The sequence below is a fragment of the Trachurus japonicus genome, chromosome 6 (genome assembly GCF_045865225.1).
Source record: "Trachurus japonicus isolate A0001 chromosome 6, Traja_1.0".
Lineage (NCBI taxonomy): Eukaryota > Metazoa > Chordata > Actinopteri > Carangiformes > Carangidae > Trachurus > Trachurus japonicus.
The window spans coordinates 17,748,371-17,888,844 of record NC_140912.1 but is presented as its reverse complement, the minus strand read 5'-3'; the positions used below and the strand labels follow the sequence as shown (position 1 = coordinate 17,888,844).

At 41.6% G+C, this 140,474-nt stretch overlaps 12 protein-coding genes and 1 long non-coding RNA gene across 26 annotated transcripts in view; 3 read left to right on the top strand and 10 right to left on the bottom strand.

Moving 5' to 3' along the window:
- Positions 1-1,064, bottom strand: part of LOC146985983 (ubiquitin-conjugating enzyme E2 H-like) — a 9,784-nt gene extending 8,720 nt beyond the window's left edge. The window contains exon 1 of the mRNA XM_085779515.1: positions 811-1,064. Within this exon, the coding sequence (XP_085635641.1) occupies positions 811-863 (53 nt within the window). The 5' untranslated portion in view covers positions 864-1,064. The remainder of the gene's footprint in view (positions 1-810) is intronic.
- Positions 1,065-6,398: 5,334 nt separating this feature from the next.
- On the top strand, positions 6,399-13,031 carry LOC146985982 (kelch domain-containing protein 10-like). Its single transcript, XM_085779513.1, has 10 exons — positions 6,399-6,722; positions 7,423-7,515; positions 7,805-8,026; positions 9,097-9,251; positions 9,386-9,534; positions 9,628-9,712; positions 9,804-9,870; positions 9,965-10,012; positions 10,095-10,234; positions 10,705-13,031. The coding sequence occupies exons 1-10, from the start codon at positions 6,638-6,640 to the stop codon at positions 10,912-10,914; spliced, it is 1,254 nt and encodes a 417-aa protein (XP_085635639.1). The 5' UTR covers positions 6,399-6,637; the 3' UTR covers positions 10,915-13,031.
- A 358-nt stretch (positions 13,032-13,389) lies between these two features.
- cax2 (cation/H+ exchanger protein 2) lies at positions 13,390-28,875 on the bottom strand. The gene is made up of 21 exons (XM_085779508.1): positions 28,700-28,875; positions 26,031-26,099; positions 24,950-25,036; positions 24,757-24,863; positions 24,556-24,670; positions 20,592-20,708; positions 20,439-20,500; positions 18,255-18,407; positions 17,939-18,130; positions 17,698-17,797; positions 17,424-17,565; positions 17,125-17,308; positions 16,941-17,040; positions 15,843-15,967; positions 15,716-15,747; positions 15,228-15,340; positions 14,597-14,742; positions 14,416-14,510; positions 14,238-14,316; positions 14,019-14,127; positions 13,390-13,624 (listed from the first exon to the last, which is right to left on the bottom strand). Exons 1-21 carry the CDS (start codon positions 28,767-28,769, stop codon positions 13,551-13,553), a joined length of 2,271 nt encoding a protein of 756 aa, XP_085635634.1. The 5' UTR covers positions 28,770-28,875; the 3' UTR covers positions 13,390-13,550.
- A 2,008-nt stretch (positions 28,876-30,883) lies between these two features.
- Positions 30,884-40,804, top strand: LOC146985979 (uncharacterized). 2 transcript variants are annotated; one of them, XM_085779507.1, is made up of 8 exons: positions 30,884-32,571; positions 32,981-33,165; positions 33,280-33,377; positions 33,467-33,627; positions 33,709-33,901; positions 34,065-34,212; positions 34,297-34,372; positions 34,459-34,648. In XM_085779507.1, the coding sequence occupies exons 1-8, from the start codon at positions 30,942-30,944 to the stop codon at positions 34,548-34,550; spliced, it is 2,583 nt and encodes an 860-aa protein (XP_085635633.1). In that variant the 5' UTR covers positions 30,884-30,941; the 3' UTR covers positions 34,551-34,648. The 2 variants fall into 2 exon arrangements, with proteins under 2 accessions (XP_085635633.1, XP_085635632.1); XM_085779506.1 differs by lacking the exons at positions 32,981-33,165; positions 33,280-33,377; positions 33,467-33,627; ... (2 more) ...; positions 34,297-34,372; positions 34,459-34,648 and adding exons at positions 39,019-39,203; positions 39,323-39,420; positions 39,523-39,683; ... (2 more) ...; positions 40,454-40,529; positions 40,612-40,804 and having other exon boundaries at positions 30,885-32,571.
- LOC146985980 (uncharacterized) lies at positions 39,527-39,939 on the bottom strand. The gene is made up of 2 exons (XR_015036007.1): positions 39,813-39,939; positions 39,527-39,717 (listed from the first exon to the last, which is right to left on the bottom strand). It is a non-coding gene; the product is annotated as an uncharacterized LOC146985980 (long non-coding RNA).
- Positions 40,805-41,518: 714 nt separating the features above from the next.
- tmem263 (transmembrane protein 263) lies at positions 41,519-46,152 on the bottom strand. Its single transcript, XM_085779514.1, has 3 exons — positions 45,978-46,152; positions 43,821-43,888; positions 41,519-43,254 (listed from the first exon to the last, which is right to left on the bottom strand). Exons 2-3 carry the CDS (start codon positions 43,882-43,884, stop codon positions 42,956-42,958), a joined length of 363 nt encoding a protein of 120 aa, XP_085635640.1. The 5' UTR covers positions 43,885-43,888; positions 45,978-46,152; the 3' UTR covers positions 41,519-42,955.
- A 1,965-nt stretch (positions 46,153-48,117) lies between these two features.
- On the top strand, positions 48,118-57,649 carry LOC146985977 (NAD-dependent protein deacetylase sirtuin-3). Its single transcript, XM_085779512.1, has 8 exons — positions 48,118-48,389; positions 53,424-53,646; positions 54,639-54,860; positions 55,454-55,686; positions 55,781-55,881; positions 55,963-56,124; positions 56,217-56,429; positions 57,124-57,649. Exons 2-8 carry the CDS (start codon positions 53,432-53,434, stop codon positions 57,301-57,303), a joined length of 1,326 nt encoding a protein of 441 aa, XP_085635638.1. The 5' UTR covers positions 48,118-48,389; positions 53,424-53,431; the 3' UTR covers positions 57,304-57,649.
- Positions 57,650-57,706: 57 nt separating this feature from the next.
- On the bottom strand, positions 57,707-68,644 carry ric8b (RIC8 guanine nucleotide exchange factor B). 2 transcript variants are annotated; one of them, XM_085779511.1, is made up of 10 exons: positions 68,383-68,644; positions 67,910-67,957; positions 67,159-67,791; positions 66,165-66,259; positions 64,589-64,739; positions 64,140-64,235; positions 63,770-63,914; positions 63,424-63,568; positions 62,333-62,452; positions 57,707-60,162 (listed from the first exon to the last, which is right to left on the bottom strand). In XM_085779511.1, exons 1-10 carry the CDS (start codon positions 68,464-68,466, stop codon positions 60,054-60,056), a joined length of 1,626 nt encoding a protein of 541 aa, XP_085635637.1. In that variant the 5' UTR covers positions 68,467-68,644; the 3' UTR covers positions 57,707-60,053. The 2 variants fall into 2 exon arrangements, with proteins under 2 accessions (XP_085635637.1, XP_085635635.1); XM_085779509.1 differs by having other exon boundaries at positions 64,140-64,238; positions 68,383-68,600.
- Positions 68,645-70,809: 2,165 nt separating this feature from the next.
- rfx4 (regulatory factor X, 4) lies at positions 70,810-90,151 on the bottom strand. Its single transcript, XM_085779505.1, has 18 exons — positions 89,639-90,151; positions 87,240-87,326; positions 87,019-87,079; positions 83,826-83,949; positions 82,374-82,435; positions 81,726-81,939; positions 81,161-81,238; positions 80,897-81,060; positions 79,869-79,969; positions 79,713-79,771; positions 79,442-79,586; positions 79,047-79,141; positions 78,438-78,555; positions 76,719-76,838; positions 75,835-75,999; positions 75,570-75,735; positions 75,344-75,482; positions 70,810-72,149 (listed from the first exon to the last, which is right to left on the bottom strand). Exons 1-18 carry the CDS (start codon positions 89,679-89,681, stop codon positions 71,877-71,879), a joined length of 2,214 nt encoding a protein of 737 aa, XP_085635631.1. The 5' UTR covers positions 89,682-90,151; the 3' UTR covers positions 70,810-71,876.
- A 2,288-nt stretch (positions 90,152-92,439) lies between these two features.
- polr3b (polymerase (RNA) III (DNA directed) polypeptide B) lies at positions 92,440-113,355 on the bottom strand. The gene is made up of 28 exons (XM_085779501.1): positions 113,176-113,355; positions 112,761-112,793; positions 112,291-112,347; positions 112,135-112,199; positions 111,965-112,040; positions 111,139-111,239; positions 110,897-110,988; positions 110,662-110,779; positions 109,850-109,958; positions 108,835-108,957; positions 106,078-106,194; positions 105,849-105,983; positions 104,420-104,581; positions 103,730-103,930; positions 103,009-103,171; positions 101,865-102,018; positions 101,614-101,688; positions 101,406-101,504; positions 101,169-101,296; positions 99,837-100,046; positions 99,578-99,736; positions 98,728-98,845; positions 98,440-98,582; positions 95,990-96,093; positions 94,850-95,016; positions 93,613-93,726; positions 93,319-93,492; positions 92,440-92,833 (listed from the first exon to the last, which is right to left on the bottom strand). The coding sequence occupies exons 1-28, from the start codon at positions 113,245-113,247 to the stop codon at positions 92,704-92,706; spliced, it is 3,399 nt and encodes a 1,132-aa protein (XP_085635627.1). The 5' UTR covers positions 113,248-113,355; the 3' UTR covers positions 92,440-92,703.
- A 511-nt stretch (positions 113,356-113,866) lies between these two features.
- Positions 113,867-116,901, bottom strand: endouc (endonuclease, polyU-specific C). Of its 2 annotated transcripts, none has more exons than XM_085779503.1 (8): positions 116,813-116,901; positions 116,391-116,450; positions 116,193-116,292; positions 115,990-116,101; positions 115,759-115,880; positions 114,823-114,935; positions 114,531-114,681; positions 113,867-114,448 (listed from the first exon to the last, which is right to left on the bottom strand). In XM_085779503.1, exons 1-8 carry the CDS (start codon positions 116,821-116,823, stop codon positions 114,173-114,175), a joined length of 945 nt encoding a protein of 314 aa, XP_085635629.1. In that variant the 5' UTR covers positions 116,824-116,901; the 3' UTR covers positions 113,867-114,172. The 2 variants fall into 2 exon arrangements, with proteins under 2 accessions (XP_085635629.1, XP_085635630.1); XM_085779504.1 differs by having other exon boundaries at positions 116,391-116,447.
- A 1,413-nt stretch (positions 116,902-118,314) lies between these two features.
- ppfibp1b (PPFIA binding protein 1b) lies at positions 118,315-138,747 on the bottom strand. Of its 11 annotated transcripts, none has more exons than XM_085779489.1 (28): positions 138,577-138,747; positions 132,875-132,956; positions 132,105-132,310; positions 130,759-130,848; positions 130,560-130,673; positions 130,092-130,223; positions 129,246-129,338; positions 128,421-128,513; positions 127,608-127,725; positions 127,375-127,419; positions 126,265-126,326; positions 126,097-126,181; positions 125,384-125,520; positions 124,852-124,949; positions 124,183-124,252; positions 123,918-124,095; positions 123,422-123,454; positions 122,614-122,755; positions 122,351-122,482; positions 121,933-122,083; positions 121,691-121,802; positions 121,507-121,595; positions 121,108-121,230; positions 120,866-120,991; positions 120,591-120,779; positions 119,788-119,952; positions 119,449-119,514; positions 118,315-119,359 (listed from the first exon to the last, which is right to left on the bottom strand). In XM_085779489.1, exons 2-28 carry the CDS (start codon positions 132,942-132,944, stop codon positions 119,276-119,278), a joined length of 3,003 nt encoding a protein of 1,000 aa, XP_085635615.1. In that variant the 5' UTR covers positions 132,945-132,956; positions 138,577-138,747; the 3' UTR covers positions 118,315-119,275. The 11 variants fall into 11 exon arrangements, with proteins under 11 accessions (XP_085635615.1, XP_085635616.1, XP_085635618.1 ...); XM_085779490.1 differs by having other exon boundaries at positions 124,183-124,249; XM_085779492.1 differs by lacking the exon at positions 123,422-123,454.
- Positions 138,748-139,925: 1,178 nt separating this feature from the next.
- LOC146985971 (guanylyl cyclase inhibitory protein) overlaps positions 139,926-140,474 on the bottom strand; it is a 2,140-nt gene continuing 1,591 nt past the window's right edge. Inside the window, exon 5 of the mRNA XM_085780600.1 lies at positions 139,926-140,155. Coding sequence (XP_085636726.1) covers positions 140,019-140,155 — 137 coding nt within the window. The 3' untranslated portion in view covers positions 139,926-140,018. The remainder of the gene's footprint in view (positions 140,156-140,474) is intronic.

The window sequence follows — 140,474 nt, the reverse complement described above, 5'->3', positions numbered from 1 at the left end:
TTTTTAAAATAGTTGTCTGAGGTAAATAAATGTAGTAATCTGTGGACTTTCTATGTGTCATCTGTGCAGGATCGTCTCTGTTGAGCTACATCGACCTTATTTGTTCTTCTCTCTTGGTGATAGCATGCTACACTGTTAGCTTCCTCTGCGTTGACGCTGTAACTAAATCATGCAACAACAAAAAAAAAATACACTTGTCTTTCCGATTAAGTTTCTTTAAAAAAAAAAAGCAAGAGTCCTGTCTTATCCTCCACATTGTGTTGTCAGTCCCGCGGGACCACATATTAACTGGCTAACAACGAGCTAACTTTATCGCTGCCAAAGCTAAGGCTGCTAACACAGAGCTTGGACCAGTCAGCTTTGTGTTTAGACAGATTACACAGCTAATTCTCGGTGGATACAAACAAGACGAGATGAAATAAATATACTTAAATGTTTAATCACTGAGCTAACTCTACTTAAAAATGCAACTGCGTCCACGCAAACGCCACTAAACACGGGCTATTCCTGCTAAACAGTGAGCTAACGTTGGACTTAGCTTCCCCATTGACAGTCACAGTGTTCAACGTCACTCACTTTTACTACAATATAAATTCATCTCACACAGCTCAGCACAGGGACGGTGATAATAATAACAACACACATCGTAACAACAGCAAATGACGTATTAAAAAGGAAAAACCAACACCAAAGAACTGACAATGGCTAAAAAAAAAAACAAAACAACAACAACAAGACGTGCCCATTTTCTTTTACATAAATTTGGGTTATTTGGGTCTTGTTGTTTAAGGTTTCTGTGAAGAAGGATACAGTTTCACCACGTCGGTGTCCATCCGCCTCTTGCCCGGACTTGGAGATGACATTGTATTCCTTTAATAAAAGAAGTGGATCTAAAAAAAAATAAAAAAAATAAAAAAAATACTGCAACGATGATGAGGCTCCTCGACCTCTCTCTCTCTCTCTCTCTCTCTCTCTCTCAGCTCGGACAGGACTGGATCAGCAGCAGCAGCTTTCCCACAACGTCCATGAACGGTGACGGTGTCCCAGCTGCAACATCGCCCACTTTTCTCTGCTGCTGCTGCTTCTCTTTCTCTCTGCCTGGCTGCTCTGCTCTGCTCTGCTCTGCTCTGCTCTGCTGGCTCTCCGGGGTTTGTCTGTAGCTAGTCTGAGATCTCAGCTCTTCTACCTAGTAGTTGTGTGGTTGTGTGTCCTCCTCCTGTCCTGAGGACCGACGCTGCTGCTGCTGCCAGTGACATCAACCAGCTCCTCCAGCGTCCAGCAGGCTGCCGAGAGAGGGAGGGAGGGAGAGAGAGAGAGAGAGAGAGAGGGAGGAGGGGCCCAGGTGCAGAGCTGTGATCCACAGAGCAGCAGGGCCGCTCTGGAGGTGTTTTCATTTATTTATCAGTGATCATATTTATCCCCAGTTTAATTTATGCTGGAAAAATGTTTTGTTTGGCTACACTGAATATGATAAAAAAAAAAAAACTAAATTCTCAGTTTTATATGATTAATTTGTTAATTATTTTATCCAAATTTTATATACATAGCCTAAGTCTAAATTTTCTGGTAAGAAGCCAAACTTCTTGGAACTGTCTGCATATGTTGGTCAATATATCTCCTCCCTCTGTGATTGTGAGAGTAAAAAAGCTGTTAAAACGTATGATCTTTGTAAGCGTTACAAAATATTTATTTAAGTTTATGTTTTTTCTGTCTTGCTGTCATCCCCTGGCGTATTTATGATTGTTTGGTTGTGTATTAATGTTGTATACACTTATTTCATCTAACTGTATTCAGTCCTGTGTATACTCTTGTTGTCAATAAAGTTGTCATTTTGTCAAAAAAAAAAGAAAGGTGTTTTCATTTATTCACCTGGATTAAACCCACATGGTTGCCTATCCTATCTGAGAACTATGATGGTTTTTACATGAATAATGTAATAACAATAAACCTATAGGGTGACATCAGGTAAATTGGGCCATCAGGTAAAATGAGCCAGTTAAGGTTTGAGCCTCCTAGCTTTTTAAGTTTTAACAGGCAATGGCTGTAAATGATTTCAAATTGTTGCTACAACTGTACTTGAAAAAAAACAATAGATTTGAGTGGTCTCTGGTTGTTGTTGTGGGTGGGACAGTGCTTTATATCCAGCCTGCTGAGGAGAAGTGTGCGAAAAGTGGCCTGGCAAACAAATTTCACTTGAAACTGATAAGGTTGATAACTCCGTAAAAAAACAGATCTACAATAAAAATGTGATTTATAATACACATTGTGATTCCCCCCATTGGATAGAATGCAAAATTCTTGCTAAGCTTACTTATTTTTAATTTAAATGCATTTTTTGTGGGTGGCTCAATTTACCTTAATGCATCATGGTAAATTGAGCCATGCATTTCAGCTAAAATGGGCCACATACAAAACACAGTCTCACACTGAAGTTACACAGAAATTGAGGGTGCAAAACATGTTCAAAGTTAGATATATATCCAAGGTTGGTCAGTGCCACTCATGGTGCCATTAGCACTGTGGGGGAAAAAATGGCATCTATAATGCCACACACACACATACACACACAGTAAAAGAGCCTATAACATAGTCAGTTAACAAAGAGCATAGCAACAACATGATCGTGTAATTTTAAAATGCATTTTAAGATTAAAAAATGTCTTCAACCTCTTATGTATTCACTGTTAATGTTAAGTTTAGTGTTGTAGTTTAGTAGTAGTGTCAATTAATTATTAAAATTTAAATGATTTCTGCTAAAATTACTGTGTTGTTCTCTCTTGGCCCAATTTAACTGAACGGCTGGCCCATTTTACCTGAACCTTCATCGTACCTCGAGAGGGAATATCCCGATACTTTAACTCTCATAATTCCAAAATAATTATACTTTTTAATTTTTTTTTCACACAGAAACATTTAAGAGACCTATGTCGATTTTTAAAAATATCAATGGAGTTCATGCATAGCGTTTTTGATGGTCTTATTAGTCGTTTACCCATTTTACCTGACTTCACCCTACTTCAAATGTGTTTTTTTTTTCCTTCCTTCCTCCTGCAGGCTGCGCAAATAGTGCATCAAGGGAAGAAGTGCGTGCTTGTCTATCACATCTAGATCTATGATGAATTTGGGGCTTATTTATAAGGCCGTAACAAGCACATTAGGCCAAAGTTGTGTTTCTTCACAGGCACTCTGTGTCCATGAATGATATGAATCACAAACATAAAGAACTAATGAGTGATTTCACCCTCAAACTGTAAAACTAATACAGACTTTGCTGTCCTATATGTGTGATAATAGCACCAGTTCTTAGGGGGATATAATAACTGTAAGGTAAGTTTGTTGTTTACACTGAGGGATGTTTTTATTGTAAAGCCTTCCCTCATTCAAATTCATTTTCACAACTTAGGTAAAGAAATGATAAACTAAACAAACAGGAACCATCCTCATCCATCCCAAACTGTTTCATCGCAGATCACTCTCAAATCTAAACATCACTATTGAGGGTAATGCAGATACAGTTGGAGTTTAACAAACTTATGTACCATTAATACATGATACAACTGTGATAAAATATGGTTGAATAAAACAGACTGGAGTCAAATCTCAGTTATTACACGTGTGTAGCTACATACCACCCATGGATAGATAGAAAGTTAGAGGTGCTCTAGTATTATTCGACCCTACTCATTTAATTTTACTGTTCTATTTCATCATGTTGCATTATACTACTGCTTCATCTGTGCTATCTTTACTTTTTATCTATTGCATATCCTTTTGCCCCTGTGGGATCCTCTTTGATTTTTGGCTTTAACGTGAAACAAATAAATAATATGAAGCACTTGTTGTACAACAAACAATCCCATTTCAGTGTTTACAATGTCAATACATTTCCTCAAGTCCCAAGTCAGATTTAAGTCTTGAGGGTCTCACAACACCTGAGATGGTTGGTGGGTGGTTACAGCATGACCTGCTGCTTCTTGTCCTGAGATGACAATCACCAAAACCCTCTGTTATGCTGAAGGCCATGTTGGACCCATCACATGAACACCTTTCAGTCATTACAAAGGTAAACACAATGCAAACCACAACTTGATACTAAATAATCTGTATACACAGCAAATACTCAGATGTGCAACCACTGCTGCTCTTCTGAGTTATTAGACCAACATGACTCTCATGCTGTGGTTTTACACCTGTTGTGTAAAGCTCTGTTTGTGTATTCAAGTCATGGCCTGGTGGCTCTGAAATGTTACACCCCCCATAAGTGTCTCTGCACAGCGTTGCTCATTTTATTACAATTTGCATAGACATAACAAAACCCTCACTCCGAATGTGGTAACAGACAGTGAAAACCTTCATCCACCATCACAGACTCTCCTTGGATGTCTTTTGTAATTCATATGTGCACATTATGCTCTGTCCAACACTTTAACTTTAACTCGACAAGTTAATCATCAACAAAAATCAATTTTCAAGTCAAGATTTGAGAGTGAGCATGGGCAAATTTGTGCACAACAGCATTTTGAATGATCTATGAAAATTGTTAACTTAAGAGCTGATTTCACCAGATTATTATTATCAAATATGGTGCAAAGGTCAGTGACTCAACTCCAATCAGAGAGCCATCCAAGACAAAGCAAAGACAGAAATAAGATAATTTCTTCATTCATTCTTCATAATTTCAAGCATGAGAGCCATGCATGTGATATGTGATACCCCCATACAAGCTCTTCATGTGTGAACAAACAAAAAACCATGAATGCATTACCTCATCATCAATCATACTTATCACTTTCGGTGCCATTTGGTAGAGATCCTATCAAGTGCTGACTCTCAGACATCAATGAGTAGATCACTGGAACAAACCTGTTTCCTGTTTGATCTCATTAACACAGAGCTGCAACTTGTTGTTGAGGAATTTCTTACTTTTGTTGACACTTCAAGGACTGACTTCATTTTCCTCTTGTCGTCAGTTTGCTGGGGAAATGTAAGCAGAAGCCATGTTATGTTCACACCGATCGTCTCATGTTCTCTCTGATAATCTATATTAACCCTTGGTTAACATTTTAGCCACCTGGTGCAAAGTGAAGTTGCCATGCTGAAGGAACATAGTGCTGTGTGTAAATCATCAGTGCCTTCAGATTATATGATTGTGCTCCACTTTCTTGAGAGAAAGAGATCGAGAGCACACAAAAAGTGTACCACAAAGAGCTACTTTACCAAAGAGTCTGGACAGGCAGCAAGGGCCTTAAATGTTAAACATTAACATGCATGTACATAAAACACATGCACTGTGAAGTGTTTTAGTGTAATGTTAAGAGTGAGAACAGCAGGGTGACAACACTAATAAACAAAACTGTGTTTAACCATTGTTATTGTCACTGATACAACTCTTTTCATACGGGCTGTGTGAACAGGTTTGCATGTGATGATTGATCTTTCTGTTGTGTTTTGCTCCTTCAGCCTATCCTAGTGAGCTTCAAATCCAGATTACCACATGTCAGGGGAAGCAGCCTCTGAATATCTGGGGTAAAGGTTGACTCCTGGTTCAGTTGATCAAAAGGAAAGGAGGAGTGAGAAACGACTTGTTTCTCTCCAACCAACTCAACAGTTGTCCCCTGTCTGAGCTCTATAGTAAATCTTATTTGTAATCAACTGAATAAGAGAGTTTATCTCTCTTTTGTCAGGATGTAGGTCATCATACTTATTGAAACATTTTGATGAACGTTGTTGATCTTGACTTACTGCAGGAAGAAAACAAGAGATTGCACTGGTTGCTTTTCTTTGTCCCATGAGGAAGTAAATAAAAAAGCTAAGGTTTTAGACAAAACAATTCAAAGACGCCACCTTGAGGAAATTATGAGAGGTAATTTCCTGACATTGAATAAACCCATTGTTCCAACTGACCAATTATTAGCAAACAGAATGATCATAATTGTTTTGCTATTTTCAAGACTGATAGTAAAAAACTAAACTGGAAGAAACATAAGAGAAAAAAGATAATACATTTACATGCATTAACAGTATTTATGAATATCATTTTTGGTGAAGATGATTGTTGTTTATCCAATAGGCCTATGCTTGGATTTAGAAATCAACCCAACAAAAACAATATTCAGCATAAAGTTTGACTGAAGGATGTGTAGCTATACATGTGTACAGGTGGAGTTTTAAAGTGTATTTCCTTATGTTATTAAAAGGGAACTGTTAATCTCAAGAAGAGGTAAGAAACTGTCCCCTTTAATAATAATAACCACACAGAGGACGTTGAGTTTCCAAACGCTGACTCCACATCCTGTGTGTTAACATTTAAAACGTATACAAACACTTCCATGTGACTCTTGAATGCGCCACATTGCTCCCGCCCTCCGCCTGTGATTGGTCGGCGCGGAGCAGCTGTATGTGACGCTGCAGGCAGCAGCAGCAGCAGCAGGTGTGGACGGACACGCTTCACTGTTTTCCTTTTTTGTGCTTCTTCCCACCGTGTTTTGGGTTTGAGACTCCCGGAGTTTTCAGTCTCATGTCACGGCGTTTGGTGGGAGTGAAGCGGGTTTTCGTCCAGGTCTGGGTGTGACCCCTCCTTCCTTCCCTTCCTTCCTCTCCTCTCCTCTCTCAGTTGTGTGAGTGCTCGTCTGTAAAGATGTCGTCGGCCCAAAAGGACGGTACCCTCAGCCAGCTCAATAAGTTTGAGAAACTGTCGTGGAGGCCCTCCATCCGAGACTCAGGTCTGTAAACAACACGCTGCTTTGTCACTCCGTCGCTTTCACCCCAAAACCACTGAAGTGGCGCTAGGTAACGGTTGCTAACGGCAGCTGACGGTCGCCATGGCTGCTGCTGTAGTCTTTTGTGTTGCCCATAAGGATGCCACATAGGCCAGAGCTAAAGCTAAAGCTGCTACGGAAGAGAGCATAAATTAGTGAGTGAATGAACCCCCAAACGGTGGCCAACAGGGTTATTGTTACTGTCTGACCACGGAGATTAATTAACATGTGAGAAAGTGGTAGAAAGAGACGGTGGGGGGGCGTCACGTGGCTGAGCTACTGCAGACACTGCAGACAACAACAACAGCACAAAGCTTCACCTCACTGATGATGATGAAGCTCAGAAAACACACACTACACTAACTACACTACACAGTCTACACAAACCCTGTGCGTTTGATGTGTCAAGCCTTCAACTCCAATAAATGTAAGTCAAGATAGAAATGACACGTTTTGCATAATCAAATAATATGCTAAATGAGCAGATTGACATTGGAGATAGATAGAGACAGACTACACTCGCTTCTCAAACAGTGACTCATGAATACTCAAGAGGAAAAGTCTTTACGTACATTTATTTCATTTACTGAACAAACAAAACAGAAGTGTCAGTGCTTTTTGTGTTCATATCCAGTCTGGTTCTGTCTGTGTGATTGATTTTCAGGCTCTAAGAAGAGGGCACGGTGGCTTCAGGCTCGACGCATCTTCTCCCCGTCTTGCCCCAACCTGCGGATCCCTAACAGGTTTCTGAGAGAAGGTGCAGAAACTACATGACGTTCCCCTTCAGCCCTTTTCTCCTCACTGGCACACAAATGTGTCAATATTAACTGACTCGTGAATTGTAACTGCTGTAATATTCACCAAATGCAGTGTCTTACACTTAGTAGCTACTTGGAGGTGAAGTCAATATGCCTTTATTTTAGGAGGATGATATGTTCTGTGTTGACTTAAAGTTATTATTTAGTGGCAAAGATAGTTTTAGTCTCATTTCCATGTCTATTTCCTCAGATATCAGACAGTCTGTCTTTACCTTGTTCCTCCCACAGGACACTGTATACCTCCTGCCCGGAGTGGACACCGCTGTGTTGCAGACAGCACCAACCTGTACGTATTTGGAGGCTACAACCCAGACTTTGAGGAGGCAGGAGGGTCAGAGAATGAAGACTACCCTCTTTTCAGGGAGCTTTGGCGGTTTCATTTTGCCACAGCCACATGGCAACAAGTCGGCACGGAGGGCTACATGCCCACAGAGCTGGCCTCAATGTCAGGTAAAACCTGCTGCTGGTCTTATTTAAAGAAATGTTATGGAGAGTTTGATCATTAGGCCAGGTTTAAGAGCAACGTTTTTACAAGATATAAACTGTATAGGTTTCAAACATAAGCAAGATGTGCATAGTTTATGTTTTATGAATAACACTGAAAACTACAAGAAACCTCCCGAGGACACCTTTAAGGTTGTCTATGTAAACTGATGCACTGTAAACAATCAGTGTGTTTTACATAAACTTAAGTAACAGTCAGCCCTCAGCAGCAACCTGATTTCTTCTGTGGCTCGAGGCCAAATGTACATAATCTTTGTTTATTCTGATGAGTGAAACTTTAGCTATAATAGAAGGACAAAAACATTTAAAAAACTTTGCATAACCCTTTCTGTTTTAATGATTTGAATGTTGTTTGTCCAGATCAACCTATAGCTCTCGTCTCTCCACTTTCATTAGCCCACTTCTACCTTGTGCCCTTAGTCTTATTGCCACCAGCTGTTGATAAGCAACGCCAACCTCTACAGATGAAATCACTCTCGCTAGTGGCGAGCAATTGCATCGTACACACGCTGGTGTAAATTGAGCTACAACCATTATGGAGGTCCACTTTTTGACATATTCACCGGGAGAGGGGTCAGGATTTCACAGAAAAGCTTAAAGGTCCAGTGTGTAAAATGGGGGGAAAACCGTGACATCTAGCGTTCAGATTCGAGATTGCAGCGCTCACTCGCTCGCTCCCGTCGGCAAAGTGTTGGTGGCCTCAGAGGACAAAAAAAAAAAGTTGTTTACCACGACTGGGAGTATTTCAGGAGCATGGAGCGGGTGAAGATCTAAACCATTTTACGATGTCTGCTGTTTCCTCCTCCTTCTTTCCTTTCGCCTTTTTCTTTTTGCCAATAAACCTTGCCAATTATTACACACTGGACCTTTAAATACATATTTTTCTCATTTCATGCCCTGTAGTTTTGCAAGTGTAGCTCGAACCTTCAAGGAGCAGTACGTAGATCTGAGCCAACCCTCCCACTGATATTAAAACTGCGGTAGATATTGATTGTTGTGCTGTCTGTCACTTTCAGCTGTTCTACATGGCAACAACCTGCTTGTGTTCGGTGGCACTGGGATTCCATTCGGTGAAAACAACGGCAATGACGTCCATGTCTGCAACGTTCAGTACAAGCGATGGAACCTGCTCAACTGCAGAGGGAAGAAGCCCAACAAGATCTACGGGCAGGTGAGAGAGTTTGTCTCATAGTCCTAAAATGTTTTTGTGCCTCGTCGTTAACTACTCCTTCTGGCTACTGTCTTCAGCTGTGTGTTCCACCTACAAGCATGAGATTTCTCCTTTTTTTCTTTTTTTTTTTCTAGGCGATGGTCATCATAAACGGCTACCTCTATGTGTTTGGAGGGACAACGGGCTACCTTTACAGCACGGACCTGCACAGGCTGGACCTGACCACCAGGGAGTGGACCCACCTCAAACCTAACAACGCACCTTCAGATCTACCCGAGGAGAGGTCAGTCAGCAGAAGTCGTACTTAAAACTACAGAATCGTTGACCTGTCATGAGTTTGCAACATATTATTGAAAATAAACGACTGATTTTACAGGTACAGACATGAGCTAGCTCATGATGGACAGAGAATATACATTTTAGGAGGTGGAACCTCTTGGACATCATATCCCTTGGTCAAGGTGAGAGGAGATGGCACAGATGCAAGTTTTACATAAATACACAAGTGTTGCTTCTTCATTTTACCTGTTTAATATGATTTGTCTTCACCAGATTCATGCTTATAACTTGGAGACAAATTATTGGGAGGAAATCATCACCAAACCCCATGAAAAAATAGGTTTGTAATTTATGTTTAACTGTTTTCTTCTTAAATGAAGGATTCAAAGACATCACTGTGAATTCACTTCTTTTTTTTGCCATTAACACGACAGGATATCCCGCTGCTCGCCGTTGTCACAGCTGTGTGCAGGTTAAAGATGGTAAGCAGCATTTCACCTACCACTATGTAGGCATGTCTGAAATGTGTGTGTTTTTTTTAAACATGTCTCACTCTCACTCCAGAGGTGTTTATATGTGGGGGTTATAACGGAGAGATGATCCTGTCAGACCTGTGGAAGATCAACCTGCAGACATTTCAGTGGACTAAGCTACCTGCCGTCATGCCTGAACCGGCATACTTTCACTGTGCTGCCGTCACTCCGGTGAGTAAAATATCTCATATACACATTTTATCTAACTTGGTTGGCAGATTTCTCCTCTATGTCGAGTGAAAAAATAAATCTACACAGTTAGATGCCAGGTTTATTTTCTGTAGGGGTGCAACTAATTATTCTAAACACTGTTATTAATTAATTTCCTGATTTATTTATTTTTGATTGTTTAGTCTATAAAATGTCAGAATGTCAGATAATATTGACAATTGGTTATTCTTGAGAGCAAAGGTTGACATCCTCACGTCTAGATTTGTCTGACCAACTCCCCAAAGATCAAATATTTTCTGTTTGCAATGATTTTTAAAACAGAAAAGCAGTAAATTGTCACATTGGTAAAAATGAAACCATAAAACATTTGTTTTAGAAGTTACATAAAGTATAATTTTGCATCAGTTAACTTCCCAATCTCTGGGCTAATGGTTGCAACCCTGATCTCCTGTGCTCGTCCTGTCCTTCAGGCCGGCTGTATGTACGTCCACGGTGGTGTCGTCAACATGTCTGGGAACAGAAGGACTGGCTCTTTGTACAAAGTGTGGTTGGTGGTGCCCAGCCTGCTGGAACTGACCTGGGAAAAACTGCTGAAAACTTTCCCTCACTTGGCCCAGCTGTCCACCCTCCAGCTGCTCAGCCTGGGGCTGACACACTCACTAATCCAGAGGCTCAAATAGAGGCAGCACAGAGACTGAAAGAGGCGGTATGTGATGGAGCAGCACTGGCTCCAATATCGCTGATAACTAGGCAAAAAAGTTCCTGAAACAAGTCTGATGTCAGATGGTTATGAAAATACTTTGAATGCCTTTTAACTCTAGTCTTACGTCAATGTGTGTGGTTTTCTTTTTAAATGCAAAGTGCAATGTTTTATTTTTCTCTGTATATGAACGTGTCAGATTGGACTTTGCACGTAACCGTCAGAAGCCATGCATCACTTTGGAAACCGCAATCACTGATTTTAATTTCCCTGTTGCTCAGAGGTACCTTGTGCAATACTCCTACACTCATCATCTATGTAGTGCACTCCAGTTTTTTTTTTTTTTTTGTTGAACCGTACAACACATGGCACAGAACCGTGGAGCATGAGCGGGAGTTGTCAAATCTTCCAAAGACCATTGCTGGAAAGGCAAAATGAATGTCGCTTCTGCTTGAGTAATTTTCGCTTCTGTTCAGAGGTACGCTTGTTTCACTGTCGAAGTGAAGACGCGCCGCTGCCAGTCGGCTGCTGCTACACCCACTGTGACATAGGTAAGGTTAAGAAATGACTGCAGGTCCACACCAGAGGAATTTGGGACGAGTTTGGGTCCTTAGGCACTCCTAAATTCTCTGTGGTTAGATTCTCTGAGAAGTGTCACACTGCTGATCATTCATGTTGTAACTGTGATACCTCTTATCAGTCTAACTAGGTCAGTTATTTAAGCACCATGTTTTAGCCTCAAGGACTTTCTGATTGTATGCTAATATGGAGCTGTGATTAAATTGTGAGGGGGGGGTTAACATTTCACTGGTCACATTAGGCCTTGTGATCGCATGAAAAGCCAAAGGCCTCTTTGAAAATATCTGACATTGCATCACTGTGAATCTTGTGCCTGTTCGATTTTTCTTCATCTTGGAAAAACTGAAGCTAAGTAAGTCAGAGACAAGTTAACGCACCCGTAGCTCCACAGCGATTCTCAAGCCTTTTTATTTCTTCATTTGGTGCCTTCTGAAAGACCAAAATATCTTACCCTGTTTTTTTGTTTTTGTTTGTTTTTTAAAAATGTTTTTAAGACTTTTGTTTCTCATCACTCTGGACTGTGTGGACTGTGTGCGTGTTGGCCTCGTTTCCCATGTGATTTAGCTGGTGCTCTCCACATGACTTTTTTGTTGCTGAAGTTTTCTGCTCATGATTAATCAGGAGATGTCACTAAAGATTCTTCATTAACTTATACCCACAGCTATTTTTACCTATTTATTTTTCTCACTGTGCTGCTGTTTTACTAATTTTAACACACCTTTGAATTGTAGCAGATCATGTAGCTGTATTTCTTTTTCGCCTGTTTTTCGCCACCGTCATTTCCATTCAGACTTTTTGCCTTTAACTTGTTTTTTAAACTTTTGATCCTGTTTTTTCCCTAGAGAACGTTGTGCTGTGTTTCTGTGCTATAACTAGTAACAAGATTTCAGCAGTTGTGTGAGGAGCATGTCAGACTTTCTCAGGATGTGAAATATTGTGATCAGCACAGCAGGCCAAGTTGTTTCTGTGAAATCAGATTTAGGTCCGCCCTGCGTGATCTTGAAGACTGTAGTAACACTCCCAGCTGATTGAATCAAGTCGCATGCCTTTTTTCATCAGTTTTTTTTTTAAAACTATCTTGTATTTCTAATATTGAGTTGAGTATCTCAGCAGCGTTTTATTTTATTTTATACACTCACTGTAACTGCTGGTACAATATCAAGCTAAACTCATGTGGAAGTTATTGTATCAAAACACACTTTTCACATTCATCCTGCCTCAGTCACTTTTTTCTGAGTTGGACATGTCATGACCTTATTTATATCTTAATGTGAAGCAATGATTGGCTTCACTACATGATCAGACTGCATCGCTTGAGATTGACATGTTTGTATTTGCATCATTTTTGATGTTCAATCAGAGTTAAATTTTGCATGTCAGTATGCTGTGCATGTCACTTTACACAAAGTCCTGGGTGAAAAGGTGAATATCTTCTCAAAGACAACTATGGCTATAATGTACATCATGTTTTGTAATTCATGTCTGTACAAACAATAAAAACACAGGCAGCTGTTTTTTTTTTTTTCAAAAAGTTGTATTGCCAGATATTGTTATTGTTCCTGTAATGCACAGCCAGCCATGCCACTTTTTTTTTCAACAAAAAAGAAATCATCAGCTCTTGTAGACATGTACCAATGTTACAGTGGAGTTAAAAGGTTTACAAATGTATCACAGCAGTACCTAACAAAAAATATCATTAGTGCAGTTTCTTAACATCTTAATATCCATTCGTATTATAAAAATACTTCTTGCTTCATCACAACAGTTAACAAATATATAAGGAGTCACAAATGTTAGCTTACCTACTGTACTTATTTTCAGTAGTAGGAGTAATATGTTTGTGCAGTCAAAAATTGCCTACCTGAGTTAAAAAATATTCAGTTCTGTCATTTGTTTAATTCAGGATACATCATAAAAAACAAATAAATAAAAGTCATCACATTATCACAATCCTGTCAGGATAAAAGGGAGAGATGGAGTGGTTTTGAATTTGCACGTTCAGGCTTCAAAATTGGAAATGATGGTACTGATCCAAACTCAACAGCCTGCTGGAGATGGAGCAAAGTAATACAGAGCCAGGAGGATAAGGTAGACGACCACCAGAGCTGTACCTGAGAAAAGACAGCAGGGAAAAAGTGAGTAAAACCAGAGATGTTCTATATTGTAACATCTACTGACGCAGAATGATATTGTTACAAGGTGTCATTCTATCAAACCACCATCCTAGATCACCATGTTTCACTAACATTACTATATTATATATGTATTAAAAGAGGTTTCCGGCTTTTCATGCAGTCATTGAAATGTCGACCAATCTGCAGGGATGTGGTATGGTGTTGATACATCATCAAATTTTAGTCTCATATTTACATTTTATAACCAATGAAATTCAGATTCCAAGGGGTAAATATAAATAAGTGAGTGTACTCACATTTAAATGCACAAAGGAATTGTTGTATTGCAAAAAAAGAAGAAGAAAAAAACAAGAAAACACTTGAAACTCACCCTGAAAATAATCAGACTTGCCGTCCATGAAGATGTAGTTGACTACAATCACACTGAAGATGCTGGCCCACAGATGCAGGTCACTGAACAGCAGCACAAATCCCACGTCCTACGCAAAGCAGAGATCGAGTGTGATCACAGGAAACTATAAAACAGCTGCAGCTGCTTGATATTTATTTGAAATAATCATTGATGAAAATAAATGTAAAGGTGTCTTACATAAAAAGCATTAAATAAGACCAATATTGGAATCTGTAGCATGCAGACCTGCACAGCAATACAGCTTCCAACCTCCAAGCTAAAAAAAATAAAACATCATTCAGATGCACATTTCACTTTTTTTTAATGCCTTTTCTTTTCTTTTCTTTTCTTTTTTTCTTAAAATCAGATGATTTACCTAAGACTGATGTTGTTTTGGAGTGCAAACTGGATCCCATTAACAATCTCAGGGATCTCAGGAACCATAGCGAGAACTGTCACCCCTATAAAATACTGGAGAAAGAAAGAGACATGTGAACACACAACCAGAGGAAACAAACAACTTCACACTACCTCAGGTGCATGTGTGTGTCCCTGACCTGAGAGATAGTGGATTGGTTCAGTATGGGCTGGATGTGCTCGGTGGCAAGGTCAGCACAGGCAGATGTGAGCACAGTGGCCATGATGAGGATGACTAGAGACCTCCACCGTGACCAGTGGACCACTGCCCCATGGTGGCCAGTCACTGTGTGGACACACACACAAAGAGATAATGGTGTAGTACGTCATTGTATTGGTGTGTAACTATGCTAAGTGCAGTTTTAAAGGGGAACTATGCAAGTCCAGTCGCTTTTCTGCTGTTTTGCTAACCCTCGTCCTGGCCATGTGCATGTATTTACAACGAAGCCGGCGAGAAATCAATCAATCAATCAATCAATCAATAGAGCGATACAGAACGTTATATATCATATACAATGTTACAATGTGTGCATTTGTGTAGTCTAATCTGTCATAAACAAGAGATTACAGGGCGAGTTTGTGTTTGTGGTGCCGCAGAAACAGCCAAGAGACACTACGTGGAAGGCAGAGAGCCTCCATTCAAGTTACAAGTCATTTATTTAACCATCACAATTACTCCAAAGCTGTTTAATTAAGGTTAAAATGAAGCACAGTTAAGCTAAAAATCCTGCATAGTTTCTCTTTTGAGTTAGTCGTGAGAATGATTCTTACCCTGTCCTTCACCAACATGGATGTTGTAAATGTGGGAGTGTGTCTTCAGTGTGAATATCAGACCAATGATGTAGGCAACTGGCAAGAGTGCGGACACCGAGTACACCAACGGCCTGACGACAAGAACACACACACATACAATGAGGGAAGAAATAGTCTTCTTCTAGTTGGTGCGTTCAGGGACAGTCATTAACTCTTTGGAGGGCAGAAACAAGCAAACGTAAACACTGTGGTGAACTCCTTACATGTATGAGTACATATAGCTGCATATTATTGTTATCATCATTATTGTCATATACATGTAAGCATGTTTTAAGGCTGCAAGTGACTTTTATATGGAACTTACGGCTCCACAACATTTGGTATTGTTAAATAGCAGCGATGGTGGTGGTTGTAGTTATTTGCAATTTGTAGCCAAAGGGCTAAATGTACAAAACCTCAGACACGACAATCTGTATATATAAATAAAAATGTGTATATTTTCTTACTGAACATGGCTGTGGAAGAGTGAACCATTGTTCTGTTGAATGAGAAGAATGAAACACATTAGTGCAGTGCCTGTCAGTCCATGCATGTTAGGATGTGTTTCCTGTTTCCACTGGTGCTGATGCTGACCAGATCATAGTGGCAGTTGTGGCAGACGAATGGTCCAATCGTGCCGTTTCCTCCAGTGGAGTTGGTGCAGGCGTCACACACCAGGTTCCCGTAGGCCTTGGAGAACATCGTGGGGGCGAATACGCCTGCATTGACAGTTGGGAGGAAGATGATACAAGACAGGCATCGCCTCAGAAACCAGCTACATTTTCTTTTCAATTTTCTTTGTCACTAGTTGAACTTAATAATAATTAATTAATAATTAATCATTATCCTAGAGCTCACTGTGACTCAATAATGTACATTTCTTAGATTGTATTTTTGCACGAATGCAGTTTTGTGTAAGTGTACTGAGGTCTTAAAGGGATACTTCACCCAAAATCGATCATTCACCAATTTTCGACTCACCGTCATGCCGTCAAGCTCCCCAGTGGCTGCACGGGATGGGCGAGATTTGCTGTGAGATGTTGTTCCATGTTTACATCATACATCCAATGGTTTACAATGACGAGCGAACATCTCGCTGCAAATCTCACGCATGCACACAAACATCAACGGAGCCACTGGGAGCTACTGTTACAACAAGGCTAAAAACAGAGATCAAATTATTTTTTTCTGAACAACTTTTTCATGTCACGGCTTCAGGACACTTGGGTCAGTACGGACGAGCAGTATGGAGGCATCTGGATGTTTCATAGTGTGTGTTTTGGACGATTCAAAAGTGAGCACTATCCACCGCCATTATATGAAAATCCGTTGCCAGCCGGACCCCCCCTGGAACTCCAACAGCGTTTTGATGACTTGAAAGTTCTCTGAACGCTTCCTTGGCATGACGGTGAGTAGAAAATTGGTGAATTATTGATTTGGGGTGAAGTATCCCTTTAAATGCTGCTGCTGTTTGATGCTCTTCTCCTGTGTGAAGCATGTCTGAGAACGACAGCACAGCTTCTCCTGATGCAGCAGTTTCATGAGGAGCTTGGCATCTAAAAACGCAGCTAGAGAGTGAGCTAGCTCCCTCTTAAAAAGTTGTGTGCACTATCTTTAGTCATTATCACCACCTGAATCTGACACTTCGAAAAGTGCAACTGGGTTGAGAGTGTACTGTTTTTGGAGACTTACCTCCTACAGAGATGAAGAGCAGAGCAGAACTCACTCCTGTAGAGCGACTGTTGAATCTCTGCTCACTGTGTCTCAGTCCGCCGATTATCATGCAGATGCCCTGAGAGGAGGCACGTGTCAGTGTTTCTGTGTAATTTGACGTTGATGTGAAAATGTGAGTTTAAAAAAATGCTCATCAGCTCACGGGGATGAAGAGGATGCATCCGAGCAACGTGCCGGTCAGCGCTGCCTTGACGACCTCCTGCAGACACGGGTTTGCCGCGTGGTGACCTCTGATTAGGGCCGTGATGTAAAAGGTCAACTCAGTGATGGAGCCAAAGGTGGCGTTCACCACCGCTCCCACCGCAAAGTTACTCTGCGCTGAGATACTGCAAGAGGAACAATCATCAGAAACACAATTATTGGAAATAATCGATACAATAGGTTCAAATCAAAACTCAAGTCATTTCACAGGTGTGTTTCAAGGTAACTTAAACAGCTCACCTGGCAATGCCCATCCCAATGTAATAAGACAGAGGTATGATGGAGCCGGTTGCTATGGCAAACTTGGCATCAGAGCTGGCATAGTGGTTTTCTCTGTCAATATATCCAATCACTATGGCAACTATTACCAGAGGGAGGAGGTCTGAGATGGAGGTCAAGGATGATAACAGGTTTTCATTTCACACACACACACACACACACACCTACACACCTACACACCTACACACACACACACACACACACACACACACATATAATGGTAAAGCAGGGATACTGACGGCGAAGACATTGATCCCATCAACAGTGTACTTGTAGTAGTACCAGTTCACAGCATGGTAGCAGCACAGCAGGGCTCTGGTCTCATAACTTTGATGCTACGAGTTAAAAGTAAGTTTAAAAAAAAAGGTTATGTTTATAAAGTAAATAAGTGAACAACAATAATAAAGTAACAACCAAATGGTTAATCTCTCCATGTTTATATGGTGGGACTGATAAATACTAATTCTCTCTCTTGCCTTCCTCTGTGAGCAGGAGGACACTGACACATCCTCGGGAGGCAAGAGGAGGATGACGGACAGGGTCCGAGCATTCATCTTGGAGACAGGAATAGTGAAGACCAGAATCCAGGAGAGGAAGCTCGCCAGGGAATGAACGACCATCAGAGGAGGGAATCCCAGCAGCAGCCACACGTAGGTGGAGAGACGACGCTGCACAACAAAGTCGCCACAGTGGTTAATGATGTCACACACTTGATTTCTATGTAGCAGAGAACCAGCAGGACGGTGCCCATGTACGTTGTGTATGTGTATTTTATATTCTGAGGAACATTACCCAGAAGGGAGTGCGTGGAGGTTGTCTTGGCAACTCTTCGATTGGCACCTCTGTGGGGGAAGGCAGCAGGACCGGGGAGTTATCGTCCGCCCCATCTAGGTTACAGTCGCAGTCTGGCGCTAGCTCACAACATCTCCTCAATGTGTTTCCAATCTGGAGAAACACAACCAGACAAGAGTGTGAATTTCTTTCTTATTAAAGTATAAACAATTTAATTCAATACAGTGTTATCACATCATTCTCATACTCGCTAGATTAAATCATAATCTTAATTTTTCTAAGGCTAATCACAAAATTACAACACAACAAATTGAAATTGAACGCAAAAGTTTTATGTTTTGTATTTGATGACTTCAGGTTGAATTTCTGGACTGATTTGACAGATTTGTGAAAACCAAACACAAAGATTGGTGGAACATTTTGCCTGACATCACACAACACATACAGTAATAAGTTTGAATATGAGCAACGTGAGAGAATCAGAGTGATTTGGTTTCACAGGACGACACAATTGTGTGAATCTATGCAGAATGATGTATTGATTTATGCTGTCCTCTTCCCTCGCGTTCTTTGATCCCTTCTCCTGTCGCCACTGCATCATCTCTGCCTCTCTGACTGAGCAGTTTGTAACTGTCAATCTGATGATAATCAAAGAAAACAACCTGCAACTTACATATTCAGATTGCAGTTTGGGCCTGTGTGGGAAACATAATTCCTCCAGTCGATGCAGGTTTCACACCATATCAACAACTTTTCTACATTCTTCACTGGCTTAAAGGAGAAATGTTTCCCAACACCAAACGCCTACTCACAGCTCCGTCCTCCCCCTGCTCTGACCAAATTAAAATGTAAGGTGTTTATATTTCTGCGAGGTTTCTTTCTGGTGCTTGTAGAGTAACAACTGAGACACCTGTATCATCATCATCATCATCATCATCAAACCAGCTGAGCTGTACATATAACCTTAACAAATTCACTGAGCGCAGGGATTTTGATGGGAATCTGTTCAACTGTTCAACAAACCAATGTTTTGCAATTACAAGTTGCTGCAAATGGGTCCAAATGTTGCAAACATGTGGCGGTAGAAAAATAAGACTTCTGCTTTCATGACCGCATGTTGGTGTGGGGTGGGGTGGGGGAGAGCAACATGGAAACTTAAGGTTTAAATGTGAATCTACCTAATTTCAGTCATGTCAAAAAAAGGAAAAGAAACAACAGGAGGAACATCCCAAGACCTAAAGGGGAACTGTGCAAGTCTGGTCGCCTTTTTGCTGTTTTGGTCACTTTTTTTTCTCTACGGAGCTCCCCCTACCGAGTGCATGTTGACATGTTTTAACGTTGACAGGCGTTTTATGAAAGTCTTTTACTCTTGTTTTATTGAGTCCGTGTTGACCTTTTGTCTTGACTGTTGGTTTGGGTCTCTTACTTTGAAAAACAAGAAGAGGCTGAACTACATTGTGAGGATGTGTAGCAAAATCGCTGGGATTGAGTTGGACGATCTGTCACTTTTATATAGAGCCAGGGCCACAAAGAAGGCACAGGCCATCCTGGCTGACTGCACTCACCCTCTCTCCTCCGAGGAAAAGCTGCTGCCATCCGGTCGTAGACATGCCCTGCCGAGGTGCCGAACTAACAGATTTAAGTATTTGTTTGTCCCTGCCACCATTGCACTCGTAAACAGCTTCATGTGACATTGCCCTGTTTTTTATTTATTATTTATGTTTCTACACTGCTCACTGTACCATGAATTTCCCCCTCGGGGATAATAAAGTTACCTACCTACGGTACCTATTTTCACAGTTGTAAAAACTCACCGCTAACCTTCCTCCCTCTCCCCCTGGCCATGCGCATTTGTTTTTTAACGAAGCTGGCGTTAAGGCAATCCGTGGATAGATTTCTACAGAGGTGGATAACGTTAACAAGAGATTACGGATTACGTGGCGTGTTTGTGTCGTAGTGCTGAAAGTGGTCCATGTTTCCCGTGAGACGAGAGCTGGGACACCGGGTCAGAGGCGCTGATCGTGCAAGGTTGGTTTTTCAGCTAAGAGACGCTAGAGGGAAGGCAGAGAGCCGCCATTCTCCCCATAACAAGTCATTTAACCATCACAATTACTCCGAAGCTGTTTAATTAAGGTGTAAATCTTGCATAGTTCCTCTTTAACTAAACTCAGATTCAAACTGTACCTCATGAATTGACTTGCCAAATGGCCACATGAAGTAGCAGGACAACTTCCAGCAAAGCTTGCCTGGAGACGGAGAGGAAAGAAAAGAATGAAGGGGGTGGCTGATGATACGTGATGAACTCTACCATTACTCCTCGATGATGAGCTCACCTACCGTATGGCACACCGATGACAGTGATGGTCATAAGTATGCTGACCAGGAAATAAGCCAGGGAGACCCACCAACCGAAGAGTACCACATACGCTACATTTCCACATGTGATGAGATGACCTGACGTCAGGAAGACAAACAGACAAAAATCATTAGTTAAAGACTACACAGCAGCCACATTCAAACCTTTTCTCCATATAAATGACACAATATACCAGACGCTTGATGAGTTATTTACGCATTATTTTTTGAAGTTTTAGCGATTTTTTCTTTCAGTAATACTAAAATTGAACTTATAGTTGTTATAGTTCAAGTGAATTGCTGAGACATGGGAAATTGTGATTCTCTAAAAACTACAGTTCCCACCCCGTGGTAGTCCCATTCAGACTCTCAGGTTACATCCCTGTTTTTCCCAAATCATAGAGCATAGTAACAATAAGTGTGAAATGTGTGTGTGTGTGAAGTCTTAAGTAGTCTTAAGATCACAACGACTTTGAATTTTGACCACCAAAATCTAATCAGTTCATCCCTGAGTCCTCATGAATGTTTTTCTTTTAATTAACCTTTTAAAAACCAAGCCTATTTTTTAGGCCTTTTCTCGAAAATTGCATATCAATAATAAAATGAGTATATCTCTGCAACCACAAGGTCTATTTGAATACTTTTGGTCTCATAGTAAAGGGAAAAAATAGAGGAATTGCTGAGATGTGTAAATTTCAGTATACCGTAGATGACCATTTATTAGCCCGGGCGTTTAATATGCTAAATCGACTTGGAGCCCAGGCGTTTATAAGAACCAGGCGCGTATTTGCAACAGGCTACAATTTATTTTTGCAATGAGCAGCACCAGACCATCATGCAAAGAACAAGGATTTCACCGTAGGACCACTGGAACAAAACTACTTTTTCCCCCGACGCATCTTTATTGACATCAGACAATAAATAAAAAGACAGTTTGTCTGTGTAACCGCGACACAGGGAGCTGATCAGAGCAGTGTTATGAATGATAACGGAAGGGGGGGTCGATCGCGGTAATTTCAACACTGTACATTAGCGCATTTATCTATATCCCTATATCCCTCAGTCTAGCGCGCCTGTGTTTGTGTGTGTGTGTGTGTGTGTGTGTGTGTGTGTGTGTGCGCGCCTGCATGCGAGAGAGAGAGAGAGAGGAGGGGCTGACTTACAGAAGAGGTGAGAGCCGGTGATACGCTGTTAAAAAAAACTTTTGTTTTCTGTGCAAGACTATGGTAAACACTTAATCGCCCGGGCGTTTAATTGAACCGGCGTTTATTTTGCCAAATGAGCTCGGACCCCGGCGGCTATTAGAGCACAGGCGCGTATTTGCACGCGGGCGATTATTTGGTCATCTACGGTATGTGTTACTGGTGAAGAGTAGTGAAGATGACACACAGAAAAAATTAAATAAAATTAATATTCGCCTAAAAAAAATATCATATTTTTGATTAGTGTCCTTTAGAATAATGCTATCGAATCTCAAACCCTCTATAAAATCATTGTACAACATATGAACATTATCTCTGCAGTGGTTGATTCTGATTAATTGAAGCAGGACAAAATTATTGAGATTTTACAACAAAATATTCAGGCGAGCTTTCCAAAATGTCAATTTTTGGCACAGCCTGGAACCACCTGCCACTACAAACCATTGTTTAATCTTTATTTTCACACAATTTGCATAAACTAACTGAAAAAGAATCCATAAGACCTCCATTTCAGGCCCTCTCTCTGCGTAAAGTTGGACCGAGAGCAGCTTATCTGAGTGGGTTTGGCTATCAGCCTCTATCTCTGCAGCGGATTGGTTAATTTGGGTGATTGACGGCTCATTCGAACCGTTAGAGCCAATAGAATGAAGCTAGACCCACGTTATGAGCCAATCAGAATCAGCAGAATCACGCGCAGGCCGACATTCTGTCAAAGATATTCAGATATTCAATAAATGGAAAGATACTCCATGAGCGGCTGCTCCAATGATATGAAATGGTATACACTTCCTGTCTCTCTAAGTGGGCGTGGCCAACCGTCACCACCTCGTCTGTGATCGTGTGTGTGGATTTATACAATTTTTAGGTAGATGAAAGTGAGATATTTATATTTTCTTATGATAACATTAAATATTTACACTACTAACAGTAATATTTAGCATGCCAAAAATAATTTAAATCATTTTCACGGGAGTTCGCGGCCATTTGTTTGACGTTGCCTAGGAGATCTGTGCCAAATCTCGCGAGAGTGTGTCGTAGAGACAGAGACAGGTCTGGAACAAAGTGGATTTTCTCCGGATCTCTCCGTCTGAAAATTACCATTTTGGTGTCAAACTGTTCAGAAGAGATGTGGCTTGTGAAAAATGAGTCCAAAATTAGCTTCAGTGACCGTGGGGAGAAAGACCCGACCATAATCGGTGTTCACATTAAATTGTCCCATAGGAATCAATACACTCCAAATTGCCTCTGGTCTCTCTAAAGGGGCGTGGCCGTGCAGAAGCCCACGTGACATGCATACAGGAAGCTGACTCGTCATGAAAGGTCTTGGTTTATAAACCGTCTTTGATTCTGTTGTGTGCGCTCCATAAAAAGACTGTAAAAAATAAGGGTGCGCTCGTAAAGCTTCCCCCCGGGTCCTAAAGCCTGTCGGTCGCGGCCGGGATGTAAACACCGGCCAAAGTTCAGCTGGAAATATTGTGGATTTACCCATAAAACAAGCTTTTCACAGCAAAACAGCAAAGGTAAGAGGAAATGTACAGCCATGTTTTGGCCAAGCAGTGTCTGTGTTTGCTCGACTTTGCTCGTTGTCGGCTTCTCTCTCTGCCGTGCTGCTTGTCGCTACCCGATCTGCGACGCTACCGGATCCGTGACAAAACTGGTCTGCGCATGCGCAGACCGGCCGCCATCTTGGACAGCTGCCTACGGCAACTCCACTTGGACAAACTTCATTTGGGCACTGCCCGATTTGCGTACATGCTTTAAGTTCTGTGAAATTAAAATACGGTACTGTGAAAATGATTAAAAAAATAAAATAAAATAAAATAAAAACCGCGTAGGTCCGTCATAAGACAGCCGCGGCAGACTCGTTTATTCAGTGAGTGTTGTGGTAGTTGTAATTGTTTGTGGTTGTCATGGTGATGAGGCCGGCGAGAAAAGAGGACAGTAAACATTAAAAGTCCGCCTGTGTTCCTGTTTTCTGAGCATCAAGATCCAGACCACCACAACCAACCCTCAATTTACATTACTAATAAAGTATTTAAAAAAATAAATAAAAAGAGAAACCGTCTGTGGCGACGCACATAGGGCAGTGATCCTAAGTCAATTCAACTAAGTTTGTCCAAGTGGAGTTGCCGTACGTGGCTGTCACGGATCCGGTAGCGTCGCAGATCGGGTAGCGACACTGCTGCTAGCTTCTGCGTTAGCCGCGGTTGCTATGTAACGTCCCAATCTTTGTAAATGAGCGGTAGCTGATGTGTTTTGCATAATGTACAGTAGTATACGAGCCAGAAATGTGGCGACTGGGTCCACACAGAGGTGCTTCATGAAGTTTGATGTTTAGTTGTTTGTTTGAGCTGTGTTTGGGTCATAAACATGTTTTTTACACGTTGTAGCCCAGCTTATGCTGTTTAATTTGACATATAATATGACTATATTCTTTCATAATTGTGCAGTGGTGGCTCTGTGATTGTTCTGCATAAGTAAAAAAAAACTTTGGTTTTTAGCAGGTTAAGATTATCATCATCATTTTTTTTTTTAATGTTTAGTAATTTGGCTGAACAATTGACTTGTTTACAACCTCTGTGATCATCTCACCACTCGTTTCCTGCCACAACACATATTATTATCACGTTCTCAGATCTTAGCAATGACTATCGCTCTCTCTGTGAGAAGTTCAAACATGGACCATTTATGAAAAACAAGGTCTGTAATCCATCAACACAGCACACAAGAACATTAACACGTACCTGGACCTGAATGTGGCTTAATGACATTCAGTTCAGAGTAGAGCTCTTTCACAACCTCTGACCTGTCTTCAAACGGCCGCGCTGTCACATGACTCTTCCATTTTCTAAAACCAAACTGACAAATACACATATTATCACATATTCAGCTGTGTTGAGCTCAAACCACTGTAATTTGCTGTGGGAAACCTTCAGACTTCTTACCCTGTAGTTATTCACTAGTTTATTGGCTTCCACTTCGTTCTCTGCTCTGATAGTCATCCTGCTTTGAATCTCCTCCCAGCTGTCATCAAAAGCAGTATGGCCCGAACCTAAAAAAGACAAAGATGAAGTAAAATAATGTGTAACCTACCCACGTAATTAGCCTAAACTAAATAAGTTGGTACCCAGTACTCACATGTGTGTGGGGGCATGCACTTTGTAGTGCACAGTGCAGGGCACACGGGGTGATGTGCTGCTGGAGAGCAGGCGTCTGCTGAATTAACCCTCTAGGCGCCAGAGTTTATTTAGGAAAATATTAAGTTTGGATTTCAGGATTTCACAAGGCTGTAGCTTTTAAATGGTCAGGGATAAATCTATGGTGTAAATGAGAAAAAATATTCATAATGACCTAAAGTTTGTGATAGGAGTAAATGTACTCATCTAATTTGCATATTGTGACGTCACCGGGTGGCAGCCCCATTGGATTAGTGACTTCCAGTAAAACTGAATTTGGAACATATTTACACAGGAAAAAAAATTATATTGACATCTAATCCTCAAAGTAAAGGAACAGGGGTGTGATTGGAGCACATTTACAGTCCCCCCCCCTCCGCCTCCCTCCCTCCCAGCCCCGCCGAGCCGTGTCGCGGTAGTACCGCGGACGAGCAGCGGCACCGGCGGGACTCCTCGGCCGCTTCGGCCGCCGTATGACAGACTTCCCCCCGGCTGGGGGAGGGAGGGGGTTCTCCCGGTCGTCGGCGGCGCCGGGGCTCCCCACCCTCCTCCCCCCCGGCCGGGAGTCTGTCATACAGCGGCTGAAACGAGCGAGGAGCCCCGCCGGCACCGCCACTCGTCCGCGGTACTACCGCGACACGGCTCGGCGGGGCTGGGAGGGAGGGAGGGAGGCGGAGGGGGGTTGACGAGTGTGTGTGTGTGTGTGTGTGTGTGTGTGTGTGTGTGTGTGTGTGTGTGGTGTGTGGGGGGGCGCACGGTGTTTCTCAAGTCCTGAAGATCACTTCCTGGTCGCTCCGAGCTGCGTGAGCTGCGTGAGCTCCGCGAGAAAAAGCAGAGCGCCTGTGCGCCAATCAAACTTTTTTTCCTCAGATATTTTGTAGAAAAACACACCCACAAATGACGTGAGGATTGAAGCTGAACGTGTTCGCCATCTAGTGGTACCAAGCAGTAACAATATAGGGCAGTAGATTTAAAGATATGGGCTGTTTTATCCAAGCATGCTGCCTGTCGCAATAATGCGACTTTGGCGCCTAGAGGGTTAAGTCGCTGACCTCGGCCGTGGATCTGCTCATGATTGTAACCTGCCTGGGGATCATGCTCCCATGAAGGATCTGCAGGACCAAACAAGAAACACATAGCCTATTTCATCCAGTCTTTTATCTTTTATATGCACTTACACTGTAATTTTATTCTATAGCTTCACTTCCATTGTTTGTGCTCTTACACTGCACACTAGGCTGGCTTTGTAGTGTAGTGTAGTGTAGTGTAGTGTACTGCCTCATTTATGTTTATTTATTTATTTTATGGTCCCGTTCTTGTATGTACTGGTCTGCGTGTTTAATTGTCTGGATGAGCGAGAGACACCTGAATTTCCCTACTGGGATTAATAAAGTATCTATCTGTCTGTCTATCTATCTCTTTTTTGTGTGTGTTTACTCAAATCAGTGGAGGGAGCTCTGCTGGTTATTTCAAGGACTTGACCAGTGACTACAGTGACCAGGGCTTTGCTGTTGTTTGAGCTTACAAAATATGGACAGGCTACATCTATGGTGTCTTACAACATTATCTTACAGGAGAGTTTTTATGGAGGTTTTGATAAAGCACTAATGGTGCAACAACTTTTTACAGTAATTAATTCTTTGTTTGGTATAGCACTAATGGTGCAATAACTTGGAAGGCTTCTAAACCTGTGAAGATTTTATTAGTACACAGTCACAGAGGCAAAAGTTTTGTCTATATGATGAAGAAATTATGCAGTTTCAGTTCAAACATGGCTGCTTGTCTTCTACAAACAAGCCTTTGTCGTGAAAATAACATCCTCGTGCTTTCACTTATTGCTGCTCCATGTCAGTTACACACTGTATCTGCACTGGAGTCAAATAGTATGAGTCAAACTCCTGGCAACCTCAACATAACGGTTGTATGACCAAAATAATCAACGATCAATAATGGCATAGCTGGTAGTTGAGATTTACTGATTGATATCACACACTGATTCAAAAAGCAGCCTATTACCCACCACAACCCCCAGCCTCTAAGCAAACAGAGACATGACACGCACCACACTCACACCAGCACATGACACTGGGCATCCCCTTAATTAAGTACTCACATTACTTTAAGTGGAAATTTAGAAATGACATGTTTTTGCCCTGCCCTAAACACATTACCCCACTGACTGTACAGTATTCATGTCCAGTCCACAAACCTACATCAAGAGACAAGAGATTTGTATTTGTGTGTCTTTCTCTAAATGTAAATATATATGTGTCAGTGTTTTGAGGTCAGTGCAGCTGTAAAAACTTCCCCTTCTATCTCAGCCCTCATTGCCACTTCTGACTGACAACAGCTGCATTTGTTCTGCAAGGAAACTAGAGGCATGACAATAATTAAGGAGAGGATAAAAATGTCTCAATCGTTCATTCGTTTTTTCATTTCCACCGCCTGTCTCTTCTTAGAAAATACCTTGATTAACAACCCACCTTTAAACAGTCTAGTGGCATCATGAGACAGGGAAGCATGTCGTTTTAGGCAGAAGTGGTCTTGTTTCCTCTTTCTGTGTCTGTATTTTCTTACCGACATGTTTATGTGTTTAACAGATATACCTAGAGTTTGTGACTGTGCATTCACAAAGTGGGTTTGGCAGCACGTGTCTGGGTTCTTCAGCGGCTTTCAGGTTCATAATGAATGAAATCTTACAACAGGAGAGACATTTCAGCACAGTATACTGTTTCTTCCAGTTAACCACTTCCTTACAAAAGATGCTTCGTGAAGACTAGACAACTGGTTTCAACAGAGCTTTGTACACATCAAGGACAGCCCTTCGAACCTTTTTGTTTACCATCACTTGTACAGAGAAATAATTGATCAATTTAAGTCAGATTAGGCTTTCAGATAGAAACCAGATATGTTGCTGATACAAAGTGAAGAGTAAAGTCCAGGGGGATCTTAGTTAATTAATCAACTATTCTGATATTCAATTACACAATCCTTCAAGAAAAAAATGTCAAGCATTATATATTTAAAACATTGGGGTGTGTGTTTGTAACTTGAAGAAAAAAACAACACAAGAATTAGATGGTATCACATTTGAATTTGGAAAGACATGGTGGTCTTTTTCAATATTTTGCTAGCCTATTTGTTGTGCAATAATGGTATTACACTATAATTAATCCATTTATACATAATATAAAAACAACAAATTGCAGCTTTACAGTTACAGGATGCTCATAAATAACAGCAAACTCTAAAGGAAGTCAGGTTGACTGATGGTGCATGACAATAAACACATAAGGAGGAGAATAAACAAAGATGAAACAGTTATAGCCTAAGTGCTGCAGGTCAGACACAGCATCAGTGTCACATGGTAGGCTACTTAACTTTTTACTACCTTGACATTTTGGATCAGACTCAGACAGAATTGGCACGCACGCACGCACACACACACGCGCGCACAAACACACACACCCCGACCCTCCGTAGTAATCAATACGACGTGACCGACCCTTCACTGTTTTAACCTACATCATGGTGACACATCACGGCGAGTAGCGGCTGCTGTTAACAACAAGCTCACATATAAAATGGAGAATGCATTAACTGCGTTGTTAAAGACGCATTCGGTTTATTACAAATAAAGTTTTTTCTTCTATTTTTTTTATTTTATTTTATCATCATCATCTCAGGTTAAACAGGAGCCTCAGCCGCTCACCTTGTGTGTTTTCGGGCAGCCTCCTCCTCCGACTGCTCGTGTCTGAGCTCAGTGTGGGTGACAGAGACATGTCCGCCGGTAAACACACTTCGCCGTTAAGTCTTATGCGAGTTTAGCCCAATGGCTGTGTGACCCGCTCCTCTCGTCAGTGAACAGACGCCGAGGACGCACTGATTCACGGAGGATTTGGCCGCTTGGCATTGTGGGAAATGTAGGATACCATGGTGGAGCTTCTGAAAGGACTGTAAACCATGTAGTTACTGTAAATGTAGGCTAAAACTACTATTCTAAGGTATTAAACACACAGTCTTAAAATTGTGTCCGAAGATAAAGTACCAAAATAAAATAAATGAATCATGTTGTATATCTGCATGACAGCATGACATTCACCTCACACCAATAGCATATAATAAAATAAAAATCGTAGGCTATTCTTGGATTCCAAAATAGCCTACCTATCCTTTCAGTAGCCAAGCATAAATGACCCAAGTTGTCTCAGTGTGCGACAAGAAAATGGAATAATCTTTTCATCCAATAGACGAGAGTCCATCCACAAACAAATAGGCTACAGAACACCAAGATCATTGAAATCAGAGTATCAAGTATGAAGGTGTCAGTTTCTGGTTGTTGTATGCTAGTCAATAAATAAGTCTTGTCTGATATAACAAATGGCAATAGCCGTTTATGTGTATCCATGAGACTTGTGACAGGCACAAAGAAATAGCTCCACAACATGGTCAAATACAAGTACTGCATTTATTTATTTATTTATTTATTTATTTATTTTTAAGTTCAGATAGGCTATCTATAGATGTATAGTTAGACATGTGCAGTTGAGGCTCTTCTGCATTATCATAGAAGGAAAAATATAGCTACACCCTCACATGGTTTAGGCTATCGTTTATTGGGATCCCCAACCTAATAAATAATAATCAAATCTTTATTTAAGCCTCGGAAATCACTGAGATTAATTCATTAAGAAAACATTACTCAGTGCTCAGTCAAACAGGTGCACATTGAGGTGAGGTGGTTTGAGAGCAAAGTCTTAAAATGGCCAGGAGTAGTGAAAGTATCAATGAGTAGGCTATGTATTGAAGATAATTCCATGTGATTGGTGCACAAAAACTAAAATCAGATTTTCCAAGTTCAGAATAAACCTGTGGGACACAAAGCAGATAATCAGCAAAGCAAGGATTGGTAAAGTCCTGTGGTCCAGTTCAGCATGGATGCTATATGGTGGTAAATCTCCAGTAAGGGCTTTATGGTTTAATAAATAAAAGTGTTTATCACATCTCTGTGTGAGAGAGGACCAGCCAACTTTGTACAGAATGCAATGGTGAGTATCGTAGGGTTCCCCAGTAATGAATCTGAGGGCTGAATGATAAGGGGTTTGAGAGAGGTAGCAGCAGCATGCAGATTATATCACCATAATCTGATAGAAAGATTGCCTCGATTTTTCCTACAACCCAAAGGGACACTGGACATGTTTCTGTATAAAAAATCTGAGTTTTGCTGCAGTTTGGTGATAAGGTTTTCAATATGATGTTTAAAAGTAAATGACTCATCAAGCCAAATACCAAGATATTTATTACATATTTATTTTACCCTCCCTCAACAAGTGCCATGTATTTGTTTCCTGCTTGTGGTCATATTCCACTTGCCCTCTGGCAGTTTGCTTCATGATGGTGTCCTTAAAGCTATTGAAACCAGAGAATCTTTCAAACTGAAGAGACGGTCAATGTAATGTCAAGTTTCATTGCTTACCCTCTGTCTCAGTGTCAGCTAAGCCTTTGGCTATCAAGTTATACTGTGATTATTTGGCAAATTGCTGCCGAAACCAAATCGAGTTCTGTACATAGTGCACTTGCACTAGCTAAACAAACACAATGAATGTGACAAACAGAGCTGCGGGCCACAATGACCTTTAAAAAGGTTTTTGTGACCCAAATGTCAGATTGGCAACTATATATTTTAATGTCAAACTGTCATCCAACCCTGTTACCTCACCTGATACACGTGTTTCATCCTCATGTCCCACCCATGCAACTACCACTGCAGTTGCCAAAAGGCTAATCAAACATTAACTAATACACCCCCAAAGCTCATAGGTGTCCATGGGAAGTCCCAATTGGTGGTTATTCAGCCTTGAAGATGTTTTTTTGTGTGTGTAGTCGCATATAAACGCGGTGGCACACATGAGTTGTTCACTTGGGGATTGTCCTGGTCAGACTGCTGTTGAATCATGGAAAAGCATCGGAGTGCCACCTTTTTGGTGGCACTAGGACTGCTAGGCAGCTTTGTAGCGATAAGTGTTGAGGCTCAGAGCTGGCTGTCTAAGGGAGCACCACCTCCTCCACCGCAGGATCAGAAAAACAGACAAATTCCACAGGTCCAACCTCCGCCAAAGGATCCTCGTTATCATCATGGGCCTGAGCTTCCGGGGCCTGCACCTGTACCACTAATAGCTGTTCAACGCCCTCAAGAATCTAAGGTTCCTCAACCACCTCCTCCATTCTACCCTAATACGCCCCAGACCCAACCAGGACCACCACCTGTATCTCCAGGGCATCCCTGGGATCCTAATGGGCCACAGGTCCAACCTCCACGAAAGTATCCTGATACGCCCCAGACCCGACCAGGAACACCACCTGTATCTCCTGGACATTCTCAAGGTCCTTACGTGTCGCCCCCAAAGTATCCTAATACGCCCCAGACCCGACCAGGAATACCACCTGTATCTCCAGGGCGTCCCCAAGATCCTTACGTGTCGCCCCCAAAGTACCCTAATACGCCCCAGACCCAACCAGGACCACCACCTGTATCTCCAGGGCATCCCTGGGATCCTAATGGGCCACAGGTCCAACCTCCACGGAAGTATCATGATACGCCCCAGACCCGACCAGGAACACCACCTGTATCTCCAGGGCATTCTCAAGGTCCTTACGTGTCGCCCCCAAAGTATCCTGATACGCCCCAGACCCGACCAGGAATACCACCTGTATCTCAAGGGCATTCTCAAGGTCCTTACGTGTCGCCCCCAAAGTACCCTAATACGCCCCAGACCCGACCAGGAATACCACCTGTATCTCAAGGGCATTCTCAAGGTCCTTACGTGTCGCCCCCAAAGTACCCTAATACGCCCCAGACCCGACCAGGAATACCACCTGTATCTCAAGGGCATTCTCAAGGTCCTTACGTGTCGCCCCCAAAGTACCCTAATACGCCCCAGACCCGACCAGGAATACCACCTGTATCTCAAGGGCATTCTCAAGGTCCTTACGTGTCGCCCCCAAAGTATCCTAATACGCCCCAGACCCGACCAGGAATACCACCTGTATCTCAAGGGCATTCTCAAGGTCCTTACGTGTCACCCCCAAAGTACCCTAATACGCCCCAGACCCGACCAGGAATACCACCTGTATCTCAAGGGCATTCTCAAGGTCCTTACGTGTCACCCCCAAAGTACCCTAATACGCCCCAGACCCAACCAGGAACACCACCTGTATCTCCAGGGCATTCTCACGGTCCTAACGTGTCACCACCAAGGTATCCTAATACGCCCCAGACCCAACCTGGTTCATCAGGGATCATTACACCTTCTTTTCCAGGAAGGCCTCATCAACCAAAGTTTGGTCCTCGAGCAATTTCCAAATTCGAGCCTCCCCAAGAGCCACATGTGCCACAACCACAGCACCCACATCAACCAGCTCCAAAGGACCCTTCTATTCACCAGCCTAAGCAGCCTACTTTTCAGAGTTGTGAGGTGGGCCAAAATGCGAGAGTCCCCTGTGGAGCTCCTGATATCTCTGCTGCTGCTTGTGAAGCCATCAGCTGCTGTTTTGATGGCCGACAGTGCTACTTTGGAAAAGCAGGTGGGTGCTGGTTGTTTTTATTCTCTCATAATATTAAGTAAAAGTAATTTAGGGACAACACAAATCTACAAGTAACCGGTAAATTAATACGTTGATACAGTTTAAAGAGTTTCTTGGTTCTACATCCAACCTTACGTCACATATTTGCCATTATTTCTTGCTCAACAATAAGGTGCAAAGACAAACTTTTGCAACCTTTTCCTCACTTACCTTACATCCATGACCATTCACATAAAATTACAAATTACTAATTCAGCCACGATATCACTACATTTTACATTCTTCAGCACAATACAATAAATTATTAAACCCTCAAATAGATACTTGTAGGACTATAGTCTTGTCACATATTCTTTGCCCAGTAATATCTAGCCACTAAACCTGTGTATTCCTCTTTTTGTGCCACTAGTGACCGTTCAGTGCACCAAAGATGCCCAGTTCATTGTGGTAGTGGCCAGAGATGCCACTCTGCCCAACATTGACCTCGAGTCAATCTCACTTTTGGGGGAAGGTCAAGGCTGCACACATGTTGACTCTAACTCAGAATTTGCCATTTACCAGTTTCCTGTTACTGCTTGTGGCTCTCTTGTGATGGTAAGACCTTCATTTTATATTCTGTATTCCTTTATCAAATGAAAACACCTATAAAAAGGGCCTGTGCATGGTTTAACCCAACCCTAAAATAACCCCCCCCCCTTTCTATTGTAGGAGGAGATTGGTGTTATAATCTATGAGAACAGGATGTCCTCCTCCTTTGAAGTAGGAGTTGGGCCCCTTGGAGCCATTACCAGGGACAGCCACTATGAGTAGGTGATAATTTCTTAGAGTATTGAAGTGCTTAAATAACGTCTCTTAAAAATATAATGCCACTTTCTTCTTCTTCTTTTTTTTGCAGTTTGCTCTTCCAGTGTAGGTACTCCGGCACTTCTTTTGAAACTGTGGTTACAGAGGTATTACCTTTAGATATTCCTCCTCCAGGAGTTGCTGCTTGGGGACCCATTGAAGTTCAGTTGAGGTTGGCTAATGGGCAATGCCATACAAAGGGTTGTAATGAATGTAAGTTGTGTCAGCCTGGCAGTATTTGTTGAACATTTCATAATATTGCTGTCATATTAACTGGAAACTCTGCTTTCATAGTGGATGTGGCCTACACCTCCTACTACATGGACACAGACTACCCTGTACCCAAAGTACTGAGGGACCCCGTGTATGTGGAGGTTGCACTCATGGGCAAGACAGATCCAAACCTTGTCCTGACTCTTGGTCGCTGTTGGACAACCACAAGCTCCAACCCTCACAGTCTTCCCCAGTGGGACATTCTGATAGATGGGTAAACACTCTGCTATTTATGACGAAATGTACATTTCTGAGGAGATTAAATATTTCTGTCAGGTCTGCACACGGGAAACAGTTAAAGGAAAACTTAATGCTCAACACTGGCTTCATTGTTCATTTGCGTTTCACTGCCTTGATTTAATTTGCTCTCCTTCTAGGTGTCCATATCGGGATGATCGCTACATGTCATCCCTGGTTCCAGTTGATTCTTCTTCTGGTCTGGCCTTCCCAAGTCACTGCCGACGTTTCCTTTTCAAAATGTTTACCTTTGTGGACTTCAGCTCAATGGTGCCCTTGAGGGAACAGGTAATCAATATATCAAGTGATGAGAAACTGCTCCAAAAAGAAATATTTTTGTGTTGCTCTGCCAACAATGTCGTCCTTGTTTAGGTGTACATTCACTGTAGCACAGCTGTGTGCACTGCTGCTCCGGGCCGCAATTGTGAACCATCATGCTTCAGAAACAGTAAGAAATTCATTTATATTATATATTGGCAAAATGTGGCAGGATTATACACTTAAATCTGACCATGTTTGTATGTGTGTTTGCAGAGAGAGATGTCAAGGCTGTCGAACAGAGGACGGCTGAGCCAAAGGTTGTGGCTTCTGTTGGACCTGTGATCATGAGCAGCCCTGAACAGTAACCAGCACATTGTCAAGCTCAAGAACATTTGTTAACATTTGAAGAATTAACATGGTTCAGACATTTGTAGTATGAAAATAAAATTACAAATTACCAGTTTCCTGTTACTGTGTTACTGGCTTTTGCTCTGTTGTGATGGTAAGACCTTTAGTTTGTATTTACGTAATATTTTAATTTTTTTTTTAGAAATAACATACATGTATCTGACACGTTGTAAGGTATGGTATTTCATTGCTATAGCTGACATTATATTGGACAAGAGTAACTAAATACATGTAAGTTATTCAAAGATGCAAGAAAATACATTGGAAGACATTGCTTGAAAAGGGTTAATAAGCAGTTGTGTAAAGTTAAACCATGGGAGATAGGCTTAAACTACAGCACGCAACATTTGATGATTTGTGTGAAATCAGTGAAGTAATAAATGGACTGCTGGACCTTGTTTACTGTCTTTTCAAAAATAATAAAAAGATTACCAGCCATTCAGCCAGGTATTCTATTGGACTAAACTGCCCTTCTTTTCTCAAAATTCATGTCATCTCAACAATGTGTATTCGTTCATAGTGTTTCTCAGTGAACACATCAAGTGTGGATAAGTAATACAATGTATGATACTGACAAAATCAAACACTTTCATTAAAGCTTTCTGCAGGAATCTCTTTATTTAAAAAAGTTAATGTAAAACAGTTGTGCTGCCTAGAGAAACAGAAGTAAAAGTCCTGCATTTGACATTTTACTTTTGCTAGTGTTAGCGCAGTATACAGTATGTGCCACACCCCATTTATAATTGACTAAAAATAAAAGTATTCATGACATTATTATATATAGATATTCAAGACACGTCAAAACTTAGCATTGGGCAAGATTGCATTATAGGCAATGCGCTCAGATATAAAGTATTTTAATAAAGCTGAATTCACAATAAAGCTCTCATTTACATGTTTTCTTATTTCTTTGAACAAGAAATAAATAATGACTCAATTTTTTTTCATATTTTATGAAAAAAAAAATAGACATTCATATTTGTTCATACAACAAATTCACCTAACGCACTCTAAATTAACGACAGGGCTGAGGTTGTGGCTTTTTAAGCTTGTAAGATGATGACTTGGAGAAACAGTTAGACGCAATAGAATTTTAGGGTGTTCCCACATACAGGCGTTTTCAAACAAACCAAACAATTTTTTTCTAAACTGGCCCAGCAGAGCAAAGACTCAGCTCCGATAAGGCTACAGTCCACACACACACACACACACACACACACTTTGAGAGGATCTCTTGTACGACATCAACCATGCCCATCACAGTAGGCCCCATTACCAGCACATTTGGGCCCTACATTCCACACCGCAGGCATTGTACTTTGGAGCTTGTCATATGTTATGTTTGTAATATATCAATCAGTCACATTTGTACCTCTCCAATACATGTAGTAGAATAAACTGTACACTATTTCCATCCAAATTGTCCATACATTTTGATGTGTACATGCAGGCACATTACAGGAGCACAAATACTAAATACTCAGTTAAAGCAGAAGTAAGTGGAATATTTGTGTTAATAAGTCTTAAATAGTTCTATCTTCCGACAGCAATCACTTATATAGAGTGTTTGGTCTGAAACACGGGTCTGTCAGTCACTCTGCTCTGCTGTAAGCCGAGGAGAAAACTTTCCTTGTATCCTACAACCTTTATCAAATAAGGAGAGAGAACGGCATAAAGGGGCGGTCCTCTCTGTGTGTGCAGCCAAGGGATGCGTGTGAATGTGGTGACATAGGGACGAGGGCGGGGACTGCTAACTCCATCGGCTGACAGGAAGTTAGCCAAAACGACCGGATCGCTTACTTCTGCTTTAAAGTATAAAAAACAGAACCTAAGAAAATGTACTTACTTTCTACCTCTGATATCATGTATATGTGTTAAAAGGGTTCATTTTCCAGGAAAAAAATTAATGAGACCTGTTCACAATTATCTCAGAAAAATGGGTCAATACTGTAACACTTCCACAAACTCAGTGTTTTTCAGCCTTGGGGTTGCCTCAAATGGGGTTGCCTGAAATGTCTAGTAATTGATTAAAAAAAATACCTAATATCATTCTTTTTTTAAATTATGCTTAAAAACACACAACTGTATTCTATACTTTCACTTTCTCAAATATAAATCCAGTTCAAATAGCATATAAAAATACCTGAACTGGCGCAACTTGATTGACGGCCTCGATCACGTGACTGCACGTGATTGCACGGTCACCAGAAATTTGTGATGTCAAAATGGGGTCACGTCCCAAAAAAGGTTGGGAACCACTGCACTAATTAAATGCAATTACACTTTAATCGGCAGCTTAAAAACTCTGCACACAGATTAAAGCAGAAGTAAGCGGAATATTTGTGTTAATATAAGTCTTAAATAGTTATATCTTCCGATGGCAATCACTTATATACTGTAGAGTGTTTGGTCCGAAACACGGGTCTGTCAGTCACTCTGCTCTGCTGTAAGCCGAGGAGAAAACCTTTATTTTATTTCCTTGTATCCTACAACCTTTATCCAATGAGGAGAGAGAACGGCATGAAGGGCTGTGTGTGCAGCCAAGGGATGCGCGTGAATATGGTGACGTAGGGACGAGGATCAATAGATCCATGACGAGGGCGGGGACTGCTAACTCCATCGGCTGACAAGAAGTCAGAAAAACGACTGGATCGCTTACTTCTGCTTTAATCTTACTTTCAATATGTGTGATTAATTACATTTGAAAAACATTGTATTTAATTCAGATTATCACAGTATTAAAAAAGGACCAACAAATCTAATGTTTCATTTGTAAGTTTGGACTAACGGTAAACAGCCAATAACCTTATTCGTTATTTGCCACCTTATTTAAGCCAGGTATCGAAGTGGATTTTAACACTATGGTTAGTTTGCTTACTCAGTAACTGAGGGAAGGGGGTTATAGCAGAAACCTTAGTAAAAATCTACAGTGATGTATTTTAACCTGCGGCCTTTCTATGTGGAGTTTGCACATTCTCCCTGTGCCGGCCTCCACCAACTGTCCAAAGACATGTTAGGTTTATTGGTGATTTATGGTGAATTGCTCAGAGCTGTGAATATAAGTGTGAGTGGTTGGTTGATTGTTTCTATGTTGACCCTATTAGACTGGTGACCATTATGGTACAATACTATCTAGAGCAACAGAAAGGTCTTTGAGACTTAGGGTTTGTCTTGCGACAGATTCAAAACTCATGGTTTAAAACTTGATATCTGACTATTATATAAACTGCAATATGGTTATGATTAAATAATATCAGCATGAGGGAATATGTTCTTAGAAGTTCAAGTAAAAAACAACCTAAATTGGGCTCAAGTTCACTTAATGACAAAGTCACCAGATCAATACTGTATGTTTACCATTGTGCGCTAGATAAAATAAACATTTGGGGCCACAATGACCTTTAAAAAGGTTTTTGTGACCCAAAAGTTGAATTTGTCAAAAAACACTTTAATGTCAAACTGTCCATCCACCCCAGACCTGATCTGATAGGACACATGTTTAATCCCCTTGTCCCACCCATACAAGTAAGAAAGTTGCCAAGAGGCTTATCAGACATCACATAATACACCCCTGAAAATTATAGGTGTACAGTGAAAGATGGGAAGTCCTGATTGGTGGTTTGGCCTTAGAGGTGGGGTTATGAAATATCAAGTCTAGTAATGTATAAATGTGGCAGCACACGTAAGTGGTACACTTGGGGAGTGTCCAGGTGAAACCGCTGTCAAACCATGGAGAAGCATTGGAGTGCCACCTCTTTGGTGGCACTAGCACTGCTCGGCAGCTTTGTTGTGAGAAATGTAGAGGCTCAAAGCTCGACGTGGCAGGACCCTCCAACGCATTTGTCCAAGAAAGCTCCACCTCCTCAGGCACCAAAGGTTCTTCCACGCCCTGACCCCCCGCAAGTTCTGCCTCCTTCACCTCCAAAGACTCCTCAATATCCTCACGTGCCAGCTCCACCACCAAAGGTTCTTCCACGTCCTGAACGCCCACAGGTCCTGCCACCTCGACCACCAGATAATCCTAAATATCCTCATGTGCCAAATGTCAAACCGGGTACGCGACCCAAGTATCCTAACACCCCTCAAGCATACCATGATCAGTTTTCCCAGGAGCCAAAGGTCCCAGAACGACAGCGTCCTGCAGTGCCAGGGCTGACAAAACCAGAACCTGCCCAGAGTTGTGAGGTGGCCCAAAATGTAAGAGTCCCATGTGGAGGTGCTGACATATCTGCTGCTGGGTGTGAAGCCATAAACTGCTGCTTTGATGGCCGACAGTGCTTCTTTGGAAAAGCAGGTGGGTTTTTTTTAAATATATATTTTTTTAAAAGGTAATTCTCTTTAAAGCTAAGACATGTACAAATATGAAAGATTTGTTCAGTAATATCTAACCACTCAACCTGTGTATTCCTCTTGTTGTGCCACTAGTGACCGTCCAGTGCACCAAAGATGCCCAGTTCATTGTGGTAGTGGCCAGAGATGCCACTCTGCCCAACATTGACCTCGAGTCAATCTCACTTTTGGGGGAAGGTCAAGGCTGCACACATGTTGACTCTAACTCAGAATTTGCCATTTACCAGTTTCCTGTTACTGCTTGTGGCTCTCTTGTGATGGTAAGACCTTCATTTTATATTCTGTATTCCTTTATCAAATGAAAACACCTATAAAAAGGGCCTGTGCATGGTTTAACCCAACCCTAAAATAAATCCCCCCCCCCCCCTTTCTTTTGTAGGAGGAGCCTGGTGTTATAATCTATGAGAACAGGATGTCCTCCTCCTTTGAAGTAGGAGTTGGGCCCCTTGGAGCCATTACCAGGGACAGCCACTATGAGTAGGTGATAATTTCTTAGAGTATTAAAGTGCTTAAATTAAGTCTCTTAAAAAATAATACCACTTTCTTTTCTTTTTTCTTTCTTTTTTTTTTTTTTTGCAGTGTGCTCTTCCAGTGTAGGTACATCGGCACTTCTGTTGAAACTGTGGTTGCAGAGGTATTACCTTTAGATATTCCTCCTCCAGGAGTTGCTGCTTTTGGACCCATTGAAGTTCAGCTGAGGTTGGCTAATGGGCAATGCCATACAAAGGGTTGTAATGAATGTAAGTTGTGTCAGCCTGGCAGTATTTGTTGAACCTAAGCCTTTGGGCTTTATTGTGTTTTTAATCCTTTTGAACACGTGTCTAATGTTGTTCAATAAAGTTTTCAATCAATCAATCAATTAAAAAAACATTTCATGATATTGCTGTCATATTAACTGGAAACTCTGCTTTCATAGTGGATGTGGCCTACACCTCCTACTACATGGACACAGACTACCCTGTAACCAAAGTACTGAGGGACCCCGTGTATGTGGAGGTTCTACTCGTGGGCAAGACAGATCCAAACCTTGTCCTGACTCTTGGTCGCTGTTGGACAACCACAAGCTCCAACCCTCACAGTCTTCCCCAGTGGGACATTCTGATAGATGGGTAAACACTCTGCTATTTATGACGAAATGTACATTTCTGAGGAGATTAAATATTTCTGTCAGGTCTGCACACAGGAAACAGTTAAAGGAAAACGTAATGCTCAACACTGGCTTCATTGTTCATTTGCATTTCAATGTTGTCACCTTGATTTAATTTGCTCTCCTTCTAGGTGTCCATATCGGGATGATCGCTACATGTCATCCCTGGTTCCAGTTGATTCTTCTTCTGGTCTGGCCTTCCCAAGTCACTGCCGACGTTTCATTTTCAAAATGTTTACCTTTGTGGACTCCAGCTCAATGTTGCCCTTGAGGGAACAGGTAATCAATGTATCAAGTGATGAGAAACTGCTCCAAAAAGAAATATTTTTGTGTTGCTCTGCCAACAATGTCGTCCTTGTTTAGGTGTACATTCACTGTAGCACAGCTGTGTGCACTGCTGCTCCGGGCCGCAATTGTGAACCATCATGCTTCAGAAACAGTAAGAAATTAATTTGTATAATCTGAAGAATTCAGGCAGAATATACACTTATATTTAACCATGTTTGTATGTGTGTTTGCAGAGAGAGATGTCAAAGCTGTGGAGCAGAGGAAGGCTGAGCCAAAGGTTGTGGCTTCTGTTGGACCGCTAACCATTGTGCAGCAAACAGAGCAGAGTGCCTAGCTCAAGAATTGTATGCCAAACAATTAAAGAGTGTGAACTTGACCTACAAAGTATTGAAGTTAAATTTATATTAAAATAAATATTGGCTTTGATGAGCTATTCATATATTATTTTGTGCATAATGTACTTTTAAAAATGTTAGGGACATTCTAACAAACAGAGACCCCTGGCAGTAATATTTAACTTATGGTTATAAAATGATTTGAAACAAATAAAACAATAAGATACAATCAAGTGGGTGTTTAATGTAGTTAACAAGGAGTATTGATGCCATTTTAACTGTCTTAATGTGATCTCAGAATTTCAAATGTAAAACTGGTGAAAAAAATAAAGTTGGTGTAATCTTACCAGCACTTTATCTGTGTCACCTTGGTCAGTATAATGATGTATAAACAAGATCCAAACATTTGAGGTTAAAGTTTCATCTACTAGAGGAGATATACGTAAAACAGTTGTAACATTATTTTTAATGTTTTTTTTAAAATCATCTTTGGATTTATAACATAAAAATGACCACAGTGCTGCATTGAAACAGATCATCCGTAACGGTGGTAAAACAATTTATTTACATATATATTAAGTTTTGAGTGAACAAATTATAGACCCGACAACACAAATATGGTAACGGTTTCTAAAAAATATAATTTTAAATATGCAAATCAAGTTCTGTAACGTAAAGTATAGATATTTAAAACTTACCATTGAATTGAAGTTGAACAGTCAAGAAATTTGAAATTTGGAGTAGTCTCATGAAAACGCTTTTTATGAGGCTGCTTTTGTAAACGAGGGAACGCAGCACACGTACACAACCTTCTGCATATGTTTTATTTAGACAAGTTGATAAAACACTGATACAACATTGACATCATCTGTGAAGCCTCAAATAACATTTGACATTTAAAGGTAGATCTACAAAAACTTTTAAAAATCTTATTTTTACATGATTATCAGCTAAAAATGTAGTTGATATTTTAACACTCAGATTGTATTATCAAGAAATCCAGCCATCTGATTGTAACAACGGTAAACACTGACTCCAAGCTATATGAAGGAGCTTTAGAGAAACATTAGGGTTGAGAACAAAGCTTCTTTGGTACAGTAGCGGAGATGGCATTATGGCATTATCAAACTTCTATGGAAGATTTAATTTTTCCAAGTTTACATGTTACTTCAATCTGAGAGTAATGTTCATCAACATATCACAGTAACTACTAGAGAGGCTGGCTCTGAGGAGGCAATGCACTGCAAGTTCAGAAAACATCTTCAACAATGAAATCCACACAGCACAAGACAAGTGTTACACTGGAAAGTGATGTAATGTGTAAACTGAATGGTTTGGTGGCACGGGTTGGACGGGTTGCATGCGTTTTCCTGCGTTGCATTAAGCTCTCAGGGCCAATGCACTAGTGTGTAAAGTTATCCCATAAACTTATACTGAACCAGAACAGTCAAGTGAACCAGCTAACACTGCAACAGGGAATGAAGTTCATTGTAATCAATCTCTTAATCATCATTTTCACATGAATAACAATACTTATTTTGATAAATTGGACTGTGTATCAAAAGCACGAGTATGAGTTGCCTTCCACTGAGATGACAAAAAAAAAAGGCAAAGGAAACATGAACTGAGAGGAAACCTGGCTGCAACTGCCAAAGTAATTCCCCAGTGAAATACCCACAGTCCACAGCCAACAGTGTTTACATGACACAACATACAAGACATAAAACTGGGCTGTAGTGTTCACATTACACCTTTGATTTGTTCATTTGTGAACACAGGTGATGAACTGGAGTGTGAAATATTTTCATTATCCAAGAAATATCATATCATTTATAGCTTGTCACTCATCAATGATTGTCTTGCAAGTGAAGTTTAAGCATTTACACTTTAGGCTGTTCCACACTAAAGTTAACTAATGTGATGAGTAGAACAGTCTGCAGGAAGAACTGTGTTGTAGCTTATTATCAAACATGTAAAATAGACATTTCACCTAATTTGTGGCACAGGGGATAAAAGTTTGGCGTGTTTTCCTTTAAAAAACAGTCGGAGTCTTCTTGGTTTTCGGGTCCATGCCACATACTTGTATAAATGTGGGTTAACCAAGACACGCATAAAGTAACTACAAAACTAACTCAAGAAATAAATGAAGCAACCCCTCACTAAAATGTGTACACTGTGCTTTTGAGTCCTCTTTTCATCTTTGACTGTTCAGCTTTGCATGTTCACCCTGCTCCTCTCTCCATCAGTCAGACTTGTCCTTCTTTTTGCATCCTCCTATGGGAACTTTGCTGACCACTGCAGAGCCGACAGATGTCACTCCTCCAGCTACGGCGCACACTCCTCCTTTAACGAGCCCCACTCCCATGGCAGGCACAGCAGCTACGGTGCTGACGGCGGTCTTGGTTAGATCCAGACTCTTTCCTCCGACCCAGGCCACGCCACCCACTGTAGCTCCAATAGCGCCCTTGGTGGCACCGTACAAGCCCCCCGCCAACCTGCCGAACATGCCTGGTTGAGTCTGTGGGTGGTCCTTGTTGTTGTCTGAAAATAACAGGAGCAGATTTTTAAGATTTACTGTGTCACTGCTGGATTATATTCATCATATCATCATCGTCATCATACAGAAACCATGATTATAACGCCAATCATTTGAAATTGGTTACAGTAATCTTGTTCATGACTACAACATTATTTTTTAATATGTATTACGCTCAGAATTTCTTTTTTTGTGTGTTTTCAGTTGAATTACAGTTGACTTATCTGGGACAGAGAAATAAACTATGCTACAATGACACTTGCTGCATTTGGTTTGTTGTGGTTTTGTATTTTTCTTGGGATTAACCCTATACAAATAAAATATTAGGGAACTGAGCTGGGTTGAGCGGGAGTCTCCCTACATTATAAAAATGACTTTTTAAATGATTACTTGCTTAGTATTTACTATTTGATCATCAAAACTGCCATCGGCTGCTCTTTTGAACACTACTGACAGTTTCCTAATTTCCTTTCATGACAGATTCAAGGTGTACAAGGGAAGGCTGGACTTTTTTTTTTGCACAGACTGTGATGAATAAACATAAAAACTTTTGCAGGTAAACTGAACTTACCAGTAGGTGGCTCATCTTGTAGGTATGCAGGCACGTCCTCAGGCACCTGCTCTGCCTGACTCATCTCTCTGGCAGAGTAAATAGCACACACAATTACCAAGAAAGTCTGTGATGCAAAATGATTACACACTGCAACACTGTGAGAGTGCCACGTTATGTATTGTACATATAGAGCTAATCAGACAGACACATGATCATCTCTCTGAGCAAGGACATCTGTCCTGCAGCTGAGTTTTGGTATGTAGCGTATGTAACCTATGACAATGTAAAACTTATAACAGACTTGCTCAGGGTGATGGAGTAGCTCTAAATGATGTAATGCAGGGATCCGTAGGGATATTACACCCAACAACATTGCTGCAACTCAGATTATATTTCTCCCTGGCATTCATACAGCATTTCTGTTATGGTGTAAACTTTGCCATGAAGACTTATTGCTGCTGTGTTTGTTGTTGGATTAAGCAGAAACAAAAGTTGTGCCTGCCAGCTTTAACCTTCACATTAACTGTGATTGTGACAAGGTTGCCCTGTTATTATTAAAAGTCTTTATTCCAGATGGACAAAGTGGTACAAGTAGGCCTATGTGTGACACACTGACTGTGTAAATGTTAGGAATGGGGCTGTCTTAAGGAATATAAAAGGTGATTGCTTTGGGTGTTGCTGCTGATCGCAAAACAAGGCAGACCTGTTCACACTGTCACACAGAAGCACAACAGGTTAAAACAAACACACTCAAACACACAGACACAGAGCTGGGATAGACTGTAAAACTTAAACCGAGCTCCTTTACACACTACCACTCAAGTTTGGACACACCTTCTCGGTTCTTTCTTTATTTTTATTACTTTATACACTGTAGATTCATAGTTAAGACATAAAAACTATGAAGGAACACATGGAATTATGTAGTAAACACAGTGTTATCTGTGAGATAACCATCATGAGTTGGACCGCAGAGTGAAGTCAAAACAGTTAACAAGTGCTCAGCAGTCAGCACCTCTGTGAACTCCTTTGGAAAACCTCATGAAGCTGATGATAGGATGTCAAAAGTGTGCAAAAAGCTGTCATAGGTGGCTAAAAATCTTATAGCCTAAAACACATTCTGCTTTGTTTTTGCAGATTTTTGTTTACTGCAAAGGTTAGCCTAGTTCCTCCATAGTTTTGTTGTCTTCAGTTTGAATCTACAATGTATAAAAAAATAAAGAAAACACATGGAATGAGAAGGTTTTGACTGGTAGTGTACAAGTTTTAAGTAGTATTTACAATTTCCCGGTCTGTGTTTTTAAAACAATGACACGCCGTCTTCACAAAATGCAAAATGATCCCAGGACCTGTTGCACACAAAGGTGACTTTTTATTTGAGCTTTCTGAGGTGGACACAGTTTTGAACTCTGCTCAACAAAATACCCGTTAAGTTAAATATCAGGCGGAAACAATAGTTCATTGCAGAGACAGCTAGCTTTTACGGTGACAGTTATCAGTTGTTTACACCACAATACACAGCCCGTGGTGAAGCCGATGTCTCAAGTTAAACAGTGATAAAAGAGAGGAGTTGTTAGCTGCTGGTAGCGGCCCCGCCCAAGCTAAGAAGCTAATGTACAGAGAGTTCGTTTTTTAATCTTACCGTTTACGTACTGTACGTTAACTGTACGTAAACTTTACGTTAACGGTAAGTTACGACCCCATGGTTACGACCCCATGGTTACGAGCCAACGTTCACTCACTCACTGTTCGGGCTAACGTGAACTTCAGCTAACTTAACTCACTCAGAGGCACGTACAGTTCGTGATGCTACATCGGGTTTATGTTCAATATTAACTCCCTAAAACAAGAAAAAAAAAGAAAGGACGTGTTTGATATTCGTGCATCACTTTGTTCCCGTGTGTCCTCAGCGCCATAAGCAGATTATCTGAGGACTGACACATCAAAACAGACACGTCGTCTTTCCCGAAACTCCCCCGACGACTGTTTCGTTGTTTTTCCACCGTAAAACCGTCCACATTTACCAGTATTTTATAACCCAGTCGATGGGCGTCCGTTTTGAAGCTGCTCTGAAATGTTATGCTGCGGTTCTTCCTGCAGAAGTTCTCATGGCTGCCTCATTAAAAAACAGCAGCAACAACAACCACCACCACCACCAACTCGCTCAGGACTCACCTTGGTTTGTAACGTTAACAAACTAGTCCAGTCCACCCACTGCAAGGTATGTGTGGCACTTTAAAACTACCCCAGCAAAGACAGCTTTCAGGCTCCAGGCCCTGTGATGTTTTCGCCTGTTGCTTCTAATGGAGGAGAAGAGAAGTTGACTGTGTGTGTGTGTTGTCTGTCCTCTCCTCTGACTGTGTGTTTTTTTGGAAGAGGTCCCCCAGTCTCCACCCAGAAAAGCTCACAGAGGTACAACTGTTGTGTGCAGACTGGAGCACCAGCTGCTGGCTGCCTGCACAAAAAACACATTGCATGCCAACACAAGTAAGTATTGTCTGTCTGTGATTATAGGCCTTAAGGTTGTGCAGTGTTTGTAATCCACTCTCTGATTTATGTGCAGGCACATTTTAAAGTTCAAGTCAAGATGAAGGTTTGTTATTGGGATCCCATGCTCTAACTTTGGTGGTGAAAGAGGACACAAGAAAACCTCCACCACTCTAAGTGGAGCGTGACATAGCCTACTCCTCTTATTATTTTTCTAAAAATAGATTTGATCACAAAATGTATTTTATATCAAGGCTTGATCACCTACCAGCAGGCTACTGCTTCGGTGTCTTGAACCTCGATCAGGGGCCTCGGATCCTACATTTTTATTGAAAGTGATGTGAGCAACATAGTTGAGTTATGCACATCAAGTAGCATAGTGATATGTTATTATTATCATGTATTGTTGGATCAAAATTATTAAAAAAAACAACAACAACAATGCAGTAGTCTACATTGCATGTATTGGTGTAACATGGTGGTGATAAGACAAAACTATCTGACATGAATTTGTGCCAGTTTTCAAAAAACATTTGGCCGTTCTAGTGTGTAAAAAACAAAGGGAAATGAAACCACTGAAAAAAATACCGAGGACATGACCTCAGTGGTTTCTACGGCCCTGTTTACAGTCTCATGATTTGAAATGATTCTGCTAAAATGTTATTTGGGTGTATTTCTATAATGTTTCTGTACTGAAGGGACTAGTATTAGCTCTGACCTGAGCTGACAAGTGACAAAGTCTTTTGGATGCCTGGATAATGAAACTTGACTTCACTGGCTTTAAGAAAGTCTTTGACCTGGATACCTCTTTGGGTTAAACAAGTGACCTGCCATTGTCACTTGAAGAGAAAAATGCATGTCTTAAAACAGACACAGAAAGATCCTGCTAAACAAACATTACATTACACTACACACAATGAAGACAAAAAAAAGAAAGAGATTTGAGTGCTTTGACAAGAATTTTCAAACAATTTCTGTTATTGTCTCTTCATAATCAAAGTCAGGGGCTTTGTCCCCGTATAACATTTCTGAACAAATTTGGATCATGCCCAAAAGTAAATCGTGTCTCAAATGTAATACAAAATGTCTCTGCAATGTCCTTTACCTCAACATGTATTGAGGACAGATAAATTAATTCAGCAATACTAAATCAAACGCAAAATAAATTAATCTTGTTCACGAGAACTGCTATCTGTTTTTAAAGGGGTCCGCCCGCAAGTAAAAGATGAGAAAACATACAGTGTGATTGTTTAAATTTTTTAGAAAATAACAAATACCAACTCACAAAGTGTCTATCAAACATGCCTATAAAGTTCGTAAACAGGAAACAAGATCTTCTTGTTCCCTTTTATAATTTCTTAATTCTTACTTCAGGTGTTCATTCATATCAGAAATAACTGAAATTATTTTTACCGTCCCCTCGAACATTATCACTTTTAGAGGTTGTCTGTTCTTGTCTTATGTTCTTAGTTTCATTTTGCATCAAATACCCAAGTTTCTGCTGCTCTTTATTTTTGTGTTTCTTCAGTTCATGTGCTGAGCCTGCATGTCATTTGTTATTACAGCTAGAGGTGGGTGGGACTCTGTACAAGACACACAGTGTTTAATGTAATTTGTGCTAAGTAAATAAAACTAAACTAAATTTGGATAGTACAGAAGCAAATGGCCGTAGGTCGGACGTGCGTTTTGTTTACATCCACAACATCCCATCTGATTTTGAAATGTTGGCTGGGAAGCGGAAGTCGCTGCAGCACCACGTGACCCCCAGCTCGTTTTCCCGCCCGTATTCGTAATGAATTATTTAGTACCCCGGAAACAAGAGCAGCAGAGTGACAGCTGGCTCTCTTCGCTACGAAACTTGGAGCGCAGACTGCACGGCTATAGATAAAGGGTCTGTGTTGGAGGAGCCCCGGAAACACCTTCTACCTCGACTGACCCAGATGTTGTTGTTCATCTGTCTGCAGCTGCAAACACACAGGAGCTCAGCGTCACCGCGGCTCGACGGCGAGTTTCCTCTCTGATGTGAAACATCTCCAGAGTCTGCAGCAGTCTGTCGTCTCTTTTCATCACCTCAGAGTCCAGAGCAGGCTGCACAAACAGGTAGCTAACAACACTTATTTTGATCTTAATTTATATTTGCATTATTAGCAGATGAGCTTTGAGGACATGGACGTCTAGCTTTGTTTTTAACGAGAAGGTCCTGCACGGTGTTGGCCCACTAACATGTTTACAGAGAGACAGTTACAATAGACATGTTTTATCTCGCTCCATATCCACAACCACTTAGCGTGATTACATGCAGCTGTGGATGTAACGAGTCTCTGCTCTCTTTTCAGGTGAAATTAAAAACGATCAAACAAACAAAAGCTACTATTTACAGACTGCTCAGGCACGCAAACGTCACATCTCACACACGGCTGCTACTGTAACCCAGGGATGTATTATATTATCTGTAACCTTAGTTCAGGACCTAGCTATTGTATCTGCAGGGATTTAATATTATTATGTTGGAGAGCAGACCTGGTTCAACATGCAGCTTACTTACGAAAGCTTGTATTTTCATATAGTCAACGAGTGAGTCAGTGAGGAGGAAAGTTGTACATATAATTTTACAAATTCTTAAACAATGCATTTAGGGCTGCAAAATATGCACACACAAAAAAGACACAACTAGGCAGATACCGTGGTTGTGATTTTAGTTGGACTGGTCATTTTTGCTTTTCATTTTCCCATAACATCTTGAATATGATTTGTTGAACAGGTTGTCTCTCTCTGTAGCAACAAAACACAGAGGGTGCTAATAATGCACTAGACTAGAATTTAAAACTTGCCATATTTTGATTTCGATATAGCGGTAAATTGTGCATCCTTTACATGTAATCACACTTTTGCTGTTGAAAGAGAAAACAATGTCTGACACCTATAATAATAATAATAATAATAATAATAATAATAATAATATTGATAATAACTATTATTAGTATTAGTATTATTATTGTTCTAATCGGAGCAACTGTATCCAGTAACACTTGTACGTAATACATCACAGGTCTTGCTTTATCTTTTTATTTAATAAAAATAGATATTAATAGTTTGTATGAGTTGTAATGTATAAAAGGTTACAACATTGTCCACCACAACATTTTCAGCAGCCAGAACAACACAAGATGCTCTTTGGTTTTTAGTGATATGCAACAGAGCAAACTTTTAATCAGATCACTTCCAGCAGGGGGCAATCAAATGTAATTGTTGAGACATCCCCATTTTATGCATGTGGCACCACACTGGCTGAAACACCAACTCCATAGAAAACCAGTATGGAAATGGCTCCCAGGCACCACAGTGTTATTATGTGGCATTATGTTTTGTAAAACATGGCTGGCTTTCATATGTAATGTGGCCCAGACTCCAGCAGGTGACAGTGCAGCCTCACTGCTACTAACCTGCCTCCAAACCGTGACACTCGTTGCACAGAATATGTCAACTTATTATTTTCTGAAGGCCTCAAGTCATTCATCATTTGTACAGAGGTGGGTACAGTTGTGCACATCCAAAAGTGGTTTGAAGTTTACTGTAAAGTGTCCTCATGCTTTCTTAACAGCGAGGGTTATTGTTATTATTTTATCTTAACTAAAAGTTTAAAGCTGTTATTTTTGTTCTTAAGTCTAAAACCAACACTATTTCTTTGTTTGACGGCTTTAGTGCTGAAACATGAACATTACAGATTCTGTAATGTTCATGTTTCAGCACATACAAATCCTCCCCACTCCAAAAAAACAACAACAAAAAACTCCCATGTTAGTCACAAATAACACCACATCTCATCATTGGTTGATTGGTGTTTAATTTAGGGCTGGCACTTCCTCAGAGGAGTAACAGGACGAGAGTCATTAGCTGGTCATCGACCCGCCGGGGGCAGACTTAGCTCTCCGCCGCCCACCTTCGCCTCTGTGTGCGCAAACAATATACTAACACAAATTAGGACTCGCTGCTTTGTGTCAATTGGGAGTCCAACAAAGATGCTACACAGAGTGATATGTCATTAGTGAGCAGGTGGGGACGGGGAACATAGAGCTGTTGCCTCTCAAACTAAGTAGTGAAGAGGTTTCCATGGCAACAGGACTGCCTGCCTGGTGCCATCCCTGCATTTTTTTTTTTTTTTTTTTTTTGGGTGGTGGTGTCGGGGGGGACGAGGGTGGGCAGCAGAGATCAAAGTCGCCTGTCCTCAATTCTGCTGTAAGTGGAGGGTTAAATGGAGGGGTTGCAGGGGAGAAGCTTTTCATTAAACGTAACCAGATCTCCTCTAAGACACAGCTCGCATCGCTATTCAGTAGTCACACCAGGTAAATGCTGTTGAACGGCATTTATTTTATTCATTTTTTTAAGGTTTCACACTGGGACCTAGAAAAACACTAGTCTATAAGAAAAAAACGGACAATATAAGACACAAGTCAGCGACATGATCTGAAACAGCACAGTGAAGAGTGGAAAAAAAAAACAACAAAAACAAACAAAACTTCAGTAGATTGTTATTGTTTCTGTTGTAGTTTTAACAAACATTTGTCTATGGAAAATCAAAAACATTTAATAATTCAATGATTGTAGTTACTCATAGCAAAAAAAAAAAAATCAGTTTTCTTGTTCCAGCGTTTTCAAAAGTGAGAATTTGTTTCTTTATCTGTTTTCACTTAAACTATAAACTATAAAAAATCAATGGGTTTTGGCCTATTTTGTCAGATGAAACAAGCTGTCATGAAGTTGTGAATTTTACAGGCTGTTTGATTAAAAAAAAACATTCAAAAACAGTTGAATGAATAAGTAAAATTATGTTTGTTAGAGGTCTTAAAAATCACAATAAATCATCTTCTGTATCTAAGTACTAGTGAAAACACATAATCCACTATTTGACTGTCAATTTAACCATCAGACTAAAATTGACAGTGAATGCGCTGGGGTAGACACAAACTTTTTTTTTCTCAGAGAGGTGCTAATGTAAATGAGAAGCTGCATTTTGCTTTTGCTTCATCTATTATATTTCTGTTGATTTCACAAAAACTTTTTTTGTGGAAGCTGCTCCTTCCTGGTCTCAATCTCTTCAGCTGAAGAAGCTTTTACTTGTTCCAGGGGTTTAGTGGTGAGCACTGAGGTGTTGTAGGACGGCCCTAATTAGATAACTGTAACCCTCATATGAGCAGCAACATCCCTGGTGGTCCGGTCCTGGGACACACTGCGCTCAGCTTTTTGACTGGGCAGAGCTGCGAGAACAAGTGGAGTGAAAGGCTAAACAAGGAGGGAGGGGGGGCTCTAGGCTCTCAAATCCTTTTTAAGCCTTTTGTCATTTATACCGGGATTTATTTGTCATTAAAGAATAATAACACCATTTGTGATGCACTTAGGCTTCTATCAGATAAAGGTTGATATTTGGAGCACTGAAAAGTAGTCTTATATCTTTAATCTTATAAAAATAATAATTTTTGTGCAACAGCATTTGCGCCATCTTAACTTCAAAGTTTCAGGTTGATGCTGAAGTGTCCATTCATCCAGTCAACAACACTGCTGCTGCTGCCAAGAGCTCCCATGCTCCAGTTTCTCTCTCTTTTAAGCATTTCTCCATTGAGTCCGTTTAATTTAGTAATTTCATAATATCCAGGAAGAAGTGCAGCCAATGTGTGTGTGTGCTCTTCCAGACACGATTGCACCGTTCGAGGGGACTGATGGTGTTGATGTATTGGGTCTGCTGCTGCTGCTGCTGCACTGCACCATCTGTGTGAGACCTTAATAACTGGGCTGGTGATTTATTGCCTGTACTCAGCAGCGTCTTTTTGAGAGGAGCCCTGACAAAAGCCAAGACCCTCACCCTCCTACTGTTTTTAATAGTTCTTTAGGATGTGCAGGAGGGGGAAAAAAACTAATGTGGGGGCTTCACAGTGAAAGAAGATTGAGTTCCTTAAATGAAAGTAGTTTGGAGAGTGTGAGATTTTTTAAGACAGTTCAAAGGGTTTTTCACATTTAGCCTTATAGTCAACATTTACACCAGCTCTAAGCTCGTTAATGACTAATTTCCTTTAAATGTTATTGTAGCAATTAAAGCCTTGAGATGACACTGTCTCATCATTTCATGTGCCAAAGGCTGTTGTTTTCTGGCCACGCTGCTGCTGCTGCTTTGTAAACCCTCAGTGACCCCTCTCCGGCCCCCCTCCCCTCCCCTCTGGAGGGCGATAAGGTGCTGCTGAAGAAAAGCTCGTCTTATCTCCCTGCCGCCCCCTGAAGCAGTCGTGTTTTATGGGTTGTAGCTCTTTTGTTTCCTTGTCCTCTGTCTCTGCCTGGTCACTCACACTCATTCCTCATGGAAGTTGTTTGAAGGCCTAGAATAGCTGTGGAGAAGCCCCCCCCCCTCCTCCTCTCTTGCTCTCCTCTCCTTCTACTCCTCTTTTACCTCTTTATTGAATCCCGCCTCTGTATCATTTATCTCAGCCCCCCCCCCCCCGCCCCGTTCCCCTCTTCCTCAGTTTGAGGGGGCCGTTAGGGGGCATCCTCTTTTCTCTTCCAGCTGGGTTTGTTGACACACAGTCAATCTACGGTTGTCTTTCACCTCTGCCACCCCTCTTTTTAACTCCCACCCCCCCACACACAACCCACAGCTTGACCCTCCGCTTTCCCTGAACAGTAAAGCTGCCACAGCTGTGGACTGTATTAGCATAGCTGGTAAGAGAGAGGAGGGGAGGGGAGGGGGTAGGGGGGGTTGCTAAATATATTGCAGTCGTTACCTTTTGTTCAACAGTTGACAGTTTTAAAACATTTCAGCCTCTGTCTGTGCGAAGGGAGTGAGCAGAAAAGGACACAGCGATGATCTCGGTGTAACAGCTTTTTAAATAAAGGACAAAGACGACGGAGGGAAAGCAAATGAAAAAGCAAACCACTGGAAACAAATCTGTGGCTAATTAGTGCAAAACCATTGAAATGAAATGATGTATTGCCATAAAAATAGTTTTCATGTCTGACATTCAAATGTCATTTAGACAAATCTTGCTTCAAGCCGATGGCTCAGAGGAAAAGAAAACATTCAAGCTCATAAACCTTGAGTGATGTTTCATTTAGGCTGAGCGAGTTTGTGTTTTTTCTTGCTGTCAACAGGTGCTGGAATGAACAGGTCCAGGTCCAGCTGGGATAAAAAAGCCCCTCCAGCTCCAGCCACCAGGATCACCCGCAGCTCCAGCTCCCAGGTCAGGCACCCCGCAGAGTCTCCTGACTCCGGCCTGGCCACGCATGGAAAACAACGGAAGAAGCAGGCGGACTCGGCTCTGGCCCAGGACCTCAGTCAGATGAGCGTCAGCGGGCAGGACATTTTAGCCTCCAGGTGAGGACACCCAAAAGAGACTTTATACTGTCTTAAATGTAACAAAGAAAAAAGAACATTACAGCTGTCAGGAATAAAACATTAGAGGAAAACGTTTTGTGTTGGTGAAGAAGTAATAGTAAAAAAACACATGTGACGTATATTGGTAAGTAGACAGATTAACATGAAAGATATCTGAATACTGGGATGTACACTGTACACACACATTTAGTCCATACATGAAACATCCCACAGACATGGTTTGGTTTAAGAAAATTTAAAAATAATAATGAAGTGAGTAGATTTTGGTGGACACGGGCCGAAGTCATCGTGACCTCTTGTTGTTGTGCATACAATATGTCAGAAAGCACTGGGTTGTGTTTAATGACATCTGTCACAAAGATTCACATGGACCAAAGGATGAACTGATTGGATGTTGGTGGTCAAAGGTCAAAGTCAGTGTGACCTCACGTGACATTTTTTGGCCACAACTCATAAAGTTACAACACAATTTAAAACACACACATGTCTAAAAGGATTTGACACTGAAGTGATGACACTTTAAAACCCAAATAGCCAAAGATCAACTTCACTGTGACATCGGTTCAATGCTGTGGCTCAGAAAGGGAGAGAGAGTGAGACTATGTTTTCTGTAACTTGTCTGGTTTGCAGAAGCATACGACCACAATGCAGTAGTTCTAGTTTGAATGTGTAATAATAGTAACACAATAGTTAGAGAAATATACTTCTAATTCAGCGTATAGAGCATCTCTAGCTGCACTGTGAGGCTGTACATGAGATAAATGGGCTACTTATCTCTATTTGACATGTACCTCTATAATACATGAGGAGGGGCTGCATGGACTCTTGTGTCATCTGGATATTTAGATTCGATTCACTTTTATAATTTGAAATAAAATGAAGTATTTTATTGTAACAAAGATGATAGTTCCACATTGGATTAAGGTTGAGTAGTAGTGAAATGTCTGAGGGATGTGTCTTTGTGTCTCTAGTAAAGGAAAGACGTCCATATGTAGCAGTGACCCGGTGCAGGACGGTGATTCCTCTGGGTCCACAGCTGCTCAGAGTCGTCCATCTGTGTCTGCTGCCAAGTTACCGTCCCGCGGCGGCGGCCTCGCCTCCGTGGCTCGGCTGGTGAAGCTCGGCCGTTGTAAGAACGTGGTGGTGGTGGCCGGAGCAGGAATCAGCACAGCCAGCGGCATCCCAGACTTCAGGTTGTCGTCTTTTGCTTTGCTCTCTCCAGGGTATCCGCGGGGTCTTGAAAAGTATTAAAAGGTGAAAAATCAATTGTGGGAAAATTAAGACCCTTTAAAAAGTATTAAAAAGTCTTTTCACGACTTCATAAAGTCTTACATTTTGAAGGTATTTTTTTCTGAATTAGCTGTCCAAGAGTTTGAGTCCTAAAAAAGCGTTGTGAGTGTGTGAATTTATTAGTTTTATTAAAAAACAAAGATGAACAGGTAAATTAAAAAAACAAAGATGAACAGGTAAATAAAAAAACAAGGCTATTGTGGGAGCGTTCGTAAATTGTCTCTGAGAGCGCCCCCAGCCTATTTTGAGTTCTGTTGTATTATAGTGGTCTATAGTCTTTATCACAAACTAAGTGTCACTGATGTAAATGGTTACAGCTTGAAGTGGCGGTGAGGTATTAAAAACTATTGAGAAGGTCTTGAAAAAGTCTTAAAAAGGTATTAAAATGAACTTCAAGATTCCTGTATATACCCTGCTCTCTCTCCCTCTACACCCTCATCCTTAACTTTCTCTCTGTTATGATTTTCATTGTGCCTCGTTCTTTTCTTTTTGTCAGGACGCCAGGCACAGGTCTCTATGCCAACTTGGAGAAGTATAACATCCCTTACCCAGAAGCTATTTTCAACGTTGACTACTTCTCCAACGACCCGCAGCCTTTCTTCTCCCTGGCCAAAGCTCTGTATCCTGGCAGCCACAGACCCAACTACATACACTACTTCATCCGCATGCTTCATCACAAAGGCCTGCTGCTGCGGATGTACACGCAGAACATTGACGGACTGGAGAAATGTGAGTGACACGTTAAAGTGAAGTTAAAAACAGCACAGGAGGACACAATAACAGCTTGAATACCTGTCGTAATATTTAATAACGTTCCTCACAGTATGTGGCATCCCAGACGACAAACTTGTGGAGGGTCACGGCAGTTTTGCCACAGCTTCCTGTCACTTGTGTTACACGCCGTATCCTGCTGAGGAGGCCAAGGTACGTCTGGTAGTCGAGCACATTACTGTAACCCCCTGTATTTGATACTGGAGTAATACTCCCTTTTTCTTTTTGTCGCAGCGCGCTATAATGAATGACAACGTTCCCATATGCACGTTCTGCGCTGCTACAGTCAAACCTGACGTTGTGTTTTTCGGAGAGGACCTTCCACAGAAATATTTCCTCCACACAGAAGACTTCCCCAAAGCAGACCTCCTAATCATCATGGGTACATCTTTACAGGTAAACATCTGTCCTCGTGACTTGGATTGTTTTTTGTTTTTTTGAGCAGGTCAGTGATCATTTACATCTGAACAAACACTCACTGTTTTCAGATTGAGCCATTTGCCAGTCTGGTGAACACGGTTCGCTCCACTGTGCCACGTCTCCTCCTGAACCGACATGCGGTGGGCCCCTTTGAGAAGGTCCCGCTGCGGAGAGGAGACCACGTGGAGCTAGGCGACCTGGAGGACACCGTCCGGAGGTTCGCTGAAATGCTCGGCTGGAACGACGAGATCACAGAGCTGATGAGGAGTCAGGAAACAGCAGTGAGTGCCATCTTGATCATCAGGCTACTACTGAACTAAACAAAACTCTTGAAGGTTATGCAAGTGTGTACATTTTGGCAAATTGGCCCATTGGCATAATCCCTATAGTGTTAAGAGTAGGTTTGTTACCTTTAATTGTCGGTGCAAGCTATTTTTTAGAAGAGCGGAGCAGAGCCGCAAGCTGCTCAGAGCTACGCTACGGAGGCTAGTGAGATTTCTTGGTTTCCCTCATCAAACTCATCAAATACACAATTCAACAACTCCAAAACGCTCTGGTGGACAAGATGTGACCTGCACATTCAACACGTTATGAGACAGAGTTGTTTTCGAGGCAAATGCAGAGACTGCTTGATGAAAAACTGCAGCCGACTGGAACGCACATCAGTGGTTTTGCATCAATTTACCTCTAAAGCAACTCTGTCTCATAACGTTCTGTTATTATCTCATAGCGTGGTGAATGTGCAGGTCACAACTTGTCCACGAGAGCGTTTTGGAGTTGTTGGATTGTGTATTTGATTAGTTTGATGAGGGAAACCAATATCCCTCTTGGTTTCCAATGACAATGGGCCAATTTGCCAAAATGTTGAACTATCCCTTTTAAAGGAATATGTAATGTGGAAACAGAGCAGGAGAGGCTTTGATAATCAAATCTGAGCCAGTGCCTGATATTTATACAACTTGTTTCCTTCTTCAGAACATCCCCGCGCTGATAGACGGCTCTTCATCAGTGGGTGAGCAGCCTCCAGGCAGGATGGAAACATCCAGGTCCAGGCCAGGAGGTCGAGGAGGTCGAGGAGCGGCGAGCAGTGGCAGCGAGGAGACGGACTCGGAGACGGACAGCAAGAGCTCTGCCTCATCCAACCTGAGCAACTGATGCTGCACGTTTCATAGACGACAACACTGGAAAGTTTTGACAGTCTCCTCCTCTCTCCTGTTAACCGTTAGCACATTCGATTTCTAACCAGGTTATTGTGAATAATCTCTCTTCTTCTGGGACTCTGGCTGCTCTGTTCATATGTACAAATCAAAAGGTTTATCAACTTCAGCAATCATATTTAAAGCACTTAGTGGTGAGTCCATCCAGAACACTAGTAAATATCTGAACCCTGTATCAAAATGAAATGTTTCTGTAAGTGTTCTTATACAACAGCAACTTGTTAATGTTTTATATCGGCACACTGTATTTTAAAAAATATTTAATAAAAGTATTGTGTAATTTCCATATTTTGTCATTTTGTACATGGTTTATGTTGTAAAGGTCCCAAAAGAGACACGTATTCTTATTTTCCAGTTTATTAACTTTTCGGTGGACGCCTCACTACATTAAATAAGAGTGGTGCTATTTACAGTATAATGTGCAAAAACGACAAAATGATTCCGATAGCATAGTCTGTCCTGGTGCAGAGGTGATCAACATGCAATTTTAATTTATCCCCATTGATTGTGGAGGAACAAAAAGGCATTTACATGGGACCGAGAAGGACAAAAACCCCAAACAAATCTACAGCATGCATGTCAAACTGAAGGGAAAAACCTGAAGGAGTGAGTGGAGACACAAAACAAGTGGTCACTACCTGGTTTGAAAAGTATGGACGCTTTATGGTCCATCACCTTACGAAGACACTTGATGCTTTTCCCTTTAATTTGTCACACAAATGATCTGCATTGTTCTTTGTGTGTAGAGGCAGTAGTGGTGGTTAAAAAGTATGCTCATGGTTATTCATCATTAAGTAACTGAGCTCTCACCAAATCCTGAAATAATGCCAGGTTCCTTTTGGTTTAATTAAGTTTCTCTGGATTGTAATCTGCAATTAAAGGACTTTTGTTTTCTACAACAAATACATAAGTGATCTATCAGTATCTGAGTCAGTGCTTCAGTTAGAAGGCCAAACCTGTTGTGAACCCGTATCCAGTGATACATGCCAACTTCAGAAGTTCCAGCCTTTTAACATTTAATCAAAAATTGTACCAACACAAAGGAATATTATTAAGTTTATACATCGACTAAACTTGTGAATTTATATAAAATTAGCAAACATTTTCAATCTAGAAAACAAATCACATTACTGAGGACTGATTTAACATCATGCAGATTTGGCAAGAGTAATGTAGATTAGAAAACAATCATTTCAGTTTACACATTTCTTTGTCAAGAGTCCACAACAGGCAGAAAACAAATCTGTTTACTATCGTCCACCACAGGAAAATATAGCATCTTAAAATCTTCATTTAAGTTTTTAAACACCATGTAGTGACCTGACAGTAAACCAAAGACTCCTAAATTCAGAAAGTTTCCTTGGCAACTAACTGATGTGCAACATTCATGATCCTTACACAACCAAATATAGACTCAGTGAGAGCTGCAAGTTCAAACTATTCACACCAGCATTGTGTGATCTCTGAATACACATCAATCCTGTGGTCCCAGTCCGAACAGGCTCTGTGATCTGAAGCCAGGGACAAACTCAACTGTTTACAGCTTTTTAACTGTGGTTTCATGTTTTGTTTTTTCATGTTTACGTTAATATTGTCATGATTTAGTGTGTATATAATGTGCACTTGATTTATCTAGACATACAAAACGTGGCAGAAAAAAAATGAACAGAAAAGTGAAAAAGTGAAAAAAGCAAAAAAAAAAAAAAGCACGGGAGCAGGAATGATAATTTAGAACCAGTTTCACTTTGAACAAACCATTAACAACAGTGTTTTTCAATGAGAAAAACACGATCCAGCAAAAATTAGGTAACCTCTGTCTTCTCAACGTAAGGAGCAGTACAATAAATGATAAAGGTGCAACAGTAAACATAGAGGCCTCCTATGCATTATGGTGCATCGCGCATCAAGTCCACTTCCACTGTGGAGAAGAACGGCAGCAACAAGGCTCCTACAGTCTCCTGTCAATCGTTAAGCTGTGTCCCACTTCAGGGCCGGATTTGTCACAATTCACATTTCTAGACTGAACGGAGCGACGACTCCTGGACACTGAGGCTGAGAGAGAGAGATGTGCTTTGTCTGGAGTGTAGTTTTTACAGCTCTCAGTATCCGTATCCCACAATCCACTGCATGCTGGTAAATTGCTGGATGATGTGATGAAGTTTAACTACTGTATGTCATCTTTGAAAAACTGCAAAACAGCACTTGACCACATCACATTTACCTGATTGTGTATTTACATATGAGTGGTCAACAGTCATTGGTAAATAAATGTCAGTTGGTCTAGATTGAGTAATAATTAATAATTTAAATAACAGATGTCAGAGCTTATAAGTATATTTACATTAACATAAGATTAACATCACTCAAAGAGTTTAAAAGAGGAGCCTAAGTTCGTCGTACTGATGTCTGAACATCAATTTAATTTACAGAGAGTCATCGGTGCAGCATGTGATGTTTGGTCTCAGTGCTACTTTGGGTTGTTTTCTCTCATTCTCATCAGATTTTTTTTTTTGAAGACACTTCTACACTTTATTTCTGTGACTGCAGACTTTTAGACTTTCTCTTCAGCTTTTACCTTCTTTGAGGGACCCACACTCAAGAAGGATCTGGTCCTTGAAATGGGACACAGCTTGTCGGAGAGCCTGGGCGGGCTCGGTCTGGAGGATGTGGCCTCGATGTGCAGAGCAACTAGTCAGAGTCTGATCCTGAGTTGTCCTCTCCTGGATCGCAGAGAGTTTCCTCCAGAGGCGCTAACGTCCCGTCCGGCCTGATTCCCATGGGCCGAATCACGTTCTGCCTGTGGACACGAGAGAGAGACAAAAACCATCAGACAAACAACCCACAGACTCTACAGGGAGTTGTTACGGAGAAGAGGACGACGCCCAAACGCTGCAAAGACACAAACGGTCCCAACTGTCTTTTCTCGTTAAGTAAACAAACAAAACTAAATCTGCAGAAAACAAACTCAACTCTGCTCAGGCTCCTTTGTGAGTGGACAGTCTTAAAGAGGGCTTTCACCGCTACATCTTTACTCCCTTGCATCCAGGACTCGAGGACCCTTACTCGAGAACCCCATCCCCCCCCCCACACACACACTCCTTCATGGACACTGGCCCCTGTCTGGCCATCCTCTCTCCCTCTCAGCCCTCCTCTCCTGTGGCAGGTTTAATTACAGGATCAGCGCTCAGACTAATCTCCTCAAAGCCACGGCTGCTCCTTCATCCTAATCCAATTATACCTGCACTGTGTCACCACTCCCTCTCTGATGATCTGTCATCAAAGATTTAAAGAGGACCCATTTTCATTCATTGGAAAGATTCAACTACAGATGGCCATGTAATTCCTTCTGATTCATGATATTAATTTGAACTCATCCTGAAAAACGGTACAGGTTAAGTTTTTTTTTTATAAAGGACGACAGCTGTTGGGCGGTGAAATCTGAGCGCATCACAGCGTTGATTTGCAGTCTCGTATCACTGTTCAGTGGCAGCAGGTACAATAAGGACAAAACAAAAGCAAAACAAACAAAAACATGAACCATCATCCCAATTAGAGTTTAAAAAAAAAAAGACCTCGCCTCTCCTTATCGTCATCAGAGGAGTGGGGGTCTGGCAGATGTAAGAGGGGAGCGTGGTGGCGGCGGGTGAAGGGGGGCAGAATATGTGCTAATTGGAGGATCAGTTAAGCAGTTAGGGGAGCACATTCTTGCGAGGCTTTGACCGATCTCCTTAGAGCAGTGAGAGCAGTGAGGGAGGCAGCGCTCGGTCATCACCACATCTCCTTCACCGAGGAGGAGAAGAAAGGAGGATGCAGCCTCAGAAAGGAATCTTCCTCTTCTGGCCGCACGTGCCTCATTACGGCTCAACCCCCTCTTTGGCTCAACAATGACGAGGTCAGCTTTCTTATGTCTCCACATTTGTTCGGGGCCGGGTCTCTTCCTCTCTCGTCCACGTTCCACCCCAAATTGCTTTGTCTAGTTGTGCCACTGTCTCAGTCCACTCCCTGTCTGCCCAATGATTGGCTCCTCAGGATGACAAGAATAAAGTCAGGACACATGTGTTATTAAAAACCCTGAATGCAGCACATAATAGGAGCAGGACCGACAAGCCGACTCCGTGTGCCAATTAGGTGATAATTAATGGAGTGGTGGTAATGATGCTGCAGCGGCGTGCCGGCAGCCTCCATTTACGCTAGCTGAATGCTGCGGCGTGCTGGAAGTCCAAGCCTAATTGAAGCTACAGCTAACGGCAAGAGATTCTTCCTTTGATGAATCGGTTGGCAGGGAGCGAGCTCACTGTTACCTTTGTGCGAGTATCGAACAGGCAACGTTAGCCTCCGCTCGCTAAGAAAAGGTCAACATAAATGCAGAACGGCCCTTTGCACGGGGAAAAACAAATAATATGAATAATTTGAGCAGAGGAAAAGAGAAAAGTTAATCATGTTGTTGCAGTCTTTTCAAAGGAAACACAATTGATTATTTGTCACAGACATCTGTGTTTGTTTCTTAGCAGGATGCCTGAAAACTCTCCAATCAATCACCCTGTTCAATTCGTCATTACGCACAGATTCCTTCTACTATCACATGTCAACAAATCATCTACAGTAGGCATGGCAACCTCCCTCCAGCCATTTTTTCCTCTAATAATATTGTCTCTTGTTACATACAGTAACAAATATCTCAAAAACATGTCATCAAATTTCTGTGAATTTTTGTGCAGCCTCCTGCAGTGAGCTCTGCAACGACTGGTGAATTTTTTGGTGAAGATCTGGATCCAAAAATTTGCACCTGGAAAGATTTCTAAAACTCTTATCGCTAACCAACCAACACAGCCTCTAAGTTTTTTTTTGTTTTTTTTTTGCATTCAGGGCTGTTTTTGGTCTGAACACTTAGTAACCTAATCATAAATAATAGAGTACTTTTATAATTATACGTATTGATTAAGGTTATGCAGCCAGAGCTATTTTACCTTGACAACTTGTCAAACATGTTGACCAGTTTCTGGGCCTCGTACTCCTTCTGTTCCTCCGTCATCTCCTCAATGGGGTTCGGCATCGGCTCCTCCACATGACCAGTGATGGGGTTGATGCTGAAACCAGCAGATGACTGAGGTCAGTTTACATATTGTAATGACTTTATACATTACTAATATACAGTACATGCATCAGACTTATAAACTGCTACATAATTTAATTTACTGCCCCCTGGCCCATGACCCCAGTTCAGTGCAAATTATACTTTTTCATAAAATCTTGATGGTGCATAACAAGATACAGGTGAAAACAGAGGTAACAATAATGGTGATGAGCAATGATGACATCAGATGGTCAGAGGTTCAGTGTTTCCTCTACATTCATTTAGGAGTGGCGGCCGCCATTCCTAAATCCTAGCCGCCGCTCCTTCAATTTTTCCGTTTTTTTTTTTTATTGTCGCAAATACACCACCACCGCATCTCTCCACCTTCACAGTAGAGTCCTGCACTAGGTCGGGTACTCGCGAGTACTAAGGTAAACTACAGATAACCATCTTGCTCAGTATCTACTCTTTGCACCTCGATGACGCACCACAGCGTGTTTTTCCGCAGCATCGTGTAACTCAGGTGACAGAATAACAGCAGTTTCAGGACAGGTCAGTGGTCGCTGTTGCCGGTGTGTTTTTAAAATTGATTCTCGTGTCGGACGTAGCGCTCCAGTGCTAGTGGAAAAGCAAAAAAAAAAACTGAGTCTGTCAGCCCACTGGGCTTATAAATAAACAACATTGATGATTATCATTGTAGCCTATAAGTTTAACACGACATACCCCCAGTGTTTCCCATTAATTAACGAGCCTGTGGCGACCCGCCCCTCCACCTGCCGTCTCTCGTACACACACACACACACGTATACATACAGACACGGGACACTGGCGCATGGATAGGTCGCGCTTGACCGCTAATAAACGGTAAATGCGCTATATCGCGCTAATTGTACAAAATTACCGCGACCCCCCCCGCCTCCACCACTCCTTACAAAAATCCTAGCGGAAACACTGAGGTTTATTCTGAGCCCTCTGATTTCTTACAAGGGTTTTGCTGACTTATATTCTTCTGTGTCTGAATCTTCGTCTTCTGAGTACTGCGTCTCTCCTCTTCCGCCTCCGAGAAGTCCTCGAGCCACCAGGAGTCCTGCTGCGTTTCCATATCCTGTGTACTTCAACAGGTTGTCCACTGGAAGATGAAACCGCAAATAGAAAAGTGACAACACATATAAATGTGTGAAGATGAGCCAAGCTGTAGTTGTGCTGCTATTTGGAGAGGACTGCACTTCAGACATTATTCCTGTTCTCTCATTCTGTTATTTTGTCATTTGGTGTGATGTAACCCTGCTCCTCCCATGACCCCACTATCGTTTCGTATGCCCACTCTTACCGCTCTCTTTGCAGAGAACAAAGAGGAACTCTGCGGCCGTCTGCTTCACACCCATGTCAACATGAGTCATAAGGCGAACCAACTTGTTCCTGATGGTGGTGCCAATCTCTGGCCTGATCTTCACATCTGTGAGTGGAGGAAGTACCTGAAGACGAAGAGATTTACAACAATTTAATTTACAGTAACTGGTAACTACTTAATGAACACACACATGCACACACACGTTAGTATCGTGGTGAGATTTCAGTACTTTACTCAGTAGCACAGATGACCACCTTCCATATTAAAGAAATACTTTAATGCAACTCAAATTTAAATGCCACATGTTTTTATCATTTAGTGTATTTTAATGTGTTGACAGCTACTGTACCTGAGCTTTGATATATCTGCGGATTTCTCTGTGTTGTCTGGATCCCTCCGTCAAAAGGCTGAGCACCGGAGTGAGTCCCTCTTTGTAGTTGGAGCCCTGCTTGGAGAGACACAGGCCACACGCACTTCACAAGCTGCACAAGCTGAAACACTGGTCGGGTGTCATGCACACAAACAAACTAAACTAAACAAAGCTGGTGGGTAGATTAGAAATTAAATGATAGGCAGTTTAATGTCTAAAGACAAAGAGTCGGTGTGAAGTGGATGATGGTGCACAAGCTACAAGACACATGGTCTGTTCCTGTGATGTTCCCAGTTGTTAGTTCAGTTTCTTCTAAGCTTTTTTTTTATTTTTTTAAATAACATGTAAAAGCTTTAGATAAATTACCATTATAATATAATCTAAACTCTACACCCCTCTCTGTATTAGCAGCAGAGGTTGAACTTTACCTTGTCGATCCTTTTCTCCATGAAGTCTATTAACTTCTGGACACCATCCATGTTTTTCCCACCATATTTCTCATGCCCTCCCTGGACAGGCACATCGATTAACACATCCAGGCAGGATGCAGGCAGGTTGTTAAGCAGGTTGACGGCATGGCTGGGGATAAAAAAAAGAAGGACATTTTAATTATTTAAACCATTTACCGTACTTTACAGGATAAGAGTCGCTGTTTTGAGATGGTGTTGCCAAAAGGTTTGAGGGGTCAAAGCCTAAAAAACTGAGGTGTAAGTAGTAAAGAAGACGATTAGTAGATGAAAGCGTTGGAGCAATGGCTTTTGAAAAGATGAAAGCTTCGGGGCAGTTTGCCGAAGAGGAGTTGTTCCAGAGTCAAGGACCCCCGATGGCAAAGGACCAGTCACCTCTTGTTTTTAATCTACAGTTTGGAACAACTGATGGGGCGCTGCCAGATGACCTCAGGGTGCGGTCTGGCGCAGGTGGAGTAAGAAGGGCTTTCACAAATTATTTCTCTAGTGCTCATTTGTGCCACATTGTTTAAGCCACAGTCCGACGTTGTCCAGACAGCAAGTAAAGAGACAGTACGTTTTATAGTCAGAGACAGGGACAGGTTTTAGAGATATAGAAGATATTTGGCTTTATGAACACTTTGTAGACTGGTTTGACTTATATAGTCTTAGTGTAAGCCCAGGTTGTAGAAGTTTTTTTTGCCAATCAATTTCTGATTTGATCTACAAACATTCAGAGAAGAAATGTCTCATCAAGACTACTGCACTCATCTAGAACTTCTGAAAATGACATATTTTCAACAAATTTTCAACTTTTCTACTATTTTACTACTCTTAAAGAAAGACGCGAACTGATTTATATACAAATGAAAAGTAAGAAATTTTTTTTTTTTTTAAATCCTTAACAACTTAGATTTAGAAATATTTTACTATGTATGTTTTACTAATTTCACTTAACCAAACCTATAAATGGATCTAAATACAAACATCTATCATGTTCTGTCACATATTCACATTTAAACAAACTACAACTAAACTCTGTTGGTCAGTGGGTCAAACTCCCATGACCAGTTCAGCCACCAGCGTGACAGGTCAAGAGGAACATCAGTCACTTTTATATGACGCTGTTTAAATTTCAGTCTTTGGCCACAGATTCTTGGCATTCCTGCATTAAATTACCATGAGAATCAGATACTGCTGCTCTACTGCGACAGCTAAAAGCCTTTAGGAGATGAAACACCAATCAACGCTCCGGAGAGAAACATCTTTGTTTTGCCCGACACATTTTCCCACGACATTGCAGTTTGCCACCATCAGCTATGAGTCTCTATGTGCAGCATCACAGCTGCTCCATGGACGTTCAGCGCTTTCATGCAAATCACAGCAGGTGAAGTTACAGTGCCGCACATGCTTGTAGTTATTTTGCTGGGTGGTGGAAGTGCTCTGTGGATGCGTGTGCTTTTCTATGCAAATCGGTTTCAACAGCAGCATTCACCAAACACAGAGATGAGGACACACATTTACAAAGTGTTGTGGCTACACTGGCTAGCTTGCCCACCTGTGTGCTTCCTCAGTTTTCTCCTCCGTCTCCGTCCTCAGCATCAACAAATGACGCAAAATGGCAGCAATTAGTCGGAACTGGTGGTCGTCCTCCTGTCAAATAAGGAGCGGACAAAAACATCAACTCAAAGCAAACTGTTTCACCGATCTGACAAAAAGCAAAACAATACGATAAACATGGTTAAGGGACTAACGGCAGGATACTAGAAGCATATGCAAAAATAGCAACTTGTATATGCAAGAGGCATTGAAGCCCATCTAAAGACAAGAGATAGGCAGACTGAGGGATTCAACAGAAGGAGGAAGGAGGAAGCTTAGATTTCTAAAATGTCAACGAGGAGAGCAGGGTCACATATGAGCCTAAGCTATAAAGCTAAATTAGATCATTAACACTTACACCGTGTTAGAGGCTGTCTTTGTGGCCATGTGTCCATTTCAATCCAAAGTATTGCAAGCACGTTGGAAATACTTTCTTAGACAGGACTGATAAGTTCAATAATTTTCTAAAATCACTATCAACTATTACACTTTACTGTAACTACACCAATCACAACAAAAAAGCACAGCTGTAATTATTAAAATTAATGATGCACCCTTTACAGCCCCCCCACACACCTGATATTAATCTAATCACTAATTGACCTAAATCTTTAAGTGCCAAACTGGTCAGAGTTTGTGTAAAGGGTCATATTTCATTTTACTGGATTCATCTGATGTGCTTAGTCATTCACAGTATCTACAGTGTCTCCCTCAGGAAAATGTGAACAGAGCAAATATTATGTGATATATCATTTGGCTGTTGTGGCGATGTATGATCTTTGTGGTCCAACCCATAATTGAGCAAATTACTGTGTCTGAAACATCTGCATTAGCTCATCTGCTCCCAACACCACCTCCCCTACACATAATATGGGGTCAGAGAGAAAACCATGATGAATAATGTGCAATGTGAACCGTCACCATTACATGACGCACTCTCACAACACACTCACCTCAACACGAATGTCAGACAGTGTGAGGTTGAACAAGGCCTTGAGTGCTTCCATTGCTCTCTCGTTGTCCTCTGCCGGCATGGGCAGGGCCTGCGGATCTGGACAGGCGACTTCGTAGGGGCCGACCCAGCGCACATCCAGGGTGTGCTCCAGGACCTCCGACAGTAGTCTCACCGCGTGCCACTCTCTCCTCAAAACCCCTCTGACGTCGGGCCGGAGGGCGGACAGCAGGAAGAGAAGGCGCAGCGTGAACAGGCCCACCTCGTGGTGCCATGTGCGGGCCGTGTGCAGGCTGGTGCACAGGCCGTGGGCCAGCTGTACGTCCACACTGACCTGCTGAGCTGCAGGACTGTTGTACACCACGTTGCATAGGCACTTCAAGGCCTCCACCACAACCCTCTCCTCCTCCTCGGACTGCGTCTCTTCCGGGGAGCTGTTCTCGTTGTCACATCCTTCCTCCCTGGCGTGATGCAGCCTCGCCATCCCTCCCAGAGTCAGCATGCCCTCCCTGGTGGCCACAGGTGCGAGGACACGCTTGTCTCTTGACAGGATGCGCAGAGTCTCCAGACATGTCCTCTGACAGCTGGGCTGCACCTGCCTCCCCAGGACTGTCAGCACGCCCTGACACAGCCTCTGCAATGACACAGGCAGGACACACTTTAATCACAACTAAAAAGGCACTTTTTGAGTCAAACATTGCCTTTTTTTTTTTTTTTTTAAATAACAACCTGCTCATATAAACAGTCCTTACACTCCTCAGGGCTTCTTCCTTTGGGTCGAAATTGAAGGTGCGGTTGTTCTGAAACAGAAACAACACACATGGTTGACACGGAAACACACACATACATACACATGAAACAGACTTTATTACATATATATGCTGTAGTTTTATCACATCGTAGTTCACACCGCTGCTGTTTCATCTCTGGGTGCAGAAACCTGATTTCTAAGTAGCATTAGCATCGTCAGAGCTACGTGCTGGGTTTTGTAAACAACATTTAAAGCTCCTGTCAGGCTCATTCACCGTTTTTCCTGGTTATATGCGATGTAACGGTGCCTCATTAAATATTATATAACAACATTAACATCGGTTTAATTGGCTATTAAGGTGTTTAGTTAACTCAAAGCTAGCGTTAGCAGTTAGCCGTTAGCAGCTAGCACGTAGCACCGTTTGTTTTGGTTGACGTAAAAAAAAAAAAAACCCCGAGCAGAGGCGCGACTCACCTCCTGATTAAACTGCTGCAGGAGCTTCTCGACGTCTCCTTCGTTGTCATTTTCAAGCTGCGATAAGATGTTGTTCAAATCCATGGTGGATATTTGAAGCAGACCGACGGGCAGCGGCAGCAGCAGCAGCTTTGGCTTGTGGATGTTGTTGTTTCCACTGAGCGATGAGCAGCTAGCGAGCAGCTAACTAGCTAGCTCACAGGGTGTGTGTGTGTGTCTGCTGTCAACAGGGAAACTCCCCTCATGTGCCCATCAGCAGCAGCAGCAGCAGCAGCAGCAGCATCCTGCTCCTCACTGGTTATTATGCAGCAACTACACAGCAAAGGGTCTGAAAACTTATGTTCAGGGGATATTTCAGTTTTTCTTTTGCATTTAATTTGCTAAAAGTGTCTACAATTCTGGGTTGCTGCTGTCATGATGGGGTGGGGAGTGATGAATTTCAATGATTTTAACATAAAGCTGTGAAATAAATAAATAAAAAAAGGTGAAAATTTGAATAGCCTACTTTTGGGACCCGTTGTAGTAGCTACAGCTGCTGATCTAAACTGTGACACTAACAGCTTTGACACATGACCAGCAGCAGCAGCAGGACACACATGTGACATGTGTCAATGTGTGGAGCCACCAGATGATGTCATGTGAGGCCAGGGCCCTGTGTGGTTTAACAAGGTCAAATAAACAAAGGTCTGAATCATAGACTGTATATAAAAGAGGTCTGAATGCATAGAAAACAAATAGGCACACCAGTCCAGATGTTTTAGTTTAAGTTAAAGTAGGAAAAGTGGAAACATGGCAGAAATGTGGGGGAAATATCTAAATTAATCGAAGTTCATGTTGTGTAATGTGAAAATTAAGCAATTCAATAGCCAGTTAATCCTATACAGAATATTTATAACCTAACCTAAGGTTTTTGACTTTTGTTGGGTGTCACACTGAAATTAATTTCTAGATTTAATTTCTTACTTGTGTAAGTTTAAGTTCTTTTGCTGCCCGTCCAGTGGCTGTGAAACAGATTTTTATTCGGTTTAAAAAATATTTCTTCAATAAAAAGCTAAATCTCAGCAACCTAATCAGGATGAGGGAAAAATACACCCACAACGCCATTTTGTTGTCATCCATCTTTTTTTTGTTGTTGCCTGCAAAATTCATCATAAATGTCTCATCTCATTGTTTTTAGTTATTTGTTATAAACCACAGTGAATCCATCAGAAAACAGAACAGCTGGACGACACAGACTCAGACTTGCTGGAGCCACATAATGTAACTCTATGGAAAAAGTATTAGTTACTTACTTTGTTGAGTCAGTGGCACTTTGACATCACATCATTGAACGTGCACGATCAGTATAAATGTTGGCTGCAGCTGCCTCACACTCCCGGGTTTGAGCCTCCACCCAACGCACAGTAAATGTACGGCTGCTGTTTAGCATTAGTGTGGAGGTGGCTGTGGTTTCCCCTCATGGCCATGAATAGAAATATTATGGGCAATACGAAATGACATGATCTTACCCCAGTATGAATTTAAAAATTAAATTATTCTGACACTTTTACCTCTTAAAGAAGATAAAATCAATACACTTAGACTAAGTCAATACGCTGTGCATTTATTTTATTCATTTTAAAGCACATAACTATTTTGATTTTAAGTGATTTTGTCAAAACGGCACATTTTCTCACTGCTGACAGTGTTGTCTTATCAACCTCCTGCACATCCACACTCACCAATCTTCCTCTGAAATCCTCAGCGGATATTGATATTGACACTCAGGTCAGGTGATTAAATCCCAATGAAAGATATTTTTCTTTTTTGCTATAAACAGGTTTTCTTCATTCAAAGTCTCACTTGAGCAGGATTTCAGAGAGACACAACACAGAGGATCTATGTTCCAATAAATACAAACCTTGGCAGGGGTCAGCGGTCAAAGGTTATGGGACTGAGGTACAATGACCGCTGCACAGCAGGACGTTCTCCCTATTGAAATGTAATTCTTTCTGCAGTGTGGCCCCTGTGCTACCGGCCCAGCCCCCCACTGTGCTGTCACCGGGGTGCACGGAGAGAGAAGTACAAATGGGCTCAGACAGCTTCAGAAAACGTTTCCCTTTTAACATCCAAATGTGTATTGGGATTCTGAGGGACGGCTAAAAATGAAATGATAAATTTCCAAAAGGCGACACGCGTCAGAACTTATGAAGCCATCATGACAAAGAAATCCACCAATGTTTTTACCATTTTAACATTTTTGTGCATCAGTTTGTGCATTTATCCACAGATAATATGAAGAAATAGAGATCAGGAATGGACAGAGTAAAAAAAAAGAAGACAATTTGACAAAGATGACTCATGTTTTAGATTGTGAAATTATTTATGTGGCAATATTTTTCCCACATACACATCAGTTTCAACTGTGATAGTTTAACAGTCACCACAAACGGTTTCCAGTGCTTTTATTTACAGAAAAGTGACTAGACTTCATGTTACTGTACACTTTGATATTTTCCCTTTTTATAAATACCCATAGGGTAATAGGTCCTCAGTAGCTTTGAGTGCATTATAAAACACACAACCCTAGGTTAATGCGTCCTTTACTAACCATACAAAACAGAGAACAAAGTACCAATTGTAACATAGAAAATAAAGGATACACCATGTTACAAAGTTACAGAAAATACATACTATATATATATGTTGTCACAGGAAAACAGCAGAAAAGCTTGCGACAGAATATACTCGCACAGTTGTTTCAGAGTCACAGCATTCAATCATTAAAAAACACACTATCCAAGATAAAGACACCTCAACACACAGATCAATTTTCACGAGTTCATAATGTGTCACTTGTGATGTTTTGTTTTGGCTTCGCGCCACTGTGTGTAACTGGTGTCCAGGGAGGAGTTTAAGGCAGTGCAGTTCATTATCATCCTGCAGCAGACTGAGGTTTAATCGGCAGCAGCGAGCTCACTGCTGCGCGGTGCTGAGGCGACGAGAGGAGACAGTGGTGTCGCTGAGATTGTACTGGTGTCCATAACGGCTCGAAAAAACCCACACGTGATCCGTCAGACGGAGACGTGACTGACCGACGGTTGTGGGATGTCTAGTGGGAGCGACGACGAGGGGGGGAAACTGTGGCAGAGGTGTACATTCCTAAAAACAAAGGCACAGCTTGGCAGCAGCATTGCACTCTTCAAATGATTTTGCTGCAAGTTTTGACAATCTGTGTGATGATTTCATATCTTTTCTTCCATCAGTAGTTGAAGAGATGTGTTTAATCAATTACACCACAGTGTGATTGATGTAATGAGTCTTTTCAAATTGTCAGTACGTCCATACCATGATTGCTAATACCTTGCATTGGTACTCTCCACTCTCTGCTCCTCCTTATTTGATATACTTGATTGGAAGTGTTTTAAGACTTTGCATCCACCAGTCTGGCAGGCCTGGAGCTTGAACATGGCTTTCCACATCTTTTTTTTCTTCCTTTTTAAAAAAAAAAAAGGCTATTTAGCCCAGCCTGTGGTGGCCTCTCCGTTGATGTAGGCAAAGCCGGGGAAATGCTGCGAGTGTTCGTATTCTGAGTTCCTGCGTGGGCCCAGGGGAGAGTACATGTCCCCGGAGGTGGCATAGCGGGATGAATGCATAGGTGGGCTGGTGTAACAGCTGTTAGCCGGTGAGACGTCTGGCCACCGGGGGGCGACAGGTGCGGGGTGCAGCCGAGGAGTGCTGCCCATCAAGCACGGCTCCATCCGAGACATCTGGCCGTTGAGCTGGTACTGAAGAAGAGGGAGAGGAGAGAAGTTAATGATGCTGTAAAGTCGTCTTCTCTAAGTGTAAAATAAACTACCAACTATTTATATAACTAATTAATCTGCTGATTCATTGGCTTGAATAATCATTGGTGAAAAATGAATTCCCAGACACCAAGATGATATATTCAGATGTCTTCCTCTGTCTAACAAACCATCTGAGCCTGTGTCATACGATAGAAATGCATCAGTTTAACACATTGGAGAAGATGGAACAAGTGCATGTTTCGCATTTTGTTTGAGTTGTGATTCAAACTATAAACTTATTATCAAAGCCAGCATTGATTTTAGCCTCGCATGAAGAGGGGCACAGCTAGCTTGGCTGGGTCCCAGGGAATAAATAGTTTGGCATATAAACACGCTAACATGGCAAATCGTCACAGACATGAAAAATATAAGATATAACATTTTAATGAGACAGTTTTAGTGGTGATGTTAGGTAGATGTTCATGTCTAGACAGATCCAGGACCAACGCTTTAACCCTGTTTCTGTCAGTCTGTCTTTTGTTCCCTGTTTAGTTCCTGTTTTATTTTGAAGTTCCTGTCTTGTTTTCCTGTGATAACCTCACGTGTCTCACCTGTGTCTCCTTTCTCCCTTGTGTATTTTACCTCCGTGTTTTATCACTGTCCCTTATTGGCTCGTCTGCGTTCACTCCCTGTGCTTGTGCTCTGTGTTCCTGCACAGGTTTTGGCTTTCCAAGTTGTTTTCTCCCCCGTGAGTTTAATAAATCATTTTTTGTTCAAGTCTGAGTAGTTTCTAGCCTACTGAGCTTTAGCAACCAGCTGCAGGCTGTATCTGACAAAGCCAATAGGTGCATTTGGCAAAAATGTTGAACTATCCCTTTAATGAAGTGTCAAATGGTACCCAGGAATAAATTGGTGCAAAAATACTGAATTGTTTAATCACTTGTTGTCCTTAAGGCAGTCAGATTTTAGGAAGCACAGACCTATATAACTACTGTGTGCAACTTCCAGCGGCATATTGACTCCAGTTGCTGAAACACTGAATCTCACAGAGCATTTACATGGCATCAGCCTCGGCCTCAGCTCCGGCCTCGGCCTCGGCCTCTGCTCCGGCCTCGGCCCCGGCCTCAGCTCCGGCCTCGGCCTCGGCCTCAGCTCCGGCCTCAGCTCCGGCCTCAGCCTCGGCCTCAGCTCCGGCCTCGGCCTCGGCCTCTGCTCCGGCCTCGGCCCCGGCCTCAGCTCCGGCCTCAGCTCCGGCCTCAGCTCCGGCCTCAGCCTCGGCCTCAGCCCCGGCCTCAGCTCCGGCCTCAGCCTCAGCCTCGGCTCCAGCCCGCTGATATCATATTTGATGCTGTGTTAACCATGTGGCACTGGGTGTGAACTGACCCTGCCAATGGTAATTTCCTGTCGGGGGAAATTGCTTCACAAGTTGTACCAGACCGGTCAAAATAGAAAATTAAGCCACTTAAGAAAATTAGACGCAAGCTGTAAAAAAGGTTTTCCAGTGTTCTTCTTTTTTTTTTTTGTTGTCGTTGCCTATGGTGACCGGCCACAAACAGGCGTAATGAAATTGGCCTGTTGATGATAAAAATAAATTGAACAGATGGAGATTTGACAAAGTTTTCTGTCCGTTTCAGATCCATCTCCAGCCGCTCACACGGACAAAGCTGCTTCATTATTCCCGATTTAAACTCAGACGGGCTTAAAAAAAAAAAGTGGAAGTGAGACCCTTTTCCCTTTTCTCACTAAATATAAACATGACAGTCGCTTCCATTATGAGGGATCACGGCATGGAAAAAGACAGTCAGTGCAGGTCAGAGAGCAGAGCAGACGGCTCAGCTGCCTCTTGTTCACAAGCAGAAAAGAGACCATTGAATAACAATATTTTAATAAATGCCCCCTTGCCCTCCTCTGTGGCTACTGGCTCAAACAGATGAAGAGACTATTGAAAGCTGGAAAGAGGAGTAACAGAGCAGGGCCCCTCTTGGCCCCGGCCGAGCCACCTTTCACTGTCTGCTTCCGCTGTGTGGAAAAGGGTGATTCTGGGACTTTTAGAAAACGCTGTGAGCGCTGAGGCTCAGCTGATCTCCTCCTCCCACTATACAGCCAGCGGAGGCTGGAGGGCCCTTGACAGGAAATTACCATCAAAGGCGTAAAACCCACACCAGTTGCTACATTAGCTGTAGAATCAGTGACTCCATCTCAATATAACTGTTCTCAGGGGTAAAATCTTCTTTGTGAGTTAGAGAAGCCTTTCTGCTGATGTTCAAGAATCATTTTACAAGAGAAGCTACTGGGGTAAATAAAAAAGAAAACGGCAAGATTTCAGCTTATATTTCTGTATCCAGATACCTCAGCTGCACAAACAGAGCTCTGTATTGTGCCTTAGACATTCACACCCGCATATTCACACATCATATCCAAACATGCTTGTGTCATGTGAGTAATGTGACATGTCGTCCCTCTCTATGGACAATCTGCAACTTCCACCGCCCTCACAACTGGAGAGACGATCCACATGTTTAATCAAATACATATATTTAAGATATATTTTAGAATACCGGTAATTATGAAGTATTTTTAAATCTAATCAGTGTTTCCATTTTATGCTATTTTACACTTCTACTCCATTATATTCTAATACCTCTACATTTACCTCCTGACCACATTATGATTACATTACAGATTAATATGTTACTCATATAAACTGTTAGAGATCAAACCACCCAACAGTATATGAAGTGATTAAAACTGCCAACATTCAAATGTAGCTCATGCAATCAACAGAAATAATCAAACAATTTAACATTTAATAACATAATATTCTGAAAGAGATGAGCGCCTATACTAATGAATGTCGAAGTTAATTAATATACTTTTTTGAGGATTTTTTAAAAAGTTACTGTATTATGGAGTATTTCCTGAGTGGTTTTGTTACTTCATCTGAAGTAAATGATCTAAGTACTTCCTCCTCCTGTTCAAAACTGATGCTTAAACTGATCTTTGAATCTAACGTGTCTTCTTAAGAGGTTTGCGTTGCAGTATTTTCTTTAGTAAATTTATTTTTATATATTTGAAAAGTAATGCATAGATAGATTGTGGGGAGGAATTCAAATGGATTTAAATTCACTGAGCAAATTCACAAACTGTTTTCCACTGTTGTTATTGAACCCGTCCTCCAGGTGACTGAGACTGACCTGTGCAGACGAGCGGTGGTAGGCGGAGTAGTGGAGGGGGGCTGGGATCGCCGGCTCATGGGCCAGACTTGGATACTGGCTCTGGATGGAGTGAGGGTGCTGGTTGGCGTAGCTGCCATAGTTGTAACTACCAGTATACCTGGACAGAGCAGGGACAATATATCAATAAATGATACAAATAAATAATTTAAATCAATGTTACTTGAATTATATAAGCGATAATTACCCATGCTCCTCTCTGTGGGTGTAGACTGGCATCCGGTGTGTGGACGATGGCGGAGGGACCGGGGCGCTGCTCCTCATACAGGACAGCTGCTGTCCGGCCTCTGGAGCGGAGCCGCCGGCTGTTGTCACTGTGTATGTAAGGGACCAGGTATATGACTGAACAGCGCCTGGTAGACACATATATAGACACAGAGAAAAGTGTTTTGGCGCACAGGAACTACGTGCAGTGACACCTGTTAAAACCCTGTAGTTGAGGCCTGTCTCACCTGTGGTGGCGGTGACTCCGGTGTACTCGGGGGACACGGCGGCCGTGGGCGAGCTGGCGGAGGAGACGCCCACCGAGTGAACGGAGCGAGCAGGAGAGTAGGAGCCAGCAGGTGACGGGGAGGTGGCAGTGGTTTCTGTCAGAGTGAACTCCTCCTCTCTCTCTGCTGAAGGTGTGAGGAGAGAACAGACGATTAGAAATAGATAATAATAAAAGGGAGAGACGCCATGTTTGGTGTTTAGGTGGATAGACCGCATGAAATGAAAATGTTCATTGAGTAAAAAATAAGGATAAAAACATAATACCTGCCTAATAATGAAAAGATAAAGGCAATTATTACCGCTACATGTGTGATGCATTACTAAAATGGATTTAAGAGAGAAAACCACCTCATTTGTGCTCTTAACACCAAATATATAGAATTTGGGCCCAAAAACTATGCAACAAAACAAAAGAGTAATTTGACAGATTTGGTACTTTATATTGTATTTTTTATAGAAAATACTAACCAGCTCATTTTTAAAAGAAAGATATATGTATACATTAGATATATGAAAGAAATTAACAACTTATGATTGTCTTTGTTACTGAATCGTGCTGATTTTTCAGTAATTATGTAATTTTATCAATTAACTGAATACGTTTGAAAATTTTTTGGGGGAAAAATTATACATGGTTGCTGAGGTTTTGTCCTCAACAACCTAAAGCTATTGAGTTTCTGAACTAACAAAATCCGATGTGTTTGTAATTTGTGCTTGAAAAGTGAATGTGAAAGATTCAAAGAAATCCCACTTCATTGTCTTGAAAATTGTCCAGTGACATAATCGAGACAAATTAACTTCCTAATTTGACCAATGTGGACAGGAGGGATTTTTGCGGCCTCACCTGTGCTGCCCTCGCCCTTCATGGCCCTCATGAGGTCGTTGGCCCTCTCCTGGCAGTGCAGCGACTCCAGCAGGTAAAGCACATAGTCATCGAACATGAGGTGGATCAGGTGGAAGGAGCCTGCGCACAAACACACAGGACATGTAATCAACAGTGATAAAAAGAGTCTCAGTGGCAGAAAAAAAGAAAAAAAAGTAGCCTGTGTACCGTCAAGACTGAGGCATTTCAAAAAGCATCTATTTAATGACATCACATCCTGACTCACAGCACGGCAGCTGTTATTAAAAAAAGGAAAAAAAAGTGAGTGTGCTTGTTTCCGTGTACCGACTCAGTGCCAGAAATATGTCAGCCGACCTCAGGGTCACACGGAAGATGAGACTGAGGCATGTGAGGGAGTGTCACAATTGTGTCATTGTGCCGCTCGCTGCCGCCGCCGTGTGCATAATAAACACTTGTGGCTATTCAGGGGAGCGGGGTGTAATACTGACCGGTCATAAAATGGAAAAGACAGGCAAACACGTCGGGGAGCGGGGAGGGGCAGCGTTTGTTAATTAGCTGTTTGTGCACAGAGACCTGCTTTATCAAAACACTGCAACCAGCTGTGTCTTTGATATTCACAGACAGGGCCAAAGGACACAAGTACAGGAAAGAGAAGCCATTTTCTTTTCTCTCATTTTCACAGCTCTGCACTTGTTGCAAACCTTGGTCGTACACAACAAATCATTAAAACAGGAGACGTTTTATTTGTTTCTCCTCTGTCTTCATTTGAGAATCTCAGAAAACTGAAAATGTCTGGACTACATGGCTTTTTTAGACGAACATCCCTGCCCAAACAGGAACATAATATGTGGCCATGTGTGTCACGTACATCACTATCACATAAAAAACATCGTCTGGATATACAAAGGTACACATTTATGAAATAAATGCAATATCCATAGTAAAATTTAAATGTGTACAAATACTGAAAATAATAATATACATATGATTAATTCTTATACAGTGTAACATATTTACAATTTATAAGTTTATTTTAAAAAATGTAAAATGTAATATGTATATAAATGTATTATTTGCTTATTTATGTTTTTCTGATTGTTTGCTTTATGTTTATCTTTACATTCTGGGAACATGAATGCAATGTGGATATTATGGTATTCATAATATCCACATAATGCCAGGATGTATATTTATATAACATATGTCTGCAACATTACCATTCATACATAAACATACACATTCGTAGCCTACAGGCTAGAAAAATAAATGAAATAGTTCCAATCTCTAACAGGTTTCATATAGAATTTTTTTTACATATTTGTTTTAATTTTAGATGTGAATATATTTCATCTATAGAAAGTCATTTGTCTGGGTGGTTAAGTGATATAAAATATACATGTTTTGTATGATTTAATCTATTATTCAAATTCAATTCAATTCAATTTTTTAGAAACAGGTTACAAAAATGTAAAATGATAATTTAAACTATTTATAAAACTTTTAGAGGTAGATCCGATTAATTCTTCTGATTGGAGAATAAAACAATTGAGTTTAATTTTCAGGAAGAGGAGTTTTGAGTCATGCTTTGCTGGTGTCATCAGTGTGTGTGTTATGTATGTTGACGACACAACCAACTATTCTGTCAGCGCACTCTCAGAGTTGTGTGTTTCCTGTCTGTCGCGTGAGAGGAGGAATGATGACAAAGCATCAGCGGCTCACCGAAGCTGGGCGCGCTGTGGAGGGTCATATCCCGGATAACTCTGGTACCGAAACACGACCACATCAGCAGGAACTGTTGGGCCACCTTCTTCAGGCACCCGGGCCTCTTCCCCGCCACCTAGAGAGAACATTTCCATGAGAAAAGAGGGGGAAGGGTCGGGATGCCGGGGTAGAATTAACCCCTGGGTCCGTATTGGGGCTTAACCCTCAGGAACGAAAAACATGTCAACAAGTCAACTATTTAATTTGCCCCCGGGGACACGCCTTCCTATTGAACTATTGTCTGGGCAGTCCAAGACGTTGCCGGGGCGACCAAATTTTACAAGCCCATATCTGGCCATAATGGACGCAAATGGGAAGCTTGAAGACATCATTAACTGAGAGGATTGCAGCGTTAAGTGCCTCAGGGGAAGAAAAGACACGCAGAGACGAGTGGCTTTCAGCTGCAGGTGTCTTTTTAAGGGCAAAGTCATCTGCTGTGCAAATACGTGACCGACGGTTAAACTTCACTTAAACTAAACTTTACAGAAAAAAAAAACGTGCTGAGTCAGACCATGTTTAAACAATGAGGGGTTAAGAGTTTTTTTTTGTTGTTTTTTTTTGTCTGACCTTGACAACACAGCGGTCCACCATGGAGTCCAGCCACTCGATGTACGCCTCGATCGGAGACTGCTCCTCCAGGAGACGGTCGAACTCTTGATACACTGTGACGGGAGACAGAGGGTCAGGTGAGATAGGAAAGAGAGAAAAAACACACAAGTGGCATCTTTATGCAACATTATCTGCGTAAGTGTGACCCCTGATCCCGTCAGGACCGGTGATTGGAGATGCTCCGCAGGGGTGTTTCAGAGGAGAGTGAACTTACTTAACCTCTTGGTCTCCATCATTAATGCTTTGACTCTGCCGGCCGTGGGAATGATTGTCCCTCGCCGGTGTGTTGTTTGTGTGGAAGTTAAGTGTAATTCTGTGTGTGTGTGTGTGTGTGTGTGTGTGTTTGGACTTACAGTGGATAATAAGCTGCCTGTGCTCCTCTTGTGAGTCCTCCATGGTGTAAAGTGTCTGCTTGGTGATGCTGTTCAAGTCCACATTCCTCCAGTCCTCCAGCATTTGAAAGGTGATGTCGGCACTGTTTATCACAGTCCGGGACGCCTGGGAGCAGAGAGATACCAACAGTATTATTACTCACACAAGCATATCCATATCCCTTATCGTCTCTGTTTGTTCATATGGTTCATTTTATTAAAAAAAAAAGAACATTCAGTACACGATAGGCACCTGACACAGATGGTTTAATGATGTTTGCCGCTTGAGAATCTGAGAAAATCTCCTCGATACTGGAAAACAAAAGAGGAGAAACAACAATTTACATGAGATGTCTAAAAATAAAAATATAGAATCTGTATTTCCTTTAGACGTGCGTTTCATACTCACATTCAAATTTGATGTTTCTCAGGTTTTCAGGAAGGTCGTGAAGTGCTATCTTGAGCCACTCATCAAGCTGTTTGGCAAATTTTCGTATAACCTGAGTCAAACTGTGTAAACGAGGGAAAACAGAAACAGATTTAGCAACATAGCAGCACGACAGAGTGAAAAAGTACGGTGTAATAAGACATGCACAAGCTGTTTTTTAAAGGAGACTCAACTCGGTGAATGAAGCAGCAGCTTTAGTTCACTCTGTAAGTTTTATATTTAGAAAATAAAAGTTTGTTCTTTGGTCAGGTCATTGAAAAACACACGAGCCAAACATTGTACAACAGCTCCATTTTTACAGTTTTCGGTGAAGTTTCAAGTCCAGTGTGGCATAAACTGAAAAATCATGTACATCTCATAGAAAACAGGTGCTCAGACTTGATGACTTACAAATACTCTGTCTGTACAAAGGGCATTTTGGAACAAATATGTGTTATCCCCTGACATATTGTTAGTAAAATACTGTACTGTAGGAGGTAGAGATATAAATATTACTATGTAAGAATAGTGAGAAAAGGAAGGTATCACACAGGAATCGACCAAACTATTGTTGTGGGGTTTGTTCCAGAGAAAGATAATAAACCAAAAGATTAGAAGAAAAACTAGATAGTGCCTTGACATGATGGAAAAGAAGCACTGTCTCCAGACTTAAAGCTGCTTTGGGATGAACAGGACAGAAGTCGAAAGAAAAGTAACCTGCATGTGCAACATATTTGTGCAACTGCTATGACAGTGTTGGGATAAAGTTTCTGAAAAATGAAAACTGAAAAGTTCAGCTACTGTGTGAATAAAAGAAAATCTAGATTAAGTCAATGATCTTTTTCTTTTTTCTTTCACTTTTCTTTACACATGATGCCTGTGTGAATTTCAGTAACATCTGAGATGATGACTGGTCATGTTATTCACTCACATCCAGTTTTACTCACCACAGACGCTAAAACGGAACAAAAGCCACTCGCAGTAAAAGTGAAAGTTTCGTTCTGACTCACCTATCAGGCAGTGCTTGCAGGACGGTGGGCATCAGCACCCCAGAGATGGCCTTGTAGAGGATGGAGTCACAGACACCCACTATGTTCACCACCGTGGGGGAGCCGAGCACCGGGAGCATGTGGGGCGGCATCCCCTGCCAGAAGTGCAGCAGGAAGCTTTGGACCTGCAGACACCACAGACACACCGTGAGGTTTAATTATACAGGAGATACAAGTTGAACTTTCTGTATAGGGTTTTAGTAGAAAACAACAGAGACGCCTTGCCTCATCGAAGTTGGCTCGAATAACAGTGTCCAGTATCCTCTGACAGTGCGTTCTGTACATCATGATGAAGGTCGACACCTGCGGACAACAACAGAGTATTAATCTAATTGCATCACAATCTTAAATGGCTTTTTCCCCCCTCTTTTGGGGGGGAACTAAAAAAAAAACAGTGGTAGAAAAACAAGAAAATAAATCTTACACAAAGCATCTGACCCACAATAAATACATGTAACAGGTCCAGGCTGGAGAAGAGTAATATAAAACGAGCTTTAGAGATCAGCAAAACACAAACCATTTAAAATCATGGCCCCTCTTTTAAAAGCCGGACAGCTAGTGCCTGTCCTTTGTCCATCGCTAGATCTTATTATCTCCCCCAAAAGATTAAGAGTTAGTGAGGAGCCAGCATATAAATCCTCAGGGTCCTTCTCTAAACGCAAACCCAGTGAAAATCCAGATAAAAGAGCCAGAGGGGGCGCAGAGATGGTGCGATGGCAGCGAGAGCAGGGATGACAGGGGTAGGAGGGGGGTGGTGGTGTAAGGATGGACTTTTAAAACTCCTGTTTACCCTCTCTTCTGGCAGGCTGGCGGGCAAATTTAGGTCTTTGACATTTGGAAACTCTGGCAGGAGCGTCCCGAGTTTGGAGCGCGGTGAATACGCCACTGTCTGCTTGGTGACCTCTTTCTTCCCCGTCTCGTTCACCCACGCCGCTCCCTTTTTGGAGTACATCACGTCATAATACTGAGAGGTCTCCTTCACCGCGATGCCGTAGTAGTGGTATCTGAGGAGAACAGACAGGACACAGTTTAGTCTTCCCTCTTCACGTAGACGTAGGAACTACTATCAAAAACAGATTGAGAAAATGTCAAATTTTATATAAACACACAGTTTATATAAAATATATAAAGTATCTATATCTATCTATCTATCTATCTATCTATCTATCTATCTATCTATCTATCTATCTATCTATCTATCTATCTATCTATCTATCTATCTATCTATCTATCTATCTATCTATCTATCTATCTATCTATCTAGTTTGTGTGGTTGTTTCATCTAACGATTCTTTACTAATATCACCAGAGATGAATCTGTGGCTTCTGTTTCGCTATGTTTTGCTGTTGGTGGTGTTTTTTTGTGTGGATATTTGGACAAGTGTGACAAGTGAACGATCAGATTGTTTCCAACAAAATCCAAACTAAACCAACTCACTTGGACTGCCCTCTCGTCCCCAGTCGTCTGGTAGTTAACGCTGGAAACTGTTGCCTTATGATCTGGCCAATGTAGGAGAGAAAAAGTAGTCAGTGAGCAGGAAGTACTCTTCAGTTTTTTTTTGCTTTTGGAGTTATATCGATTTCATCACAGCCTTTCAGTCAATTGTAATAGAGAACAAAAATAAAAAGAGACTGAAATGGAGTCAAATAAGATCTGCTTAAAATATCACTGACATTTTTGGAAGAAAACGCTACAAAATTGTACTTAAATTACAATTAAACAGACAATAAAACGGTGTATATAACTGTACAGAAGTACTGTACCTGTTTTTTTAATGGGAAAGCGTTTAATAAAGTTTGTCTAACTGTGTCCACAGGGAGGTCTGTGAGGAAAATAAAAGCTCTGAGCGACATCCATTTATAACATCCAGGGGTATTACTTTTTTTTTTCTTTCTATATCAACAGTCTCCCCTCATCCATCCATCCACCCACCCACCCACCCACCCATCCTGTCTCTCCTTCTTACTCTCTTTCTCTTCTCCACTCCCTCCTTCTTCCTCTCCTCTGTTTTTGTCCAAAAGAGATTGGCTCCTTAGTCCAGCTCCTGGTGCAGAAACTTTAGCAAACAGTGTAGCTCTCCATTGTGTGGGATGAAAAAAGAGGCCAAGCTGTGAAGTTTCTGTCAGGCCCTGCTTGATAAATGAGCAGACAGGGAGGCAGTCCGGGCCCTCTCTCGTTTTTTTGTCCTGAATCAATGAAGCCTTCCTAAAGGACACCCCACACTGCTCCAGCCACTGATCTAACATTCCGCAACATCTCACCCTTCCAAATTTCCTTTAATTACACATTAATCCAGGCCCCTTCTCTTTTTCAATATCTTCCGACAGGAGCTGCAAAGGGGCGGGGGTGGGCCCGGGTGGTTGGTTGGGGGTTGGGGGTTGGGGCCAGAGTCCAGGGTACAGGGGACAGGGGCTGGGGGTAGGAGGAACGGCGGCGGAGGAGGAACTTCTCGGGGTTGTGGGAACAGACGAAAGCAGCACATCTCCTTTGGCTCTAGATTATGTGTTCAGTGAGCGGCCGCATGAGCTTTGCTTCACACTGAGCTGCAGTCGATATTACTTCAACGCAGCAGCAGCAGCAGCAGCAGCACAGAGCTGCAGCACAAAACCAACCCAGGCATGAAATAATCAGACTAGTGCTTATGGCTGATGGACTGGATAAGATTATTGCTTCCATAGGGGCTATAACATCCCACTGCTGCTTTGCATCCTCTTCTGTGGACTCATTCTCTGACTAAAATCTCCACCATTGGACTTTTGTGTATCAAAGAGCAGATACACATCACGATAGGATCACTGAGTTTACGACCTTCATGGAGTCTGACGATGAGTTTTGATTTGAGTTTTCACACCGTTAAACCTTCATCTGCAATGAAGTTGTGACTCTTACCTTTCCAAAGCTGGCTGCGTTCACAGGCTGTGTGTCGTGCTTCTCGCTGAAGTCTAGGTAATGCATGTAGAGGGCACTTCGGGGGATACACACACCTTCAGCTATCTCATAGTTCTCCTCTAGCCTGTGAGGGACAATGAGATTCATCAGTATCCAAAAAATGAAGTAGCTGTTAATGTGAGGTGGACTTAATGAGATGTAAAGTTACTGGTAACATTGATCAAAAAATGTGCAGGAGTTCACTGCTAGGAGACATTATTGTGTTAGCAACCTCATCCTCATGCTCGTTAAAGCAGCGCCACACCTGCACATCAGCACTTCACATCAGACGTGCGTTAAAGCAGCTACACAGACATTTTACAGTTAGCTAGCGCAATCGGAGGAGCTGCTGTCTCATCCTCAGCAGTCAGTCACACACAACTTTTCATCTGTTATATTCAGACCTTTAACACATTTCATTCCTATAACAAATACATCACCAGTTGCTCCGGTGTGAACAGAGAGGTAACAGAGCACTACAGAGCTAAACCTCCTGAGTCCTCTTTATTTAACGACTGTAGTGGACGCATCCTGATACTTACGTGTTTTATTAAACTTTTTACTGTGATCATGTGTGTGTATGGATTTGAATTTGTTTTATTTTCTGCACATATAAAGTTGTGTTAGTTTTAGTGTTGTCCTACACAACTGTGACAAGAGGGGTAAAGAAACTTATGTGTGAAAAATAAAAAATTGCAATGATTTGAATTGATTTGACACCGTTTCTAAAGCTGCAGGTTCCTCTAAAAGTAGAACATTTACTGTCTTTAGTTGTCAGAGTTACTGAATTGTATTTTGCTGTGACTGTTCCCCAACACATTAGTCACAAAAGTCTGTAAAACTTTACTTGCAACAGCGAGGTGCTTCTATGCTACGTTTGGGGATGCCTCCTCTCATGCTACTCTCTTTCTTGGCGTCCCCCAGGGATCTATTATGGGTTCCCTTTTATTTTGTGGAGTTCATGAAATAGGCGTACAGTACACATGGTATAGATTTCCGCTGCTACGTGGACAATGCACAACAGTTTGTTTCTAAAAAAGCCTCAAATCACAGAAACTGGATATCTGTAAGTCTGGTACTGGTTGTAATGGTTTTATATCACTTCATCTTCTGAAATTGCTCATACTCTAGCCTGTATTTGATGACGCTTTTAGCTTAAAATAAAGGTTTGAAAATTATTATTATACTATTATACTTGATAATCAATTAGTACTATCTGTCTGTAATACTTTAGGCTTCTGTCTGCTCATGGTCCAACAACAAAAAACATTTAATCAAGCTGAAACGCCTCTTTACTGTCAATGAAACATCTGATTATCACAGTTTGACAAACACAAACACATGTTGGCCAGCTAGCACTGAACACACATATAATCATCTGTGTACGCAATAAAGGGGCAAACAATGAAATAACTGATTTACAATTGAGCCTTCAGGGACACATTACCCGTGATCTTTGACGTCATATTAACTACACGCATTTTTTTCTAAATTTGAGAATGTATTTGCTCACTTTTGTGTACACTCCGACATGTAAGTAGGATGTTTGTTTTTTAAAAGCTACTGAGATCTTTTTTTATATATACATTTAGAAAAAACCTGCACGTTTTAAAATTAATTCAAACAGCAGAGATAATGCTTACTAGTCTGCAGTTGTTGTGGACTGAATGGAATAATTAATATATTTATATACAGTTTTTGAATATTTGGAGTGACTCCTCCTCTGATAACATTTTAAAGTAGGAACAACAATGCCTGAATTCTTTCAAATAAAATTAAATGTCCATTCTCTAAACACCTGTAGCCCGTCAGCATTCAACAATAGAAACTGTCATGTGGACCAGGTCACTTCAGTAAAGCAGAGAGTTAATGTTTAAAGGGGCAACAGATGGATTAGGACGAGGTTAATTTACGCTCCCTTACACTGTTTTCTATGTCTTTCTCAGCTTTTGTTACTGTATTTCAAAGACCAACAGTATATAAATGCCTCTTTTACAGTATAACATTTTATAAGGAACATAATGTATGAGGCTCCAGCAGGAACGTGATCTCTTTGACCCGATCAATGTCTTACAGCCAAAAATAACTGCAGTCAGTAGTCCTAATGTTCACATTAATTTATATATAACTGCATTTTTAAAAATTGTTAATTGCCTAATGGGCACTGTGTATTATTCTGGGTTAAATATAAAGCTTTTTGACAGTCAGATACAATCATATGTCCTTCTATCTAAAAGAAAAAAAAAATAGAGGCATTATTTTCTTTTGATGCAACATCCTGATAAAATTTAATTAGTTCAATTATTATACAACTTTTATGTTTGCAATGCCTCTCTATATAATATCAGCTACACTGATTCCACTCATGTTGCTCACTCTGGGTATTAGCCCCCCACAGAGCTACTTAAATCACTATTAATATTCATTTAAGCTCATGGGTGTTGTGAATACTAGTCAGTAAAAGGTGTCATTAACCACGGGGTCGTGCAACAGGCAGACACATGCAGACTCTTGTGAAGTTTGAGCGGATTGTAATTTATACACACACAGCATGTGAATTAATACATAAATTCTTATCTGATCTGACCTTCATTATCAGATGCTAGGTTTAAGATTTAAGGTGTGAAAAACAAAACAACTGTTGTTCTACATTTCCTATTAATAATCAAAATATAAATATGTTCAATGTGTCACATAAAAAATGCCATATTTCAAAAAGCAGCAACCTTTATCAACATGAGATCAGAAATGAAACCAGTGTGTAAAGACACTGATGTTCATGGTGTCATCTATTTATGTCAAGCAAAACTATTAAATTAAATCCAGTATTTATATCTAATTTGGCTGTAAATGATGAACCACAATGTAAAAATAGGATGTTACATATGTGTCATTTTATCAATGCAAAATATAATGGGTTCACTGTGCACTTATTCTGTTTATGTTCCATACAAAGAGTGAAAGCTTCATTTGAAATAATAATGTATTAAAATAAACACATTCTTTTTTACAATACTTTTCTATATTTGCTTTTCATTCCTGCTGTTTGATACAAAACTGTTTTGTTTTTTACATTTTCTCACCAACCATTATCTAATTAATTTTTTTATATGAATGAAAGCAAAAACGTTCAGATGTGTTGTTAATAACTTACCATTCCAGAGTAGCTGGTGTTGAGTGTGGTTTAGAGGCTCTGTTATTTTCCTTTTCTTCATCTGTAACAAACAATACATTTAGGATTTGATATAAAACCAACACTTATTGTTGCACAGTAAATGTTACATGACACTTGACTATAAGATTAACAGGTGTCCTTTGAGGAATATACAGCACAGCAGGTCAAAGTCAGTAGTTTTAGTGTTTAGTGCTGCTTACGTTCATCGTTGGACATGTTCCCCAGAGACGTGTGACTGGAGTATCGCTTGCTCTCGCTCTCGTTGAGGCATCTTTCAATCCAGCTCTCTAAAAAAAACAAAAAAACAAAACACATAAAGGACCACATATCAACTCTGAGTACCACACAGAAAAAAACTGGGCCTACTTTATACTTTCATTTAAGAAGTAAACATGAAAGGATGAATCTGGTAAGCAGAAGATGATTTTTATAACAGGGGACACTTTTCATCGACATCACTCAGCAGCAGCAGTCTCCCTCTATTTCCTTGTTTTGCAGATTTTTCACCAAACTGTCAAATAAAAAAACTCACTTTCTGAAGGTTTATTTACATAAACAGGGCAAGTCGCTGCCTATACAGCACACTATAAATGTCACTTGTGTGACTGGGTGAGCTGACAACAATCGATTGTATGGACAGCGCAGCAGCCATGGCTCTATTTAAGATGTTTTCACCAAGACGGCAGGAATCCAGCATTGTTCCCAGGAGACTACGAGCATACACACTTGCTTAAAAGGGCCTGTGCACATTACTGAAGCAGTCTGGTGGAATAGAGGCCATTGTGCAGTTTTAATTTCTACTTAGAAATAGCTCAACTGGTGTGCTTTCTGTGACGGGGCTGCAGCAAAACACCAAAGCTTTCATGTAGAAACTGCCAGACTGAGTGGAAATCCATTTAAAATTCTTTTATTTGTTTTCAAAAAAAGTATTCAGTATTTGATAAATGTAATTAAGAAGGAAATTGCGTGTGTGATTAATATTCTTCTTGTTGATTTCAAAGCTCTAAATCGTTTTATGAATTATGTTTTACAAACACAGAGAAGGAATAAAAAGTAGAATATTTTCTATTGAACTGGTGAATAAAAAAACTGTTGAACAGCAAACTGCCTCAGGCATTTGCACAGTATGCACAGCACTATATAAACATGCTGTAATTAAAAACCTATTACACAAAATAAAAAAATATTCACCTAAAATTTATTGAAAATGTGCAAATCTTTTTTTTTTTTTTCTGTAAGTGAATTGACAACAGTCACCATAGCAGCTGTTGCTAGGACAGACTGTTGGCAGGACGACCTGTTGGTGCAGCCCACGGGGGGATTCACAGGAGGTCACAGATACTGAAAAGTTTTAGAAGTTTGCACTCGATGACGATCGACATCGAGATGTTTGGCACGTGCTGACAGCAAAAAGACCCATTATGACCACGGCCTCCAAACACAGACCTGGTTTCTCTTTTTATGGTAAATCATTATTATTATTATCATTATTAGAGGTTTATTGTTAATTATCTCCGGTTGAGCGGTTACGATTGTCATCAGCCTTTGTATAACTGCTGATTATTAGTGTTAGCATTTGACTTGCATAACATGTAAATCATTCTGCCTGTTGCACAATTTAAAAAAATCCAACTTTAATAAATCACTACTGACATCTCCCGTCATTTACCGACACAATTAGCTTCTTTCTACATAATAAATAAAGAAATGAAAAAACAAAACATAGAAAACGACAAACAAACCCTGGGAATGAAAAAAGTGAATCCACTGAAGCGAAGCTAATTCTCCACAGAGGCTCAGATCTCGAGCTTCATTTGCCACAGGAACAGATAAGTTGAGGATCTAAATAATTGGATTAAGTTTGATCAACAAGTGAAACGGATGTTCACTCATTTATTACCACACATTCAGGACTTAACTACTCTACACTGCACCAGCTGCCTGCAGATGTGGTTTTCCTTCAGTGTCCTAATCCAACTGTTTTTAATTTTCAATAAATAATTTCTCGGCAGAAATGACAAAACACAATTTGTTTTTGTCAATCCTCTAGTCAAGATGGTTGATTAATCATTAATATTCCTGTAAGTCAAGGTAGCGACTTTTAGATCAGACACACAAATATTAGACTGATGTGTGGACTCAAAAACTAAAAAAATACATCCCACAGAGCAGGTGTATGATGCTTTCAAGTGCACCACGATGTGCACTTGTTTTTAATTCTCCACTACTAACGGTCAGGACAGTTTATTTTAACTGATCAGACCCCCCCCTCAACAAGAAACCACTAAAAAAGGCCAATGCTGTAGATTTAAGGACTACTCGCTGCTCTCTGTGATGTGCAACATAATTACACTTCCCATAGATATGAAACCATTCATTCATAAATAATGCGAGTAATCCTAAAAAAAATAATACCACCAAGAAAATTTAGTTTAGATCAAGAGCCAGGCATCCACAGCCTCTTCCTCTCAGTGACTACAGAGAAAAAGTTTGAGACCTCAACAAGTGCAGCAGCAAGAAACTCGCACAGCGTCTCTGAACAGAAGCTGGATTTTCCAAACGGTGTCCACAACAAGAAGCGGAGTTGAACGGGACTGACCTGTGGAATCCATATCAGGCTCCTCCAGCAGCCCGCAATGCATCCTCTTCCCATCAACAACACCGGCTCCTCCAAGAAAATGGCTTAGTGCACGTTTCCCCCTCCTCGGCAGCTCTCCCCTTGTCTTGCTCAGTGTTTCCGTGACCACTGCCCGTCACAGGAGATGTTGAGGATCTGAGGTTCGCCCAGAGAGGGGTGGTGTTGGCGGAGGAGAGAGGGGGGAGGTGGGAATAAGGGAGGAAAGAGGAGGAGGAGGAGGAGGAGGAGGAGGAGGGTCGGGGGGGTAGAGACTCCAGAAATCCAGCGGGGGGAAAGCCAGACCCGTCAAAATGTTTGCTGATGTTTCATGGGAAAGGGGCTGATTTTATAGGAGCCCTGATGGGGACATGTCATTGATAGGCTTGGAAGGCTGATGAATGGCCCCAAGTCAGATGGGGATGTGGCAAGGCTCACTGGAAGTCTTTTGTGGGGCTGTTTTGAATAAGAAAAGCTCCCTCCCAACGAAAAAAAAAAGAGGCTTAGATCTACGCAGTCCTAACACTGTGGCCTCCCCGTCTTCCATTATGGCATTTAATACGTTTTTATACACCCGAGCTCCAAATAAACATACATCCCTGCACCGCACAACTGCCGCTGCTGACTTTCCTCCTGATTCTACCTCCCGTTTCACATCTCACAGACACTTGTTGCCAGTTTTCCTTTTGTTTATCACCTCATTCCTCTATTTAACCATCTCCACCATAACTTTTTTTTCAGTCAACGTGTCATTTCGTTCCGATGTGCATCCAAACATGTTATGAAACTGCACAAGTGTGATTTAAATTTTTTTTTATTTTTGAAACACAGTTCTCACCTCTTTTCGCTCACTCTTTTGCTGTGGCAACCTTATTTTTGGTGTGCCTCTGAGAAGAGGGAACGGTCACAAAGGGGGGGAAGTAAAAGTGCAAAGCCCGAGGCTGGGAGGGCTCTGATGGAGTGCCTGAGAGCTGGAGAAGGGAAAGCTGTGATTAGAATATGAATGGAACCACAGGAGAGGGGGAGAGGAGAGGGGAAAGAAGAGGGGAGAGGAGAAAGGCGGATTATGGCTGAATTACTCACCACACCATGGATAGCAAAGGAGGACTTTCTCTTCCAGTGCGCAGGCGTAGGGCACCGACGCTGCTACTCAGTGACACGCACCGTGCATGCAGCCACCTGGGAAGAAGGACGGGACAGGGTGGCAGCAGCATGGCATGGGACAACTGGGCACAGGGTCGCAGTTTAGTTTGTAAAAAAACAAAAAACAAAACAGGGGATGTGCATCCATTCAGAGTGAAATAGGAGGAAGAGAGCTGCTGAGATGAGTGACAGAGCGAAGAGAGGAGAACTATTTTTGATGCATCTTTACAGATAATTGGAGTTTGACAAAGGATTTCACAGTTTAACAGCACTTTAATGAGTCAATATTCAAAGGCCTAAATGGAGACCGGTGCAAAGCCGTGATCTCAAAGGAGGATCTAATTAATTTCTGTCAAATAAGGCGAAGGTGGAGTCTGTATCTCCCTCAGAGGACATTCTTCTCTCCATCCTGTTATCTGCTTATTGGAGCCTCATAAAATAGGACAGGTGCAGCCACCAAGAGCCTCTTCCACTCTTCCTATTCTCATACACTCTCCTCACACAAACGGATGTGTACTGCTTTTGTTCGGTGAAAAGGCCCCAGTTGGGTCGTGTGTGTGTGTGCGAGTGGGGGGTATGGTTACGCCACATACGACATGTTGGTGGTATTAAGGATCCGGTTTTTAAAAGAGGAAACCGTACGAATCAAAGCAACTTTCTCTCCACGTTGACATGAATGAAGCGGTCGCTCTCTATTTTTCTATATGTTGCCACAGAGCATTGTTGTTGTGTGACATCCAGCTGTCTGCTTATCACATGAAAGGTCGTTATCTCAACCTAAAGCATCTCAGGTTGTGAATGAATTAATACAAACGCTCTGAACAAAACTCCTGTTGATTGTTTTTAATGAGCAACCTGTTGGTTTGTAGTAAATATGTAACAACACCACATGTGAATATCAGTCAAACTTGGACTGAATGGTAATTAAATATTACTGCTTAATGATGTTTAGGCAACAATTAGTAAATTAATCAATTAATTGGCCAGAAGTCTGATATGGAGCTCATCCTTTGAGTTAATTGTGTAGAAGAAACGACACAGTTCTCCACATAAAGCTTCTGTAACTTGACTTTTTGGACAAAACTATTCAATTAATCAACAAATTAACTGTCGGAATAAATGATAATGAAATGCATTAGTTACAGGCCTAATTAAATAACTTACCAAATGAGTTGATAAGGTTTTGTCCTACATATATGAAGAACTTGATCTAATGAGCTGCAAAACACTACAATATGTGGCATTTTATATTCATATTAACATCAGTAATTTCACTTAGTTTCTATTATTTTAACAAAAAATGTCAAACCACATTCCCGGGCCTGTCCAATTCACATTATTATTTCCATTAAGTTAATGTTTACACTTTGTTTTCTGTGATTCAAGTCATGGTAAAATAAGTGTAAGGTCTCAGATGTTTGGATGTATTGAATTCAACTAATGTCTTCAGTTGGAGTCACAAAAGGGAAATCACCCGGACGCCAGAACAATTAAGTAACTTTGTTAAAAATACCTGAAAACCAGCAGCTACCTGAACATAACAAAAGAAAAAACTACTATATTATATTATATATTATATAATATTTGTCATTTACCAGGAGACGCCGAGTTAAACATAATCATATTGTACAAAAGACAGCAGGTGAGTTGAAATAATAGTTTTGTGTTTATTATGTACACATGTGAAGAGCATAATGGTGAGAAAGTATCAACATAAATGAAAAACAGGAAAATCATCCTCTAAACTTCAGACCGTTTTGGTTTCGTAAACAACAACAAAAATCCTCAGGCAGTTTCTTGCTGATCAAACAGTTTTTTGTTTTTACAAATCAACTAGTTTCAGACTCTTTTCAGCTCCGACTCTAAACCTTTCACTCACGTATCCTGTGTTTCTGTCCCTGACCCGGTCACTCGTTGTAGCGCGACAGTTTGAGTCGGGGGATGATGTTCATGGACTGCAGCTCCTGGAACAGCAGCTTGCAGGCGTACGGGATTCGCAGGGAGGAAACGTGACAGGACGACTTACAGTAGTGACACCTGGATGGAGGGCAGAGAAACCAGAGGAGATTACCGACTGACTAGAAAAAAGCTTTAACTTCCAAATCTGAATCCACAAATTGAGTTTTCCTAAACAAATAAATGGTACATCTCAAGTTTATTTTCCAGATTTAGCCCAAAGGTGCAGCATCAGTTGCAGCCAGTAAGAATAATACATTATAAAACATACATTTTTAAAGCCTTATCCTGTTAAGTCCTGCAATAAATGTGAATTATCAATCTTGCCAACGTTACATTTCTAGTTAATTAATACACACTGGATCATCACGCCGGAGCGGCCATGAGTAAATGACACCACGCTCTGATGTTCACGTTCAAGAGAACTTACAACAACTTTGTGTAAAGGTCAAGCTGCTCTCAACAGACATCCCTGTCATCCACAGTTTCTCCTCTAAGTTACGAGACAGCGCAGTCGTCTCGTGCTTCAGATTTGTATTTGTTCACCACCACGGTGTCCAACTTACCACCCGGAGTATCCCAACAGGCCGCACTGGCCGCACACGTCCACCTCGAAGGCGTCGCTGGAGATCATGAGGCGCTCCAGCAGCAACATGCTCGCTCCGTAGCCGATCAGACAGTCCCGCTCCATCTCGCCCAGACGCAGACCTCCGTCTCTGGAGCGGCCCTCCGTCGGCTGCCTGGTGGTCGGACAGACGCGTTCAGACGGGCGACACAGAGGAATATAGTGTCTTAATCCACCTGCTACACATCTATACATCTTATCTACAGCCCTTGTTTTTTGTTTTGTTTATTATTACCTGGTTAGAACAGCTCTGGGGCCTCGGGCTCTGGCGTGCATTTTGTCGAGGACCATGTGCTTCAGTTTCTGATAATACACTGGTCCAAAGTAGATGTAAGCCTCCAGTGGTTCTCTGAGGAAAATACAGCACATACACACCAATAATTCATCCATACACATCCAGTCAACACTAAAACCATGAACATGTGCATCAGGATACAATTAAGTATCATCAAAAAGTCACTTATCAACAATAAAACACCATCTCTCTTTTAGTATTTGTGTATATTATCTGATTATGCTGCTTTAAAAACAAGATGCTGGAAACGTCATCATGACAATGGTGCATTCAGGTGTCTCAGGGAAGCGTAGATGTCCTATATTTAACACCAGAGCGTCTTTTACGAGCTCCAGTATGACGTTGGAAGATCAACAACATCGTAGTCCTCCAGATCAAAGAGACTGATCAGTTGATCCACCATCTCTCCTTTTGGGAGATGGATCCATACACAGTGGACTTATCTCCTGACTGCTTCAGTAGAAAACAGCTGAGTAAATATGCTTGTGTGCAGCCTGGAGAGGCATGTTCCAGGATTAAAACAGTGTTTGATCACAGCGGCATGACAATAAAATTATGACATAATCTTGAGAACATAAAGTGCTCAATATGGTGGATATGAGGATTTTGTAAAATCGCGCAATTCGAGTTTCATGTACTGAAAAAAACCCTAAAAAAATCAACATGACCTTAAAGGGATAGTTCAATCGAGCCGAGCTGCGAGTTGCTTTTTTTTCGAGGTTAATGCAGAGGCTGCTTGCTGAAAAAATGCAAAAAAAAAGGCAATGCACATCAGCGGTTTTGCATGAATTTACCTCTAAAACAACTCTATCTCGTAACGTTCCATTATTATCTCATAGCGTGGTGAATGTGCAGGTCACAACTTGTCCACAAGAGCATTTTGGAGTTGTTGGATTGTGTATTTGATGAGTTTGATGAGGGAAATCAAGAAATCCCATTAGCCTCCGTAGCATAGCTCTGAGCAGCTCACGGCTCTGCTCCACTGTTCTAAAAATAGCTTGCACCGACAATTAAAGGTAACGAACCTACTGCTATGACTATAGCGATTATGGCAATGGGCCAATTTGCCAAAAATGTTGAACTATCCCTTTAAAGAAAAACACACTTTTGGAAAACGCTGAATACGTCATGCGTTTATGAGTTGTGGTAAATGAGGTTAAACATTGTTTTTTATTACCCAGTGATCCCCGAGGTGACGTAGTCTTTGCCCTGGTAGTTGTATCCGTAACGGATGAGATCCTCACACACGTCCTTCACCTTGCTGCCTCCGAAGGCCGTGCCGTAGTGAAACCGTCCGTCCAGGACCCCGGCCTTGCCAGCAAGCAGCTCAATCAACTTCCCGACCTGACAGAATCAGACAAAAACAGAACAATGGCTTCATTCTTCGACGTGATAAACATGTTTTTTGTGATTTACAATGTTTCCTGGCACCACATGTTGATATTGTGGCGGAGGTTTGGTTTCACACATGTACACCTCGGGGTGGGGCCGGCGGTCTAAGGATGACTGATTTCAACAATTCCACTGAGGTCGCACCCAGAGGACCCCTGACCCTGTCACATAAAAGGAAACACCTACTCTCATTTCACTCTCAGGCCGCAGAAACATCCTCCCGAGCCAGACATTTCTGAGTCTTTTCCATGACAACCACAGCTTGCAAACACGCTGGCACTGACAACTTCAGCAGTAAAGATCATTCAAGTTTTTACAGTGTAGGGGACAAAAAGCAGAGGCAGCTACGGAGCCAAGTTTTGTGTCATTCACATTCAGCGCCATCCTACAGTTCAGATATACTGCGCTCGTTTGATAAAACTTCCACACACGGCTACAGGAGCCGGCGTCGCTGGCAGCCGTCGCTGCGGCAACAAATATCTGTTTGTGAACAGTAAGATTGCTGCTTAGCGCCGTCAATGGACGTGTGCTCTGGAAGCCAATGATAACCCAGAGAGGAGAGGAGCAGGGATAATGAGGGTTTTGTCTCAGAAGAAGAGGCAACACAAACTTATGAAGAGCGACGGCGGTGAACACAGAGAGACCGAGGTGGTGACTCAGACTGAGCTCACCGCCAAAACACACAGATGCCGACTGTGCACAGGTTCTGGATTAGGTGTCAAATCATCACCTTCACGCTTAAACTAAGGTCGATATCAGCTCCCTGATAAATGTCATGCAGTGTATCTGAGCTGAAAAGACAAGGTGACGTACTAACTGACTGACTGAAAATGTGTTAGCAATTATTCTGATAACTGATTAATCATTTGAGTAAAAAATAAATAAATAAAAATTGGTTGGTAGGTGGTGACGACAGGGACCGTACCGTCATTCTGGAGGGATATCCGTGAGGGTTCATGATGATATCTGGACAGATGCCTGTGTCACAGAAAGGCATGTCCTCCTGTGGGACGATGAGGCCGCATACACCTGAAACACAAACACACACACACACACAAACACGCGTTTAGGACCTGAAGCCGCTTGTGTTGAGTTTTTCTTGTTGTTTTGCAAAACATCATTTGTTTTAGGTTGCATGCTGCTTTGATTTAGTATTATGAGTCTACATCTTTTGTGGTGGTTTTCTTTTAACTAAATATTTTGTGTGACTCACCTGGACATGAACAATTTTTATTGAGCTACCTTGAATTAATATTGTGAAATACAGCAAGCTGAACAGATTAAAAAACAAATAAATAAATAATTAACTCATTTATCAAGCCAAAAAAAAGTCAAACATTCCCTGATTTCAGCTTCTTACATGAGAGGATTAGATGTTCTCAGTTTTGGGTGTGATGGAGATTTGTTATCAACCTTCGTAGACAAATTTAGAAAGAAAATATGTCCGCTGCAGCTACATTAGTACATCTTCCATTTTAAGAAAACATTTTAACAACATTTGTCCACTATAGCAAAACTTGTGATAAAACTAAATTGTGTTGTGTGTATTGCTGCTGGCCGCCTGGTGTGGACCTCATGACATTTCCATACTCATGTGGACAGACGGGGGGTCCTCCTCTTTTGATTCACATGACATGGGGGACAAGCGCTCTGGTAGCCTGGAGTTTAAGTGTGAGTGCAAATGTTTGCCGAGGGGCCGAAGCACTCTTCCCTGGCCAGGGTAAACAGATTGTAGGCCCATTTGCAAATGAAAAAAAAGAGAGAGAGAGGAGAGAAGAGAAGAGAAGGAGAGCAGGAAGTGGAGAAAGGTGCTTAGTTTGACAGGGAGACCGGGATTACACATCCATGACTTTCAGTTCAGCTCGGAGGAAGTGGAGGGGATCAACTGGAGAGGAGAAATTGAAACCGAGCACGTGGGAAAAATTCACTATGAGCCGAGCGGCGAGCGACGTAGCACACAGCCGACCGCCGAGGCCTTACAGGATGTTGTAACAGGATGTTGACGACCGGGAACAAGTGCAACAACTTACTGGAAAGTCATCCAACAGCAGGAAGAAGGTGAAAAGAAAAGAAAAAGAGAAAAAGGCGAGTACGACGGAGCCAGAAGAGAAGGAGAAAGGGGGTAAAAACAAAAACGAAAGAAAAGGCGGCTCACAACAAAAAAAAAGTTTTGAATATCAGGATAAAAGTAGGATGAAAGAGGAAAGACAGGAGCAGGAAGGGAAGTGGAAAATGGTGAAGAAGGTGAAGAAAGAAAGAGAGAGTGAGTGAGTGAGAGAGAGGCAGTAGTTCCCATATCAGACATCCTCAGTGTTGTTTGTTTTGTGTGAAAGTGAATGATAAAAGAGGCATGAAATCAGCAGAGAAAGGCAAGACAACAGCAAGGGTCCAGCTCAGCTCATACAGCTCCACGCTGGAGGCTCGCACAATGGGCCCCTACTACTGACAACCACTCCACCGCCTCCCCCTCCTCCACAGCTGTGTGTGTGTGTGTGTGTGTGTGTGTGTGTGACCAGTAAATAATTAACTTATTCTGCTCTGCTGACCAGGACTTATGAGACTAGTCATGAGTAGCTGGGAGATCTATCGCTGCAGCCAAATTCACTTCTAATTAAACAATAAAACTTTGATTTAGGAGTCGATTCAAATTATTTCTCAAGTGGTTGACTCCATAAATGAAAACATTTAAATAAAAAATTAGTTTTTTTAATTTACAAGCTTTTCTACCTGCTAAAGTTGGAGCAAACACCTGAAGGCGACTGCGCAGAATGCCGAGTACAAACTAGTCAAACATCAGCCGCACATCTGGGTGTTTCCATCCAGATCTCCTCCAGCTCACCCCACGGCGACCCCTTCGCTCTCTGTCACCGAGACAGAAGACTTCAGGACCCGTCTCATCCCGAGCTGACCGCCCAGTGGCCACCACGTTAATGAAGAGAGTAAATTATGCATGGCGCCAGTTAGCTTTTTGATTAAAACATCATACAAGGCCTCTATAGGGGAGGTGCTGCAAAACAATGGAGGTTGTAAACACTTTTTCCCCAGTAGCGGCAGAATACTGCTGGGGTGTAATAAATTTGCATAGTCTGGCACAGGACAAAGAGCCAATTAATTGAAAAGAGCTCTTGAAAGATGAGGACAGGGGGGCAGTGACAGAGCAACAGCCACTGGGACTTGACTCAACAAATGCTCCGACACAGAGACGACCACTGATTTTTTTTTTTTTCTTTAACAATCTCACCACAGGTCCTTGAAGTGGTGAATATTAATGTCATTTTGTGTTTTGTGCACATTCAGGTTTGAGCTCGACATGCCGCCCTTTCGTTTTAGAGAAGAGAAGAGCGGCGGTGTGGCGGTGCGGTGTGAGGTCGGCACCTTTCTGTCCGTGGCGACTGCTGAATTTGTCTCCGATCTCCGGTCTCCTCGTCTGCCTCAGGAGGATCTTGATGAGGAACGCGTCCTCGGCGTTGGATGAGATCATCACCTTCTCGATGTACGAGTCCGTCGAGCCCTTGTAGCTGCAAACAAAACAAGATAAATTAACACTTGTTGTTTTTTTCCAGAGGCGTTTAACAAGAAATCAAAGTTCTTTTTGCTTTTCCAGGTGGGAGCTGAACAGGTGGGAGTGTTGACGGTGGTGGGAGGGGGCCAGCGTGCGCTCACCTGATGGGCACGTCTCTGTACTGGGGCTGGCCTGGCTGGGTACTGCCCTCCAGTGGCGCCTGGGTGACGGTTGGCATCGACTTGTTCACCAACACCTGCTTGTTCTCCACTCGCTCACCTGTGGAGACACGAGATCCATCACACGTTACAATAAGACGTATGTGTGTGTGTGTGTGTGTGTGTGTGTGTGTGTGTGGCTCACACAAAGTCCAGACAACGACCGTGTGTCAATCAAGTGCAACTCTGAGTTAGTACAAGTACAGTCTGTAAACTATAGTCATCTGTTTATTGATCTCTTATATTTGTAGGACTAGCTGCTCTACAACTTGACTTATTTTTACCGTAACACTCAAACTTGAATAATGAGACAATTTATTCATCGTAAAACGTCACATACATTTTTATTATGAAGTAATTTTAGAATTCAAATGTAAGCTTTAACTTATTTTAAAGATTGAAACTTTAAAAACAGACTTCAGCCCATTTTGTTATTGTATCCTGCATGTGAAAACAAAACAAAACAAAACAAAAACTGCACATCCGGTGCCATGAATGCCCCCCAGCCCCAACCTGCTGCCTCACTTCTTTTACACCTCCTGTTGTTTTGTGTTAAGCTTATTCACGCTGTAACTTACTGTTTTTAAATACCAAGGATATCACCATTTCTTTAGTTTTTTTGGTGTTGCTGTCTATACAAACACCTTTAAGCAAGTTGCTACATGACAGTATATTAACATTTTTAATGATCCTGTGTATTATTTATGAGAGTAAATCACATTTCCTGGAGCAGTGGAGTCTGCTGAGGAGCAGCAAGGCATGCTGGGACTCCACCAGTCCTGCTGGGACTCACCGGGGGAGCAGATACCGTCAGCGTCCAGGATGTTGTGCCTCCAGACGGGCTTTCGCGTGGCAGCGTCCAGCATGGGCCCCATCACCTTGTCAAAGGTCTGGTTGGTGTAGCGCCGCAGCGTGCACTTGGCATTTTTATAGACGAGGCACCGACCGAATCCTGGAGAGAGAAAGCGTGAATTAAACGCTCCCTGTTACCTGAACTGGACGGTTATTATTATAATAAACGTCTCCAAACAGCTGCTCATCCTCAAACTGACCTCTGTCGAGTGAGGCTTTGTTGAGGACGAGAGCGTCCTCAATGTCGTAGCCGCTGTAGCTCATCACGGCCACGGTGGCGTTCTGACCGGCCGGGAGCTTCTCGAAGTCGATGAGCTCGATGGTTTTGGTTTTGACCATGGGCCTCTGAGGATACGCCAGCAGGTACATCAGAGTGTCGATGCGGTTCCTCTGGTTGTAGCCGATGGTTCCTGGAGAAGAGACACAAGTAACTGTAACTTCACGAGTATCCTTAAGTTACATTCCCCTTTCCAGCGTTTCACTCCACCTGTTGAGTGTCCTGACTGTTTCTAGACCAATTATCGGGAGTGTTTGATCTCCGCGTGGGGAGGAAGGGTCAGGGCCGGGCCTGGTTAGCGTCGACTCGGAGCATCGACAGCGGAGGAACGGGGCCAGTTATGGCATAAAGCCTGGCCCTCCCTGGAAGCCTTGACATTTGTCAGATGCTATTACTTCACAATCAGGCTACAAGCACAGAGTCTCTGATAATAGGCCTGGGCCACACAACCAGATTTGCACATGTATAGGCCCGTCCACACAAAACAGACAAGGCAGAGGATATTGTGCCAAATATAGTTCCAGTCTGTGTTTTTGTAAAGATTGGGGGGGAGGAGAGGACGGATGGAGGTAAAGCAGTGGGGTGGGGGCGGGTGGGGGGGGGTGACAGAGGTTCTTACGAATGTTAGCGGGGACGTTTGGGGAAGTTTTGGTTTCCAAGGAGCTGCGGGTGCGCACTCTGTGGTCTTTCGCAGCTGAGCACACTGACCCCCTGAGCACAGCCAGAGCAGACACAATGAATTGCTAATGACACTCTGGGTGACTGGCAGGGAAAGGGCCTCCGCACACACAGCACAATGGAGAACCTACACAAGCCCCCCATGTTTGATGTCCACGCACATACACACAGTGACACACACACAGCGACACACACACACACACACACACACATAAGAAAAAACACTCAATCACACATACAAATGTATTCTGACAAGAGGTAGAGCAGGAGCAGGAGTTTTGGGGGAGACGAACCAGCGGGCTTCTTGTATCCATGTTGTTTGTTATTCTAATGTCCTTTTGTATGATTTTCACTTGAGCAAATACAACTCTAAACTCTGAACCAGCAGATTTAGGAGGCTTAAGAACAGTGTTCATGTGAGATCAATTTACTGTAAGTGTCTGTGCGCGCTCAGAGGTAAACACTGCAGCTGTGTGGAGGATGTTTAAGGAGGGATTTGAGATCTTCACACTTTAAAAAAAAAAAAAGACCCGCTCGCAGATTGAAGCTGCTACCTGCTCAGCTGACTCTTTCTTACCCATGGCCTGTTTGCCCATAGCGCACTGGTATGTGTTCCTGGGCGACTGGTTGTGGTGGGGGTAAGGAATGAGGCCGGCACACACCCCGAGCAGCGTGAAGGGCTCGATCTCCAAGTGTGTGGTGTCTCTGCAAGAGATTAAAATATATAAATAAAAGAGGAAATGAACACAACAAAGAAAAAACAGAAGAATTATTTCCCTGTGTTGTTTTGTCAGAGGAACCAGGAGCCACTTACTTGTTGATCATGTGCTCATAAAGGGCAATCTGACAGTCGTTCTCCTCATTGACGTCCAGGTACTCCACCAGGCCCTCGTGCAGGAAATCCTCAAAGGTTCTGAGTTACAGAAACGATAAAAACCAGACGACAAGCTTCACCAATCTGTTACTGTACACGATTATGTATATCTGCTTCAGATATCAGTTCTCCTGACTCTCAGCCTCACCTGTAGCCCTGAGACAGATCTTCAATGTGTTTGTTTTTCACCATCGGCTGTCCCCTCTTCACGATGATGTACGGCCTGATGGGGAACAATAAAATACAAAAAGTCTGGTTTACAAAAAGATAAAGCAACAAATTCAAACTTAAAACAAATGCATCATACAAAAACTTGTATAGTTTTACTTGGACAGTGTTCTATTCATTGCATATCAATAACATTAGGTATCAGTTTGTAGGTCTCATGTCTTCTCTCACCTGCAGAGACGACCTCCATCAGATGAGATGTAGACGCAGCGGTCGGTCAAGTTTGTGGAGATCGACACAAACTCGTTGATGAAACCGGCCCTGCGCATCAGCCTGAAGGTGTGGACCAGTTTATGATGGTCTCTGATCACACCGAGGATGTTACCTGTGGGAGGGAGACAGGAGACAGGTGAACGAGGATAGAAACCGAGTTAAGGCTGTTGTTCGTTCTTTGTTCTATGTAATAACTGTCAGATGCAGTTGTTTCCTGTTTGTCTGAAGCTGGATGGTCCGTCACCAATGAATGAATCCATCCGTTATTTTCTCAATTAATCATCACGTCCGTAAACTGTCAGAGGACAGTGAAAAATGCCTGTCGCTGCGCCCAGATCTGACGTCTTCAAATGACTCGTTTTTTTCCCACCAAATTGGTCTGAGATGCAAAGACGTGATGTTTTACATTCATAGTCCACAGAACATTAGTAAATGGACTTCTTTTCTTGAAAAAACAAACCAACAAGAGACGTTTTAAATGATGGATCAAAAAGCTACAGCAGGTTAGATACGAACCAGTGCTTTGGTTAAACTCACATCCTCAGTCTCTGTGCTGAAAGAAAAGACAGAAAAGTGTGCACATAGTACAGTAGAGTCACTCTGGACCTCTGTGACTGGCGAAAGCGGAGCTGAAAACGCCTGCAGGGGTTTGTTCATATCAAGTCTGACAGACAAATGAGTGGAGAACAGAGGAGACACTGTGCTCTGCCTCTGTGTGAGGGCACATTTGCAGCGAACACACTCTGAAGGGCTTTGACACCTGCTGCTACCAACTAATTAAATGGTATGGCAGCTAATATAATTTGACAGTTATCAGCAGTGAGACAAACATATACAGTAATTAAGGGGCCAAGTTCTGACTCAAGAATAATACCTACTGCTGCCATGAAATTAATGACTTATCAGCAGTCCAGCAAAATGCAAAATTACCGTCTGTAAACTAAACAGAATATTTTTCCCTTCATGTTCATAAGCAATGAATTTAAAACAGGGAGGATTAGACTTTCTTTTCAAGTGATCTAAAGCAAAAGCATCCAGTGCTAATTCTCTCTGTGCTTATTTATTTATTTATTAGGCTGCACCGGCGCAGAAGCAGCTTTACCATTGAGGAAGACGAGGAAGACGCTCGGGTAGGAGAGCTCCTCTCCACACAGCAGGTTCACGTCTTCCACCCCGAGGTTGAACGCCAGTTTGATGATCGGACCGTCCTCCATGTCGGTGGTGATGTGGGTCATCAGGGCCAAGTTCTTCACCAGACCACAGGCCTACAGAAACCATACAGGTGTTTTAAAAGACGTGCATGTTTTCTATTAACAACACTGCACACGACACAAGAATACGACACCAGAAGCATTCGTGAAAATCAAAACAATACTTAATGGACATCTTCTTCACAACTGGATAATAACTTTCCTGTTTCCCTGTTTCTATTTCACAATTACAAAATACTGCTTGATCTCAGAGTGGACTTTGTCTGATGATTCATAAAACCAGACCTTCACAAAGAAGCAAAAGGCTTTTAGTAAATTATAACTGGCACACAACTTGTTAAATTACATTGAGTGAAACTAATCATTGTGCCGTCATCGTAGGGCTTTAAATTGTAGACAAACGAGACCTGTAAGTGTTTCTACTCTGGATTTTACTTGATCCCATGTTTCTGATTCGATGGACATGTCTCAAAGTGTTGATCTACGACCACTGGTTTGGAGTGAAGACTGAAGGTTTTTCCCTCTCGTCTCCCACTGTTGACAGTCAAAACACTGTCACCACTTCACTGTGTCTGTAGGATCGGGGCAGGTGTGGCCCCGCTGCTCACTCACCTCTCCCTCGGGGGTGTCGGAGGGACACAGCATGCCCCACTGTGACGGCTGCAGGGAGCGCGGCCCGCTGACCTTCCTGGTCTTCTCAAACTGGGAGGAGATCCTGGTCATCATGCCGAGGGCCGAGATGAAGGAGAGACGAGAGAGGACCTGTGTGACGCCCTGACGGTCCATCTTGAATCTCTTCAGTGACCAGTTTCCCTGTGGACAGAAAAGAATAAAACAATACAACATCTGTGTTTTCTGTTCTTAATTAACCTGCTTATCAACACATTGGCCGACACGTGGGACTGAATGTGTGTTGTTGCCTTCACCTCAATGATTCAAGAGGTCTGCGTGATTTAAATTACACTACGCTGCTTTGATCAGTGTTTTCAGCTTAGACTTTTTTTTTTTTTTAATGTTTTTATTTCCGGGTGCAAAGCAAACTGGACTTTAGTTTTGAGGTATTTATGCTGTTTTAAACCAATATGACACTTCCTTCAGGTATGTATGTGTCTTAAAAAAGCAAACATCAAACAATAACAAAGCATCTGATAAAATAGTAATAATGTTGAATATATAGTGTACAGTTAACAGGTTCTCAGCAACAGGTGCTGAGTATGAGTTTTTGAGTCTATTCAGCAGGGTTTTTATTCATGAACCATGTTTCTGTGTCCTTCATACGTTCTCAGATGTGGTCACACTCACAGTAGATATGGCGTTGACCATGCCGTTGGTGATCTGATCCTGCCGCATGTGTTTCACCACATCAAACTGAGCCGCTCTTTGCTTCGGGATGATTTGATCGGCGATTTTCTTCAGCTCAGAGTTGAACTTCTTGAACAGATCTTCAAACAGCAGAGACAGAAGCTAGAAAAAGAGACAGCGACACCACTGTTACAGTGTTTTCTTTAAATGCAGTATTCATTTGATTTATTATTCTATTGATACTATTCACTTGTCGAGTCTCCAAACTAAACTGAGTGAGAGCAACAGCAACAACAGTCATTTCAGAGTGCGAGTCGTCACCGTTTCTTCTTCACACAGACTCTCAGCTCTCCTGGCACGCTACAGCTGCTCATGTCCCTAATCAGGTACATTTACAGTCAGATTTAATAACCAGGTGTGCCGGCTCACTGATAAGCCTGACCTGGCCACTGTCCCAGGTCCCTGTCCTCCTCCGCCAGGCCTACAGGAGGCAACCGCCCTCACAGCCCCCTCCCACCGCCCTGTGCATTAGCATACATCAAAACAAACAGGCAGCGCTGCTTGAAATTAATAAAGAAATTAAGCTTCCGCTGCGCAGCCAGGCCAATTAGTTGAATGTCAGGGAACCATAATTGGAGAGTGAGGAGATTGCTGGCGTTGTTAGTGTGTAAGCCCCCTATTGAAAGAGGGCTCTGTGCTCCCCCTCCTACCATCTCCTGCTCCTTATACAGAGCAGGTTGGGGGGGGGAAATTAAAGGCCTTAAGACAGCAGTAATTACATTATCAGAGCCGGGCCTGCGGATTAGCTCAATCGCTCCAGTCAAGGCAGCAATTCTATTGTCACGGTGCTGAAAAATCCCCCTTGCTTCCTCAGCCTCAGGATTTTGGTGCCACCGCATATCTCTCTCCTGACAAAGCCAGACTGAAATACAGGGGGAGGTGGGGCGAAAACAAAACAGGGAAAAACAAAGCTGAGGAAAAAATAATGAGAGTCTTATTAAAGAGGTGGCGGCGGGAACAAAAGATGCAGGTGAGAGATCGGGGCTGGAGGAGCCGCTGTCCTCTGGTCAGTTCCTGTGATCCATTCACACTAAAGCATGAGAGCGTTATTCTTTTACGTTTCTATAATTAATAAGCAGCAAATGTGTTTTGTTTTCCTGTGGCTCTACGAGTGAAAAAAAGGCGGTTCACCGACACAAATGAATGAAATGAATAAACACCCAGTTCCACAGGGTGCCTTTAAAGTCCCGGCTGAAGTCTGGCTCATTAACAGTTTCCTGTTGATCAGCTGACAAATTAACAAATAAACTGAACTTAATTAGTCTGATGTTTTCCATCGTGGAAGGTGAAATATATGAATGGAGTATTCAATTAGGTATTGTACCAGCTGTAAACGAGACCACATGAGGACAGGTGCATGGAGACGTACCTGTCCAGCCAACTCCAGACGTTTGTTGCCATAGTAATCTCTGTCGTCCACCTTGTTGTCGCCCTGGGCCAGGATCACTCTCCTCACCATCACCGCCAGGTAAATACACTTGGCCCTGAAGTTAAACTCTTTGACCTGCAGCCAAAACACAAAACATTGTTGTGAGAAACTGTTGTGTGTGTGTGTGAATGATCATCACCCATGTTTCACGTCTGTGTTGTTTACGTACAGGAACGTGTGTGAGGATGAGCGACGCCAGCAGCTCTCGGGCTTCCTCCATCTTCGTCTTCTTGGGGCCGCCCCACATGCGCTGCCTCCGCACTTTATTCCCGAGGTACCGCAGGGCCTGAGACGCAGAGCATCACAACAGAACAGCAGAGTAAAAGTTTAAAATATAGATTAAACACCAAATTTTATCTACCCACCCAATAAAAAAAAAAAAGCCAAGTACCAAATACATCAATATCAGTTGCAATTCACATGTTATTTTATATATTTTCACAGCTTTATTGTGTCGTCAAACAGCCTTTTCCTTTGTAATTACTACACTATTACACACAAGTGCACCAACAGCACAGGTCGGCTGTTTGAATCAGAAAGAGCTCATGGGTACATGAACATTTCTCAGAGGCATTTCTAACTATAACAACACTGTGTTTTTCAACTGACCCCTTTCACGACAGGACAGAGCTCTGTGCTTCTGTGTTTGTGCTCTTGCTATTCTTCCATATTCAATCTACTGCAGGTAATGCACCGACGATGTTCAATTACCTGACGCAACCCCACATCAGATAACATGAACAATCCCTTTAGTGTCCTGAGTTCGTGCCTCAGTGCTGACTAGAAAGGTCTTAAGTTAGAAAGTGTCCAGATGTGTCCCTGGAAATGAATAAAAGGTAAGTAAACAGGTCTAAACATGTTATATTTTGTGTGATTCTGCATTTTTTGACATCAGACGGAAGAAAAGTAACAGACTGGAAAACAACAAAGGTCCAGTCAAACTGAGGGCATTGCAATTATAAGGTCTGGATTTTAGGCTCTATGATGCCCCACCACTCGTGCTTCATTTCTTTAAGTTAGCTCGATGCCAGTTTTACTGTGAAATGATCAACATGTGTGGGGCACAGAAAACACATGTATCAGGGTTGTGTGAAGTCAAGTGAATTACAAAGGGCACAGAGCGCACACACGCACACACACCAAACACCTGAGTCAGTGTGTCTCTGCAGCCCTCTACACATCTATAGAGGAGGTCAAAGGTTAATGAGGCTAAAGACTTTATGCAAGACCACCCACCCTGCCATGTTATATATATATATAATTCATCAGTGTTCAGATATTGAGGATTCATCACTAAAAAATAAAAAGATGACAGTGAAACTTGCTTTAGGCAGATTAGTTATAATCTGATAACAATGTTTCTCAAGCCTTATCTGCCTTTAATTATATAGATTTAGGCCTCATTGTGCACAATACAATGACCCAATGAATACCATGAAAAGACATCATGGAGGCTGGCAGACAGACGAACCAGAGAGCTGCTGCGACCGGTTGCTAGGAAGCAAATATGGCCTCATCAATGCATCAGTGGCTCCTCTAACAACATAATCTTTATGAAAAACAAATTGGCCGATTGCATTCATCTGTAGATGTCAAAGAAAACATGTGGGCCTCCTGAATAACGCATGAAAAGCATTACTTAACTGGCTGTAAGACAAAACCTTGGTCATCTGATCACAGAGAGACAAAGAAAATACCTTCTGTCAGCAGCGGTTAATGGCCGACAGAGTCAATGGGCGCACGTCAGGGCGGCTCATAACTCAATATGGTTGTTTATTGAATTACAGCTGACTCATCCTACACATTTCTCTCGTCCAAACAAGCTGTGATTTAAAACAACAACCAAATTAAAGTTTGGCCCTCTTTACTGCACAGTGGCGACTGCTGTGTGTGTATTTTGAGGTGTGATTTTACATACACTTGCCACATTACGATAAATAAAAAAAAGATGATTGTGTTCGTTCCTGCTGAGTCAGATGAGACGACCCGTCGATGAATACCGGAACATGGGTGGTGACAGCTCACTGCTTCACACTTTATTACATTTGTACAAGAGACTGTAGAATAAACTTGTGGTTTTACACGGGGTCATGTGACTTTCTGACTCTTGTTGTCACTGCGAGGTTGCCAGGCAACCAGCTGAAACATCAATTAAAATGCGGTGGAAGTGCTTATGGACGGGTCGTCCCACTGTCGGACAGAGCTACACTAAAGGGCGACAGGTCGTCACCTAATATTTACCCCTCAGATGTGACGAGTGGTATCAACCTTTTAAAGCTAAAGACATCGAATAAGAACATTTACTAAACTCAAACCGTTGATTTAACTAAAATCAAAAACTAACAATAACAAAATGATGCATTAGAGGCTGAGATATGTTGATGTGGATTTGAATCAACATGTTTTTGATTATGGGTCAAGGTCCAAAAATGAATGATCCCTCATTTCTCAATATGAAACTAAACTAATAGCATCTATTTATCTTATACCCTCTCTGCCTGGTAAACCAGCACCTCCCTCAAACTCCACCGCCACAATTTGTACTTCAAGTCTCAAGTTCAAGCAGAGAAAAACATGACAACATCATGAGTATTGGCACAAACTTGAACTTTTTTCATCCTAAATAGTCCTGGTTCTGCTCATCTAGTTAGTTTTTAATTATTGCATTTGTGTTGGCTTTTTTGTATTGTAAATATTGAATGGACCTTGTTGTATTTATTGTGCTTTTTTTCTTATAATTTTCAGTTTTATTTTCATCCTTTGATGCTTTAAAAACATGAGCAATGACTGCATTAAACTGTCTTTGTAAAGAATCAAAGCTCCCTCCTGAGGCTGAAGACGACTGCTGAACTGACTTTTATGTGCAGAGTTCACGAAACCTCCCTTTATTTCCATAAAGGGGCAGATATATGGACCACTGGTGTACCTGAGTCTGTGTGAAGATCTGGGCTTTCTGACACTCCTCCAGGCTCGGGGCGAAGCTGGCCATGACGTGCTCCTCTGTACCAATCATCTGCACGATCTCCTGGTCGCTCTCCACGCCCATTCCCTGCGTGGACGACATGGTAACAGTGTGTGGCCTCAGGAATGTGAATTGGACAGAAAGTACGAAGAGAAAGAACATGTGGACTGATCTCAGACTAAAAACCATTTAATATATTGTGTAATATATAAATATTTAATTTGTGAAACCACATAAGCGCCTGTTGGTGAGTGAAAAGCACAAAGAGGAGACATTTTGCGGCGGGAGTAAGTGTGAGTGAGTGTGTGCAGAGGGAGGGAGAGGTGGACTCAGAGTCATAAGGTTGTCTGACATTTGCTTATGGAAATGTGGGGCTGTGGGAACTAATCCCGTCTGTCTCGCACTGGATCTGACGCCGCTTCTCCAGCCGCTGCCAAACACAGACAGAGATGGCGAAGAAGTCGCCCAGGATATACAAGTGCACAGCAAACACGCGAGCACGCAAACTGTGTCCTGTGGATAATGATTTCAGCTCCGAACACTCGACACTCACGAGGTGACATGTTTGGAGAGAGTTGTCCTCGGAGGGAGAGGAGCTCATGATGCCAGCTGGCTGACTGACATTTTCACTGAGAGCAAAAGGGCCACGCGTGGAAATTAATCTGATCAAGTGCAACTGAAACCACCGACTTGTGTCAAAACCGTTTATCAAATCCACATATCTATTATGTTGTATGTAATCAACTATTTAAGACGGTTCATGGTGCAATGCTGTAGAAGAGACTTAAAAACAAAAAGGCATCAATTCAGATAAAGTTACACTGGAAGCAAACAAGTTTTTGACTCAGTCTGTGGCGCAACAATGTGGAAAACCACAGCTCCAACTTGTAACCTGCAGCTGTCTTACGGCGCCCTCTAGTGGACGCAGCAGCTACACTCGTGTCCCATCATCATCATCATCATCGTCCAAATCTCTTACCTTGAATATAATGGCAATGGGAGCGTCCTCCGACAGTGTGTTGTGTCTGAGGTAGAATCTGCCTTGTTTAACGATCATATTGGTTCTGCTCTTCTTCTCATGAGTCGAGCTGGAATAAGAAGAACAACGTTTAAAAAAATAAGTAACTTTTAGGGGGAAATGTGTTTTTCTTATAAATGTCACGAGAGACAGTCTCAAGTGAGAAAATAACATTTCAAATATTGAAATAAGATTAGTTTAAAAGGTTTAGGCATTAAAATAATAATCAAAAATAACAAAGGGGGCAGAATAAATTATATTCAGTGATAAACTTATGTAAAATACACTATGCTATTCTTTTCATGAAAGCAGGCAAAGTGAAGGAGACTGACCAGCTCTTATCAAAGCTGCCACTTAGACACTTCCAGTTCATTTTACTCAATTAAGAAGCTTCCTCTGTGAAAAACACTTTAGTTACTTTACACAGGTCAACTGATTCACAGGTGAAAGTTAATATGTCAAAAACTGCAGCAGTGCATCGACAACGGAAGAAGACTAAGCAAGTAAACATGGATATAAATGAAGCATGTTTCAAATATTTTCTAAAAATGGCTTTGCCAAAGTTAAAAAAGGAAAGAAATAAGTCAACACAAAACTATAAACTTAAAAGTACTTGACCACAGTTTAAAGCTTGTTTGAAACAGCCTGAATCTGGGCTCAGGCCGAAGTGTTGTGTGTTTCACCGGCAGCTGAACTCAAATCCACGACATTTCTCTCCCTAATCTGCACCAGCTTTAATAAATAAGAGTGTCAGAGAGATGTAGTTACAGCACCTGGTAACCGAGGCTCCCACCGCGCCCTTCCTGTCCTGCTCCACAATGATCCGATTCTTGGACAGCTGCTCTTGGATCAGAATGACTTTCTCCTGACCTTTCACGATGAAGTAACCCCCTGTGAAGAAATGCAGTGTGGCACAGTAATTTAATCAACAGTAACTTGGTAACTCGGGCTGTCGTTCTGTGTGTTACGTTTTGGTTTCCATGATGAGGTTGTGTTATGATTGTGTACCTGGATCCAGAGGACATTCATTGAGTTTTGAAAACTCCATGGGTGTTTTCCCCGTGAGAACGCAGTTGGAGCTTCGCAGCATGATCGGCATCCTGAGGAAAGCACAGTTTTACATTAATGACAAACACATATGAGCACGACTGTGGTAATATTCTGTACAAGACTGCTGCAGTTATGAAATAAGTTTGATAGGTTGATAAGTTTGACTGTGTTATGACCAATAACAGAAAAAACTCTGATACCGTCCAATGGGCAGAGCGTTTCGGATGATTCTCTGACTGCCACGGGTGTACTCTATGTCCACCGTGATGGGCGCCGAGTAGGTCATGTCTCTGAGACGACACTGTGGAAACAAACACAAACCATGAGCTCAAGCAAGCCAAGTGAAATATTAGATAAGAGTCATATGTAGAGTCATTTTAATGAGTTTAAAGTGGTTTCTTTCCAGTAAAACCAAATCTTTAAATGTTAGTAAAAGTGCTACAGCTGATGCTTATTTAAAAGAATAAAAAAGCAAACAAAAAAAAAAGAACTATCACAGAAGGGAAGCCAGCGGAGGTTGTCAATGAGTACAAGTACCTGGGAACATTTTTTGACAACCTGCTCCAGTTTTCCTCCAACACAGAGGAAATCCTCCAGAAATGCCACCAAAGACACTATCTTCTGAGGAAACTAAAATCTTTTGGGGTCAACAAAGACATTCTCACCACTTTCTACTGTATTATGCTTTCATTGAAAATGTCATAACCTTTTCCTTCAGTTGCTGGTTTCATTCCATCACTCTGCAAAACAGAAATTGCCTGCCACCAAGCACTTTACTTTACTTTACTAACTTGTGTGTGTGTGTGTGTCTGTGCGTGCATGTGTTTTTATCTGTTTATAAACCCTTGATGGCTGTGTTCTTAAGTTTGTTTGTTTTTTTAAAGCTACTTAATGCTCTTTAAATTGCCCCCTGGGGAGAAATAAAGTTTTTTTGATTGATTAATTGAATTAATTTCCCATCAGCTCGATCTTTTAACATAAAAAACATGCCACTGCTCTCACAGATTACTCTCAAAGTAATCTCACCTCATGAGGCGACACTGGTCTTGTCACGTTGAAGCTCTCTTCGACATCGGGCATGCCGACGTAGATATTGAGGTATCTGGAAGAAAAACATTCAGATATTTTGCCTGAGTTGCCCTGTGTTAAACCACTGCAGTAACTCACAGCCGGTGGAAACAGGTTGTGTGACTTACTTGAGGTACCACATCGGATCAGCATCACTTGTGATTTTCTCGTTCGCTTTCATAATTTTCTTTATCTACAAAGAGATGAAGACATTCACGCTGAAGTCAGGATGAAACTGAAGCAGCTCTGACACACACTGAGACATAACTGCTGTCACATTTTACCTCCACGTTGATGAAATAGTTGAAAGAGTCGATGTGCTGCTTCACCAGACCTTTCACCTGGAAAACACATTGAGCCGAGAAATAAATGACAGTCTGCGATGAACATACACGGCACTGACAGAAAATAATAATAATAATAATAATAATACTATAATTCTCCTTTATGTGACCAGGTAGATACAACAATAGAAAATAGATGTCAATGTCAATGTCAGACTTCTGTAATTAAACTGATACACAGTCAATTTTTGATACACAAGACATCAAATGACTGAGCAAAACTGTTCAGGAAATATCAAGATTTAATATGATTTTACATGAATGCACTTTCTCCATTATAAAACTTTAGTTTACTGTCTAGAAATTGTCTCTTTCAATTTTTTGTTGTAGTATTTTGAAATATAAATCACCCAACATCAGTAACCACACAACATAAATGGGGGTACAGTACAGGTGTGTTGTTGTGTTACCTTCAGGAAGGCTGGTAACAGTTTCCATTTTTCCTGTAAAAAACAAAATAAGCACCATGTCAATTCTGTTGTTGTCAGGCAGGTTAAGTAATGTGCTCGGGATATTTTCTTTTACTCTTTGGTTTGTAGCTAACTAACTTGGTTGTGGCCACGCGTCAAACCTTGACAGCTGCCAGTAAAACGAAACACACACCAACAAACAACAATAATAAACCGACATATAATCTGTGTATATCATTGTATAATTAACACCCATCTCCTCCTACAAACTAGCCAGCAGTGTATCTGCAGCTTTGTCATGATGTGTCTGAGCTGCAGCCACGTTAGTGAGAGAGTTTAGCCTCTGAGCTGCTGCTGCTGCTGCTGCTGCTGCTGCTGCTGTGAAACTCGACTCTCCCACGGTCCGTGAACTCACCTCCACGGTGTCGACAGGAGCCGCGAGCTCCTGGGGGGTCAGGTCCCTGAACTCCGCTCCCAACACCTCCATGGCTGTTCACACCGTTCACCTGTAAGAGCACAAAACTCTGGCCATACAGTCTGTGTTGATGTACGGCGTCGGAAGTCGCTGCAGCATGCGTCCCTCTGGTGTGTTACACCGTAAAACGTCCGTGTGTGTGTGTGGGTGTAGGTGGGAACCAAATAACTGGTTCCGCTTCCTTGTAATAAAAAACAGTTGTTTTACCTTGTGTGTTAAAGTACACGTCAGTATTACAAACAAAAGTGATTAATAAACATTTAGTCAGGTGATTTTATTCCGATATACTGATTGTTTATTTGAGCATTTCAACTTTGTGAAAGAATACACTTTTACTGGATTTATCTCATAATCCCAAAACAATAATAATTGATAAAACAGGAACAGGAAGACTTTATATGCCCTCCCATTTGATATATTCATTCATTAGACATCTGCAGCGATGGGACTTTATTTCTGCAGAACAGGAGAAACAATAGCATAAGATATCCTTGAAGCTTTGCAGTCATATGTTTTACATGTCAACAGTTAAACAGCATTGAATGTAGTTTTCATACCTGAGGGCATTTTAAAATTGCATATGACATAATAAAATGGAGTAGTACTCCCACTCTGCACTGCAGGTTTTATGTAGGTAAAGAATTTGAGTATTTTTTCCACATTTAATTACTTGTGTGACTGCAAATTTGTGACTCCATTGTATAACAAAGATTAAATGAAGTTGATTTTATTTGTCCAGGTTACTGTAGAAATTTAGGGACTCCAATATTTTATTTAATAAAGCACTCGATATTTTTATTGAAACTGTTAATTATAAAAACAAACTCAGTGACTACATAACTCCTGGACTACATTAAGCAGGTCTGTGCTGTATTAACCAAACCACAGTCAGTCTGTGCCTCATGTTCTCCTACGAGGTCGTGAGTATCACTGTGTATCAGTGGGAGTGGGTCCTGAAATGCCTGCTGTTGCTGCTGAGTAGTTTGGGATATGCCGTCCCGAGGGAGCGCCCGTGTCTGATGACCACCAGCTCCATCTGACACTGGTCGATGTTGACCAGCACCGTGGTGCTCCTGTCCGTGTTCATGAGGAAGATGACGGTGAAGAGCGCCATCTCAAACTCGGGGCTGGTCCCGATGAAGGTGCTCCCAACAGGCTTCACTAGTTGGTGCCAGCTGAACTGCAGGTTCAAAACATGGTCATCTTGATCCGGCTGCGGAGAGAAACACAAGGATTTTAAAGACAGCAGATTACATAACTGGGCTGTTTCCTTCCTAATGAACTGTTACACTTACCAAATCATGCTCTCTGGCTTTGTAGCCTTTGTAGTCCAAGTGCCTGTTTTTTTCTTGAAGGTAGAACTGGATCCAGTTGTGAAAACCGATGATTTCTGTTCCAGATTTTGTCTCTCCAACAAAGACATGCTCAAATCCACAGGAGTCCAGACTGATGAATGTTTTAGAGCAGAAATACCACACAAAATCATTATATATTGTTCTCTAAAGAATTGTAGTAAATTCCTTGTTTGTTTCAATACAGATTTATTGACATGTCAGTATCGTATGTATGGCTGTCTTAGTATCTCACCCTCTGTTTCTCTCTCTGTGGTAGAGCTGGAACCAGATCAAGTTCAGCTGATTCTTAAACAGTCTCAAGTTTGCGCTGGACTTTCCTTTGCTCACCAGGAACTTATGAGCTCGCTGTGGAGAAATCACATTAATGGCATTCATCATCATGACTCTGGTGCTGGACTTTCTTACAATAAAGAGAGGATCAAATTATCTTTTTATGAAAAATCCTCTTTGAAACGTTCCTGTTTTCTATTGTTTGCATATTTATTTGATTGCGCTTTCACACGTAGCCTACATATTTTCCTTTAATTTTGCAATTCCATTACATGGATGTAGCAAGAAAGTATATCACCGCAACATGTACAATTGTGTATGTGCCAAGTTAATCTTTGAATCTGATTATTAGATTGATAAATATTATGAGATGCCTCTTTGTTTTGATTAAAATATGTACGTTTCTGTTGGAGAATGAGCACAGGGACTTTGTCCTGGTGCTGGCTACATCGTGTCCATATAATCTTATGCATTTCTCTAAAGTACAACAAGTACTGAATGTCCACATTCTTCCAGTGAAGCTCTTTGGGGAGACCGTTTAATCCAGCGCAGCATTCCACAGCTGCAGACAGATGCTGTTGCTGCTTTCTCTCTCTCTCTCTCTCTCTCGCTCTCTCTTTCTCTCAAACATTAAGCAATGTGTTCAGTGTTGAACTACGAGTCTCAACTCCCACAGGAGAACAGCTGCAGCTTCAAAACCACAAAACCAGAACCAGTTGGTGGGAAACAAATGTACAACACCGATTGGAAGTTGTTTGTCTTTTCAGTCTGAGACGTGCAGAATGAAAACAAACTGATACAGAAAATGAGGTGTGGTGGTGGAGCAGAATTTGGCGATTGAACTGTATAACTGTGTGTGACTTGTGAGATTCAACTAGTTGTAACATGTTGACCGTACCTTCATGACTTCAGTCTGCAGGACGGCATCCAGGAAGAGACTAATCTCAGTCAGCTCCTCTGTTGTGACTCGCTCCGTCACGCCTGTGGACTGCTCATAGTTGTCCAGGAGATTCATGAACCCTGCAGGCACACAAATCAAATGTATTATCATAGGGGCGTCTGCAAAACGACTCTTTTAGGCTCAGAAATGCTCAGAGATGGTTTCTGTCTCTGCTCCATAGACACTCACTGGAGATGGTGGTCATGTTCTTTAGTTTGTTCTCATTTACATTGGAGAACAGAGGCAGTGCGGCGTGATCCTGCACAACGTGGCTGCCCTGGCTCACGTAACTGGCTCTTCCCTGGTCAGAGCAAACACAGAGAGAGTCTTAATGAACAACTTAACAACAGGAGGATGTGTGTGTCATGTGAATAAAACTACATGTTCCACACCTGGACAGATATTGTGTAGTCGACCCCAGGAATCATGCGATTCCCATCCAGCCTCCACAGCTCGTTGAAAAGATTGGATAGTTCCTGGTTTACAGCCGGTCTGTGACAGAGAATAATGTGCAACTGACAAATGCTGACAAGCAAAATAAACATTGTTAATCATGAGGAACCTTTATTTATTTATATAGGCAACTGTACCTTGATGCATCTAGTCCACTGAGAAACACTGCAAGGAGGACAAGGACGGCACTAAACCTGCTGATTACATAAATGACACATTTTGGATATATATAAGGAGAAAAAAACAACAACAGACTGGTTATTCTGACTTTAGATTTAGTCTGCAGTGATGGTCTGACACAAAAAAAAACATTATAGTTCAAGTTTAGTTCATCTATCACATTAAAAAGTGCCATGTACAATCAATGCAATGAAATGCATTCTGCCCTTGCTCTCTCTCAGAACCTCAAAACAGTAACAACATATGATAAAAACAAACAAACAAACACTGTAATTAAATAACAGTTCTACCAACTGCAACAAAGGGATCCATCATCTAAACTGAACTTGTGTGTGTTGAGTAAATTCATTTTCAGGCTTATGAAAATAAAAACACAAACCTTGCAGCCATGACTCTCCTTGCACTTTCCACTCCTTCAGCTCAGACTGCAGCAGACAGAGGACTGGCACTTGTCTGCTTTGCTGTATGTTCACTCTCCTCGAGGCACTTAGTTATTAGACCATGTCCATTAACTGCGCATGGGCAAATCTGGACAAAAACTAACTCCTGCAGCTCAGAGGGCCACTAATAATAGACTAGTACACTAGTAATATCGACACCAGAGGGCGCTTTGTCCCAGGGAAGTTGCAATACATGTCAACGCGTCTATCAAAAGCATCATACAGCCTGATCCTTGAAATGCAAATTAATTTCAACGCATCTGTAACAAGTAACGTTATAGTTGACTTTATTCGGTAAAATGGAAATTCACTGTTGCTCAGACGGCACCTAATAACACTCACCGACACCAGCCTTTATTGTTGATATTCACATGCTTAGTGGTAATAAGTAACTATATAAATACATATTTGAATGCAACTTATTTTGAAGTTAGTTTTATTTGGAGTGCAACTGCATGCATCAGCCTGGTAAAAACGTGAGGCTTTTGATGAGGGAGAGGTAGAAGGTTTGGCAGCAGGGGGCGAGAGAGATCCGCTGAAGGTGAGGGGAAGTCTCTCCAGGTGAAGCTTTTGTTCTTCAACCTGAATTTGAATTTCGTTTTCTTTGTTGATTTGAATTCACGTGAACACTTTATTTTAATGTGTTTTCAATCCAGAAACAATTAAAGAAAAGAGACACGAAGAGATGAGGACAAAGACAGAAGGCCAATGTGAAGAGCGAACCTTCTCAAAAAGGTAAATATCATTTTTTATTTCATATTATCTTAATAATACACATGAATAATTTGTTTACTATTACTCCCTGAAGACTATTGTTCCCCCAATGTCTGCCTGTGTTTTGAATAGTTGGGATGAGATGAATGGGGAGGGCATGATGAAATCTTAACTCTCTAACAGTACAGTGCAAAAATGTTCTTTAAATACAGAGTGATAACAAGAAAAAATGTCTTAGTTTGGTTTTTATGGTTGATATTTCACCATGGCTTTGCTTTAATAATAATAATGTTAAATGTTGGGAAATCAAAAACCCTGAAATAAATAAACATCTGGGTTACACTCAAGAGGACACAAGTGAAGTTTTGGTTGTCTAATAATGAAGCTTTGAAATCTAAACTCTGAAATTACAGTGTAGTCACCTCTGGGTTGTTTGTGGTACAGCAGCTGATTATTCTGCCCCCTGCTCTCTCCAAACATTAGAGCCGTGTCCTGCAGTTTGCTCAGTGGTCAACATGCTGAGCTACAACACAAATAAAAGAGTGCAATTGATATAATGGCTGCAATACAACGCCCATCTGTGTAGCGAAGGATTCAGACAGGCTGCTACATTATTCACTGACCATGTTTTTAGGACACATGTGGTTTGCTTTTCATTGCTCAGTCGGTGGGGATTCATAGTGTTCTTATCATGCGTTAAAGACTTGATATTTGAGGAAAAGCCCAATTGATTTAACTTATTTTATTGATCTCTATAATTGGATGAACATTGAAAAAAAAGACACACCATCTTCTTAGGTATGGTCGAGTGCTGCATTACAACATTGTTACTTTAAACATTATCTTATCTCACAAATGTGAATATGCCACAACACCTTTCCAAAAATAACAGTGTAAGCAAACAGGTCTCCATTAAAATCAATTTATGGTTCAAATAATATAAAATAAATGACAAACTCATATAAGGATGTGTTGGATTTCAATACCATGCAATGATATTCATTAGGCTTTGTACTGTGTGATATGTATTGGTGCAAATGCATGCATAGTATTACTGTTGGGTGAAAACCTGTTCAGTTTTCTAAATAGGATAACATGTAAAGACAGTTACTGTATCAATCAATTAGCATGGTTTAATTCTGTAGAAAACATAGCAGCTGTTTCAGAGTTATTACTTTACACTAACTTCTAAAAATGGGGAAATCTGCTCACGATTTTACTTCTATGACGTCCATCTCTTTTCCCAAAATGTCTACAGTCAAAAGGCAATTTAGAAGACATATATTAAATCTATATTGGCATTTTCTAGATGTTCACCTTGTGCTGGCTGACACTTCAGTTCTGTTATAAAAAGATAGATGCCAGTACATAAATATCTCCAGAAACCAGCTGGCAGGCAAACAGTGGTGTTGCCCTAAATGTCCCTCTGTCATCAGACGACAATAACGGAGACAAAGTTCAGGAGTAATAATAGTGGATAATGGACTGTAGGCTTTCTGCACCACCACTGTTCAAAACATATAAAAAGAAAGACACTGTAATACTTTTGGCTCATCTCTGAATGTAGCACTAAAAAAAAAAATGTGGGAGCATTTTTGGGGTGTGTTGAGACAAGTCTGTGTACGGGTGGAGAGGGTTGGCACAGAGTTTCATTCACAGCAGGACCAGGTCTCGTGGTGCTGAACGTCTCATGCGTTAGAGTCTTCATCTGTTACACTGGGGTTCGGTGAATTTGAAATCTCTTTGAAGAATTCGTCATCTTTCAGCATACTCTGGAAAAAGACACAGTACAGTCGTGTATTGTAATATAACAAATTGCTATAATGGTACAAGGTGCTCTGGTCAGCCTTCAGATTCTCACCGTCAGGTTTTGAATCCCCTCGGAGAAGGCTCCGATCTGTCTCACAGTTCCCTCAGAGTCCTCCATCTGTGGAAAGAGGCAACTCTCAGACTCAATAAACTGAGGCTCATAACAGATTATAGAAAACAGACACTTTGGCTACATATGAAAGATCACTGCCCAAGCAACACCAATAAAAATGCACATGCAGCAAAGAAATATGATCAAAACTCTCAATGTCTCACAAAATGTAAAACCTTTTTAATATAAATGCCTGTGACATTTCAGATGTACATTGCATGCATTTCAGAATAACTGCTCATGAAAAAATTCACTTTGTGCCTTCAAGCACAAGATCACCTGTTCTAGCCTGTCGAGGTCATCCTCGTAGATTTGGAGCTCGTAGCCTTTCTGGAAGCTTCTTTCCTTTGGCATCTCCACATCCATCGGACACACGTACTCCTCGTTCTCATCGTGCCTTTTCTTCCTCAGACTCCCAAAGCTACCAAACGACATTTTCTTTGGCTGACATGAACACGGAGACAGAAGAAATTTATAAAGCTACATTTAGACACAAAGAGCAGAGTACATGCCTCTTGAAAATCTTTATTTCAGTAATGTAAATCAACCCTTACCGATCTATTGATAAAAGCAAGTGGTGGACACACATTGCAGAAATATTAACTTGTTCACTGATGCTACACTTATTTTATTTCTAAAGGGGAACTATGCAAGTCCGGTCGCTTTTCCGCTGTTTTGCTAACTCTCCTCCCGGCCATGTGCATTTGTTTTCAATGAAGCCGACTAGAAAGCAATCCATGGAGCGGTGGATAATGTTATATATCATATACAAAGTTACCATGTGTATATTTGGGTAGTCTTATCTGTCATAACAAGAGATTACAATGCTACAAGACACTATGTGGAAGGCAGAGAGCCTCCATTCAAGTTACAAGTCATTTATTCAACCATCACAGTTACTTCAAAGCCATTTTATTAAGGTAAAAATGTAGCATAGTTGAGCTAAAAATCTTGCATAGTTCCTCTTTAATATTTCTTTCTTTTTTGTGGCTGTGATTAAATCAAAGATTAAATCAATGTTTTACTAATATTTTTCTGTTATCTTTTACTCGTGTACAGTTCAGGCACTGGCTGTGCTTTACCTTGACCTTGGTGGTGGCAGTAAGTAGAGTGTAGTCTGGATTTTCAAGACACTCCTGTTTGAGCTGCTGGGCCTCTGAGCCAATGAGCAGGTTGAAATGTGTGGCGAGGTGGCGACGCAACAGAGTCTTGTTTGGGGGGATGTTCAGCAGCAACGCCATCGTCTCCACGTTGAACCGTGGCTCCAGCACCTGAGGAGAGGAGGCGGTGTTTAGCAGTAGATAACACTTAGTGAGAATTTGTTTTTGCCCCGAGGATCAACAGCCAACTCTCTCACCATCAGGCCTCCGTGCACACCGCTGCCTCTCAGGTTGGGAGCGTACTCAGCAAGGTCCACCGACCGCAGCCACTCCATCACTCTGTGGTTGGTCCACTGGGAAATCTCTGCTGGAGTGATGTTGTTCTATAGACACACGGTGCAAAAGAGGGATGAGTACGTCACAACTTTGAAAACTTAGGGTGTGTGTACCTTCCGCTGTGCAATATAAAATTTCAAACAGCAGAACAGGTTGGTCAAACCTCATCAGACGGCCTGCGACGCAAGCAGTTGGGCTCATAGCCGTTGAGTCGCAGCACTTGTATCGCTCTCTTGATACTGAGGTGATGCAGGACACTTCCCACCTTCATAGAAAGCAGGTCATCCTGGGGGATAAAGAAAAGACACCAATGGGTCCTGCTGAAGCTGTGACTAAGTTTATTATGAAATAACAAAAGCCAATTTGAGTGCAGTGAACAATCAAGATTCCCTGGCACGGAAACCTCTGCAGATCATAGTTTGAACAGAGTTGAGACCGGGCCGTCTCCACTGGAGCTCGGGCTCTCTGTGCACTAATCCTAATGTGAGATGGCACTGGACTCGTCAGACCTACTTATCCGCAGGGTCTGTGGAAGGAGCGCATGTCTCTTGCCAACACTCACCACTGTCATGTAGTGCAGCATGCGACCATCCACTCTGCCCTCATCAAACTGGGTCTTATACTGAGGCAGACCGATGTCATCCAGCCATCCTGAGAGAAGGAGGAATAAGCAAACTGTTGTGGGAAAAAGAAAAAAGGAAACCCAACCAGCAGAAAAAAATGTTTCACTGGCAGCTAGTACTCACTTGTCACCCAGTTGTAGTCCAGCTTTCCCTTATTATCCTCCTCCTCTGAGCCGAGGGCCTGCAAAGCCAGCTGCAGCTTCTTTCTGTGCAGCGGGTGTTTGATGCCCAGCTCCTTAACATCCACAAGATGACAAGTGAGGACTAAACACCCCCGGGTACTAAACAGTACAGTTCAACAACAAGAAGACTGTGCCTGACTGCCAGCTTTAGAGAGTTTATTAAATTCTCCTGCTTCATCTCACCCTCTCCAGGTCCTGTTGTGAGGCCTGTAGCAGCGTCTGTCCAGAGGAGATCCATACACGAGCCATGTTCACATAAAGACCCAGACCCTGCTCCTGTAGCCAGTCACACACCTGATCCTTCGACCAGCGTGCAAAGGGAGCATCAACGTCACTAAAGAATAAAACAGAAGAGAATAGAAATTAAAAACAATATCAAAAACTATGTAGACAGTAGATAACACCCTTAAAACAGTATAAAGAGGTTAAGAAACAGACACAAGTTTAAATTGTGAGATATTGTACACCCATCTTTGATATCCCGACAAAGACTGCTTTGTCAAAGATCCCCGCATTATCTCTAAATTTCAATGTACACCACACTGAAAACAAGAAAACCACATCCTGAGTCACATTATTCAGGCTGAAAGCACAGACTTACTTGCTGACTCGCTGGAGATCACGCGACCAGCCCAGTCTGGGTCCTGCTGTGGCTCGCACTCCGCCCCTCTTGAACTCACCCTCTGATACGTTGTCATCCAGGTTAAACGTGGTAGACTGGCTTCTTTTCAACCTTAAAAAATATGATGTTCAAGTCTTAACATTTAAAGATTCTTGCACATTTTTCATACATCTGGCCGACCATGAATAAGATTTATATTCATATCCATCCTTCCAAGATTCCTCATTACATTTTCTACTCACTTCCCAAAGAGTTTCTTTATTCCCTTGGATTTTTTCTTGCTCTCTGGGGTCGTAGGGAGCGTGTGTGTGCTGTCGCTGTTTGTCGACCTCTGTGGCAGCCCGGCCAGATCCAAATGGTCAGTACCTTGTCGCTCTGTTTCAGCTGAACAAACAAACATCCAGAAAATTGTCAGCATCGTGAGCGTCAGTGTGGAGATATACACAGAGCGGGGGAGACAGAGCTGCTGCATGGGGAAGAAAAGACCCAAGACAGACACATGACCACTCGTAGACCTGGACAGGCTGAGTGGTCATGGTTATGGGCTATGAAAGCAGTACCCTCTCGAGTAAACATGCATCAGACAGGGCTGACGTCTGGCTGAGACTGGAACAAAATAGTTTTATTTAATTAGACAAAGAGGAAATTCATTAGTTGTTTAATTTTTTTTTTTAGTGGGTGAGGGGGCATTCAAGATCCAAATAAACAATCTTATCTGGTAATCTGGATCTTAGCACAGATTTATGTTTGGTGAAAGTTTTGGCAGAAACAAGAGTGTGTAAACAAATACATGCAGGCACACAGGCAAATCAACATACACAAGAGACTGGCTGTATGTTGGACTGACAACATTTGTGCAACAATGACTGTGAAAGGGTGTGGTGGTTAAAGGACTGCAGCTACTGAAACGTGACGACAAGAAGATGTCAGCTGACGAATGGCGGGGGTTTGGAAAAGGCAAAGATCTACAGTCACACAGGATATACTCAGCAGTTTGCTTTCTTTGGAGAGCTACTGTAACCCTGCCATGACCTGGGGTCTATACTGTACCTAGCATAGGCGCACTCGCACTCCGGCTGCGGTCTTCGTGTGTTACAAAGCACACGCAACGCACGACACGGTCCAACAGAAAAAAGAACAAGACAAGAGGGCAGAAATTATGATTGAAATAACAATAGGATTGTGGAGGTGGAAAAAACACAGACATACACATGTACAGTTCAAACAACACAGACACAAAAAAACCCCAACAACAATAACAACACAAAAAACATATACACAGGACGAAGGGCATACGACAGCACAGAAACCGATTTCCATAATTAAACGGGGACCACAGCTAGTGTGGGATGAAAATTATGGTCCATATGGTTCTGTATACTCCAAGGGTGTGGCCTGGGAAAATACATGTTCCTTGGTGGAAGAAAAATGTCTGTAGTACAGAGCCAGTTTGTTGCACAGTTTCCTTAATGTCACACACAATGACAGCGAATACAGACTGCATGACCTTGTGTGGCTGCCAAGCGGCGATGTGGTGTGCTCTTACCAAGGTTGGGAGTGCTGCCTGTCTTCTTGCCTCCACGGATCTTGAAGAAACCCTTTCCAAAAGATGAACGAGCCTTTCTCGAGCCGAAGCTGTCGTCCTCTGTGGTGGCAGGTGGCAAAGTGGCCGAGGGATTCAAAGGTGGCTTTTCACTCATCTTACTGATTTCTTCGCTTGTATTCTGAAAGAACAAAAAACATTACTGACAAACATGTTTATTTATTTTTGGCAAAGCTCACAACAGATAGACAGAACTTTTTTCTCTTACCTTTTCAGTATTACTCCTGTCGCTCCTGTTCAGGTGGTCCTGGCTTCCAGCCTTTGTGACATCTTGGCTGCTGAAATAACAAACCATAACAATACTCAATTTGCTCCTGACAGTGAGGCGGAGACACTAAGCTCGTCTCACATGGTCATGAGAAGCAGCAGTGTGGGGCCACATGATATTAAATGCTGCTACACTCATTGCTTTCATGCTTAATGTAAAGAGGGCTACAGTGACACTTCCTCACACTCTTTGACTGTAGCAAATTTGTGTTGACAACGTGTACAGCAGCACTTAACATGAGGTGATGACTGTGAACATTATCATCACATACATAATACAGATATACACAAAACATACACAAGGAAAGTATGTAATCAAAATAATACTGTAAAATGTTAAAGATCAGTTTCTTCTATTAGGTCAAAACATTTTACTGGAACAAAACATGTTTGGTTTCGTTCATTTTCAAAACCTACATACTTTCTTGAGCTTTTTTTTTTGTATTATTCTTATTCACCGATGGAAAAAATTAGTTGCACATCATATATACATATATATGATAAATTTGAGTTTAAATGTTCAGCGTCTGCTTTAATGAAACTTATATAAGCTGAAATCAGGTTTGAAACAAAACTATGTTTGAGGGAAATTGTCTTTATGGTATCTTACTTTTCTCCATCCGTCGGTGTTGACTCAGACACTCGCTCTGGATCTGAAGGGCTCGGTGAAGCTGAAGGGTCTTCACCAAGTCCATTGAGACTTTCCAGCTAAACACGGAGGAGAGCAAAAAAAAAAAAAAAATAAAAATTAGAATGATTAAAAGTTAGAAGTATGCACCGTCTTAAAACATTAACTTAATATTCTCCTAAGGCCGAGAATAAACCAGTTTAAATCGGTACTGTGCTTAGTGAACTGACAGGAGATGTTATTTAATTAATTGGATGTCGAGCCCTTCAACACTCATTTCTAAAGTGTGAAATTAAAGGGAGCCATTAGTGTTTTACTGACCATTTTCAAGTTTAATGAGATCTGAAGCGCTTTAAGGTCAAAAAGGTAAAGAGCTACAGCCAATTAGACATAGGCAATAAATTAGAAAATTAAGCTAGACTATAAATTAATTCATAAATTAAATGAATGCTCTATCTTGTTAGAATTTGCTTTTCCAATATAGTTCCCCCACATCATATTATGTTGTACAAACCTCATCTGGGCTCATCCTTTTCAGTTGCTGCTCTGTAACTTCGTGCTTTTCTAGTTCTACAGAGAAAGGGTTGATTGAATTGAATACAGGGGAGACATCACCCAGACTCTCAGCGAACTCGTTATCTCTCGTTTTCTCTGGAGTGGAGAAAGAGCAAGATGAAACAGAAAATAATGAATAATTTCACATGTAAAACAAATCACCTCTTTTATTTTGAATTTATCAATTCAGACGGTCTAAAAATGAAGGGATACTCTGCAGAATGCTACAGAACATAGTAGTATAATAGCAGCAAGCAGCCAGCTCAGAAAAATACAAATACATTCATAGGAAAACAATCAAGCAATGTAAGAGTGTCCTTTAACAAACTAACAAGCCCCAAACATTTTAAAAGCAGTCCTTATGGTCAACCTGACAGATATGACATGAACTAAAGATGATGAAATTAAGCTTGTTTCCTGTAGCGAATCATCTTTATTTATCTCTGCAAGGTCAACGTCAGATTATATTGACACATAAAAAACTGAAAAATTGGAAATCATTATGAAAAAATCGATGATATGCATTAAAAATGACAGAGTGCAGTGAAGTATACCGACTGCGTGATTTATGTAAAACCATCCAAAATTAAACATCCTGCTTTCAAGGCTGACTTACATTAGTACATCTTTATCTAGTATCATATATCTACTCTGACAGAGGAAATGTTTTACCTTTTTTTCCTTGTACCGACATCACCATGTCTTGAACTTTCTTATACCGTAGCAGCGACTGCTTCAGTTCCTCAATTTTACGATCCTTCAAAGAAAAAGATGATCAAAACACAATGCAAAAAGGGAATCTTTTGCATTACAAAGTGAATCACAGCTTGTCTACTGTACCTTCTCTTCATTGGCTGCCATCAATGATTCAACTGCCTTTTTCATTCTCTGCACTTCCACATCTAGCAAGGAAAGAAAATAATTATAGAGACAGAACTGTGGTGCTGAGGAAGGGGAGACTGAGGAGGGTAAACGGTAGGGATGGATAATAAGCCTGAACACACAGAGTGAAACTGGAAGATACGTCTGACCATACTGGCTGCCATTTTACCTGCACAATATTACTGACTACCTTTAAAGGGATCATTGAAATGTATTCACCATATCATTGTGTGAGCAGGTATTTCCCATGTTTCACTTTCACGGAACATTTTCACTTTTCAGAGCGCATTTCCTGCCACAAGGTTTTGTAAACAGTCAACATTAACAACCTGAATGTGCTTCTGTTAGTCTATAAATAAACTTGCACACACTGGCCAATTCTTTAAACTTCTTTGAGGATGTATATGAATATATATTAAGCTGACAAAATAATGAAGTCTCTTATAGTGGCCAGCTCTTTTACTGCAGAGTGCAGACCCACTACATGTGTAGAGTGATGGTGAGGGATTGTGTGCACTGAGTGAAAGGAAATTGTTCTACTTGAGTGAAAGATGACGATGGGACAAAGACACAGATATACAAACGATACTGTCACACAGCACTGGACATGACAACGACATTACAGGTTAGCAGGGCACACACACTGCCTGTTGGTGTGAGCAGTTAAAGGTACAGAGGAATCTGGGGTATAGGAGGTGATTATTGTTGGGAGGACATGAGGCACGAGGATGAGTGAGCAGCCTGAATAGTTATGACAAACAAAACAGTTCATTCCTCATTCCTGTTGAAAACACAAAAGCCGACATTCCTTGTTGCTGTTCCAGGACGGACACAAAATCACACTGATAAGGGCTTTGGGATGACCTTAAATTTGTTCAGTTCAAAAAAAAAAAGAAAGAAAAAGTTTAAGAGTTTAACAGAGGTGTGGTGCTCTGTGGCATTAGCACTTCAATGGGTTATAATGGACAAGCAGAGTTCAGATGGCTCATGCTCGTTCATGCAAACGGGGTTGAGATGGGTGCAGTAATAAAGTGCAACGATGAACACAAACATAAGAAAACCCCTTACGTTTTTCTTTCAGCCTCTTTCTAAGAGTTTCATCTGGATGAGAGACTAAACAGGACAAAGAGTTATGAAACAAAAACTGGTTGCTTTTACAGATTCTGATTTCTTGAAGGTCTGAGCCTAGCGCTCACACAGACATTTCCACTCAGCCGAACAACATTGAGTTGAACATGTGAGGTTAAACCGTCATGCATGCTCATCTTCAGTGAGGCTTGTGATCGCACCGGCTTCCCCACCTCTCTCTGAGGGATCTGCACTGCTCGAGGCGATGGCTTTGAAGCCCGTCTCATCCTGTATTCTCCTCATCTCTCCGTCTCTGCCCTCCAGCTGCCTCCTCAGTATGGCCAGTTCCTCCTGTCCAACAGAGGACAACAGTTAAGATAATTCCTCTACACAGACGCCACCTCCTCCACACTACAAACACAACCACAGCACAAGGGTTCACAGACGCTGACGTGGCATTTAGAAAAAAAAACACAGGCCACACCTGCTCTGAGGGGCAACTTGTGTGAGGTGGGAGGGAAAGCACTGATGTCTGGGAGGACGATAGTAATGACAAGTACAGGAGACACTTTAAGTAACCAGTGCAGGAATCAAGCATGGAGACAGAAAAATTAAATTTTAAAGAAGCTTTAACGAAGTGGAAGAAAATCTAAGGGATGAGAGTAAAGAGGGATAAAACAAACACAAACAAAAACACACTCAGACAGAAAAGCAGCTGCCTTGCCAACTCTCACAAAATTAAAGCATACCTGTGGTTTGTAAAAATGTGAATGCTTGATAGAACTGATGGCTTGTAAAAGCAACTAAGGAAGTGCGTTTTCTGAATGCACTTTACTGTATGACTGAGACAAGTAAATTAAATTCATTATTTGTTTGCAAAATATGTCATTATTTTGCCTTAAGGGTAAAAATAAAACTTAAACTGCTGTCAGACCGATTTGATTATTTTTTTCTCCTCAAAAATAAAAACAGAGCAGGAGCCAAAGGGAGAGGTCAAAAACCATAATCATACGGCAAGCACAACAGTCATCCTGAGAAAAGCCAACCTTCAGAGCCTGGAGTTTGTGCTCCTTCCTCTGTTTCTCATACTGCATCTGGCCCATTTTGATTTTCAGGCTAGAAAGCTTGGCCATTAGCGACTTGCAGTACAGAGACAAACCAAGGAGGAAAGAGAGAATAGGGATGCAAGAAATGAAAGATAAAAGATGTCAAGTAGGTGGAATACCCAAGATTCAAACCAAATATTTACATTATAAAGCATCTAAAATAGACCCTGTTGATCAACAAAGTCAAAAGTTAAATTTACACTTTGTAGCAACTGCAAAACTGCAGTTTATCCTTAGGTTTTAACCCAGATACAATATGCAACATCTTACAAGCTCATATTAGTTACCCTACAGATCAAATAGGGTCATAAAAATCATAAATAACTAAATTTATTAAAATTCTTTAAAAACAGCCACCAACCTTTTTGGACCACAATAAAATGAAATTAATAAATCATGAAGCAGGCAAAGAGTTGATGTGATGTCTTTCGGACCAGACGAATAATAATAACAATACGCATAAGCTCCTGGAGAAGAGCTATAACAATCCACACAGGACAAGTTGATTGTATGACAGGTTTCCTTCAGATCACAAAATAAGTGTAAAGTGTAAAGTGTAGATTTTAGAGGGTAAGAGAAAAAGACATGCTGTATTGTGAAGTGGTTCAGTAGAGAATTGGCCCATTTTAGTTTTGTTGTTTTTAACCATTTTGGCCACAAGGGGTTCCCTACCAGAGAGTCAATTTGGCTGAAGACAATAACTTCTGGAGATGAATAAACAATAAGAAAAGAATGACATGGTAGTTGTGACTGATTTCAACTCACCTTTGTGGATTTCAGTTTCTTTTCGTACAGTAGTTTTTCACTCTCCAGGTCCGTCAGTCTGTACCGCAGTTCGTTGATTTCAAGAATCAAATCCTTAAAGAACGGAAAGTACATATCAGACAAATGTCATAGTATACAATAGCAAACAACCCTAAAATACTGGTAATACTTTGAACTCATACTGAATCCTTTTAATCAGATCTGCATATAGCGCTAAGACCAAGTGATAAATAGGATGAATGTGATTGAGGCATTGGTGCAGAACCCTTGTTTCTTTTCCAATGGCTGTTAGTTTTCTAGGATGTGTCGTATTATTCAAGCTCTGCTTTTAAAACTTTCCATTCCTTAGAGAGCAGATGCTTCAGAGCAGCAGCAGTGATACAATTTGAGGAAGCTGCTTGCAGATTAGAAGTGATTTATGTGCTTCGAGGTGGAACAGGGACAGCAACTTTTTGTTCCAGGGGAGTGGAAGTGACGCCCACGCTGCTACAGCACTAACATGACGTGTTAAAGCTTTTGACCAGGGGGCAATAAACCCAAACAGAGTCAAAAAGGTAAAACACTCTGCACACCACAGTCTTTCATCTCAAATAACCACAAACACAGCAGCTATATCTCTCCTCGCTAGTCCTGTGAACTCTCTAGTTTTCTTACCCACCACCACACAGCTGCTTTGAGACACAGGTGTCAGACAACATGAATGAGTGTTTGTTTGGTGTGTGTGTGAGCCAGTGTATACATGCGAGTGTGTGTGTGTGTGTGTGTGTGTGTGTGTGTATTTAGGCAACAGAGAAAGAAGACTTGCAGAAACAAAGAAGATCCCTGTCCTGGGATTAGCTCACATACATCACTGTCCCTAAATCGGTCATCAAAGTCCACTCTCTCCTTCTCTAGGCTGTTGAGCTTCAGCTTTAGGTTGGACACTTCAGACATCAGCTCTAGCTTTTGGTTCTCCAGTGCAGTTCTGCACAGAAGCTCCTGCAAGCATAAATTAAGAGAGTGTTACAAAAAAAAACAACAACCTTGTGGTCAGCATAGACAGCACACATAACACTATGGTATGAATATTGTTTTTGTAATATCTAAAACAGTAATATTGCCAGGCATTGTGAGTAGTCTTGGGTTGTCTGTCTTAATATACTATGGTGATGATTGTCAAAAACATAAAGACTCAGTGCTTAGTGCTCAATCTCTCACAGGTGACTGCAAACACTTCACACTGTGACAAACATAATAAAGTGACCTCAGGTCTTGTGTGCAAACAATTTGTCCTGAGCTAAATTGCAAATGAGACGGTCACACATGTGCACACACCTGTTGCAGCATCTCCTCAGTGGCGTTGAGTTTCTCCCTGTGATCCTCCAAACACATATCCAGGTCCCGAATTTTCTCTCCCTGAGCTTCCACCTGGTCTGTCAGCACACTCACCTGTGTGGAAACAAAACAAAGCCATTATTCCTTTTTGAAAACAGATTTGTCTATGTTCTATGAATTGTTATTGCTGAATGGATACCTGAAGCACCAGAGACTCCTTATCACTCTCTAGTCGGTTAAGTCTTTCCTGGTAGTGGTCACCACCAGCCAGAGAAACGTGTCCGTTTGACTACATGGACAGAGGAAAATATGGATCAAACAAAGACTCAGACAAGGTGATTGACTTTAGGTCTTTAAAAGATCAAACGTGCATTAATTATAATAAAAATATAATAAATGGTATGGCTAAAATGATTCACTCTGCTTTTACAAACCTTGAAGGTTTCAGTGTCTAGTATAATAATCACAGATTAAATGCCTTAACCACTTGCTTTGCTTCACCCTGCACAAACAAAACCCTACATGGCTGAGAAGAAGGTTCACATTCAGACCGCTGTACTCAGAGTGAGTTACAGCATTACACAAAAACTCTGGCATTTATCTGGCCGGCAGCCCATAATTCTCCCATCACTCTGGTTTCCCAGATATCAGCATGTATCTTGCAGCACACTGGCTGTGACATTGACAACACTAGTACTTAGTCTTGCATTCCCAGGGAACTCAGCACAAAAGGGACAGTCATGTTTTCACTTAGAAAACAAGATGGTTGTCTACTTGGACACAGGACTGTGGCCCACACTTGTCTGCATTCAGAGAGTTTTATTGCAACACAGAGAGTGATCAGCAGCAGCAGCAAACCAGATGTGCTAAGTCTTTTTTGGAGCATATCCTGTCCAATCTTCACAAACAACAAAACATCTTCCATGACTACACAGCTTAAACTGAAAATCAAATCAAATCTCAAACACCTCAAAGCTTCAGCAAGATGACTGTTACCATTCAGAACAGAATCACTTTTGTGCAGGTAAAAAGCAGCACAAGTTCTATATTTACACATTTATGGTGAGATAAACCAGTGATGTTGCTTTACCAGTAAAACTGGTAACTGGAAACTCTGCCCTCAGGCACCAGTATTCTAGTTAGGATATAGTTCACACTAAATGACCACCTCACGGTTGTGTGCCTCCCTGTTTATATAGAAACATACAAGAAGTTTTTCACCACAATTAAAGAAATTCCCCCAAATTTAATCAGTTAATCCTTGGGTTTTGTGAATGTTTGTGCCAAAGAAGTTCTGTCAAGGCAATGCTGTGATATTGTGTCCAGGAGAACAAGAAGGACAGACAGATAACCTGAAAAGAATATGCCTCTGGCTCTCACTGTTGCTATTGCACGTTTATAAAAAAGATCTTTGTCACGTGTAAAATGTTTATTTTCATAAACCTTCATGCCTGTGCCAGTTTAATTTAATAGCCCCATTATTTTTACATATCTCATGTCTGTTATACAGTATTTACGCATTTTTCCAACATGCAAGTCTCTCACCAGGTGACCATGGAGCCACTCGACCAGACTGTCAGCTGTGGAGTCAGGGATCTGGCAGCGTAGACTCTCCCTCTCCTCTGTGTCCATCAACTCAAGGACGCCCCTAAGATCTTCCAAAAGGTGAAGTGCCCGCAGGTTGCCCATGAACGGGGAGGTGGGAGACTGGCAATCAAACAACCCATTGGAGTAGTCCAGAGCCTTTGAACCTGAGGTGAAGAAGCACAACAACAAAATACAGAACAATATCAGGAGAAGCTAAAAATGGACACAGATCCACCATCTCATACTAAGGTATAATATTGGTGGTTTTAAATTAGAGCTGTTACAGTTTTACAGTGTAATGATACAAATTTCACACTGTACCATTGGTGAACATGACTTGGAGCCACTCAGCCTAAATGAGGACAGAATAAATGCTAAGCCCTCTCTGAAAAACACAGAGCTTCAGAAATCACGTGATGACCATCTAAAATGTCAGCTGTGCAACAAACCGTAACAAGACACCGTGTGACTCTTTTCAATGTTGACTCAAACCTGGAGCAGTTTTATTATATAACGGTCCACTTTAATGCTACATACAGTCCATTCACAAAGTAGTCATATTTTGTTATGTTGCAACTTTGTGCTCAAATTACATAACTTTTTCCCCTTTTCTATCAACATAAAATGTGAAAAAACGAAGTCACAACATAATAATATGATTTATGTTATAAAATATGATACAACAATAACATCTTATGTTGATGTTTAATGGCATTCAAGGATTTTACCTGCTATAATGCCATCCATCTGTTCCAGGGCTGCTGCCAACATGTCGCTGGCATCGGACATCATCTTCATTCACTTATGAATCTGCAAGGAGACAAATAAACCTGGTGAAAAAAACTCCTGTATTTAAGTAATTCTGAAAACCGACCACTACACCAGTGACTACTATATCTGAAAAGCACCAGGATGCAGATGTTGCACTGATATGATGCACTGAAATACACAAAGGTTAAAAAATTAGGTGAAGCAGTGCATTTAAATCTCTGGACTTGCAATGTGCTAATGACACAAAAAGAAAACAAGGGATCTGAAATAAACCATGAAGGAATTTAAGATTAAAACATTGTGTGTTTATTGTGGCAACAGGCCCAGCACTAACACCCACGGTAACAATAACAGTTTGGTCTACAACGTAACAAATAACTATGGCAGCAGCTCTGTGTGCTTGAGTGAATGTGAACAGTGGAGGAAGAGGACAAATCCAGCAAAGCAGCTACAGTTGTGTTCAGCTTTCTAGGCAGTGCAGTAACGCTGGCGTTAAGCATGTCATTACAGAAGGTTCCCACCCAGGAATTAGGCTATAACTGTAGTACGCTCTCAGCAACTCTCTGGGCCTAAAAAAGGACAGTGCCTGGTAAAAAAGCACATTTGTGAGATGGGTTTGAGTGTATAAAAACGGATGTGCAGGGCTATATGACGTTATGCGATAACCAGGGTAGGAGGCATCTAAAAAAAATCTAACTACCTCTGTTGTTGTTCTACCAATTCTTGAGGTACAGATCTTTCATAATTTTGTTTCAAAGTAAGAAAAAATGAATAGTGCATTTCAGAATATCAATTAGGCTATTTACCTAAAATATTGGCACAATGAATGTCCTGCCAACGGGACAGTGGATACACTGTTGGACCCCGAGTGAAGATACATTTTAGTGTGTCGGTCCTGGACATCAGCCCGAACAGCACAGTGGTCCCTCTCTCTCTGGGTGTTTAATCAAAAGGCTTCGCCGTATATTCATGCATGCACAAACATGCATGCACCGACACTCATTTGCACAATTTCCCTCTGTCTGTCTCTCTCTCTCTCTCTCTCTCTCTCTCTCACACACACACACATACACCTTTTCCTTTAATCAGCTACCACATCCTGGGAGTGCCCAACAGTGGGACGTAGGACCATTTACAAACTTTATGGAAACCACCCACAGACCCAACTCTGTTATTTCAGCATTCCTGTGGACACATTTTCCATTATGTGTAAAATAAGCACATGCTGAAATGTAAGGATCATCACACCCAGTAGCCATCAGTCAGCTCTAGAGTAAAATGCTTGGTGCTCTCTCCAACAATAAAAAGTTCAGAAAGTGGCTAAAAACACGTCTACTGCCAACAGTGACTGCTTGTCCCACTTCTTAAACAAACGGGACAAAGAGACTTATAGCATATCATGACATTTAAAAAGCCCTGCAGTATGCACAATATAACACTATTTCCAAGAGGCAGTAATGTGAATTGGTGTGTTTTCTGATTGAATAAAAACATCTCATGCCCACTGAAACACAGGCAATCTTGCAATACCAGCTTGTTTTTAGAGATTGTAATCATACGAATTAGGAAATGTCAGAAAATTGTTTAAAAAAATATCCATCACTATCTCCTGACAGCCAATATCCAATTACGTAATTCGCACAATGCAAAAACAACAACAACAACAAAATACTGATCAAAAGCAGGAAATAGATCAATGGTCTTATCTCTAAGAGTTGGTGATCTTGTTGTGGTTTGTGATCCAAAATCCAAACGTTCAGTTTACCATATGACAAAGAAAGCATCCAATTCTTATATTTGGAGGCTCAAACAGGTAATTCATTTTAGCTTGTGCAATTACTGACACAGTTAACTGATTAATCCAAATAACCGGAGGTTCATTTTCTGCTTTTTTCCCCATCTTAATGCAGATTACACATAAAACAATGAGTAGAAAATCTCATTATTTGAAAGATTAAAATCGAGAATACAAAACTGAAGAAATAGTTTCACAAATATCTGGTTATTGGATTTGCAGTTGATTGTTTTTTTCCATTACTTAAATGACTGATTAGTCAAGTAGGTAGTTTCAGCTTAGATATAATGTTGGAGGAGACTTTGCCTGGATGGTTCGACTTTTCCAGCAGACAGAATAGGCTTTCATTACTGTGACATCTCAGAGACTTTACCCATATTGCGGTGGATCAGGAGGAGGATTCAGGAAATCAGAGCTGGGACCAACTACAGCCAACGCACTTCACTCCCACAGACACAAAAGTACAAATCCGGTCTTAAACAGCAGACTGCACAGAAAGAGTTTGGGCATGACTCAAACTGGAATGAAGGCCTGCAGGGCATCCCTCTCAAAACCCTGAGTCAGCTTTTCTCTTACAGCAGAAAAGCAAATATGGGTAAGTTTAACACATGGCTCTCAGCAAACAAACTTCAAAAAACACCAGGCCAAGACCAGACATGCTGCGTGGAAACCTGCTGCCCATGTGTCGGTCACTGCTAAACAAGTGTGAAGACTTTGTGTGACCACTTCCCTTCCATGATTTCATCAGAAAGCCCAGCACAAAGAAAACCTAATTACAGACCTGTAAGTACTGAGATGCCTCCATGGTATGTGAGTCAAATGTAAACAATCAAGAGCCGTCTAAGAAGCAGACAAGGTGACTTCACCTACTCTGTCTTTAATACACAATTTAAAGACTTCAGACCGGCACGTGTTTTAGGTCACCAACTAGTCTTATTGTCTCAACTAGGACTAAGCTATTTTGGTGAATTAAAAGAGAATTAATGAGGACGAGATCTGAACCTGTATCGGCCTTGATGTATGTTTTATATCTGTGCAAATTTACTATCAAAGGAGACATCTCAAAAAAATCCCAACAGGCAACCATCCCTCTCAAAAACAAAGTCCCACTGTCTGCCCTTCTATAAGCACCACTTACAACCAACCATAAGACACACAGAGATGGCCATTGTTCATGGTATCAGGGTATTTTGACTGAAAGGCATGAGAAGACAAAAGACAGACAGAAGACTGCAAGGCACAGCTACAGTACGCATGGCATTTGCAACAGCACCTGCCTGCCTCCGTCTTCTTTTTAGACCCAGAGAGCCTCAAAACAAAACTGAAGGAAAAAAAAAAGACATTCAAAAAGCAGTCTTGCCCTTTGGTGAAAACAGCCATATAATTCATGGAGACATGCACGGAATAATGAGCACAAGGGGGGGAGAGTGGATCACTATAATGGCTTTTCAGATCCATCAGCTCTGGTCCCCTCAGGCGGACAGACCCATCATAACCCATCCACAACACTCAACAGAAAGCTCAAAGTAAAAGAGAAAATCTTCTAAGTCCTCAGTTGAATGGCCGACAAACTATAGTGTTGCACAATCAAGAAATAGAAAACAAAATAAAAGCACCAGAGCCACTTGTCTCTGAAAGGAGAAAGTGTTTACAACAGCAGCCACGCAACTGGCTGCAACAGCCCGTGTTGAGATGAGTTGCACTGGTGGTTAAAAGTCCTGGGGAGAGAGGAATTTACAAGCCAGTGATAAATCATACAACAGCACTTTGCTTCAGTCTTTCTTTTTTGTAATCGAGGTTACAAAGTTAAATCTGCGGACATGATGGGATAGATCCTAGTCTCACCACATAATGGCGATTTTCATGTTTTGATTCATGCAGGCCTTGACCTAGTCTGTGCCTCACAATGTTTTCAAGAGAAGAAACTTCATTTTGGCTTGTTTTATTCAGCACTGACGACCTCAGAGGATGCTTCAGGGTAACAAGGTTAAGCTTTTCTTCAAGCATCGTCTTCTGTAAGGCACTAGTAATCACAGTCCAAAGATTGCCATACAGAAAATTCTTATAATAATCATATTATGAGAAAATCGTCTGCTGCGATTTAATCTCGTCATGGGGGCTGATGTTATTGTTTCCAGGTGTGAGTGTGCATGAAATGAAGCAGTGCGATCCGACCGCTGTGTGTCCAGTGATTCACTGGGAGCTGGAGAGACAGTTGAGGCATTCATCATCAGCTGCCTGCGAGGCGCTGGCTGCTCTGGAATAACCTGCAGCTATTTCCAACCTGGGTGAGCAGGCAGAATACACCATCACTAATTTTATGCCACCAAACAACGGGTCCTATATGAAAACAAGATGTGGGTGTAGAGCCGACGGATACTTTTCTCTATCTTTAGACATGCTGGAACTAAAAACAAAAAAAGATACACTCAAGGCATTTGTGCGATGTGTGATAGTACAAACAAACTAAAAAAAGACTGAAATTGAGTTTTTGGAATGAAGCACCTCCATGTGATGCAATCTTAAAATGTTTTCCTGCCTGCGTGTACGCAGAAGATAACAACAGTGGTTATAATTTATGTTGGACTGCAGTTCACATTCTTTTCATATTACTCACAAATGCACCTTAACTTGACTTAAAAGTTGGCAATCTTTGGACCATGTGTGCAGGGCTGAGTGTTGCATTTCTTTTTGCATATATGTCAGAGAGTGTAATTCAAAGAGGTTGAAGGTTACACAGTTGCTGCTTCTCTTGTCTACAACTCTTCCTAACACTACTCCATTATAAATACTGATAACAACTGTAGTTATGGGCACGCTTTTACTCCCCCCCCCCCCAGTCAGTCAAAACAAAAAATTCATTGCATTTTAGTCTACAGTAAGGACAGGAAGGAAGAAGCTATAATGAGAAGCCCTGAGGAATTCACTACAACCTGATGAAATCCTTCCCACTGCACATGCAGGCTGGAGTAAATCAAGACATAGGCTATCTATTCAGCTGATAGATGTATAGTGAGTAGTGCAGGGTCATTGTCTCCAGAGCATCTAGTTAGCGTGTTTGCAGACATTTCTATTCTGTTGTTTTGTAAAGCATCTGAAAAGGGAGAGCAAGCAAACACTTTTAGCAGGTCGTCCGGAGGGCAATACAACAGCTGCTCAAATTCCACAGCGTTGGAAAAAGAAAAGAAAACAGACACAAACTCTAAACAACTTCCTTTAGTTTACAGCCTGGGCCAAGTCAAACCCCCCACCTTAACTTACTAACACTAACACTAACAAATACAGTAACCAAAGTGAATCTCCTCGGTCAGCAGCGCCCAGAGGCAACATCAAACCAGATGAAGAGTAGCCTAGTCTGTGTAGAGAGAGAGAGAGACATGGCCTCGGGCAATGGGATTGATTCACCTCAGTGTGTGTGGCAGAGACTGGAGCTGCGGTAAAGTCATAAACTATCGTTAGACCCAACTTACTTTCTCACGTCAGGAACATTTTTGTCTAACTAAATGCTGCCCCGTCGTTGTGAGATAAAGCTGTTAAGTGTAGCGTAAGTTAATTCTCCGTGTGCATTTCCACCCCCGAAAAGAAAAAAGTGCTGGAAAAAAAAAGTGAAATCTAGGCTAACTTACCAACCGGTAACTTTTGGTGAAGCCTGAAAACGCCGTGGGTGTCTCCCATGCGGTAGCTACATGGATAAAGTAGGAACCGTTTATACATTATGAGCATCATGGAAAGACTTTTTTTTTTTTTTTAAGTGGCCGTTGGAGAACTTGCACATTGATTTCGACTACAAAACCTTAGCAACCGTTAAACCTGAGTTAGTGGAAGAGATAAATCACAGCCAAAAACGTTAACAAACTCACTTACCGAGACTCTGTTGGAAGAGATTAAAAATATTCACGGTTTTGTTTTTTTTTCTTTTCTTGGATGACTTTCTTTGAATAATCCCACAACAAGGCTCGGTTTCCAAACTTCTCCGTGCCCACCAGAACTTGTTACCCCGCGTCCGTCCACATCGCTACGCCATGATGTCGGAGTGACAGGGCTGCTGGAAAAACCAACTCAGCGCGTCACAGCTGGAAAACCCCGCCCTGCTGCCGCCTGGGTCGGCCTGGTGCGTTCACTGCAGCACGGTAAAAACATGGAGCTGAGCCCTCCTCGTTGGGGAAAAAAACAAACAAAAAAACAAACATTCACTTTTGATGTCAACAGTGAACAGGACACGAGTATTACTTGATAAATGACGAGTCTTTATTCCTCTGTTGGTTTATTCACGTGAAATCTGACCAGGAATCAACACAGTAAGCCCCCATGCAGCCTTCTGGTGCAATGGCCCTCCCGCTTATTATTCTGCTAAGTCAGTAGCCTACTGCATGCAACTTTCCATGTTTTTTCCCCAAAAGTGAAAGCACCATATTCCTCAAAGTCTGGGAGGTGCCTGCGTGTCGGTTTTTTTTTTTAGACAAAGGCAAAGGCGACATCAAGTGGTGGAAGTGCTCGTAGTGGGGGAAATATCTACAGAGCCAGTCTATTGAGGAGTCAATATTAGAAATTCTCTGATATCTATCTATCCATCCCTTATTCTTGCAAAAATGTTAACAACGTAAAAGTGTAAAAAGAAAAAAAAAAGAAGTCCTTGGTTTTAAGTTTTATTCAAGTAAAAGTATACAGCAAGAAGTTCTTCCATTTTAAACATTTAAAAATAACACATGTTCACGTGGCTCTTTTCAGATTGTTAAATCATTAGATTTTTAGTTAATATCCAAGTGTGGCTGATTATGGTTCTTTATGAATTCTTTAATAAGTTATTTTAAAAACATCAAAGCATTTACTCAGACTTTAAATCTGAGTTCTTGCAATAAACAAAAACAAACAAACAAAAACCTTAGTTAGCATTCTCTCCATTGCTTGTATGTATTACCATAAGCATCTACTACTGAAGACCAGAACTGACCAGTGTTATGATTTATTCTGTGAGGGAAATGCATTCAGATAGGCTACAGAGAAAACAAGAAAGAACAAGAACAAACAAAGCATCAAAACTGCAGCAGAAAAAAACATTCAGAACAAAACAAGCCAGAAATTTATGTTTTTTTTGCTTGTTTGTTTTTTAATTTTGAACAAAATCTAAATGAATAAATACACATGTCCTGCTCTACTGTGTCTACCTTGCAATTTGGCTACTTAACAGACAATGATATGACTTGTCACAATGGAAACTGTTACTAAAATGATTTCTGGAAAATTTCAGCCCAGACATCAACTGGTCCGTTCCTCCGCACCCGCTGAACAGAATACCCCACTTCAGGTCAACCATGGGTCCCCAAAGCCGTGTCCCTCCTCAGTGGCCTCTCCACCTTCACGGTGCTGGGGTCACATTCCAGCATCTCTCTGATCCAATCATCATCCAGCGCTCCCTCTATGAACTCCTCCAGACTGATGATGGCTACAGACATAACAAGGACAGGCAGTTATTAGAGACAAAGAGCCGAGGACACACTCTATTAATATCATGCTTGTTCCTTCCTGAATCAATGCCATGTCGATGTGCGTTCTTATTGGTGAGATTGAGTTTAATGTGTTTTAATGTTGGTTAACGATTGTGTTATTGAAAATAGGCAAATCTATAAAAGATACTTTAGGAAGAATGATTCATTGCCTCACAAATAAGTTTTCATGTAAATGCTCAAATTTAGCATTTATAACAAAAACATCCCCTATTATATCACCTAGTTATTGGGAACAGACCCAAGCATGACCTCCTC

Coding starts and splice junctions, on each gene's coding strand:
- LOC146985982 (XM_085779513.1), top strand. CDS start 6,638: ATGTCGTCGGCCCAAAAGGACGGTACCCTCAGCCAGCTCAATAAGTTT. Junction 9,713..9,803: donor CATCATATCCCTTGGTCAAG/GTGAGAGGAGAT, acceptor TGTCTTCACCAG/ATTCATGCTTATAACTTGGA. Junction 10,235..10,704: donor ACTGTGCTGCCGTCACTCCG/GTGAGTAAAATA, acceptor CCTGTCCTTCAG/GCCGGCTGTATGTACGTCCA.
- cax2 (XM_085779508.1), bottom strand. CDS start 28,769: ATGTCTCTGTCACCCACACTGAGCTCAGACACGAGCAGTCGGAGGAGG. Junction 20,501..20,591: donor TGTCATCGGTGTGCCATACG/GTAGGTGAGCTC, acceptor CTCCGTCTCCAG/GCAAGCTTTGCTGGAAGTTG. Junction 14,743..15,227: donor CCATGTTGGTGAAGGACAGG/GTAAGAATCATT, acceptor GTGTCCACACAG/TGACTGGCCACCATGGGGCA.
- LOC146985979 (XM_085779506.1), top strand. CDS start 30,942: ATGGAAAAGCATCGGAGTGCCACCTTTTTGGTGGCACTAGGACTGCTA. Junction 39,421..39,522: donor ACCAGGGACAGCCACTATGA/GTAGGTGATAAT, acceptor TTTTTTTTGCAG/TGTGCTCTTCCAGTGTAGGT. Junction 40,370..40,453: donor TGTTGCCCTTGAGGGAACAG/GTAATCAATGTA, acceptor GTCCTTGTTTAG/GTGTACATTCACTGTAGCAC.
- tmem263 (XM_085779514.1), bottom strand. CDS start 43,884: ATGAGTCAGGCAGAGCAGGTGCCTGAGGACGTGCCTGCATACCTACAA. Junction 43,255..43,820: donor ACAAGATGAGCCACCTACTG/GTAAGTTCAGTT, acceptor TGTTATTTTCAG/ACAACAACAAGGACCACCCA.
- LOC146985977 (XM_085779512.1), top strand. CDS start 53,432: ATGAACAGGTCCAGGTCCAGCTGGGATAAAAAAGCCCCTCCAGCTCCA. Junction 53,647..54,638: donor CAGGACATTTTAGCCTCCAG/GTGAGGACACCC, acceptor TTGTGTCTCTAG/TAAAGGAAAGACGTCCATAT. Junction 55,882..55,962: donor ATCCTGCTGAGGAGGCCAAG/GTACGTCTGGTA, acceptor TTTTTGTCGCAG/CGCGCTATAATGAATGACAA.
- ric8b (XM_085779509.1), bottom strand. CDS start 68,466: ATGGATTTGAACAACATCTTATCGCAGCTTGAAAATGACAACGAAGGA. Junction 64,740..66,164: donor AAAACTGAGGAAGCACACAG/GTGGGCAAGCTA, acceptor TTTTATCCCCAG/CCATGCCGTCAACCTGCTTA. Junction 63,915..64,139: donor GCAGATATATCAAAGCTCAG/GTACAGTAGCTG, acceptor CTTCGTCTTCAG/GTACTTCCTCCACTCACAGA.
- rfx4 (XM_085779505.1), bottom strand. CDS start 89,681: ATGCATTGCGGGCTGCTGGAGGAGCCTGATATGGATTCCACAG. Junction 81,940..82,373: donor GGGACGAGAGGGCAGTCCAA/GTGAGTTGGTTT, acceptor TGTTCTCCTCAG/ATACCACTACTACGGCATCG. Junction 75,736..75,834: donor CGGAGTCACCGCCACCACAG/GTGAGACAGGCC, acceptor TGTGTCTACCAG/GCGCTGTTCAGTCATATACC.
- polr3b (XM_085779501.1), bottom strand. CDS start 113,247: ATGGAGGTGTTGGGAGCGGAGTTCAGGGACCTGACCCCCCAGGAGCTC. Junction 111,240..111,964: donor GACCAGTGTCGCCTCATGAG/GTGAGATTACTT, acceptor TTGTTTCCACAG/TGTCGTCTCAGAGACATGAC. Junction 100,047..101,168: donor TATGGGCAAACAGGCCATGG/GTAAGAAAGAGT, acceptor TCTCTTCTCCAG/GAACCATCGGCTACAACCAG.
- endouc (XM_085779503.1), bottom strand. Junction 116,102..116,192: donor ACTACACAATATCTGTCCAG/GTGTGGAACATG, acceptor TGCTCTGACCAG/GGAAGAGCCAGTTACGTGAG. Junction 114,682..114,822: donor CACAGAGAGAGAAACAGAGG/GTGAGATACTAA, acceptor AACATTCATCAG/TCTGGACTCCTGTGGATTTG.
- ppfibp1b (XM_085779489.1), bottom strand. CDS start 132,944: ATGAAGATGATGTCCGATGCCAGCGACATGTTGGCAGCAGCCCTGGAA. Junction 122,084..122,350: donor GATCTCCAGCGAGTCAGCAA/GTAAGTCTGTGC, acceptor TTTATTCTTTAG/TGACGTTGATGCTCCCTTTG. Junction 119,360..119,448: donor AGGGGATTCAAAACCTGACG/GTGAGAATCTGA, acceptor GTCTTTTTCCAG/AGTATGCTGAAAGATGACGA.